This window comes from Eretmochelys imbricata, chromosome 6 (assembly GCF_965152235.1).
Source record: "Eretmochelys imbricata isolate rEreImb1 chromosome 6, rEreImb1.hap1, whole genome shotgun sequence".
Taxonomy (NCBI): domain Eukaryota; kingdom Metazoa; phylum Chordata; order Testudines; family Cheloniidae; genus Eretmochelys; species Eretmochelys imbricata.
The window spans coordinates 13,277,222-13,421,400 of NC_135577.1; the positions used below are offsets into that span (position 1 = coordinate 13,277,222).

At 45.3% G+C, this 144,179-nt stretch overlaps 1 protein-coding gene and 2 long non-coding RNA genes across 3 annotated transcripts; 1 reads left to right on the forward strand and 2 right to left on the reverse strand.

Moving 5' to 3' along the window:
* The first annotated feature begins 14,205 nt into the window (after positions 1-14,205).
* LOC144267143 (interferon-induced very large GTPase 1-like) lies at positions 14,206-44,270 on the forward strand. Its single transcript, XM_077820860.1, is given in 10 exon segments — positions 14,206-14,308; positions 17,378-17,528; positions 17,923-18,689; positions 29,703-29,759; positions 31,477-31,548; positions 38,460-41,678; positions 41,681-41,746; positions 41,749-42,021; positions 42,024-42,734; positions 42,737-44,270. Coding segments are annotated over 8 exon segments (5,130 nt in total). The 5' UTR covers positions 14,206-14,308; positions 17,378-17,528; positions 17,923-18,406; the 3' UTR covers positions 43,186-44,270.
* An 8,409-nt stretch (positions 44,271-52,679) lies between these two features.
* Positions 52,680-76,098, reverse strand: LOC144267145 (uncharacterized). The gene is made up of 3 exons (XR_013346546.1): positions 75,813-76,098; positions 57,070-57,141; positions 52,680-52,738 (listed from the first exon to the last, which is right to left on the reverse strand). It is a non-coding gene; the product is annotated as an uncharacterized LOC144267145 (long non-coding RNA).
* Positions 76,099-84,191: 8,093 nt separating this feature from the next.
* On the reverse strand, positions 84,192-88,719 carry LOC144266293 (uncharacterized). Its single transcript, XR_013346476.1, has 3 exons — positions 88,638-88,719; positions 88,089-88,160; positions 84,192-84,281 (listed from the first exon to the last, which is right to left on the reverse strand). It is a non-coding gene; the product is annotated as an uncharacterized LOC144266293 (long non-coding RNA).
* Positions 88,720-144,179: the final 55,460 nt, after the last annotated feature.

Below are 144,179 nucleotides of genomic sequence, written 5' to 3' on the forward strand. Positions count from 1 at the left end.
GGAGTCTGGACTCCTGGCTTTCACTGGTCATTTTCTTCTATTCCCAGACTCCCTGGCCCTGAGTGAGACCTATGGAGGTGGTGGAATCTTCATCCTTAGAGATTTGTAACGCCCAGCTTGACAAAAAAAAATCATCTATTTTAAATTAAGAGTGAACTTTATGACAATCTCTTAAATCATTTAAATAGAAGAGGAAAAAATAACATGAAGTGGAACATGTTCACTGCCAAGTTTTTGAGAGAGTCACACCACTGACGTGATAGCTGAAGCCCTAGAAGCAAAGTTAGCTGAAATGCTAACCCAGCTTTGGACAGCAATAGCTTCCTTGGAAGATGCAGAAACTACTGTCTTCTTTTCAGTTTATTCAAAGAGTTCAGTTCAATGACTCGTTCGTTGAAATTCAAGACAGCCATTGGGAGTTCACAAAACCGGCAAACTTCTTTTCCTCCCTCAAGCTTTGGATAAAAACTAGGTGTGAGGGGATGGATATACTAGTTCATAAATCTAGAAACACGTGGACACCAGAACGTATCATTTTAGTTCACTAACCACAATTCAAATTTCCTTTCTTTAAGAAATCAGTTTTAAATGCAAAACATTTTCATAGAACTTTTTTTCTTATGCTTCTCTTTCTAGCTCCAGCATGACCTTGGTGTGTGACCAAAGAGAGGTCACTTCTTTTCTCTTTCCCTCTCTATCATGGAGATGGAGAAAATTCTCTAAGTCCTAGCAGGCAAGAGATTTGAGCACATCAGGCATGTTAGAGCCCTTGTGCTCGAAAGGACAATGGGTGATTGTTGTTTTGGGCAAGAACCCCAACGGATTTGATACTTGTCCCCTATCCAAAGCCAGTAACACATCTCTGTATTTTCAATCATGAGTTAGACATTCTCAGCACTCCTCTGTCTCCCGCAGCCCTCAGGTGTTCCTTGGATTATGGAGGCTTGGTTGCTAAGAGGAGTGGATGTTTTTTACTGGCTTCCTGGGAGTCCCTAGCCAATGAGGGTCTCAGTCTGGCCTCCGAGGCCCACAACCCCCAGACACTGAAGATCAGGATGGATTGATTTCACTTCACGTTTTTTGTCTTTGTATTTTTGAATTATTTTCCTAATGAAAGATTGATTCTCATGAAATTCGTAGAGCTGGCAGACGACAGAACAAGGAGCAATGATCTCAAGTTGCAGTGTGAAGGCTTGGATGTTTGGAAAAACTTTTTCACTGGGAGGGTGGTGACGCCTTTGAATCTGCTAGGATAGAGTCCACCATCTTCTACTTAGAGCCTTTATTTTTTCTTACCTTCTACACAGATGACGATTTCTTTCCACACTATCAATACAGTAACCAAAACAATCACAGAGAATCTCCTCCACACCAACCGTCTCTTGGTCCCCACCAAGAGACCGCGAGATGGAGGCTTGCTGCAGCAAGGCTACAAGGGTCTCCGAGGTTCCCCCTGCCCCGCACCCCTGTCCTGCCGGACTGCTGTCAAGGGAGCTCTGTGGGGTCACACCTGCCTCATCATCTTTGCCCAATAGGCTGAGTTCCTGCCAAAGGCCTTTGTGAAGTCACTGCCACACTCACCTTTCCCTTGCAGGCCTGATGTCTGCCCCTGGCCAGCCTGGCTGGATGTTTGAGCTGTACCCTGGATCACCCCACTTGCTCATTATTGATTCTGGGGAGCAAGCAGGCCACCCAGGAAAACAGCAAAGTCTATGCCTCACCCCACACTGAGTTTTTCATAGAGGCATCAGTTGTGAAACTACTCAGACCACACCACACGATCCATTGTCTACAGCCAAGCTCTACGATACAACCGCATTTGCTCCAACCCCTCACACAGAGGCCAACACCTACAAGATCTCTATCAAGCATTCTTACAACTACAATAACCACCTGCTGAAGTGAAGAAACAGACTGACACAGCCAGAAGCGTACCCAGAAGTTGCCTACTACAGGACAGGCCCAACAAAGAAAATAACAGAACGCCACTAGCCATCACTTTCAGCCCCCAACTAAAACCTCTCCAACGCATCATCAAGGATCTACAACCTATCCTTAAGGATGACCCATCACTCTCACAGATCTTGGGAGACAGGCCAGTCCTCGCTTACAGACAGCCCCCCAACCTGAAGCAAATACTCACCAGCAACCACATACCACACCACAGAACCACTAACCCAGGAACCTATCCTTGCAACAAAGCCCGTTGCCAACTGTGTCCACATATCTATTCAGGGGACACCAACATAGGGCCTAATCACATTAGCCACACTATCAGAGGCTCGTTCACCTGCACATCTACCAATGTGATATGTGCCATCATGTGCCAGCAATGCCCCTCTGCCATGTACATTGGCCAAACTGCACAGTCTCTATGTAAAAGAATAAATGGACACAAATCAGACATCAAGAATTATAACATTGAAAAACTGGTTGGAGAACACTTCAATCTCTTTGGTCACTCGATTACAGACCTAATAGTGGCAAGTCTTCAACAAAAAAACTTCAAAAACAGACTCCAGTGAGAGACTGCTGAATTGGAATTAATTTGCAAACTGGATACAATTAATTTAGGCTTGAATATAGACTGGGAGTGGATGGGTCATTACACAAAATAAAACTATTGCCCCTTGTTTATCCCCCCCTCCCCCACCCGCTGTCCCTCAGATGGTCTTGTCAACTGCTGGAAATGGCCCACCTTGATTATCACTACAAAAGGTTTCCCCCCCCCCCCCCGCTGCTCTCCTGCTGGTAATAGCTCACCTTACCTGATCACTCTCCTTAGAGTGCGTATGGTAACACCCATTGTTTCATGTTCTCTGTGCATATAAATCTCCCCAATGTATTTTCCACTGAATGCATCCAATGAAGTGAGCTGTAGTTCATGAACGCTTATGCTCAAATAAATGTGTTAGTCTCTAAGGTGCCACAAGTCCTCCTTTTCTGTTTGTTCCAGAGGTTAGTCTCCCTCACTGTCAAAAATGTGTGCCTTACTTCTCTTTTGAATTTCTCTGGCTTCAGGTGACAGCTGTTGGTTCTTGTTGTGCCTTTCTTGGCGAGATCAAATTAGCCCTGCCCCGTGAAATCCGATCTCCCCATCCTGATGGGATCCCTCCAGCCAGGAGAACCCAGTAGGGGCCTCCTAGATGTTTGTCTGCTGGGCTGGGGATATCAGATGCACCAGAGGCATGCAGAAGTGAGTGCACTGCATCAGCCCGGCGCTGGGCTCAGGGGTTTGGCTTTGGCACCTTCTGCTCCAGCCACGTCTCTGGGTGTCTGGGCTCAGGGCTTCTGACCCCTGTGGCTGCAGCCAAGCCTGGGGTGCTGAGCTCAGGACTTTCATGCCCCTCCCCACTGCTCTCGGCACTCTGGGTGTCTGCCCGGCATCTGCAGCTGGGGCTCAGGGCTTCCCTTGCACTTCCTTCTGGGGCTCAGGGGTCCATTTTTCTGGATGCCCCCAAATTGGTCCTTGCATTAATTTGCCAGGGGACTAGTAGGTAGGAGCCCCCAGCTGAGGTGCTCTCAGGAGCAGGGACCCATCCGCACATCTTAGAACCTCCCCTAATTTCAGAAAGATTCTTGGCTGCTGCCCTCAGAGCCCAGGTCTGAAGGCAGCACGGAAGTGAGCGTGGCAATGCTGTGAACCCCCTAGAACAACCTCTGAACTCCCCCACTATCCCATTTTGGTTGGGACTCCCAGCAAACAAAATATCATTGAGATGGACATGTTCCAACGAGACAATTCAATTAAGAGTAGGATACCAGAGGAGGAAAAATCACTTTTGTCATGGTAATGAGGGTGGCCCATTTCAAACAGTTGACCAGAAGGTGTCAGTAAGAGTAGGGGGAAATTAGTATGGGGGAAGTTAGGACTTTTGGCTGCAGAATTTTATTTCATTTTTTTTTTTATGAGATTGTGTCTTTTAGGTTTTCTGGCACACAAGCAGAGAAGTTAGAGAAAAACATAAATTATTCTTGCTGGAAGTTTGCAATGTCTCGCTAATTTGTTTCTTAAGACCAGAACAAAAACACATAAGAACCCCAGAATCAGAAGGAGAGAATATAAGCTTCTGCCTATAACAGAGAGACACAATTCACTGGGTACTTGCTGACTGACTGCTGCTACGCCTCCACTGAGCTGCTGAGCATGCAAGTAGGTCCAGGAACCGTGCCCAAAATTTAAAGTCACAGTATTCAATTTTAACACAACCACAAATACACCAGAGCATCTAAATTTTCTGTTTTACAAGGTCTCTCCTTGTTTTGGAACACTGGTTTCTAAACATGCTATCGGGAATTTGAATCAAATTTCAGCTACTAATTAGCATGTGTGTGGAACAATCACTAATGTGCATTCGGTGTTACGTTGTAGGTTTCTTTAGGAAATTTGGGGAAACGAGAGCACTGGGAAAGCCTATTTCCCCCCCCACACACGGTGCACATTTGCTGCCCACTGGTGCTGCCTGAGCAGTAGCATTGTGACATCAGAGATAATCCACCACTCAGCACTCCCTGCCTCCAGCTCCTTGTCATACTTGGGGAGAATGACTAGCCCCCTGGCTGCCATGGCAACAGCTACCTTTGACAAATGATTGCCCCCTTCTTACCAGAACATCATCACAGAAAGGAAGTTTGTAATGAAACAGGACCAGATTTGGATAAGCAGGACAGTCTCCTGCTGGGCTCATTTGGGTTTGTACTGTGGTACTGTACAGTGTTTCTTTTCAAAGAGCAATTGTTTGCTACTTTCCTTAGTAAGGGCTCAGTGAAAATAAGATGCAAAATTCCTGCTCTTTTACTTGGATATTGTTTATCTGCTTTTTACAAATTGAGGATTGGAGCTTAGATCTTTCACTGATACTGAAGTTGCATAAAATGAGTTTTATTTTAATACAGTTGAATTTAATTACTCTCTATACTCTGATCAACACAGCACTGAGTGGTGAAAAGGGACCTTCACAAAGATAAGAATGGCAATAAAATATATACTGAAAACAACAGATGAGTAAGAGCTTCATTGTTTAAACAGCACATATATAATAGATGTTCTTTCTATTCAAAAACGAAGGAAATTAAGAAACCAAAAACCCTTCATTTAACGCTTCTTAGGTTAGCTTTCATCAATAAATTAAACCATCAAATAATTACGAAATACAAAGTCAAGGTTTTAAAAAGGATTGAAAGGTTACAAAGTTTAGCATTCTCAGGTTAGCAAATGTCCAAATAAATGTTGCCGTGGCACCCTTAATTCAGTCCTCTTGTGCCTTTGCCCGATGATGCAGATGTTAATTACATGATCCCATATTATTTTTTTTCCCCTCGCGACCCCTGCCTTATTCAGTGCACAGAATTCTCTGCTCTGGGGCTGTGTATTGAAGGAGTCTGTTGTCTGCAGGATCGCTGCCTCATTTATTGCAGAGTTAATGTTTCATGGGCAATACTCATTCTGGTATTTCCTAACTTGAGAGTACTTGACTTCGTAGCCTTTGTCCTAATTTTTATGGCTTACTTTACTGAGGAGACCAACCTTTATGACAAAGGTGGGTTTGGTTTGGTTTTTTGTTTGTTTTTTGGTGACATATCCATTATTTATCTGTTCAGTACCAATCGTGTGTGCTTTCCAAGACAGAAAGAGTAAGGACACTCCCTAATACAGAGACCTTATGATCTAAGGAAGACGGACACATACAAAGAAAGCAGGATATGTAAGGACTACTAATTTCTTTCTTTCTTTCTTTCGATGAATAGTCATTTATTATTTATTATTATTATTACTGTTTATTATTAATAAAGAAAGGGTGGTGCATTGGGGAACTTGCGTGGTGAGGATGTTCCATGAGGGGAAGCAATTTGAAAACACACAAGAAATGGAATGGGAGAAAGAAACACATGGTATTGGTGCTAGCTGCACAGGTAAAGCAGAAAGGGTGGGAGGTGATGTAGAAAAGGACAAGACTGTTGATTATGGCCTGTCCCTGTAAATAGCCCTGTAATGGGGTAGCTTGTCATTTTAAGGACTGGAGGCCTGAGTTCAGCCAACCCTAGCTGCTAAGAAGGCCCACCTGAACACGGATCAGCGGATTTTCTTACTGATCAGCAGGAAGCACAAGAGAAAGTGTCTGAGAGAGTTGCAGGAGCTGCAGAGAAAGGAAGGAGCAGCAAGGATGGCTAGAGACAGAGAGTTTGGCAATAACCTTGGAGGGAAGACCCCGAGAGCAGAGACTAAGCCCAGCAGCAAAATTGCCTTATGCTGTTCTTCTCATTTTGGTTTGTTGTCTCTTGGAAAATAAATAAAACCCGCCTGGAAGGGCCTGCAAGACTGATCTGTTGTGAGTACAGCTGTAGAGCCCAGAGGAGGGAGAGATGGATGGCAGGGTGCTGCAGATAGACTCGGGCCACAAGGGGATGCTTGGGAAGAGGTCATGAGCAGGGGAGGAGTGGGGTTTGGGAGGAGACTGCTTTACAACAGGGCCAAAGGGGCACCCTGAATTTGTGCACCCACCAGCTTTCCTGGTGTTTCAAGTTCTAGACTCCAACCTGGTTGGAAGGCGGCTGTTCAGAACCATCCATAAGTCACATGTAATTGGGCTGCAAAGTTACACAGGCACAAGGTCATGCTCCCAGAGTTCAAATGAATTGGAAAACCAGCATCGTACATTGCAAGTAGCACCCTGGGCTGGCAAAGACGATGGAACATGGCAGGTACCATTGATGGAGCAGGGATGCTGCAGGCCGGGGACCAAGTCATGCTCTCCGCCACACTGTTACAGCCCCTTGGCAATCAATGATGAGAATGATGTTAAACCTACTCAGGACCATTACACCAGCACAGTGTTGCCACAAAAAATGCAGGCTGGCCATACCTTGATGTTCCCCTGGATTGCTCCAACCTGCCTCGTGTGACAGGCGCTGGGTCAGGGAGGCAGGGGATGGGTTTCTACATCAGCCACAGAGCCCATATCCCCGCAGTGGCAAAAACTTTTGCACAACTTTTCAAGATAATGCATCTGCATGTGATTATCCCGTGTCCCCAAGAGAAATACGGTCATTTTTAATGAGTCTGTCCGTGCTTGTCTTGATGATCAGAGCTCCAAAGTGCTACAGGGATCCTCTCCCAAAATGATGATTTCAAAGTATAGGATGGAAGTATGTTTATGTTTGGCATAGCAAGAAAGACAACCTCTCTCAGAAGGTAGGAGTGAACATTATTATCATTACAATAGAACCATCTCCCTTTGTTAGTTACATCAGGAAATAGCTCTTTTCAGGTTACCTTGCCCAAGGCAGAAATTTGCACAAGTCAACTTGTTGATTCTTTGAATCTGAAATGCAGCCATATTCTTCTTTCAGGATAAAATTATAGTCTTCAAGGGGCACTGCTCTCTGGTGAGGACATCAGAAGATGTGGGAACAGAAAGGAGATTGTTCTTAGTCTTTCACATGACTTCTCTCTCATAGTCCATACCTTGGGTGACTTTCTGAGTGGATTAGTGTACCGTTCTCTACCATGAGAAACTCAGCCCAAGCACAGATACTGCCCAATGCAGCTGTCCACTAAATTGAAGGGGATATTACACCAAGGATGAAATCCTGGGCCATTGAAACCAATGCGAATTTTGCCATAGACTTCAATGAGGCAAAGATTAAATATGTGGGGAGTGATGATTGAGCATTCTCACTGGGGAGTCTTCTATACCTAGAGGTCATTTCCCTGAGTACACATGTCGAAACTCTGAGTGCAGTGTGCAGTGCAGCTCTGTCTCTGACTGCAGTGTGGAGGTTTGGTTGTGATGAGCACGGCATGTTTGAATGCATGTTCATTAACACTTTGTCTCTGCTCAGCACAGGAGTGATGTTCTACAGTGTCTACAACGGCTGAGTCCAATGAAAATAAACCATTTCCGTGAATCAAATGGGCTTTCAGTGACATGATCAGCTCAGATGCTTTTACGGAGCATTATGTAGAATGTCTGGCCTCTGGTTTAGAGTCTCTCTTTAGAAGGAATTTGGTCTGCAGGAGCATTTGGATTCACTTGTCTTTTTATGAAACACTGAATAAACACACAGAAATTGTCAGATTGGATGGGACCTGAGCTCCATCTAGTGCAGTGTCTTGTCTCTGATAGTGGCTAGTATCAGAGCTTTCAAAAGAAGATTTAATAACCTTCAATAGGCAGATGTGGAATCATCAGCCCTTCCCCCCATCTCGCCCTGATCTCTAATAATTAGAGATTCGTTTAAGCCCTGAAGCATGATGTTTAGTATCCCTTAAGCATCTGCATCCATACACTTTGCCATATAAAGCTGTCAAATCCCTCCAGTTTCTCTGTATTTCCACTTAACAGCACTGCTACAATCTACAGATATTTCCCAACTTCTCAGCTCACCCACAATACAAGCTCAAACCAGCAAGGTACTGGGCATGCTCCCCCCAGTCCAAAGAAACATATAAGCACATGCTTAACTTTAAGCAATTTTAAGAATGTAAGAAGCCCCATTGAAATCAACATGCTTAAAATTCTGGGTGCTCCACTACAGGAGGAAAGATGGAGATAGATTGGAGACAATCCACAGGAGAGCCATAAAAATGATGAAAGGTTTAGAAGTGGAAGGGGATGGACTAGATGACTTCTTCAGGCCCTATATTTCTATGATTTTATGAAAAGATAATGCAGCTGCTTAAATGTTCTGCTGGACTGAGGCAAGATCCATGCAGGATCAAGCCCTTAATGACCTATTGTTCTTTACTTGGATACATTTGATGAAAGAAGTCAAGTCCTTCTTCCTTGGTACCTTCTGTAGAACTGCACATTAACCAAGCTGACTTTGAAGTTCAATAATCATTTTATTTGTAATATTTGTCTGAATGCCGACTGACTGGCATGCTATTTGGCCAAAACCAAAGAGTGGGTAAAAAAATAAATGACGTGTGTATGTATGGTCTGTGTATGAATATGTACACACACACACACACATAACTTGGTGATCTTTCACCACAGAAAACATAACACACATACATATCTGCTGATCACACTGGACGTTCTCTATCTTTTACATTGACAGGGTGCTATGAATGAAAGTGAAGCCATCCACATAATTTTACAAACTGGAATGTGTGACATGAGCTAAATACAATTAACGATTATATGATTTGGCAATCACTACTGTGACACGGGGTGAGGAAAGAGGTGCATTGAGGATATTGACATACGATGAAACAGGTTTACAGGCAGTTTGATCCCAACCCACTAATCATAATAGACTATTATTGTTCTTATCTCTATAAAGACAGGTTAAAAGGTAAATCTATTCAGAGAATATTTTCTTATCATTATAAATACATGTTTCTAAAAATATGTTCACTATTGTTAATTTTCTCAGAAATATTCACCCCTGGCTACACGCTTTTAGTCTAATCATCAGAAGTATATGTGTGGTAATTTTTCAGCAGCTAAAGAACAAGAAGCTACAGGATTTAGTCAGCATGGCTGTAGTGTCCAGAAGGGATACATTTGGAAGTTCCATTTTTGAACTATTTCCTCAATGAATGTATGTGCATCCTGTGTACTGCCTGGCAGCCAATGATTTAAAAACATGGAATGTGTATTTCAGTGGGGGAAACTGACACCCAATAACTGAAGAGTGCGATGCAAACGGTGCGCTCCTCCTACCCATGTTATTGTTCCCAGGTATAACGGAGATCCACGGATCCTACTACTGCCTAAGGCCCCAGTTCTTCAAACTTGCACATATTCCTGAATTTTATTCATGTAAGGCATTCCACTGAGTCTGTGAGTCTACACTTGTCATAAATATAAAGAGAAAGGTAACCACCTTTCTGTATACAGAACTATAAAATCCCTCCTGGCCAGAGGCAAAACCCTTTCACCTGTAAAGGGATAAGAAGCTAGGATAACCTTGCTGGCACCTGACCAAAATGACCAATGAGGAGAAAAGATACTTTCAAAGCTGGAGGGGCGGGGGAACAAAGGGTCTGTCTGTCTGTGTGATGCTTTTGCCGGGACCAGGTCAGGAACGCTCTTCAGAACTTCTGTTAAGTTAGTAAGTAATCTAGCTAGAAATGCATTAGATTTCCTTTTGGTAAATGGCTGGTAAAATAGGCTGTGCTGAATGGAATGTATATTCCTGTTTTTGTGTCTTTTTGTAACTTAAGGTTTTGCCTAGAGGTATTCTCTATGTTTTGAATCTGATTACCCTGTAAGGTATTTACCATCCTGATTTTACAGAGGTGATTCTTTAACTTTTTCTTTAATTAAAATTCTTCTTTTAAGAACCAGATTGCTTTTTCATTGTTCTTAAGATACAAGGGTTTGGGTCTGTGTTCACCTATGCAAATTGGTGAGGATTTTTAATCAAGCCTTCCCCAGGAAAGGGGGTGTAGGGCTTGGGGGGATTTCTGGGGGAAAGACTTTCCAAGTGGTCTCTTTCCCTGTTATTTTTGTTGGACGCTTGGTGGTTGCAGCAATAAGGTCCAGGGACAAAAGGTAAAATAGTTTGTACCTTGGGGAAGTTTTAACCTAAGCTGGTAAGAATAAGCTTAGGGGGCTTTTCATGCAGGTCCCCACATCTGTACCCTAGAGTTCAGAGTGGGGAAGGAACCTTGACATGGCGGAAAGCTTATGCCCAAATAAATGTGTTAGTCTCTAAGGTGCCACAAGGACTCCTCATTGTTTTCACATCATGGAGTCTGGCTGGCAGGAGAAGGGTGCAGTTGCTTTCTGCTTCCCTCATAACTTTTGGGAGGTAAGTTTTCCAAGAGAGAGAGTTCTTACCACAGCTTCCCCTTTGACATCTCCTCTGCTGTCAATTGCATTGAAGGAACAGGGCTCCACTCAGAATGGAGTTGGGAAGACGGGGGCTGGGATCAAACAGGGCCAAAACACTCAATACGGGGAGGAGATAATGTGCAGCTGAGGGCCCAGCATACGCAGGAGGAGAAACTGTTGGGCCCACCATCTGGGGGAGATGCAGCCCTTCACATGTAGGGGAAATGCAGGGAACAGGGTGCAAGGGTGTTGCCACCTTAGCTGAGTGAATCCAGACCCTAGAAGGATTTTCAAAAGTACCAAGGCACCTATAAGTCTGTCATTTCAATGAGTGTGAGCTGCCCGGTTGATTCTGAAAAATCCACTAGGTGCCTAAACACCTTTATAAATCTGGCCCTTTCTCTGAGTAAAACTTGGATATTATGAAGATTCTCAAGTAAATCTGGTAATTAACTTTCAAGTTGTAATTAGTTGGAAATGAGCCTTGAAAACATGCCCCCACCCACATACACACATTGCTTCTGAATGAGAGAGAGAAAGAAAAAGAGAAGGAGTCAGGACAGGGAAGGACCCTTTCCTCATTTACAACAATTTAATTGCCTTTGCTTCACTACAGTCTTGGGCCAGCTCTAAATTACACTTGCTTCCGTATAAACTATGTCCCTCAGGGGTGTGAAAAATCCACACCCCTGAGCAACACAGTTATACCAACTTCAATGCCCCACTTCCACATAGACATTGTTAGGTTGGCAGGAGAGCTTCTCCCGATGGCATAGCTACCGCCTCTCGCAGAGGTGGAGTTACTAAGCAGACAGGAGAGCTCTCTCTCGACAGCTTAAAGCATCTTCATCCAAAGCACTACAGCAGTGCAGGTGTTTGTAGTGTAACCCCAACCTTAATCAGTGCCAGGGGCTTCCCCTGATTTCTGCCAGCAATTGTGATTCCCAGAAATCATCTTGGAGAGACTAAAATAAAAAGTGAGAGAACAGTGTCAGTGGTGCCCACAGTCAAACAAGTCAGTGGCAGAACCAGGATTAGGACCAAGGAATTTGAACTTCTAGTTATCCATCGGCTAGCAACTAGACCCCACTCCCCTCCCAGAGCCAAAAATAGAACCCAGGAGTCATGACTCCCATTCTCCACGACTGTTCTAAATTCCCTCTCAAAGCTGGGAATAGGACCCACCAGGCCGAACTCCCGGCCAGCCTGCTCTAACCACTAGACCCCACTCCTTTCCCAGAGTCAGGAATACAACCAGGAGTTCTGACTACTACTTCCTCCTGCTGTCGTCACTAGGTATTACTTCCCACCCAGAACTGGAAATAGAACCCACGAGCCCTGACTCCCAGTCAACACTGCTCTAACCACTAGACTCCATTCCCCAAGAGTCCCATCCCCTGCCCCTGTTCTAATCCATGAGACAAAGCGAGAAGTGTAAGCAATCTCAGTAGAAGAAGGCTGAGTGAATTCTGCGCAGTACATCACATCATCCTATCACTGTAAGTTTGCAGAAGAAAAGCTGCCACCTCCCTAATGAGAATCATCACCATCTAAATATGTAGTGAGCGACTTAAGGCACAATTAAAAGTGAATCTGTGAGCAAGCTGGCACTTTAAAAGCATAAGTGACCTGGGGATAGGCTGGGTGGAACGGGAATGACTTGACTGGATCTAGGTCTGGGTAAATCCTAAACATAAACATAAAACATAAAAAACACACTGTTGTATTCCAGGTGAACATGAAAAAAACAAGAATAATGACTTTCCAGGTAAAGTCCCAAAACAATCAAAATACAGTAACATGGTATTAGAAAGACACGGAGATTGAATATACCCTGCATTATACATACAGGACCTCGTAATAAACACATCAGGAAGTTTCAGATTGTCTATCAAAACACTGCAAGAGAAAGCTCTCTACAGGATTTCTACTCTATAAATAGATATAGCTCCTCAATAAAACTACTGCTAAAACTATTTGAGAGCAACATCCAACCCATTCTGCTACATGGGAGTGAAATCTGGGCCTCAAATTTAAGAACTGATTGCACTGACTACAATAAAACCCTCATAGAGATCCTCCACCGGCAATTCTATGCATGGAAACTTCAGCACCACCAGCTATGGAGCAGAATTAATTCTCTGTTAAATCAACAGTCAGAAAAGAATGACCAAAACCAAGATGTGCTCAAAATGCTAGACCAGCAACTAAAACTCCAACACATCAGTCACTGGAAAAATAAATAAAAAATAGCAACAAGCTAGACTGCTACAGAACCCTGCAGAGACTGGTTCCCTGAGCAGCTACTTCACTACAGTGACATGTGCAGAACTAAGGCAGATTGTCTCCAATTACAGAATCAGTGACCACAAACTAGAAGTCAGAATTAGGAGGCATAAAGCAGTCTAAGTCCAGACTGTGCATCCAGTGTGACAGAAGAGAGAGACTGAGACAGGAGACACTTTCTGCTCCAGTGTCCAAAATAGGCGGGAGTACAGGAAAACATTTCCTCAAATTATCAGAAAACCTTTCCTCAAATTATCAGAAAAACATTTCCTCAAATTATCAGACAGTTCATCGAAAAATAACAGAGAAAAATTTTTGTCTGGCCCTGTGGGAAAGGAGGGAGATGGCAGAACACTACGGAAAAACCTGCCATGAGCTCAGGGACAGACAAATGACAAATGGACACAGATGGTCCAACCCCATATGTAATCCTATCCTGGGCACGTAGTGCCCCCTTGGACAGACACACGAGGGATCTGTCTTTTTCTGACACGTTGGTAACATTTCTGTAGCTTGGCCTCCCAATAAAATCTCATTGACCTGTATTGTTATGACAGAGATGTGAGTGGCCCACCATTAGGATGCCACCCTAGTAGTGCTCATGCTCTCTCACGTGATTGACTCCAGTCACCCAAATAAGAGGCCTCTTCCTCCCTGACAGGGAGGGAGCCTGTCCCCTTGATAGCAGCCCTATCCCCATAAACGAGCATGCTGGGCCCCTGATTTTGGACTCATCCACCTGAATTTGGGCCCCATCACAGGAATGGGGGCCCTCCCCACCACTCTTGAATGAGGCTGACAGCAGGAGGACAGTCACAGGGGAAGCAGCTGGGTAAGGATTACCTGGCTGTCTGGTAGGACAGACTGAATGGTGGGAAAGCAGGAAGTGGCTGCACTCTTCTACCTGCACTGCTTTGAGATGAAAGACAGCCTGACACTGCACTGGACTCTGGCTGTGCCATGAAATTGAGCTCAAATAATTTGCACCCTAAGCTGGGCACACTCATGGTGCTGGGCATCAGCCAAGTGCCAGTTAGGATGTGGGTTTTGTTTGCTGACACTCTGCAGCTGTGTGGTTTCTGATAATCGCAACGGAAAGGCTGTGACCCAGCTTTCCTGAAATGGTTTTACTTTCAGATTCCTATTGACTCTTTATTTTTACGGCACAAGGCAAACCAAGCTGAACAGACACCCCTTTCGGAGCTGTGATCACTTTAGCTTCCAACAAAAAAAGAGTAAGTACTATTAGCTATTTAAAAAGATTTGAAAACTTAAAATACAAATCTGTGGGCCAAATCCTGAGTTCTCAGGAGGGGCTTGGTGGTGGCGTGGGAATGCTCCTCTGGGATCTGGGTGCAGAGGAGACTCTGCGACACATGTTACCATTTCCTTTATGGGGACATTATGCGGTGAGCCACCTTTGCAAAATCATCTCTGAACCCCAAAGAGGTGGGGTCGGGAATTGCAGCTCCCCCACCTTTGACAACCAGCAGTAAATCCACCCCCAAAGTGAACACAGCCTGAAGCAGCATTAACTTTCACAGGAGCCATCTCACATCCCCTTTGATTTTAATACAACGTCAGCTATCCTAAAAAATGAGGATAGGGCTTAATGGGGGGGTGAAATTCCATCATTCATAACTCAAATCTACAGAGACAGAGGGAGGTGGATTGCTCAAGGAAGGGACCCTCTGCACGCAGATCTCCCCATTCCCACTTAGAAACGGAACAGCTGCCTCAGCAGCCTTGTCCCCGCTCCCATCAGGAGATGGGCACGGGAAGCCGAGGGGCAAGGCAGCAGAATGCTTATCATCCCCCTACGTAAATCTGAGCAAACAGCCCCAGATTTTACCCCGCACAGTGGGGACCTCCCTTTACAGTGAGATTTCCAGGACAGTTCCCTGAGGGAGATTCTCTAACAGCACTGGTTTACGGTAGCCCCATTGCCTGGGACCTGCAAGGACAGGAGACCTGGACACAGTGTAGGGCACAGACTCCACACAGTCTTCCCCAGTCTTCTGTGAAGGGGGCCCCAAGGGAGTTTTCCCTTGAGAGGGAACAATCTGACCTAAGAGCCTGCTGCACTGTCTTTTTTTTTTACTCTCACTGTCCCTCTAGCAACGTCAGGGCCAGGGCACGGATAGCCTAGCCTAGGGTTAGCGTCAGGCACAGGCCAGAAACCAATTACCAGGAATCAGGATTAAGAGACAAACCAGCAGGCAGTTAATATTTAGGGCTAATCAGAGTACCAGGAGGTCAGGATCAGAAGGCAGGAACAGGCAAACACTAAGCCAGCTGTATGAAGCCCAGTTGTACAGACAGCTTCCTCTTTCCTCCTCTGGCTTAAATAGGGGCTGCAGCCCAATCAGGAGTCTTGCTGCTCTACCAGTCACAGTGTAGGGGCAGGGCTTGTGCTCAAGTTCCGCCTCAAATAAACCCCAATCCCAGCTGCTAATTGAGGAGTGGGGTGTGTGTGTGTGTGTGTGATGGGTTGGACTCCCCCTTTCATGGTGCCACCGGATGTGTTGGGGTCCCACTGATGTGCCTATCCCACCAGCCTGGATTCCCCTTACTCAGTGCTGCTGTGTGAAAATTGCCCCCTCCCTCAGTGTGGAGGAAGATATGCACAGCTCTTTGCCCCCCTCGCCCATAGTAAATTGCACAAACTGGGTTTTAGAAAACAAAACAAGTTTACTAACTACAAAGGATTAATTTTAAGTGATGATAAGGGATAGCAAACAGAACAAAGTAGATCACTGAGCAAAACATGCACCCTAAGCTTAATTCACTAAAGAAACTGGTTACAAATAGTAGTTTTCATCCCAAATGTTGTATTAGGCAGGTTGCAGAGTTTCTGCAACTTAGAGTTCCAGGTATTTCTCTTCACAGGCAAGACCCCTGTCTCAGATTAGGTCTGAGTCCTCTGTCCCCAGAACAGTCTTAGGTGTTTACAGCAGTCATCCTGGGTGGGGATACAGTGAAGAACTGGCAACCCTGATTAACTCACTCTCCAGTCTTAAATAGAATTGACATATAGTGGGAATTTTTTGTTTCCCTGTTTGATTCCCCCCACCCCCTTCAGTGGAAAAGTACCAGCTCAAGATGGTTTCCTGTACAAGGTGACATGATCACATGACCTTGCAATGTCAAAGCATCCATGAGACAAGGTTTATTTGTAATGTCCACAGGAAGGAAATCGAGGCAGGTGGGAGCTCAGCATCTTCAAAGTCTTATTGTTCTTCTTAATGGCCCATCCAGGCTGATTGCCTACTGTCTGGTGGGCGTTCCTCAAGCACACACACAGTTGGAATTGTTACATAGTAAATATTCCTAACTTCAGATATAGAAATGATACATGCATACAAATTGGATAACCACATTCAGTAAATCATACCCTTTCCAATGATACCTCACATCACCCATCTTGCATAAAACATCTTAGTTATGCCATATTCATATCATAACAATATTTCTATGAAGACTATGAGATGTAGCCTCACAATGTGGAGCCCTCCATGGACCCAGGTTCAAGACCCGTGGGGCCTGATAGGCAGTCAATAAGTAGTGTGATAATTGTATCTGAAATTCTGAAGTGCAGTCCAGACCAGCGAAGAACAGCCATCTCTGATCCTGTAACCCTGAGTGCCTTACACTGCCTTGCTACTGGGGCTCGCTGCCTGGAATGCCTGCAACAAGCATGTATCCTAAGTCTATGTATTAGACAACTCTGTTCCAACACTTCAGAGCCAGGAGCCTTCCTGCAATACCATTGGCTTCCATGGGTCTCCACCAGCCTTAGTTAACAACTGCTAAAGTGAGTCCACACTCTCCCCAGCCCTGACTTTCCCCAAAAAACATTGTTCCAGGACTTTTCAGAACACATCAGAGATATAATATGTCCATTGCTTTTGTAAGAAGACAAATATTCCACAATTTGCTACTTTAATTGGAGTTATTAAACAGTTCAGTTTAGACACAGCACTGGATTAGTTAAGATTGAAAATAAACAAGTTTACTCAATTACAAAGAAAATTACCTGGCAGAGCGGGGTGGGGACTTTGGGGAAGGGGGTGGAATTGGGGCGGGGCGAGGGTGGTGCAGGGGCTGGGCCACGGGAGGGTGGGCTCAAGCACCCACGGGGCAGAGGGGAAGTCGGTGCCTATGCCTCTTTAAGGCCTGGTCTACACTGCAGGGGGGGGGGGGAAGTGAACTAAGTCAGTCTAAGTTATGCAACTTCAGCTACGAAAATAGCATAGTTGAAGTCGATGTACTTCGAGTTACTTACCACGGTGTCTTCGCTACAGTAGGTCGACTGCTGATGCTCCCCCATCGACGCCGCCTAGGTTTCTCGCTCCGGTGAAGTACTGGAGTTGACGGGAGAGCGCTCAGCGGTCGATTTATCGCGTCTTCACTAGACGCGATAAATCGACCCCCGCTGGATCGATCGCTCTGGAGGTAAGTGTAGACATGCCCTAAGTCTCATGTTATCCCTTATATAAGCCCGAGCAAACATCTTATCATTAGACAGGATCTCCCTAGACTGGAACAGAGAGCGGAAGGTAAGTGCCCTTTTGAGGTACAATAAAATCTGGAAACTTCTTAGCATACAAATCTCTGGGCCAATCCTGCGCACCTTACTTTTACTCAGCCCTTGCTTAGACTTCAGCTGGGAGTTTACCTGAGGTAAGGCATGAGTTAATAAAGATGGGATGTTGGCACCAAGTCAGATAAGGACATGCATGAATTTAATAGAAATGTCAACGATGAATATGCCAGGAGGGTATTTCACTCTACTTACAAATGGGATTGCTGCTAATCTAATCCCTGCCTTTCATATTTACCTCCTCAGGGTCCAAAATATTAGAGACAAGAATCCTGGTAATTACTACAATAGACATGCTGGTATCTAACTAGCAAAACAGCTAAGCCCTCATTTCCTGCCCTGGGAAGGAAAAGACAGGTAAAAGGAGGAGCTTTGAAACAGCGGGCCAGGAAGGTGTGAGTGATCCAGAACTGCAGTTCAATTTTGGCAGCATTATTGGAGTTGGCCCTCTCTCAGCCGCACGGGAACTAACACCCAGTTTGCATGAACCCAGTGAATTGCTATAGCTAATTTCCAGTATTATTACAGAACCATTACACTTTCAACAGGAAATAGGGGAGGCTGGTGGGTCCGTCTCTCAAATTGTTTAAATGGCCAATCTCATGATCACGGACAAGGCACTTTCCTAGAGCATTACTCGCTAAACTGAAGCTGTCTCTAGCAGCTTCACAAATCCTGTGTCTTCTGTCTTTTAAAAGCAAATCACTGCGGATCCTGTGATTCAGTGATAATGGCCACTGGTGACAAATACAGGATTCTATGCACCAAACGCAAAGAGCTGATACAACTTATTCAAAGAGACCCTGATAACATCGTGGATGAGTTACTTGCCCTGTCCATCATCACAGAGGAGGAGTACAACAGCTTCAATCAAAAAGAGGACATCGTGATCAAAATCAGGAAGTTGTTAATTCACATACAGAAAAAAGGGGAGTCAACCTGCCAGCAATTTCTGGAGTGTTTAGAAATCCTCTTTCCTGGCACCAATCAGAATTTACAACCTTCTGGCCATGGTAAGTCAAATCTCTTTCTATTTTATTTTTCATTAAAAAAAAGGTAATAGCCATAACACTGAGAGAGAGACAGCATATTTCCCAACTATAACAAAATTTTGCATTATATATGTACATGAATGAACATAAGAATGGCCACACTGGGTCAGACCAAAGATCCTGTCTACTGATAGTGGCCAGTTCCAGGTGCCCCAGAGGGAATGAACAGAACAAGTAATCATCAAGTGATCCATCCCCTGTCATTCATTCCCAGCCTCTGGGAAACAGAGGCTAGGGACACCATCCCTGCCATCCTGGCTAATCGCCATTGATGGACCTATCCTTCCATGAATTTATCTAGTTCTTTTTTGAACCCTGTTATGGTCCTGGCCTTCACAACATACTCTGGCAAGGAGTTCCACAGGTTGACTGTGCATTGTGTGAAGAAATACTTCCTTTTATTTGTTTTAAACCTGCTGCCTATTCATTTCATTTGGTGACCCCTAGTTCTTGTGTTATGAGAAGAAGTAAACAACACTTCCTTGTCTACTTTCTCTATACCAGTCCTGATTTTATAGACCTCAATCATATCTTCCCTTAGCCGTCTCTTTTCCAAGCTGAAAAGTCCCAGTCTTATTAAGCTCTCCTCATAGGGAAGCTGTTCCATACCCGTAATCATTTTTGTTGCCTTTTTCTGAATCTTTTCCAATTCCAATATATATTTTTGAGATGGGGCGACCACATCTGCAAGCGGTATTCAAGATGTGGGTGTACCATGGATTTATATAGAGGCAACATGATATTTCTGTCCTGTTATCTGTCCCTTTCTTAATGATTCCCAACATTCTGTTTCCTTTTTTGACTGCTGCTGCACATTGAGTGGATGTTTTCAGAGAACTATCCACAGTGACTCCAAGATCTCTTCCTTGAGTGGTAACAGCTAATTTAGAACCCGTCATTTTATAGGTATAGTTGGGATTATGCTTTCCAATGTGCATTACTTTGCATTTATCAATATTAAATTTCATCTACCATTTTGTTACCCAGTCACCCAGTTTTGAGAGATCCTTTTGTAGCGCTTCGCAGTCTGCCTGGGTCTTGACTATCTTTAGTAATTTTGTATCATTTGCAAATTTTGCCACCTCACTGTTTATTCCTTTTTCCAGATCATTTACGAATATGTTGAATAGTACAGGCCCCTGCGGGACACCACTATTTACCTCTTTCCATTCTGAAAACTGACCATTTATACCTACCCTTTGTTTCCTATCTTTTAACCAGTTACCAATCCATGAGAGCACCTTCCCTCTTATCCTGTGGCAGCTTACTTTGCTTAAGAGCCTTTGATGAGTGACCTTGTCAAAGGATTTCCAAAAATCTAAGTACACTATATCCACTGGATCCCCTTTGCCCACATGATTGTTGACCCCCTCAAAGAATTCTAGTAGATTGGTGAGGCATGATTTCCCTTTACTAAAACCATGTTGACTCTTCCCCAACAAATTATGTTCATCTATATATCTGACAGTATTTTTCTTTATTATAGTTTCAACCAGTTTACCCGGTACTGAACTCAGGCTTACAGGCCTGCAATTGCAGGGATCACCTCTGGAGCCCTTTTTAAAAATTGGCATCACATTAGCTATCCTCCAGTCATCTGGTACAAAAGCTGATTTAAATGATAGGTTACAGACTAGTTAGTAGTTCTGAAATTTCACATTTGAGTTCCTTCAGAACTGTTGGGTGAATACCATCAGGTCCTGGTGACTATTGCTGTTTAATTTATCAATTTGTTCCAAAACCTCCTCTAATGATACCTCAATCTGGGACAGTTCCTCAGATCTGTCACCTAAAAAGAATGGCTCAGGTTCGGGAATCTCCCTCACATCCTCAGCCATGAAGACCAATGCAAAGAATTCATTTAGTTTCTCCGCAACGGCCTTATCGTCCTTCAGTGCTCCTTTAGCATCTCGATCGTCCAGTGGCCCCACTGGTTGGCTAACTGTTCTCAAATTCTTTTTTGGCCTCCCTAATTTTATTTTTACCCTTCATTTGCCAGTGTTTATGCTTCTTTCCATTTTCCTCACTAGGATTTAACTTCCACTTTTTAAAGGATGCCTTTTTGCCTCTCACTGCTTCTTTTACTTTGTTGTTTAGCCAAGGTGGCTCTTTTTTGGTTCTTTTACTATGTTTTTTAATTTGGGGTATACATTCAAGTTGAACCTCTACGATGATGTCTTTAAAAGGTTTCCATGCAGCTTGCAGAGATTTCACTTTTGGCATGGTACCCTTTAATTTCTGTTTAACTAACTTCCTCATTTTTGTGTAGTTCCCCTTTCTGAAATTAAATACTACACTGTTGGGCTGCTGTGGTGTTTTTTCTGCCACAGGGATATTAAATTTAATTATATTGTGGTCACTATTACCAAGCGGTCCAGCTATATTCACCTCTTGGACCAGATCCTGTGCTCCACTTAGGACTAAATCAAGAATTGCCTCTCCTCTTGTGGGTTCCAGGACCAGCTGCTCCAAGAAGCAGTCATTTAAGGTGTCAAGAAACTTTATCTCTGCATCCCGTCCTCAGGTGACATGTACCCAGTCAATATAGGGATAATTGAAGTCCCCCATTATTATTGAGTTTTTTATTTTAATAGCCTCTCTAATCTCCCTGAGCATTTCACAGTCACTATCACCATCCTGGTCAGGTGGTCGGTAATATATCCCTACCACTATATACTTATTATGAGAGCATGGAATTTCTATCCATAGAGATTCTATGGCACAGTTTGATTCATTTATGGGTTTTACTTCATTTGATTCTACTCTTTCACATATAGTGCCACTCCCCCACCAGCACGACCTGTTCTGTCCTTCCAATATATTTTGTACCCTAGTGTTACTGTATCCTATTGATTATCCTCATTCCACCAAGTCTCTGTGATGCCTATTATATCAATATCCTCATTTACCCATTTTATTATTTAGACTTCTAGCACTGGTATATAAGCACTTTAAAAACTTGTCTCCTTTGAGCTGTCCGCCATTACACAATATAATTAAATGGGACTCTTTTTCATTTGACTATTTCTGATCAGATCCTGCCTGTATTTTATCATTTTCCATCCTCTTGTCCTTAAGAGGACATAGAGATTCTCAATTAATAGATCTTCTCTATTAATAGTTCCTCCCCTAAGGGATGTCCGAACCACATGCTCCTCCACACTTCTCGGCCTTCCACCAGCCCTGAGTTTAAAAACTGCTCTATGACCTTTTTAAATTTAAGTGCCAGCAATCTGGTTCCATTTTGGTTTAGGTGGAGCCCATCCTTCCTGTATAGGTTCCCCCTTTCCCAAAAGTTTCCCCAGTTCCTAATAAATCTAAACCCCTCCTCCCTACACCATTGTGTCATCCACACATTGAGACCTTGCAGCTCTGCCTATCTAACTGGCCCTGCGCATGGAACTGGAAGCATCTCAGAGAATGCTAACATGGAGGTCCTGGACTTGAGCTTTGCAAACAGGGACTGCTAACAGGGAGTTTCGAGAGGGAGTTGGGAAGGGGGACGAGGTACACTTGCCATTCTTTAAAACCTTTAAACTAAACTTTAATCAAAACTTCTTGTTTTAAACAAAAACCCTATCATTAACCTAGGTAGTTGTAGGAGAGACTGCAGGCAGAAGCCCAGGAGCAGATTGGGGGCTATCCAGTTTATTGCGCTCAGTGCAGCATGTATGATTACCTGCCCTGTGGGTGGGTGGCATATGTGTTCATTTGGTGCAAAGAGCTCCTGGCCCTCAGAGACCACGTACGGGCTTTGGAGGCCAGGGTGACAGAACTGGAGGAGCTAAGGGAGGTAGAGAGGTATGTTGAGGAGGCTTTCAAGGACACTGTAGATTTGTCCCACCTCCGGTCAGACAGCCCCAGCGCTGTTAAGGAGGATGGAAGGCCCAGAGAAGGAGAGCAGTCAATGGGAACAGAGGGAAACCTTCCCATAGTTGGGACCCTACTTCCACATGATGTTGGGGTAGCCTCTTGCACTGAGGTTACCTCTCCAGGGAGGGAATTGCAGTCATTAGGAAAAGGCAGGTGTTAGTAATGGGAGATTTGATCATTAGAAACATAGATAGCTGGGTTTGTGATGACCGGGAGAACTGTATGGTGACTTGCCTGCCTGGTGCGAAGGTTGCGGATCTCTCGAGGCATCTAGATAGACTTATGTGTTGTGCTGGGGAGGAGCCGGTGGTCGTGGTACATGTAGGTACCAATGATGTAGAGAATGGTAGGAGAGACGTCCTGGAGGCCAAATTTAGGCTGCTAGGAAAGAGACTGAAATCCAGGACCTCTATGGTGGCATTCTCAGAAATGCTGCTTGTTTCATGCTCAGGGCCAGGTAGGCAGGCAGAGCTGCAGGGTCTCAATGCGTGGATGAAATGATGGTGTAGAGAGCAGGGGCTTAGATTTATTAGGAACCGGTTAGGTTCACTCCCTCTGGGGCACCTGGCATTGGCCACTGTCGGTAGACAGGATACTGGGCTGGATGGACCTTTGGTCTGACTCAGTTTGGCCATTCTTATGACATCAATCTCTTACCTAGCAGCCTAAATTTGGCCTTCAGGACCTCTCTCCTATCCTTCCCTATGTCATTGGTACCTACATGTACCATGACCGCCGGCTCCTCCCCAGCACTACACATAAGTCTACTTAGATGTCTCGAGAATGAAATGTTATGTCTGAACATTTAAATTCACTGCTGCAGTGGTTCTCCAGCTGTGGTCCAGATAATACTTGCTGGTGATCCATTTGTATGGTTTTACTCAATATTTCATTGCTTTTGTGGTTTTGATGTGGGTGTTGTTTGTCTTTATCAACCTTAACTGTTTTGAATGATTTTTTTTACATTTGAAAATCAGGAAAAAAATATAAAACTGTAGACATAAAGAGTACATAGAGACTAGTTGTAAAGCATCCCCTTCCCCAAGTCTCACCCAAATACCCTCACCATTCCTGCTGCAAGTCCAGCTCTGACAACCCATGTGTGGTTTGTGAGATTTGTTCTTTCAACTGGCAAACCATCTGTGATTTGCCAGCCAGGGCTGCTGTCAGAGGAGCACAGGAGGTGGAAGCCATGTTCCTCAGAGCTACTCAGGAGCAACCTTCCCCTCCATGCCACCTGTGATATTTGGAGGGTACTGGTTTTTGCACATCTCTCAGCTGTCCATCTCTGATGGGAGAGTTCTTTGTGGCCTTTATCTTCACTGCAAGAGTTAGCTAGACTTAGTATACTCAAGTTACTGCACTTGAGCTAGCCTAGCTCTAGTGAGAGCAACCACACTTCAAAACAACACTGGAGTAACACAGAATGATTTGAGTAGCAGAGTGATTGGATTAGGTGCTGCTGAGAGGTAACACTGGATCATTAGCTGCAGCTTCAGCGGCATGCACACACAGGCACAAGGTAGCTAACCTGAGTTTAATCTACACTTAACTACAGCTAGAGAGTCTTGTTGGTGGACAAGAGTCTAGTTGGGGTAACACACAAGTTATTATTTAAACTAACTGTGCTGTGAAGACACATCCTGAGAACTGCACATCTTTGACTGACAAGCAGCCCAGCTACTTTCTTTGGAACAGTACGTAGATGGCTCCAAATGATTTTATATATCAGTTTTCATTGACTGCTACTCCTTCTACCCATCATTAGTTAGCTGATTACTTATAAGCATCCTACACAGAGCAAAAGTATAAAAAAAAAATGGTAAAAATGCCTGATTCTAAATAGACTCATAGATTTTTAAGGCTCGAAGGGATCATTATGATCATCTAGTCTGACCTCCTGCACATCGCGGGCCATAGAACCACACCCACCCCTTCCTGTAATAGACCCAGAGCCTCTGGCTGAGTTACTGAAATCCTCAAATCTTGATTTGAAGACTTCAGACCAGCAAGTGACTCCAAGCTGCAGAGGAAGCAAAAAAAAAAAAAAAAAAAAGAGGCCAGTTTCTCTCCCAATCTGACCTGTGGGGGAAGTACTTCCCAACCCCAAATAAGGCAGCCAGTTAGACCCTGGGCATGTGGGTGAGATCCAGCAGCCAAACACCTGGGAAACAAATCACTATAATAACACAGAGCCCTTCCCATCTAGTGTCCCATCTCCAGTCATTGGATATATTTGCTAATAGCAGTCGTGGCTGAACCATATGCCATTGTTGGCAACCTCATCCTATTATCCCCTCCATAAACTTATCAAGTTCATTCTTGAACAAGGTTAGTTTTTTTGCCCCCACTACTCTCCTTGGAAGACTGTTCCAGAACTTCACTCCTCTGATAGTTAGAGACCTTCATCTAATTTCAAGCCTAAACTTATTGATATAAACTGGCTATCCATTTGTTCTTGTGCCAACGTTAGGACTTGACTTAAAATAACTCCTCTCCCTCCCTGGTGTTTAGCCCTCTGATGCATTTATAGAGAGCAGTTATATCTCCCCTCAGCCTTATTCTGTTAGATTAAACAAGCCAAGCTCCTTAAGACTTCTCTCATAAGGTAGGTTCTCCATTCCTCTGATCATCCTAGTAGCCCTTCTCTGCACCTGTTCCAGTATGAATTGTCTTTCTTAAACACGGGAGGCCAGAACTGCACCCAGTATTCCAGATGAGGTCTCACCAGTGCCTTGTATAATGGCCGTAACACTTCCCTGTCTCGACTGGAAATATCTCTCCTGATGCAAGGTCAGTTCTGGGCGCCACATTTCAGGAAAGATGTGGACAAATTACAAAGAGTCCAGAAAGCAATGAAAATGATTAAAGATCTAGAAAACATGACCTATGAGGGAAGACTGAAAAAAATGGGGTTTGTTTAGTCTGGAAAAGAGAAGACTGAGAGGGGACATGACAACAGTTTTCAAGTTCATAAAAGGTTGTTACAAGGAGGAAGGAGAAAACTTGTTCTCCTTAACCTCTGAGGATAGGACAAGGAGCAATGGGATTAAATTGCAGCAAGGGAGGTTTAGGTTGGACATTAGGGAAAAACTTCCTAACTGTCAGGTTAGGCACTGGAATAAATTGCCCCGGGAGGTTGTGGAATCTCCATCCTTGGAGATTTTAAAGAGCAGGTTAGACAAACACCTGCCAGGGATGGTCTAGATCAGTGGTTCTCAACCAGGGGCTGCAGAGCCCTTTCAGAGGGGCCGCAGAGCCCCGGGGCTGAAACCTGGCGCAGCGAGCACCAGTGCTGAAGCCAGGAGCGGCACGGGGCTGAAGCCAGCAGCCCTCACCCACACCCCAAGCCAGGGGGGCTGAAGCTGGGAGCCCCAACACCTGCCCCCTGAAGCTGGGAGTTGCACTGGGAGCCCTCTTGCTACTACACAGCCCATAGCTACCCCTTCCCTGCACCCTGAGCAAACCCCTTCCTGTACACAGCCCTTAGCTATCCCCTCCCTGCACCCGGAGCTATCCCCTGCCTACACACAGCCCATAGCTACCCCTTCCCTGCACCCTGAGCAAACCCCTTCCTGTACACAGCCCTTAGCTATCCCCTCCCTGCACCCGGAGCTATCCCTTGCCTACACACAGCCCAAAGCTACCCCTTCCCTGCACCCTGAGCTACCCGCTTCCCATACACAGCCCTTTAGCTATCCCCTCCTTGCACCCTGAGCTATCCCCTCACTTCACACAGCCCCTAGCTACTCCCCTGCCTGCACTTCGAACTGTTTTAAAACTTTTTGAACTGAGTCCCCCCTTTGAGTTATATTTTTTATTGCATCCCCCCACTACCCAGACAGCTGGGTGACCTCCTAAGTGAGTCAGGGGGTGAAGGGGGCACGCTGTCCCTGGACCCTGCTGTGCGGAGCTGGCTTGATCCCTGCCAGCCCTTGCCCCCCCGAAATAGAAGTAAATCTATGCCTATGCCCAAGGGTGTCCCCCAGCCCAGAGCCCTGCACTCCCTGCCTCCCGCGGTGTTTTTATAGGATGTTGAAGGGGGCCTCAGCAAGAAAAAGGTTGAGAACCCCTGGTCTAGATAATACTTAGTCCTGCCGTGAGTGCAGGGGACTGGACTAGATGACCTCTTGAGGTCCCTTCCAGTCCTAAGATTCTATGCATCCTAGGATTCCATTAGCCTTTTTCAAGGCCATATCATATTGGTGGCTCATAGTTATCCCGTGATCAATCCATACACCCAAGTCTTTCTCCTCCTCTGTCACTTTCAACTGATATGTCCCCTTCTTATAGCAAAAATTCTTGTTGTTAGTCCCTAAGTATATTACCTTGCACTTTTCAGTATTAGATTTCATCCCATTTCTATCACTCCAGTTGTCAAGGTCATCCAGATCTTGTATGATATTCCAGTCCTCCTCTGTATTGCCAATACCTCCCAACTGTGTGTCTTCTGCAAATTTAATGAGCACACTCCCATTTTTCATGCCAAGTTCATTAATGGAAATGTTATATAAGATTGGTCCCAAGACCAATCCCTGAGCAACTCCACTAGTAAACTCCCTGCAGCCTGACAGTCCACCTTCCAGTACAATACATTGTAGTCTCCCCTTTAACTGGTTCCTTACCTACCTTTCAATTTTCATATTAATCCCCATCTTTTCCAATTGAACTAATAACTTCCCATGTGGAACTATATCAAGTGCCTAACTGAAATTCAGGCAGATTAGATCTACTGCATTTCTTTTGTCTAGAAAATCTGTTATCTTCTGGCATAGTCTTTCTTTTGCAAACCATGTTGTATTTTATCCCAATTACTGTTTGCCTCTATGTCTTTAACTATTCTTTCTTTCAAAATTTCTTCTAAGACCTTGCATACAGCTGAGGTTAAAATAAGAGGCCTGGATCACTTTTTTCCCTTTTCTTAAATATAGGTACTTATTTGCAATTCTCCAGTCATAGGGAAAATTGTTCCAGTGAGAATCTAGCAGCATAATTTTTCCCATGTGGAGGACAATCAGTGGATTATATTGGAATTGGAAAAGGTTCAGAAAAGGGCAACAAAAACTATTAGGGGTATGGAACAGCTTCCTTATGTGGAGAGATTAATAAGACTGGGACTTTTCAGCTTGGAAAAGAGATGGCTAAGGGAAGATATGATTGAGGTCTATAAAATCAGGACTGGTGTAGAGAAAGTAGACAAGGAAGTGTTGTTTACTACTTCTCATAACACAAGAACTAGGGGTCACCAAAGGAAATGAATAGGCAGCAGGTTTAAAACAAATAAAAGGAAGTATTTCTTCACACAATACACAGTCAACCTGTGGAACCCCTTGCCAGAGGATGTTGTGAAGGCCAAGACCATAATAGGGTTAAAAAAAGAACTAGATAAATTCATGGAGGATAGGTCCATCAATGGCTATTAGCCAGGATGGGCAGGGAGGGTGTCCCTAGGCTGTCTTTGGCAGAAGCTGGCAATGACCGACAGGGGATGGATCACTTGATGATTATCTGGTCTGTTCATTCCATCTGGGGCACCTGGCACTGGCCACTGTCGGAAGACAGGATACTGGGCTAGATGGACCTTTGGTCTGGCCCAGTATGGCCGTTCTTATGGATTCTTTCCTGTTCTGATTAGGATCCACTTCAGCCTCAGGTCCACATCCCATATCTTAGCTCCTGTCAGACAGCACAGCCTTCTGTTCTCTGGATCAGCTCCGGTGACAGGCCTGTCTATTCTTAGTAGGACGTTCCCGGTCACATAGACCTCTCTCTTCCTGGTGTTGGTTCAATTCTCCAGCCTTCCCCCTTGTGTTCTCTCTGGCTGCATGTCTCCCTGCCTTCTGTTCTCACTTGCAATCTTTGGCAAGTCTTCCTCTCTCCTCCTGGGGCTCTGAACTCTGGCTACCTCCATTGACTCTTCTCTTCTTGTGGGTGACTAGCTACTCTTCTCTTCTTCCTTGCCCATCCATTTTCTGTTACTGCCTGCCTCTCCCCTTTATCCAGCTCAGCAAACCTGTTCCTCGGCTCTATTTCTTGTTCGCTAGCCGGTCTTTTCCTATGCCTTGTTTTCATAGTCACATGCTTCCACTGGCTACTCTCCTCATCCAGCAGCCTACATTCACAGCTCTTCAGTTTAGCTTGCATTGAGTCTTGAGTTTTCTCTTCAGCTTCCTCTCGCCTTCCTTCCATCATCTGCTCAAATCCTCTTTGAAACTCAACCATGGCTTCTAAAAGCATCTCCAAACCTCTGATCCACTCTTCAATCAAATCTAGCAGGCATAAAAAGGAAGCAGCTTTCAGGTACCCTCTTCAGAATGATATAAATCCTGCAGCTTCCACATCACTCATCTTCATTATCTCTTCCATTCCTTGGGTCCCTACCATGGCTGCTTCTGTAGCTGTCATAGCCTTCTCTCCTCAGCACCAGTCAAAACAACAAGCACACACACGCACACCCACCCCTTCCCGCAAACTCCTCTTACAAGCTCCCTCTCAAACTTCCCTGTTGTCAGCTCTGTTTTTTGGCTTCTGTGTTGCTGCTCATGTGCCGCTGGCTGCTTGGCTGCCTTTATAGGGTCCCTAATCAGGGATGCCTCGCCCCCTAATCAGGGCTCAGCTTTCATCAAAGGCTCTGCTTCTCTCACAACACACTGCCCACTACCAGACTGCAAACTGAAAAAACATCCCTCTCTATTGCTAAAACCAGTTGCTGTGTATTGGTGCTGATCTATGGTTTTAATTTTCCTAGTAGAGACAAGGCCCAAGGGAAGATTTAACCAGCAGCAAATGCATTTGTTACAAAGATGAGGTTAGCATCTAGCAACATTTCAAACAGAACGAAAGCATCACTAAGACCAAAAACAGCCAGGAACAGGTGGGGATTTTTCTGGCAGGGAGACTTGAAAACGCCTAGTATTTTTGCATACTGTCTGTTCTACAAGTGTTTATCCAGTCCTAATTTTCTATGACCCAGGTGATGGGGCTCCCAACCTTCCCCCTAGGAAGATGATTCCACGGCCTCATAGGTCTCACTGTCAGGAAGTTTTTCTGGATATTGAGCCTAATCTTTTCTTTCATTAAATTTCATCCTGTTTCTCCTAGTTATTTCCCAGGGCTCTAAGGGAGACACCAGAGAAGAGCTGGAGGAGAGGACAGAAGGTGAGCCACCAGGGGAATGGCGAAGGGAAAAGGGAGGAGCAGCAGCACTCACCAATGGATGGAGAAAAGAGACAGGATGAGAGGATAGGCTGTGGAAATAAGACATGATGTCATAAATATAAAGGGAAGGGTAACCACCTTTCTCTTTATAGTGCTATAAAATCCCTCCTGGCCAGAGGTAAAACCCTTTCACCTGTATAGGGTTAAGAAGCCAGGATAACCTCACTGGCACCTGACCAAAATGACCAATGAGGAGACAAGATACTTTCAAAGCTGGAGGGGGGAGGAACAAAGGGTCTGTCTGTCTGTGTGATGCTTTTGCTAGGAACAGAACAGGAATGGAGTATTAGAACTTGTTAGTAAGTAATTTAGCTAGAAATGCATTAGATTTCCTTTTGTTTAAATGGCTAGGAAATAAGCTGTGCTGAATGGCATGTATATTCCTGTTTTGGTGTCTTTTTGTAACTAAAGGTTTTGCCTGGAGGGATTCTCTATGTTTTGAATCTGATTACCCTGTAAGGTATTTACCATCCTGATTTTACAGAGGTGATTCTTTTACTTTTTCTTTCATTAAAATTCTTCTTTTAAGATCCTGATTGCTTTTTCATTGTCCTTAAGATCCAAGGGTTTGGGTCTGTGTTCACCTATGCAAATTGGTGAGGATTTTTATCAAGCCTTCCCCAGGAAAGGGGGTGTAGTGCTTGGGGGGATATTTTGGGGGGAAGACGTCTCCAAGTGGGCTCTTTCCCTGTTCTTTGTTTAACACGCTTGGTGGTGGCAGCAGGGGGTTCAAGGAGAAGGCAAAGTTTGTCCCTTGAGAAAGTTTTTAACCTAAGCTGGTAAGAATAAGCTTAGGGGGTCTTTCATGCAGGTTCCCACATCTGTACCCCAGAGTTCAGAGTGGGGAAAGAACCTTGACACATGAGTAGTTTGTTTTCCCCCATACTCTGTCCCTTGGTAAAGCTCTCCATATGGCTATTCTTAGGGTAGGTACAAGCACTTCCTGGGCCATCTACAGACTCATTTGACTGGAGCCCTCCACCTCTGATTAGTGAGACTGGCTCAGGGAGTGCAGAGTGGAGTGAGTAAGACTCGCTGGGGTGAAGTATCACAGAACTGTAATATCTGCTGCACAGTGCTCAGGTGTCTAGTCACTCCCTCCTTATATAGTCTGCTCATGGTTGGAACAGCCATCAGAGAGATCCAATTAAAGACCCTGTGTCTGAATTGGCCCTGAATGTAAATCCCTGCACGGTTACAGATCTGAGACTTTCCTCTAACTGCACTTAACTTAACTTACCAGGTCTAATAAAGAGTAACTCTGAGTGCAAACACCAAAATTAAAAAATCAAAATCCACAATTAAAATGTAATACCTTGTGACACCTTCACAAAAGAAAAAGGTAGAAATCAAGTTAATTTCTGGCCTCACAGGTCACCTACCTTTCTTGAAACCCAATGAACAATTCTGGAACCTCGTAACAGAATTAGAACATTTAATCTACAATACGTAACAGCAAACTGCATTTTGCCTTCCTGTTCCCTGTGGTTAGCATTTCCTGCAGTGTTTGAATTTTCATTGGCTTTATTTTTACTGTAGAAAAAGCTTCTTGGGGCATCTTCATCATTTTGAAAGGAGACTATATAACTATTAAGAATACAGAAACATCAAAAAAGTCTTTAAGAATCTGAGAGTTTTAATGCGGTTTCCTTTCTAGGATCTTCAGGTATGGAGAATGAACCCAAGAATTTAGGAGGCACTGTATTCTCAGAAAAAGAAAATGTTGAAGGTACTATCTCCTCCTTAATATGTTACTACAATTGTGTACCAGATAATGCTGGCCCTTTGAGGGTAGGCCCAACCCAGTGTGATGGCTTCCCCATCCCAGGGTGCCACCTGGAACTGGGGTACCACTGAACCCCCTGACCCACCACACTGGGCTTCTCTCACACTGTACTCCTGTGACCAGCTGCAAAGCCCTCCAGCCTGAACTTTCCCCAGCATACATGCAGGTAGGGACACATCCAGCTGTAGTTACATTCAGGCTCTCTGACCAGCCCCTGTATAGGAAGGCTACAGTTAGGGCAACTCCCAGCTCCTCAGGCATGCACCCCCTCTGGAGTATAAACCCAAAATTTTACTGTCTTGCACTGCACAGGGAACTGTACAGCGTAAGCTCATAAAATTCAGCCCCTCACTCAATGTGGAGAGGAATACACAAAAGCCTTTTGCCCCTGAGCTAAGATTCCCATACATCCTGTCATAAAGGGAAGGGAAAACCCCTTTAAAATCACTCCTGGCCAGAGGAAAAATCCTCTCCCCTGTAAAGGGTTAAGAAGCTAAAGGTAACCTCGCTGGCACCTGACCAAAATGACCAATGGGGAGACAAGATACTTTCAAAAGCTGGGAGGAGGGAGAAAAACAAAGGGTCTGTGTCTGTCTGTATGATGCTTTTGCTGGGGACAGAACAGGAATGGTGTCTTAGAACTTAGTAAGTAAGCTAGCTAGGTATGTGTTAGATTATGATTTCTTGAAATGGCTGAGAAAAGAGCTGTGCTGAATAGAATGAATATTCCTGTCTGTGTGTCTTTTTTGTATCTTAAGGTTTTGCCTAGTGGGATTCTCTATGTTTTGAATCTAATTACCCTGTAAGGTATCTACCATTGTGATTTTACAGAGGTGATTCCTTTTTACTTCTATTAAAAGTCTTCTTGTAAGAAAACTGAATGCTTTTTCATTGTCCTAAGATCCAAGGGTTTGGGTCTGTGTTCACCTGTGCAAATTGGTGAGGATTTTTACCAAACCTTCCCCAGGAAGTGGGGTGCAAGGGTTGGGAGGATTTTGGGGGGAAAGATGTGTCCAAACTATGTTTTCTCAGGAACCCAGATAAAGTTTGGTGGTGGCAGTGGAAGTCCAAGGGCAAAAGGGTAAAATAGTTTGTACCTTGGGGAAGTTTTAACCTAAGCTGGTAAAAGTAAGCTTAGGAGGTTTTCATGTAGGTCCCCACATCTGTACCCTAGAGTTCAGAATGGGGAAGGAACCTTGACACACCCACTCCAACTCCCTGGTTTAGATAAACCAAAAACAAGTTTATTAACCACAAAAGATAGGTTTTAAGTGAGTATAAGGGATAGCAAACAGATCAAAGCAGGTTACCTAGCAAATAAACTAAACACACAAACTAAACTTCTTATACTAAATATACTGGATATGAATTAGCAGATTCTCACCCTAAGAGATGATACAAGCAGGCTGAAGATTCTTAAGGGGCAAGCTGCACTTGCTTTACATCTTAGAACCTCCCAGGTGTTTCCTTCACAGGCTAGAAATCCCTTTAGCCTGGGTCCTGCACTTCCCCCAGTTCAGTCTTTGTTTTTGGGTGTTTCCAAGACTCTTCTTGTGTGGGGAGTGAAGAACCCTTATGATGTCACTCCCCATCTTATATAGCTTTTTCATATGGCAGGACAGTAGCGGATTTAGAGTTAGTGGAGCCCTGTGCTCAGCTTCGTTTTTGCCCCCCCCCCCCCCCCCCCCGGGACCCAGCCAAGAAAAAGAACATTCTCTCTTATCTCCCCCCCCCTCCCCCCCCCCCACTGTTCATTATTTTCATTTTCTTCCTATTTCTTATAGGAGGACAATGAAGAACAAAAGAAAGTGAGGTACCTTGATTGTTTTGTAGTCTAACTTATTTTTCCACAGACCACTTGAAAATTGCTGAGGGCCTCAATGGATCACTTAATGATCTTTCCAAATATTGTTTGTACCATTAGCTAACTATTGTAAAGTGCTTTGGATAAGAGTGCTTATTAAAAAAAATGTAAAAAAGTTGGGGTGCAGGGTCTGGCCAGGAGTTAGGATGTGGGAGGGGGCTCAGAGCTGGGGCAGGGGGTTGGGGTGTTGAGCGCTTACCTGGGGCAGCTCCCGTTTGGTGCAAGGGGTGCAGGTGGGGATGTGGGGTGGGGGTGAAGGAGCTCCTGTTTGGTGCTCAGGGTGAGAGTGGGATGTGGGGAGGTGCAGGAGTCAGGGCTGGGGTTGTGTGAGGAGGTGCAGGAGTCAGGGAGGGCAGGCGGCTGGGCGGAGTCAGGGGGTGCAGGAGTCAGGGAGGGCAGGGAGCTGGGTGTGTGTCGGGGGTGCAGGAGTCAAGGAGGGCTGAGTGTGTGTCAGGGGGTGCAGGGGTCAGGGAGGTCAGGGGGCTCTATGTGTGTGAAGGGGGTGAATAAATTGGGGCTGGGGGCGTATATGTAGAGGGAGCACAGGGGCCCCGCCTCTGCTCCGTCCTGCCCAGATTCTACCCCTTCACCAAGTCCCTGCCCCCAAGTGCGCTGCAGCCCTGCTCCTCCCCCTCCCTCCCGGAGCATCCTGAGTGCTGGCAAACAGCTGTTTGGAGGCAGGGGAAGTGCTGGGAGGGTCAGGGAGGAGAGAGGATGTGGCACGCTCGGGGAGGGGGGAGCTTGGCTGCCAGTGGGGGCGGGCAGAGCCTGCAGCAGGAGCCAGCAGGACCAAGCTTCTGCCCCTGCAGCTGCCCAGCCCTGGGGCCCCCTGTCGTTGGGGGGTCCTGTGCCAGGACACCCTGTGTTTTATGGTAAATCCTCCTCTGGGTGAGGGGCAAGAGCACAGCAGGGCATAGGTGGGGAGGATTGGTTCCCAGCTGGAGCAAGGCAGGGGCTGGGGGGCAAAAGCACAGCGGGGCAGGAGCTAGGGTTGGTCCCTGGAGCAAGGGAGGGGCCAGGGGTAAACCGCAAGCGCAGCAGAGCTGGGGAGGGGGTAAACAGGATCCCACACACACACCTACCCACATAGAGCGGGTACCTACTTTCTCCCTGGTTCTAGCCCCCCACCCTTCCTCTGCTGCAGAGCAGCTGAGCGGCAAGCAGGGACTCCATCCCCTCCACTCCACTCCGGGCGGTTGGTTGACAGCCCCTGGCTTTGGGGTTCCTGAGCCCAGGGGAGCCTGAAGCGGCAGACTGTCCATCACTGGCAACCCGGAGGAGCGGCAAGGCATGTGGAGTGGAGACGAAAGGAGCCCTCAGCTGGACAGCTGAGAGGAGAAGCGAGTGGGTGGGAGCAGGGGGAGGAGAACCCCAGGGTCCAGGTCGTCCGGGGAAGGGGCTGGAGAGGAGATCCAGCACTGCGGCTGCTGGGCTGTAGCAAAGGTGGAGTGCCGGGCCCGGGGGGGCCCCTGCTGTGCATGGGCCCAGTGCCATGGTGCCTTTGGCACCATTATAAATCCAGTACTGCCCCCCACCAGTGACAGCAGTCTGCCTGCCACTGTGTTCCTAGCGCCGGGCAGAACAGGAGCATTCCAATGATTTGTTCTTTGTTCCCCAAAGAGAGCAGCACACTCAGGTGTCGGATACTTCCCAGAGCTTTGAAAGGGGAGGGACGCATGCCTGCAGGGCAGCAGAAATCAAAACACTGAACAGAGCGATCAGGGCAGGCATTGTGGGATACTGGCGGAAGCCAGTTCTGTCCACAAAACAAACAGCAGTGTCTACACTGGCTCTTTGTCAACACTGGCTCTTTGTCAACAATAAAGGGAGTGGGAAAGAAAAAACTCTCTCTCAGGGTGGAAGTTTTTTGTTGCTGAAACAAAGCGTTTTTCCCAGCAAAAGTCGCATTGCAGTGTGAACGCTCTCACTGTTTGGTCGCCAAAAGGCAGTTTTTGGTGACAAAACTTAGTAGTGTAGACAAGGCCTGAGCCTTGCTGGGGTGAAGTATCATGGAACTGTTGCAGCTGGAGGAGACTCCTAGAGGTGGAGGTGGGTTCGATCCCCTCAGTGCTGCTGGGAGCGTGCCAGCCAGGGGCTCCTAGCTGCAAGTCACAGTCAGTAGAGGATTAACACATGGACCCATGCCCAGAGGCCCTGGCCAATTTGAAAAATGGGTGCCCTGAGCCTTGGAAGGAGCCACAGGGTGGAAGCCCTGAGCCCCAGCAGGAGCTGCAGATGGGGCAGCAGCCCCAAGCCTGGGGATTCTCAGCTAGATATTGCCCCACCTTTCTAGCCTGTGGGGTCTGATCTGGTAGCATTCTCAGAGTATGCCTGCTGGTTCAAACCTTGCACAAAAGACAGCCCAGGGCAACCAGATTGGTGATCTTTTGAGCTGGATGGAATATGCATCCCCCAGAATACTCAATAGCCTTTTGGTTAGGGCAATCGCCTGTGATGTGGGAGGCCCCTTTTCAAAAACCCAGTCTGGCTGATTTGAAGGAGGGACTTGAACTTGGATCTCCCACACTCCAGCAGGCTATTGGCTATAATGGGGTGGGGTCTCTCAGCGAATGACCTAGTTTAGGAGCCTAACTTCAGGACAGGGTTTACAGCTGAGAATCCTGAGCAGATATAGGCATCTCTCTCTGGCCCAGAGTTAAGTATCTAATTATCTTTGAGGGGCAGGGCTTAGGTCCCACCTTTTCCATCAGTATTTCATTTTGGTTCCTCGCTCAGCATGCTGGCTTCTGTGAATCCCATTTCTAGGTGTCTACTCTCCCCATGCATTATATAGGGAGCCTGCGATTCTAGCTCGGGGCTGAGGAGTCTAGTGGGCAGCAGGGCACTTAAAAATTATGTGTTGCAATGCTGAGAGTTGCAATGCCTAAAGTCCCTTTGTGGATAACACGCACTGAACAGTGAATTACCATACCCTACACACATATACATCTATTGGGGTTGGACTAGATGACCTCCTGAGGTCCCTTCCTTCCCTAATCGTCTATGATTCTATGATTTAGCCCCCCACTGTCTGTAGTTGGAATGGCCATCAGAGATACACAATTAAGGACTCTCTGCCACTGCAGACCACAAATCCCCTGCATACTTACAGAGCTGAGGCTCTCCACTGACACTCCTCTGACTAACTGCATCTTAACATGACTCTGAAGTTTCAGACCTAGCAAGGAGTAACAGTGAGTGCAAAGACCAACAAACTAAAAACCAGAATCCAACAATAAAATATAATGCCATGTGACACCTTCTCTAAAAAAACAGATACAAATCAAGTTAATTTCTGGCCTCACAGGTGACCCATCTGCCTTGAGAGAAAACCCAGTTAACAACGTGAGAACCTCTCTACAATTTTACCCCTTCTCCTTGCACCCCTGTCCCCACATTTGCTTCTTGATTGGACTGATGTCCCAATAAAATCAACTAACCAACTAATCAATTTGGGGCTTTTCCTCTCCTTCAATAAATACATTCTGCTCCTCTCAGTAGCTCCTAATACTGTAACTCCTATCATTGCTCCTAGTGAAAATGAGCAGACAGTTACCACTCTGCTTTCTCATGCCCTACTCCCACCTGGGAAAAATAAAGAGCTGAGAAATCCATGTAACCTGCTCCCCACCTCCCTGTCACAGGCCTCCCTGCCACTCTTTTCACTGCTCACTCACCTCACTGTGTCATGGGCCTACTGCTTCCTGGTCACAGGTCCCTACCAGGAAAGTGACACCTTGGACAATTCCTCATTCACTCTACCTCGTCTTGCTCCAATTTGGGCCCCGCATGCTGCTCCTGAGGTGGGGATGGAGCTTTGCACTGGGGCTGTACCTGCACTCACATTCTAGGATTACTCTTGATTCTGTGCCAAGAGGATGGAAAAGGCAGCGTGTATGCATTTTCTGACCTCAGCAACGCTCTATACTTTCAATGGAGAGAGGAGCTCTTTTAGGGCCTGTCTACACTGGAGCTCAAAGTGTCATTTCCAGCTTGGGCAGACATACCCGCGCTAGCTTTGATCAAGCGAGCACACTAAGGGTAGATGCTAGCTGCAGTGGTGTGGGCTAACTTCCTGAGTATGTACACAGGATCTCAGATGGGATTGTACTCGGGCATCCCACGACCCCTGCCACTGTGGCTACACTTGTATTTTTATCACACTAAATCAAACAAAGCTAGCATGCCTACGTCTATTCCAGCTTGAAATTACACCTCCAGCTCCAGTCTGCATGTACCAATAAGGGATGAGGGCAACCAGTCCCACCAGCACCTCCCTCCAGAGACTGCACTCTACCGTGATGCTGTAAAGAAGATGGGGGGAGCACTGCCAGACTCTCCTTACTCCCCTTTCCGACGCCTCACTGTTCCCTCATATGGCTGCTGGAGAGAAGGGAAAAAAGAACAGTATATGCTGTAAAGCAGTGGTTCTCAACCAGGGGTCTGGGGCCCCCTAGGGGGCCTTGAGCAGGTTTCAGGGGGGCCTCCAAGCAGGGCCAGCATTAGACTCGCTGGGGCCCAGGGCAGAAAGCTGAAGCCCCACCACATGGGGCTGAAGCCCAGCTCCCTGAGCCCTGCCACCCGGGGCTGAAGCTGGAGCCTGCGCAATATAACTTCGTGGGGGTCCCTGTGGTGTGGGGCCCCAGGCAATTGCCCTGCTTGCTACCCCCTAATGCTGCCCCCAGCTTTTATATGCAGAAAACCAGTTATTGTGGCAGAGATGGGCTGTGGTGTTTTTATAGCATGTTGAGGAGGACCTCAGAAAGAAAAAGGTTGAGAACCCCTGCTGTAAAGGTTAGTTAAAGAAATAGAAGAGGGGGATTAGTTTATTAGCTTTAACTCCATTAGCCCCTAATTACTAGCCACCAATGGAATTTTCCTTTTAAATTATTAAGATTTAACATCATTAACTCCATCTCTAAAAATGTTCTGTCTGGGAATATCTAACTTCCGAAAGTCGTGAGAATCCTATTTTCATTTTGTTTTACAGAGAAAAATAAAGCTTTTCAAGGACTCCTTTCTCAGTTAAACCTGCAGGAATACCAAAGCACAAAACTCAGGCTGCAGCATGTCCTGGAAATTGGCTCAGAAAGTATAGAAAACTGGACTCCTCAGATGTTAGGGGATTTACCGTGGCATTTCCTGAGGAAACTAATGACTCTGAATGGGACAGCCAGAAACACAAGCCTTGTGCATAGGGCATATGATGATGAAGGAGGCAGTGAGGAGGCACAGATTGCAGGTGGAGATGTTTTTAGTTTTAGTGACCCTGACATCAGAGAGTCTCTACATCCCCTCGATGTTCTCTGTGCCATTCTGCTTTGCTCAGACAGTTTCCTACAGCAGGAGATCCTGTCCAAAATGTCCATGTGCCAGTTTGCCCTCCCTCTGCTGCTACCTCCCATCAACACCCCCAAGTGCACCCTACTGCTGTGGGCCATGAGGGACATTGTGAGGAAGTGGAGGCCGCACTCCCTGGCACAGAGCAGAGGGTTCAGAGAGGAGAGCCTGGTGCTCACATCAATGTCAACCGTTTCCTTTGTGCGGATTGGGAACTGCAGCTTCTCCAAGTCCAAACTCCTCAATGAGGTTCTCAGCCCCTCCCAGCAGCACCACGATTTCTTTATCCATCGGGACATGGAGTCTGGGAACTTCCCTCAGAAAATCGCAGATGGGCTGGTTGAGATTTCCTGGTATTTCCCTGCTGGGAGGGAGAATTCAGATCTTTTCCCAGAACCCGTTGCAGCTACAAATCTGCGTGGAGACATTGAATCTCACTGGCTGCAGTTCAGCTTTTTAACAGTGGTCTCCTCAGCAGTGTTCATAGTTACTGAGAGCATCAATGAGAGACAATACAGGCTGTTATCATCCCTGCAGGGATCAGCCACTAAATACTACTTCATCCTCAACTGCAAGAATGGAAATCCCAAGGAAACATTGGGATTCCTTAATAAGTTGGCTCCAGTGCTGAATCTGAGCAAATCACAACTGCTGAAGAAAGACAGCACCACAAATAATGCAGGATTTGTTCAAAAACTGAAATGTGCAATAAAAAGCATAACAAGTTCACCTCCCAAGAGAATTAATTTGGAAGCCATGGCTGTGACTGCACGTGAACTAGGAATCCAGGTAGATGAGGACTGTAAGGAATGCCAGAGTGCAAGCAAGCGGGCGAGAGAAATCACTGTGGAAATAAAAGATGTGGTAAAGTACAAGAGTGAAATGCTGAGACTGCAGGGGGATCTCTGGGAAAAATTGGCTAAAGTGGAAAAAGAACTGTGCAGAATGAGAAGGCAAGGGGAGACTGCCACTGAAGACTATAAATGTCAACTGAGAGAGAAACGGTTGGAATTACGTAGACAGCAGAATCAATGTGACCTTACTGATGGATTGATTAAATTTATTAATGGAATAGAACAATTGCCTTCAATGGAGAAACATTACTTCCTGAAATGGATGAAGTTTAGCCTGGATCACATTGCTCGAGATAATCTTTTTAAACTACGGGATCAATATAAAGGGAAAAGTAAAATGGCAGGAGATGACCCACCAGCACTAACTATGCTGGATAAATTAATATCTACCACTTCCTTAGGGGTTGAGCATTTCATGCGTGAGTTGGGGCAATTCTATGAAGCTGAATGCTCAATGGTTAAAGAAGGAGACAAGGCAGAATGCCAAAGACATTTCATCCATCTCCCAGGCATAGCAGCTGACCTGATGCTGGAAGGGTTTCCTATGGAACTGATAGATGGAGATTCATCCAACATCCCATTGCAGTGGGTGACAGATGTTCTGACTGAGCTCCATGACAAGCTGGGGGGAAGGTCCAGAATGCTGGTTCTGACGGTGCTGGGAGTACAGAGCACTGGGAAATCCACCCTCCTCAACACCATGTTCGGCCTGCAGTTTGCAGTGAGCAGTGGCCGATGTACACGAGGAGCCTTCATGTCACTCATTAAAGTGGCAGAGAACTTTCAGCAGGACCTGGGCTGTGATTTCATCCTGGTGATAGACACAGAAGGCTTGAAAGCCCCTGAACTGGCCCTGCTGGAGGATAGTTATCAACATGACAATGAGCTGGCCACACTGGTGATTGGACTGAGTGACATAACCATCGTTAACATGGCCATGGAGAATGCCACTGAAATGAAGGATATTCTGCAAATTGTGGTCCATGCCTTTCTCAGAATGGAGGAAATAGGGCAAAAAGCCAACTGCCAATTTGTGCATCAGAACGTCAGTGATGTGTCTGCACATGAAGAAAACATGAGGGACAGGAAACACCTCCTAGAGCAGCTGAATGAAATGACCAAAGCTGCAGCTAGGATGGAAAAACAATGTAAAAAAGTGAAATTTTCATGTATTATGGACTATGATGCGGAGAAACACAACTGGTACATCCCTGGGCTGTGGCATGGAGTCCCTCCCATGGCTCCAGTGAACATGGGATACAGTGAGAGGGTATGTGAGCTAAAGAAATACCTGCTTGATTTTATAAAGAAACAGTCACATAATAGAGCCCCTAAGGACATTCCCCAGTTTGTCAAATGGGTGGAGAGCCTGTGGAATGCTGTAAAACATGAGAACTTCATCTTCAGTTTCAGAAACAGCCTTGTAGTTGAAGCCTATAACCAGCTGTCTATGAAGTATTCTGAGTGGGAGTGGCATTTCCGCAAAGAGATACATCTCTGGGTATCTGAAAAGGAAACTGTCATTCAGAATCAGACATCAGAGAAACTACAGGCTAGTGCCTTATCCATGTTGAAAAATGAGGCACAGGAAAAACTGCAGCATGAGAAACAAAAAGTTTTGGATAATTTACAAGATTATTTTGAAAGTGGAGTTTCGAATCTGCACCTGATAGAAAAGTACAGAGAAGATTTTATCAGGAGTGCAAACAGCCTCAAAAATGAACTTGAGAGCTACTTTGAGCACAAGTGCGAGGTAGCAATTCGAATTCGAAAAGGCCAGCACAAGACAGAAAACATCCAGACCTCATACATGCAGATAATTGAAGGGAAAGTTGACAGGGTCTTGGATGAATGTAGGAATAAAAAACATAAACTAGAGCATGAGGAACTGAAATCAGAATTTGAAAACATGTGGAGAGAAACACTGTCAGAGTTGAAGTTCAGCAGCTTACAGAAACGTGAAGTTTATCGAGAGATGGAATCCCAGTTGAGAAAGGACCTGGCAAATCGAGGAGTGCCGTCAGGCAGAAGCTACAGGAATCAGGTAGTTTGTTGTTTTATGGAATTGACAATTTCAGAATGAAAACGAGTACATAGATACAGCATGGATCAAAACTATGAAACAACTGTTGTTCATAAGGGAATGTGAAACAGCTGTTCACACAGAAGAATTTGCTAAATCCTTAATATATGAGGGTAAAAGATACTCGGAAGAAAAGGTAAATTCCAAAGTGGACTACGATGAAATCCATTGCAGAGAATTGCTGAACATGATCAACGAGAGGCTCCAACAGGAGGATGTTAAAAAACTTGGCATTACTGCTTGCTTTGAAGTTGACCTGAAAATTCATATTTTGGGGAGGCAGCTTGGAGATTTCAGAAGATGCATGAAGATTTTATCAAACAAAATGATCCTCAGTGTCGTCTAGAGAAGCTGAAACCTCAGTATTTCTCCACCTTTACTGACCTGTATTTGGAAAAAGATGAGAACCAAACAAGAGCCAGGGATTTCTGTTATCAGTGTCTCAAACCTGCCTTTGTGGATTATATCAACAAAAGGCTAGGAATAGAGATAGTAGATGACATTCTCAACAAGGCAGAGTCCATTGAATATGGCAGCCGGACCTTTTTCCAGTTCACTGTACAGAAAAAGCTTCTGGAGGAGATGAACTTTGATAACTATGTGAAATATATTAAAAACTACGAAGAATTTGTCAAAACCTGGATTCAGAGACGGATGATGGATCATTACAGGGAGACTAAGCGTCTGGGAGAGTTGGAGAAAAAGATTCTATCTACAATAGTAAAGAAAGTGAGGGAAGTTCTGGAAAGCTCCAAAAATGAAAAAAATACCACAGTCTTAGCATTTTTAAACAACTTTTGTGAAGCGCTGCAGCAAGACCTAGTCATTTCCAAGGACAACTTACTTGGGATACAGTTTAAAAACACAGCAAAAACAGGCCAGTTTTGTGCTAATATTCAAACTTTTCTTCTGGATCTGGAACAAGAAATCTTACTCCAATTTGGTGGTTTGGATATTCAGACGAAACTCTCCAATCTGTCATTAAAACCCAGGATGAGATCTTCAAGCGAGTGTTTGGCTGTGGGAAGCAGTGTCCATTTTGTAAAGTCCCCTGTGAAGCAGGAGGCAGTGACCACAAGGAGCATTTTGCATCTGTGCATCGGCCACAAGGATTATGCGGTTACAGGCATCTTGATACACAAAAACTTGTCTATGATATATGCTCTTCTGAAGTGGTTTCTGAGAACTCATTCCAAAATTCAGACACAAAAGGGAAATGTCATCCCTACAAAAAATATCGCGTCTATTACCCAGACTGGCGCATTCAGCCAGATCCCAGCATTGAGGTTTCTGATTACTGGAAGTTTATTTTTCAGAAGTTCAATCACCAGTTAGCTAACAGTTATAATGCTAACCCAGCAGATCTCCCAAGAGACTGGGGAAAAATAACTGAAACTCGGGCACAGGAAGGCCTAAAAGAAGTCTTTAACATGAAATAAAAACATGGTGAGAGCCTGTTGAAATGGAATATACATATGTTTAAATATTTGAAACTTTCCTTAATTTTAAAAAATGGCATGTTAAAAATATTCTGTATTGTATTTTTTAAGTCTCAGAACCTCATGTTCACTTCACAGCGTCTAAGTAGAGCTGACAGGTTTCTGATTTTTCATGTCACATAACAACTTACGATACGATTACAGAGTGACTGCTATACAATTACTGCTAGGAACATAAGAACTGCCACACTTGACCAGAGCAGAGTGGACCATTTAGTCTACTATCCTGTCTCCGAGAGTGGTCAATACCAGATACTCCATAAGAAGATTCAAGGAACCCTGAATGGACAATTGTGGAACAGAAGTTTCTTCCTAACAAATTATTAGATTTCAAGGGAGGCCAGCAGCAACCACAATAATAGTCTGCTAGTCTGGTTTTCAGCATAACACCTGGCCAGAGAATTCCGTCCAATAATTCCTGCTGTGGAAGAAATTATTAATCCATAATTGGTAAGAAGCAGCTCATTATGAAACCAAGTAATTTGTGGTTGAACTAAGAAGAGCAGATATTTTAGAAGGAAACCCCAAATAATGATGAATTTACCAATGCACTTCGGAAGCTGTTCCAGGTCAGTTACTCTGACTCTAAAAGCTGAATTTTATTTTCAATTAAAAATAAATTTAACTTCAATTTCCAGACATTGGATCTTGTTCTACATTTGTTTGCTAAAAGAAAAGGAGGACTTGTGGCACCTTAGAGATTAACCAATTTATTTGAGCATAAGCTTTCGTGAGCTACAGCTCACTTCATCAGATTATGCTCAAATAAATGGTTAGTCTCCAAGGTGCCACAAGGACTCCTTTTCTTTTTGCGAATACAGACTAACACGGCTGCTACTCTGAAACCTGTCATTTGTTTGCTAGACTCAAGAGGCCTCTACTATCTGTTATTTTCTTCTTTAGTAGTTACAGATCATGATCAACCTTCTCTTTTGTTAAGTAAATGCATTGAGCTCCAAGTCTCTTGGTATAAAGCAGGCTTTTTCAAACCTTGAATCATTCTTGCAGATCTTTTCTGAAACCTCTCCAATCTCTCCAATCACACTTTTTCTTAAACGATGGACACCAGAACTGGACACAATGTCCCAGTAACGGTCTCACCATTGGCATATACAGAAGTAATATCTCCCTAATCCTCCTTGATACTTCTTCGTTTATACATCTCAGCATAGGCGCCAACCCTCCTCTGCCCCCTGCCCCCACTCCATGCCTTTCCTGAGGCCTCACCTCTACCCTGCCTCTTCCCACCCCTGCCCGCCCCCATCCCACTGCCTTCCCCAAAGTTCCCGCCTCAACTCCCATGGCGTCAGCACCTTATGCATCCAGGATCACGTTAGACCTTCCCCAGACCCCAAGTTCAGCCACTTACTGTCTTAGAGTGTGTCAAAGACTGATAACAAGTTAAGGGAATGGGATGTGAAAATGGAATAAAAATTGGGGAAAAGATACTTTTTATCTGTTATGGAATGTTGGGGTGGTGTGGACATAGTTCCCACAGTCAATAGAAGGTCTCTTCTGAGTTGCTGGAACAGTCCCCAAGAAATGCAGCTAAACCTTAGCCCCAGTGGAAGATTTTCTACAGTTAAAGAGGAAATAAGAGGATTAAATAAAAGAAAAATAGAGACATTGATTGACATGTGTAGAGATAAAAATCATCAATAATAGCATTTCCGGCCCAAACTCTCTGCAGTCACCCCAGTCCAGGACCCCCTCTGCTCTCCCTGCCCATGTCCTTTCTCAACTGCTGGCCTGAGAAAGTGGCTCCCTCTAGCGTCCTCAGGGCAACACCCCTCCCTCTTCCATCCTCTCTGGCTATTGCTATCTCTGTCCCTGATATTTTAGTAAAAAGAAAAGGAGGACTTGTGGCACCTTAGAGACTAACAAATTTATTTGAGCATAAGCTTTTGTTAGCTTCATGCATCCGATGAAGTGAGCTGTAGCTCACGAAAGCTTATGCTCAAATAAATTTGTCAGTCTCTAAGGTGCCACAAGTCCTCCTTTTCTTTTTGCGAATATAGACTAACACGGCTGCTACTCTGAAACCTTATATTTTAGTGTCACTCTCTTTTCCGTGTCTTTTGCCAGGGGCCACCCCTCGTGCTCATCTGCACCAAATAGCCCCTGCCATCGCACAGCCCAGTAATCATCTTTCCCTGGAGCCTCACCACAATGCCCCCTCCCAAAAAACAGAACCATTGGCAAATCCCCATATGTTCCTTGGCCCCATTCTCCTGGGTGGTTAATAAATACCCTGGACAGCACTTAGTGCCTTGTGGACACCCTGACTCCCTGCAGTGAATGAGCCCCTGCCTGAACCCATGGAGGACACCCCAGCTCTCACCCTGGGCTCCTGCAGCACCAGAGCAGAGCTGTCCCTACAGAGTAAATGAGACCCTGCGGGGTTGGGACTCAGTCCTCCCCACCCTGAGCCTTGCTCCCCTTTATCCCAGTCTCTTCTACTCTGGGGGACTTTCCTGGTCAGTAGCATGAGTGTTACTGAGACACAGATGGGGGTGTATGACCCAGGGACTTCTTGGTGCCAACTGGCAGAGGACACAGGGGTGCATTTGGATTTCAGGGATCCCCTAGGCCTGATATCTACATACTAGTTCACCAAAGAGTATCATACCACATCTCTACTGAAAGCCTGTGCCACACTGGTCATCTTAATCATTGCAAAATGTATGTACAGATAACATGTAAGGAGTTATGTATATAGACTGAAAATCATGTTCTTTAATTTTATGACTTGGGACTGGTGAGAAAAGGTGAAAAACAGGTTTCTTTCAGACAAGAGATGTTTATCGGTTTATCTACATGTTCGCTGAGTACTGTATGGTTCACAATGGGCAACCATTTACAATCTGAGCAAAATGTTAATCAAGTGCTCGCAGAGTGTCATGGACAGGAAAAGACAAGCAGCGGGAATTATCCTCCAAGTGCACACGATGGAGTTTTGGACGATAACTGTAGATAAAGAGACAAACTCTGCATCTTCCCACTGAGGAGACAAGAGGACTGCGTGCTTGTCTCATGAATAGAAGATCACAGCCACACCGGGCTGGAAGGATTTGGGGCAAGGTTTTGCTCTTATGACAGGACAATGTCCTATTAATCAAGTTGAGGGTCGACTATGCATGTCATGATTTTATTTTATATGTAACCCTTTATTTCTAATATTTCTACTTCTTATCATTTGAATCCCTGTGTTAAATAAACATACTTGCTTTCTGTGTGAACAAGTCTGAGTGCGGAGTATTCAATGGAGCTGTGTAGTGTGGTGTAACTGATAAGATGCAGTTTGGGAACACCAGGTCTGGTGGTTCAGGGGCTGGACACTCCAGAGAGATGCTCGAGGGTTGGTGTGTGCTTGTCACTCATCTATACCGAGAGAGCAAGACCTGAAGAGGCCTAGAGGGGAGTGCTTGTGTTGGGGAGTGACCCCCTGGCATGCACCGACAAGGCTTCCTCACACGGAGGGCAGGTGGTAGCGAAGTGTCTCACAGCCCTGGGTATCCCTGGGAGGCATCACAGGGGAAGGGAATGGGACTGACCTAAACTCCCTGGTCTATTGCCACCTCCAGTGGCTGCAATGTCCCCCCACCCTGGAGCAGGTAGCAATCCAGTCCTTTCATGGATGCTTGTTCGCCGGTTGCCCCCTTTGTCCTGTCAGCCGAGAACTGCTCCGCCTGAGGGGGATGGGGCAGCAGCTCCCCTGGGGCAGGGAATCAACAGGGGGCTGAGGCTGCAAAGCAAACAGCCCTGTCCTGAGAGCTCGCTGCCCAGGGCAGAGGGGCCCAGATGGGGTTGATGGGGGAGTGGCAGCTGCCAGGGCCTGAGAAGTGCCACCCCATGAAAACCCCTTCACTAAATTCCCTCACTGATGCTGAGCTGCTCCTTCCCCCTGTACATCTTCCTCCCTCCTCTTGACTCCCCCACATCTGCTGCCTTCTGAACTCTCTTCTCCACTCTGATCCCTCCCAACATCCCACAGGGCCCTTCCCCTCAACTCCATGAATCCTGCCCCTTTCCTTCCCAACAACCTTCTCTCAAATCTGCTTCTCTCCACCCTCTGGAATTCCCCCTTCCCTACCCATGTAAACTGTGCCCTCCCCTACCATGGCCCTCTCCTAAATCCCCCCCCATTCTTTACCCCTCCCCCTGAACTCCCTGCCCCTTTGTCCCCCCTGCTCCCCATTGTATTGGTTTAATTGTCCCCTGATTCATCACTGAGACTGGAAGACAACAGAGACTGTGCAAGGGAGGGTAGCTTCTCCTCAGCTCCCTCGCTGGCTTATGATGAAAATGGCTCAGTAGACTGTGACCCTTGCCTCTAGAGAGAGAAGGGTTACGTGGAGGGTCACAGTGAGCCTCTGAGGCTCGTGAAATCCTCCAGGAAATGCGGGACCCATGGAGGCAAGGACAGAGCTTTGTCACAAACAGTATAACTGCATCCACGCTAACGGTTGCACCAATTTAACTCTATCAGTAAAAAATTACTCCTTAAGTGACACAGTTAAATTGGTACAAATACTGTACGGAGACCAGGCTTCACAAAACCTATTTCTTGCAGCTTAGGAAAAACCATTTTTTTTAATTATTGCAGTTGGCTGATGCTATCAAATCACATGCACTAGTGATAAACACTCAGTTATACTCAAACGCAAAGAGTTAATTAAAATTCTCTGAAGAGACCCTGATAATGTCTTAGATGAGTTATTTGCACAGTTTGTTATCACAAGGGAGGAGTACAGCAGCATGAATCAAACAGAAGATACAGTGAGCAAAATTAGAAAATTATTAATTCAAACAAACAAAAGTAAAGAGAATCCACTTGTCAGCAATTTCTGGAGTGTTTAGCACTCTTGTTTCCAGCTACGGAATCTGGATTTACAACCTTCAGGACATGGTAAGTCGTATCTCTTTCTCACTTTATTTTTCACAGGAAAATAGCACAACAGCTGTTACACTGAGTTCGGGCATATTTCCAGTTACAGATGTAATGTTTTGGACAATAATGCCCAAAGGCTTTAACTTCATTAAGTAGATGCAGATATTCCAGCAAGACCCCTGCTTCATTTGACGTTTAGATTGGATGGAACTCAGGTGCAGTTCAGAAGATCCAGCTGTACAATTTCAAGAAGCCAGACTGTGATGTCCTGAGAGTACAAAAATATCTTTAACTGAAAGGAGTTCCATTTTTATTTTGCATTATCAAAGAGATACATCTACTATCCCTAATATCTCTGTTACCCTGCCAGGATAGCTGGCTAGTTTCCAGTTATTATCATGATAGCAGTGAGCCTGCAAGGAGGGATTTGAACGTGAAGAATTAATTGGCATTGCAGGCAAGCTCAGAAAGGGTGTTTCACGTGTAGGGAAAAAACACAGAAATGTCTGCCGGAGAAGTGGACAAATCCTGTGTCTAGGATGGCATCACTGGGTGTGTCCACGCTAAGAAGAAAGGTGTCTTCTTACAATTTAGATAAACTGGTGCAACTTTTGAATACTGTGAAGTACTGTCAAGTCCTCATTATGAGCCAAGGGCACTCAGGTTGTTTCTGCAGGGGCTGGCTAAGAGTCCAGCAGCCAGGGTTCACGTTAGCTATATAGAGCATTGTGTGCATCCAGGCTACAAGGAGTAGCCTGGTCTGGTACACAGAGATTCTTGTTCTTTGTTGGGCTTCTTGCAAGGCTCTTCAGTTACTTACTCAGCTTTTCACTGCATCACCTACAGTGCCCCTTCACATAACGGAACTCTAGGAATCCAAGCCGATTGTTCAGTATAACCAGGGGTTCATTATAGCAAAAGAGGCGGGGTAGTGGGGCCACTGTGGGAGCTCACAGCTTCTCCTGCCCTGGGGCTGGACAGACTCTTTCTGTCCCTGGCCATGGCCCCAGGACTGCAAGGACTCTGGATCTCTGGTCCCTAGATCCCATCTCGAGGGTGTTATAGCAAGAGTGTACTATAGTAGATTCTAAAGGACACTTCATTGACTCCAGCAAGCTCATAACTCAGGCTTAAGAACTTCAGAATGGCAATACTGGGTCAGACAATAATCATGGACCATCTAGTCCAATATATCTTGTCTTCTGACAGTGGCCAGTGCTAGATGCTTCAGAGGGAATGAGCAGAACAGGGCAATTTTTGAATGATCCATCCCCTGTCAACCACTCCATCTTCTGGCAATTAGAGGATTTGGGCCACCTGGAGGATGGGGTTGTGCCCTGACCATCTTGGCTCAAAGCTCTTGATGGACCTATCCTCTATGAACTTATCTAATTCTTTTTTTATACTTTTGGCCTTCACAACATCCCTGGCAATGAGTTTCACACATTGACTGGGCTTCTGTACTCCTTCCCCTGTCCCCCAAAATACAAAATCAATTTAAAAATAGATATATAAGAACCTTCTGGTTCTGCTGTGCTCCTAGCTTTGGGCACATCTGAGTTGGCACCAGTGCAGATCCAAGAGCCACCTATACAGGAAAAAACTGGAATCTTTGGTCCCTTATTGGCATCTCTAGTCCCTTGCTGGCATCTAGGGTCCCTTGCTGATCTGCTCTGGCATCTCAGGTTCCTCATTGTTCTTTACTCTTCTCTCCTTTCTGGGTTGAGCCTCATTCTGAGCAGCTGCTCTTCCTTCTGGCTGGAGGAGGAGCTGTGGGGTTCCAGAATGGCTGAAGGCAGACGACAACAGACATTCTTACGCTCCTGAAGCAACAGTTCTTTGGTCCTTCTCCTCCTGACTCTCACTGTAGGGATGGGAAAAGGACTCAAGTGGTGTCCGTGGCTCTCTCAGGTGGAGGTATCACTCAACCATTTTACAAATAAGGTAAAGGAGAGGTCTCACAAGGTGCCTTCAGGTGAAGTGTCTCTAATATACAGATCCAAGTCTCACCCACTTAGCCATGCTGCCTTTCAGAATGCATGTGCCAAATATGTTTGCTTGGCTATGCTGTCCATAACCACCACTTCAACCACTAGAATACACGCTTCTGTCAGTGCTGGGAATAGATCCAGGCTTCCTGATTCCCATCATTTCACAGTCACCTATCAAATAGCTCCATTGTGCTAGGTGATGTACATACACCGAATAAGAGACAGGCTCTCCCCCAACAAGTTTACAGTTTAAGCAAACTTGATTACACTCATTTGACAGATGGGAAACTGAATCAAAGAGATTAAGTGACTTGCTGAAGGTCATGCAGAAAGTCTGTGCGAAAGCGAGCAATTAAACCCAGATTTCCTGAGTCCCAGTCCAGATACTTAATCACAGGATCAGCTGTCCTCTGTTGCTCACACTCTAATGCAAAATCTTGACTGCAATCCAAGTGCTGTTAAGGTAGAATAATGTTATACATGCATGGACTGTGCAACTGTTAGATGTGCCAATTTCTTCCTACAAGGGAGAATAAAGTAGGCGTTAAAGTTTGCATTAGAGTGTGAGATTTGTGAGATGTTGGGTTGCATCCTGCTTTCAGTAACTGTTGGAGATGGAGTGTTGCAGTGTGTTATCAACGGTGCTGCCGATGATGCAAAGGTGGAAATGAATACTGGAGACTTTCCCCTTTCCATGCTTTAAAGGTTTTGTCTCTTGCAGAATTAACTATTGTTAAACAAAGTTTTCATTTGTGTTAATATATATTAGAAAAAAAACGGCTATGTAGCTAAATGGTCAGGCAGGTGAATGAAGAAAATTATTCCTTAAATAACAATACTTTTTTTCTCTTCTGGCATTCTTATTAGGTCATTTAAACCCAGAGCAAGAGTCAAAGACTCTGTGAGCCCCAGAGCCAGGGGAAAAAGATGATTTAAAACCAGAGAAGGAGTCAGACACTCAGCTAACCTGGGAGCCAAAAAGGAAGATGGTGTGATGCTGCAGGCTTAGACCAACTCTAGGCCTACATATCAACTGAGAGTCTGTCAGACTTGATGCTGGTGGAACGTTATTAAAATTTTGTGAAAATTCCACTAAAATATGCAGTGTTTGGACTTTCCGAAATGCTGGTGAATGGATGAGTCCAATGCTCATATGCTAATTCTGCATTTCTCATGTTACAAGTAACGTCTGTACATGGATGTTACATAACTCTCACATGGCTGGGACACGTCCCAGGAGAGTAAGAGCCACCGACCCTTGCTGAAACTGTGGCTGTGCGACAGAGTTTACGGCGGTGCAGCTGCAACATTGCAAGTGCAGGCTCTAACCCATTGGGCGAGAGCTCTCCTGTCAACTTAATTATTCCAACTACTGCGAGCCACGGTAGCTATGTCACTGGAGAAGCTCTCCTGCGGATACAGCATTGTTCACGCTGGTGCTTGGGTCAGTGTAACTCACATCGCTTGGGGGAGGGGGTGGCTTATTCACACCCCTGAGCAATATAACTTATGCCGACCTAAGATGTATGTGTACATGGGCTGAGTTTCGCCCATAGCAACAGCTACAGCCTTTAGGGGAGAGAGTGGTCCATTGATACGCATTAAAAAGCAAAGCGTCTAGAGGAATCACCTTGATTCTCAATACAGTAGGAAGAAACCAGTTTACAAGAGAATGGAGAAGGGGAAATTCCAACCCAGAGATGAGTCAGGGATGACCTCACGAAAGAATTACCTTATGGACCCCCCCCCACCACCACCACCTTTTGCATCTGTGAGCCCTGGGGCCAGAAAAATCACATGGCAGGGGGTTTTGGAGATTGAAGTGAAAGCCTTCTGAAGTATTGGAATGCATTATCGACAGTATTGTAGGAACTGTGATGATGGCAAGGAATGCCAACTTTTCCCTTTACTTCTCACATCCATGCGTTTAAAGACAATTGGGCGGCACAGATGTCACAGAGCAGAAGCTGAAAACAATGGAATTGTACAGAATGAAATATACATACAAAAGAATACAATTTGCTAGCCAAAATTGTTACTGTTGATAATGATGGGAAAGGAACCCAGTATAATTCAGGACTGGATCCCCAGGAGCACCAAGCACTGCTATGGACCACCTAGATGGGGAGCTTAGGTAGCTTTCTGCTACCCTGATCCTGGGAGCTATTACAGGCTGAATCATCCCCTCTGTCCTAGGTTAAAACAGCCTCTGCACTGCTCTAACTTGTGCTGGTGAAAAACAGCTCCCAAGGAGCCAGCCGCTCCACTGGTCAAGACAGCTGCAGCACATCACGTGCCCACCCTGTAATAGCCCCTACACCGAGACAAGGAAGGGTTATGCCAGCTGAGAGTCTGGCTCCAGTCTTGCCAATACCAACTGTTCAAAATCATATCAGGACCCCAAAATCATGAGATTGGCTTAAAAATCTTTGATTAAAAAAAGTAAAAACGTTTGGATTCTTTTTATGTTGCTTCTGCTTTTTGAGCCTTTAAACTTTTCTTTCTTACAAAAGATTTCAAGCATTACTCTGCAATCTAAGGGCTAGAAACTTACTTTAAAAAAATGAAAGCGGAGATTCTCCTGTAATCCCATGAGTCCAGGAGCTCGAGCCTTAATTAAAAATACAAAACATCAGGAGATTAATGATAAAGTGGTGAGAGTGGGAAACACTACACAAGGCAGGATGAGTTTGCAGGCTGAAAGTTTATAAACACACACACACACACGTCTTACTTGTAAATTGAACATATATAAATCCATGGTGCCACTATATAAATCTGTGGTTCTCCCATACCTGTGAGCAGTTCTGGTTTCCCCATCTCGAAAAAGATATTAGAAATGGAAAAAGTACAGAGAAGGGCAACAAAAATGATTATGGATATGGAACAGCTTCCTTCTGAGGTGAGATTTAAAAGACTGGAATTGTTCAGTTTGTAAAAGAGGTGACTAAGGGGAGAAATGATAGAGGTCTATAAAATCATGAATGGTATGGGGAAAGTGAATAGAGAAGTGTTAGTTACCCTTTCACATAACACAAGAACCAGGGGTCACCCCATAAAATTATTAGGCAGCAGATTTAAAACAAACAGAAGGAAGTATTTCTTCACACAAGGCACAGTCAACCTGTGGAACTCACTGCCAGGGGATATTGTGAAGGCCAAAAGTATAACTGGATTTTAAAAAGAACTAGATAAATTCATGGGAGGATAGGTCAAGCTATTAGCCAAGATGGTCAGGGATGAGACCCCATGCTCTGGGGTTCCAGGCCCTAATCCTCTGACTGCCAGATGCTGGGACTGGATGAGAGGGGATCACTTTGTCTTCATCTGCACAGCCGACGTTAAAGCGCTGCTGTGGCAGCGTTGCCGCAGCAGCATTTTAATGTGGCTGTGTAGTCGTGGCACCAGTTCGGGGGAGAGCTCTCCCCGCGCCGGTGCACTGTCTACACTGCCACCTTAGAGCGCTGACACCTGCAACGCTCAGAGGGGTGCTTTTTCACACCCCTGGGCGAGAAAGTTTCAGCACTGTAAAGTGGCAGTGTAGACACGGCCTTACTCTGTTTATTCCCTTTGAAGCACCTGGCAGTGATCGCTGTCGGCAGACAGGATACTGAGCTAGATGGAGCATTGGTCTGACCCAGTCTGGCCATTCTGAAGTTCTTAAATTTGCACTGGAGTCCCCGGAAAAAAAACAGTTCTGAAGCCTACAGTGCCCTTTTACAGAGTCACATTTCAGAGTATAAATGATTTTAAAGTGAGTCTCAAAGATAAGAGATGGAAACAATCTATTAGATCCAGTTACTCTAAAAGATCTCTCTGTGTGTGTATTTACAATGAGCCCTTCAGCGTGGCACCTGGACCTGGTCATATCCAGCTCTCCCTCCTACCCACCCCCCTAACCTGGATTATTGGTGCAGGGATGCTGGATTATCCCCTACAATATGTTCTGCAGCGCAGGCATATCTGTGGTGTACCCTATGAGCCTCTTTGGGGCGGCTGCCCCTAGCTGGGGCACTTTTATTGTCAATAAATGTCTCAGACTCATTTGTGAGGAGGATCATTTTGATGGTTTGTCTGAAATTCTTCATTTGTGCAATTTACTAGAATGCCAACCAGGTCTCCACCAGGCTGCTTTCCCAGCACTTTAGTTTCAGTTTCGTTTACTCAACTCTCCATCTCTTCACATAAGGAAATGAGAGTAGAAACCTAACTGGCAGCAGAGACCTCATCACTCTCTTGATTCTAATGGGGAATGGAAGGTAGGAACGATTCTTCATTCCAGGGGACTAATTCTAATCAAGACCAGTGGGGTAAATCCTGAAATTTGCTCTCATTTTGCCAGATTGATTTAATTAAGAGATTCTTAATACCAGAAGGGACCACTGTGATCATCTAGTCTGATTTGTAGAACACAGGCCAGGGATGGGCAAATTTACTGACCCTCTGCACCACATACAACAATCTTCTGAAGTTCAAGAGCCAGGGTATACCTGCCAGGGCTGGGGGCTTCAGCCCTGCGGCCGGATGGTGGGACTAGGGGCTTCTGCCATCCGGAGACAGGGGGTATCAGGGCTTCATCCCCGCAGGGCACGCCTGCCAGGGCCCGGGGCTTCAGCCCCACTCCCGCTGAAGCCCCAAGCCCCAACAGGCACCTCCTGCGGGGCTGAAGCCCCAAGACCCCCCTCCCCGCTGAGCCGGAACCCTTAGCCCTAGCATCCTGTTGCAGAAGCCCCAAGCTCCCCCAGTCTGATAGGCATAGAATGGGGGAGCAATGGGGGGCTCCGAGAGCTGCACTTTAACTGTAAAAGAGCCGCATGAGGCTCTCGAGCCACGGTTTGGCCACCCTGGCACAGGCCATATAACTTCCCTGAAAAAATTCCCATTTGAATTAGATCATAGCTTTCAGAAAAACATCCAATCATAATTTAAAAAAAAGGGAAAAAAAAGATCAAGAGTTTCCCTGTATAAGGACGGAGTACAAACTGAGAAAGGAGCGCAGAATTTGTCCCCTTGTGATAAATCTAAATAACCCAGTGCGGTAAGATTTTAATCTAGAAAAAGGACCTTTTGCAATATTCAGAAATGCAACCGCTGATAATGGACCATGGAAGACACCCATCTGCACTTAATGGGCTTTCCTGTGAATGTTCAAACTAGAGTGTGGGTAATGGCTTCTGCTATGACTAAGCGAATCATACATGGAGATGTGACTTGCCCATGTGACTCCAAATACCATCTTGTTATCTGGAATTTTCCACAGTGAGAACAATGGGTTTCCCTTCACTTGGCAGAAGCTATAAAAGACCTGGGAAACATCTTCCATTTTGCCTCTTTCCTGCTCAAACCTCTGGACTATGGACTTTTACTAATGGGAATATTCTAACACAGGGACTGAGGACTGGTATGGAGGCAACCAGAGACTTGACTTAAGCCAGCAGTTTATTCCATCACTTCTAGAAGCCTGAACTAAGAACTTGCAATTATAATATGTATTTGATTCCTTTAACCAGTTTTAACTCTCGCCTTTCTCTTTCTTTCTTTCTTTCTTTCTGTAAATAAACCTTTGATTTTAGATACCAAAGGATTGGCAACACCATGATTTTTGTGTAAGATCTGGGTTGTATATTTACCTGGGTGTGTACTGAGGGAGGAGACTAGATGGGCACAACGGTGGAGTTAGGCAGGGTCTTGAAGGGGAGGAGGTATCTGACTTTACTGCATGAGGTACAGGGAGGCCAGTACAGGGATGTAAAGAAGTGAGAGACATGACCAGAGCAGCAGGGGAGTTTAGCAGTTATGCTTTGGCTGGGCTGAGGGAGAGGGAGGGGAGAGGTAGCAAGTCCAGCGTGGCGGAAGCCGCAGGAGTGTAGGGGAGAGATGACCAAGGCAAGGAGCAGGGTTGAGTGGTGGTGGGGAGGGGCAGTGATGGAGAACAGACAGGCTTTAACCACAGCCTGGGTAAGCGGGGATGTGGGCGGACTAAACAGCAACATGAAGGCTGCAAGGCTAAGGGAGGTCTGGGACAAAGGAGTGAAAGCAGGAGGGGATGAAGGCAGCAGGACCTGACTGTCATGAAACATATTTTCCTTTGTCTCCTGTTGGCCCAGGGCAGACAGGAGGGTAAATTCCTCAGGCCTGTGAAGTGCTTTGAGCTCCTCAGAAGGGAAGTGCTCTAGGAAGGCAGGGAATTCTGGGTCAGGGACTGAGGCTGCATCCAGGCCCTTCTCCCCACCCGCCTTCATCAGGACAATCCTGCTGGCTGCTTAAGAGATCCCCGAAGTTTTAGCTTATAAGGTGTGATTGGTTGGCTCCACAATGAATTACAAACCTCGCAGGGAATTACCAAGGCCTAATAAGCTGATTTCCAATTGTTAAAACTTCTCTTCTTCCCCCAAACCATTTATTTGAAGAGCTCTAATCCCTTTGTGCTTTGGAACGGGGACTTTATATTTGTCAGGGGATAACCGTGGGGTGTCAGAAAGATGTCTTTTCCTGTCAACCATAAAAATTCACCCAGATTTATTTGAGTTATATGCATCTGGAAATCACCACTTGTAGCTCAGTGGAACTTGTCAGAGGCTTGCTGCTAAATTTTCTGGACATTCCATCTGCACTGAGCATACTCCAGCCCCACTGACCTTCCACTGCACTGGGCATGCTTACATACCCTATAGAGTTTCCTAAATGCCAATATGAGCTTGCTCCTTAGACCCACATGATTTCTTGTACGCCCCTTAGTCTGCATTGAGTATGTTTTCCAGCCCCACAGAGGTAGCGCTCCAAAAAGAATACAGCAACCGCAGCAACTTCAGTTCTAGCATTCCTTAACTCCTGAGTGCTTGACTTAGCAACCTCGCTGTTCTTTTGGCTGAGGGGTTTTTAGTGTGCATATCGTGTAATGTGAACTACAAGTACAGAAGGAAGAATTATAAGGAGAAATACCTTTTTGGAAGTCCTTTTCCACTGTCTCTGGGATATGCTGAGTCTCTTCTTCTTTCCGCAGATTGAAAGAACCTTACACAAAATTTAAGAGGGAAATAATTATCAATAATTAATCACTAATTTTTTCCTACATATTAATATATTTATTAAAAATCTAGAAAAAGGGTGAGGCAGCAGAATTTGCTGATGACACAAAATTATTTCGGTTAGAGAACTCCAGTGAAAATTCTAGGAACTTCAGAAAGACCTAACTAAACTAGGTGAATGGGCAATGTGATGGCAAATGAAGTTTAATGTTAATAAATGCAAAGTAGCACACATTAAAAGGACAAATTTCCATTACTCATAAACCATACAGGTTTCTAAATCAACAGTATAAACAGAAGAAAGGAATCCAGGTATCACTAGGTACAGCTCACTGAAAACCCCAGTTCAACATACAGCTGTGGTCCAAAAAAACTAACAAGATGTTAGGATGAATAAGGAATGGGATGGACAATAGTACATACCAAAAATATGATGTAGCCTCATCCAGAATATTGTACGCAGTACTGATCACCCCTTCTCTAAAAGGTTACTACAGAACTGGAAGGGTTTCAGAGAAGGGCAATGAAAATGATTAAAGTCTTGGAAAAGAGAGACCAAAAAGATTGGGATTTTTTTTAAATTTAGAAAGGAAATGAATAAGAGGGGACATGATAAAAGTATAGAGTATAAAATAATGAATGGAATTGAAAAGGCAACCAAGAGCTTCTGTTCTCCTTGCCTCCTAACATAAGAACAAAGGGATGTTCAGGGAAAGGTAAAAAGAAAAGGAGTACTTGTGGCACCTTAGAGACTAACCAATTTATTTGAGCATAAGCTTTCGTGAGCTACAGCTCACTTCATCGGATGCATACTGTGGAAAATACAGAAGATGTTTTTCTACACACAGACCATGAAAAAATGGGCGTTTATCACAACAAAAGGTTTTCTCTCCCCCCCCCACCCCACTCTCCTGCTGGTAATAGCTTATGTAAAGTGATCACTCTCCTTACAATGTGTATGATAATCAAGGTGGGCCATTTCCAGCACAAATCCAGGGTTTAACAAGAACGTCTGAGGAACAGTGGGGGTGCGGAAAGGAATAAACAAGGGGAAATAGCTTACTTTTTATAATGAATCAACCACTCCCAGTCTCTATTCAAGCCTAAGTTAATTGTATCCAGTTTGCAAATTAATTCCAATTCAGCAGTCTCTCCCTGGAGTCTGTTTTTGAAGTTTTTTTGTTGAAGGATAGTCACTTTGAGATCAGAAATCGAGTGACCAGAGAGATTGAAGGGTTCTCCGACTGGTTTATGAGTGTTATAATTCTTGACATCTGATTTGTGTCCATTTATTCTTTTACGTAGAGACTGTCCAGTTTGACCAAAGGACATGGCAGAGGGGCATTGCTGGCACATGATGATATATATCACATTGGTAGATGTGCAGGTGAACGAGCCTCTGATAGTGTGGCTGATGTTATTAGGCCCTGTGATGGTGTCCCCTGAATAGATATGTGGGCACAATTGGCAACGGGCTTTGTTGCAAGGATAGGTTCCTGGGTTAGTGGTTCTGTTGTGTGGTATGTGGTTGCTGGTGAGTATTCGCTTCAGGTTGGGTGGCTGTCTGTAGCTTAGGACTGGCCTGTCTCCCAAGATTTGTGAGAGTGTTGGGTCATCCTTCAGGATAGGTTGTAGATCCTTGATAATGCGTTGGAGGGGTTTTAGTTGGGGGCTGAAGGTGACGGCTAGTGGCATTCTGTTATTTTCTTTGTTAGGCCGGTCCTGTAGTAGGTGACTTCTGGGAACTCTTCTGGCTCTATCAATCTGTTTCTTCACTTCCGCAGGTGGGTATTGTAGTTGTAAAAATAGTTGATAGAGATCTTGTAGGTGTTTGTCTCTGTCTGAGGGGCTGGAGCAAATGCGGTTGTATCACAGAGCTTGGCTGTAGACAATGGATCGTGTGGTGCTGTAGCCAGACAGCCAGCCCCCCCGCCCCTCCTCCCTCAGACCAGCATTGCTGGAAACACAGGAGGAAGCCAGAACAGGGCACTTAACATATATTCCAGCACAGCCTTTGAAGCTGTGAAAGCACAGGTGTGCTGCTACAATGTGCCTCTGGGAACAGATACAACGATTAAGCTCACAGCAGGCAGAGGCCCTGTGACAGACATGGCTCTTAGCCCCTACTAACTAGCGTGATGCACACACACCAACATCCTAGGTGGGAAAATAATTACCCTGATAAAAGAAATGTCCAGTAGTCAACACTTATTGTTTCTCTCCCTTGCAAGTGTAAACTACTCTTGCGAAAGCTGGCGTCACCCAGACAGACCAGCCTCAATTTGGCATAAGAAAGGAGAAAGAGAATAAAGGAGTACAGAGGTATAAGTAGGGGACCTACAGCACCATGATTTTTGAGTGCTTTTCACTATCTATCTGCTGGTCAGATAAGTGACAGCCTCCCAAGGCTTCTGCAGCTAAGAGGGTCCCTACGCCTTGTCCCTTATTTGTCTTTCCGCGGAATTGAGTGACCGATCCTGGCTTGGCACCGCTGGAATCGAGAGATGCAAGGAGGGTAAGAAGCACCCACACCTGATCTCCTATCTTTAGTGTACACATATTTTGAAATAGAGCTCTATACTTTGTTTTCTTTTTCTTTGGGATTGTGGCTTCAGTTTTGTAACTTGTTTGTGTATGTAACATCTCTACATTTAAATAAGTAGGCACTAGCAATTTTGTAACCACATGATTAGAATCTAGCTTAATAAATTTTGGTAACCATTTATGCATAAGCCTGACTTGTTTTCTCTGGTTTACTGTAAAGCAGCCAACACAATTAAAGAACCTCAGCCGTTTTGGCTCTAAAGCCTGGCCATTAGGTGAGAGTACTAAGAGCCTAGCGTTGAGTTGTGCCGCCTCCACGGGGCAAACTCTTGGGGCACCTGTCAGTCAATCCTGGCTGCCCGCTGCGAAGGAGCTCTGAGCTCTAGCAGTTAAAGTCACGGGTGTGGAGAGGCTCTTAGTGCTGCCATTGGGGCACCTGTCAGTCAGTATTGACTGCCCACTGCGAAGGAGCTCTGAGCTCTAGCAGTTAAAGTCACGGGTGGTTAGGACCTTGGGGCATCCGTCAGCCTAGCCCGGGCTGCCCGCCGCGAAGGGACAGTGCGTCCTAGCGGTTAAAGTCACGGATGGTATAAACGGGCATAGCTGGCACCTCACCAAACATCCTTGGCCGTCGGCTAACAGGTGCGGTCAGGGTGAAAGCTGGAGGCATGTAGGTAGGAATAGCAGTCAGTAGGTTTCCAGTATAGGGTGGTGTTTATGTGACCATCGTTTTTTAGCACTGTAGTGTCCAGGAAGTGGATCTCTTGTGTGGACTGGTCCAGGCTGAGGTTGATGGTGGGATGGAAATTGTTGAAATCATGGTGGAATTCCTCAAGGGCTTCTTTTCCATGGGTCCAGATGATGAAGATGTCATCAATATAGTGCAAGTAGAGTAGGGGCGTTAGGGGACGAGAGCTGAGGAAGCGTTGTTCTAAGTCAGCCATAAAAATGTTGGCATACTGTGGGGCCATGCGGGTACCCATAGCAGTGCAGCTGATTTGAAGGTATACGTTGTCCCCAAATGTAAAATAGTATGGGTAAGGACAAAGTCACAAAGTTTAGCCACCAGGTTAGCCGTGACATTATTGGGGATAGTGTTCTTGACGGCTTGTAGTCCATCTTTGTGTGGAATGTTGGTGTTGAGGGCTTCTACATCCATAGTGGCCAGGATGGTGTTTTCAGGAAGATGGATTGTAATTTCCTCAGGAAGTCAGTGGTGTCTCGAAGGTAGCTGGGAGTGCTGGTAGCGTAGGGCCTGAGGAGGGAGTCTACATAGCCAGACAATCCTGCTGTCAGGGTGCCAATGCCTCAGATGATGGGGCGTCCAGGATTTCCAGGTTTATGGATCTTGGATAGTAGATAGAATATCCCAGGTCGGGGTTCCAGGAGGGTGTGTTTGCGCGGATTTGTTCTTGTGCTTTTTCAGGGAGTTTCTTGAGCAAATGGTGTAATTTCTTTTGGTAACTCTCAGTGGGATCAGAGGGTAATGGCTTGTAGAAAGTGGTGTTAGAGAGCTGCCGAGCAGCCTCTTGTTCATATTCTGACCTATTCATGATGACAACAGCACCTCCTTTGTCAGCCTTATTGATTATGATGTCAGAGTTATTTCTGAGGCTGTGGATGGCATTGTGTTCTGCACGGCTGAGGTTGTGGGGCAAGTGATGCTGCTTTTCCACAATTTCAGCCCGTGCACGTCGGCGGAAGCACTCTATGTAGAAGTCCAGTCTGCTGTCTCGACCTTCAGGAGGAGTCCACCTAGAATCCTTCTTTTTGTAGTGTTGGTAGGGAGGTCTCTGAGGATTAGTATGTTGTTCAGAGGTGAGTTGGAAATATTCCTTGAGTCGGAGACATCGAAAATAGGATTCTAGGTCACCACAGAACTGTATCATGTTCATGGGGGTGGAGGGGCAGAAGGAGAGGCCCTGAGCTCTCAATGAAATGATATGGCAGAAAGCACTACTGAAATCTTTGGAAGTATAAACAAGTGACTGGTGAGTGGGAGCAAGGAGGCCCTTTTATGTCTGTAAATGGCATTGGTGAGACTAGTACTGGAATAGTCGTGTCCAGTTCTGGTATTCACATTTTTAATAATGGGAGAAAGTGCAGAAAAGAGTCACAGCTGGAGAAAATGTCTTACAATGAGAGAATTAAAGAGCTCAATCTGTTTATTTTATCAAAAAGAAGACTGAGAGGTGACTTGATTACAGTGTATGCATATCTTAATGAGGAGGAAATACCAAGGCCTAGAATGCACTTTAACCTAGCAGGAAAAGGCATAACAGGAACCAATGGCTGGAAGTTCAAAGCAGACAAAGTCAAGTTAGAAACAAGGCACAATTTTTTAACAGTGAGAGTGATAAACCATTGGAAAAAATTATTAAGGGAAGTCATAGATTCTCCATCTCTTTATGTCTTCATATTTAGACTGGATGCCTTTCTGAAAGACCCTTTAGCCACACACAAATGATTGGGCTCAGTACAGGGTTAACTGAATGAGATTCTCTGGCCTGCATTACACAGGAGGTCAGACTAGATGATCAGATGGGCCCTTCTGGTCTTAAACTCTATGAATCTGTGCAGGAAATGGAGCTTTCTCAGAGGCCTGTCCCAGATTGTTGAACAAATTCCCACAGGAATTAAGAACCAACAAAACCCTCAACACCTTCTACTCAAAGTGAAAGGTGTACTTCTTCTACCTTGCTTTTGCTAATATAAACACAGATCTCAGGATACAGGATTATATATTTTAACAAAAAAGAAAAAAGGAGAAATTAAAATAAAACCCCACCAATTTCTCCTTAGGGAGAGGAAGAGAAAAAGAAACACATGACACTTTCTAGTCATATTGCTGAATGCTCTCCTGGAAGACACTCAAATATTATCACGGTGAAGGTGGTATACAAGCTTGAATAGAGTAGAATTAAGGGCCGCCTTTTAAAATTAACAGATGCAGATCAGTATAACTAAGAACACACTTTTCATGCTTCACAGGAGTTTAGGAGGGTGCCAGATAGTGGAATAGACAAAAAAAAAAAACTGGGTTATAGCATGGGAAATGGAGGGTGTCTAATGCAATACCAGGGGGACTGGGAACTTATCGCTGGACAAAGAGTATTTTAAATTGCAGCAATGTGGCCACATCTCATCTGACCCTCCTGGTTTTAGCCCTGTCCCCTCATATGTACCCAAAGCTCTGCTATATTGGCACACACCCAGCTGGACTGTAGGCAGGTTTCAAGGATTCCCCTACAGCTCCACCTGCTTGCAGCCTCCCTGCCTCCCTTCTGGCTCCTAGTAACCAGGGATGGGCAGCTGTCCCTCAGCTCTCTCAGCCACACCCAGCACCCAACAACCAAGTACGCACCCCAGCTGCCTTAGTAGCCACCCTCTGACACACCCACTATGCATCCACCTTGTTGTCTCAACATCCACCCCTATCACACCCAAATCCAGGTCCCCACTCACATTGTTGTTCCAGGACCCTCTCCATGCACCCCAGCCACTTGTGAATACAGCACCACCCCAAGCCTGCCATCCACCTAGCTGCCCAAGGCAACCAACAATAACATTTCCAGCTGCCCCAAGGATCTTTCCCTGAAGTTGTTTTTGCCACCCACCTTGGAGAAGAATCCTTGGGCGTGTGTCATGGGGTCCTGGGGCCTTCTTGTTACCTGCTTCCAGAAATGTGACGGGATAGGGCCTTCCCACTTACACTTGCTTCCAGTGCTTTGGATGTATTGGTGCCTCCCTCTCCAACCTCTACTACCACTCAGGAAGCCAATGGTTCTCTTAGCTATCTAAAATGTCACACGTAAAGCTGCACACAACTTGGCAGCCACAGCTACGCAGATGAACAATAAGAACTTGATTTGAACCAGAGTTTGCACTGACTGGGAGACTGAAGTCTGAGAGAAATCAGGTAGCAATTCAGTGTGTTTGGGTTCCAGGTATCTCAGAGGGCTCCTTAGAGTAGAGTTCTTCACCTGACTCCTGTGGGTGACTCATTGTTCCTATTTAAATAATGTTCCAAACATTATGTATTCTGTTACCAAGAATTCAGACATGTATTGTTTCTTCAAAATGGAATGAGTGGGAAAGTAAGATGTCAGATTCAGAAATAAAATAATTACAATATTTCATATTGACTGCCAGAGAGACAGTGCAAAAAAGGCGCTATGGGTCCTTAGACAAGGGAAAATCTTGTGCTTTCCCAAGGGAAAAATCTATGGGTGGTACTCCTGGAGAGATAAAAACTCCATGAGGCCCCTTCACAGAATTTACTCTGAATTCTTTCACCAGAAGAGGTTTGCTCCATCCTGGACAATGCAGAGAGTCTGTCTCCTAAACTGCATTGAACACCTGAGATTTATGGATATCCTGGGGGATCCAACAGAGACCCAGAGATATCTGCATATAGTCTTTGTGCCTGTACACTGGGTACAGGATCTCCTGCCCTTACAGGTCCCAGACAATATGAAACAGTGGAGCAGTGCTGTCAGACAATCTCACAAAGACAACTACCCCTGGAATCTCACTTTCAAGGGAAGTCCCTGCTGTGAGGGGTAAAGCCTGAGGCTGTTTCCTCAGATTTACATAGGGGACTGGTGGGGGAAAAATAAGCATTCTGCAGCCTTGCCCCTGGGCTTCCCAACTCCATCTCCTGTGTGGATCCTCTGTAGGGCCCTGGATGGGAGCAGGGACAAGGCTGCTTTGGCACCTGTACCTTTTCTACACGGGAATGGGGTTGAATGCAGAGGGTCCCTTCCATGAGCAATCCACCGCTTTGCTGTCTCTGTGCAAATTTCGGCTATCAGTGATGTAATTTCATAGATTCATAAATACTAAGGTCAGAAGGGACCATTATGATCATCTAGTCTGACCTCCTGCACAACGCAGGCCACAGAATCTCACCCACCCACTCCTGCGAAAAACCTCTCACCAGTGTCTGAGCTATTGAAGTCCTCAAATCGTGGTTTAAAGACTTCAAGGAGCAGCGATAAACCTCTCACCTATGTCTGAGCTATTGAAGTCCTCAAATCGTGGTTTAAAGACTTCAAGGAGCAGAGAATCCTCCAGCAAGTGACCCGTGCCCCATGCTACAGAGGAAGGCGAAAAATCTCCAGGGCCTCTTCCAATCTGCCCTGGAGGAAAATTCCTTCCCGACCCCAACTATGGCGATCAGCTAAACCCTGAGCATATGGGCAAGATTCACCAGCCAGATACTACAGAAAATTCTTTCCTGGGTAACTCAGGTCCCACCCCATCTAACATCCCATCACAGGCCATTGGGCCTATTTACCATGAATATTTAATTACCAAAACCATGTTATTCCATCATACCATCTCCTTCATAAACTTATCGAGTTTAATCTTAAAGCCAGATAGATCTTTTGCCCCCACTGCTTCCCTTGGAAGGCTATTCCAAAACTTCACTCCTCTGATGGTTAGAAACCTTTGTCTAATTTCAAGTCTAAACTTCCTGGTGCCCAGTTTATATCCATTTGTTCTTGTGTCCACATTGGTACTGAGCTTAAATAATTCCTCTCCCTCTCCAGTATTTATCCCTCTGATATATTTATAGAGAGAAATCATATCTCCCCTCAACCTTCTTTTAGTTAGGCTAAACAAGCCAAGCTCCTTGAGTCTCCTTTCCTAAGACAAGTTTTCCATTCCTCGGATCATCCTAGTAGCCCTTCTCTGTACCTGTTCCAGTTTGAATTCATCCTTCTTAAACATGGGAGACCAGAACTGCACACAGTATTCCAGGTGAGGTCTCACCAGTGCCTTGTATAACGGTACTAAAACCTCCTTATCTCTACTGGAAATACCTCTCCTGATGCATCCCAAGACCGCATTAGCTTTTTTCACGGCCATATCACATTGGCAGCTCATAGTCATCCTATGATCAACCAATACTCCAAGGTCCTTCTCCTCCTCCGTTACTTCTAATTGATGCGTCCCCAGCTTATAACTAAAATTCTTGTTATTAATCCCTAAATGCATGACCTTACACTTCTCACTATTAAATTTCATCCTATTACTATTACTCCAGTTTACAAGGTCATCCAGATCCTCCTGTATGACATCCCTGTCCTTCTCTAAATTGGCAATACCTCCTAGCTTTGTATCATCCACAAACTTTATTAGCACACTCCCACTTTAATTCCCCATGTGGCACGGTATCAAACACCTTACTGAAATCTAGGTAAATTAGATCCACTGAGTTTCCTTTGTCTAAAAAATCTGTTACTTTCTCAAAGAAGGAGATCAGGTTGGTTTGGCACGATCTACCTTTGGTAAAACCATGTTGTATTTTGTCCCGTTTACCATTGACTTCAATGTCCTTAACTGCTTCCTCCTTCAAATTTTTTTCCAAGACCTTGCATACTACAGATGTCAAACTAACAGGCCTATAATTACCCGGATCACTTTTTTTCCCTTTCTTAAAAATAGGAACTATGTTAGCAATTCTCCAATCATACGATACAACTCCTGAGTTTACAGATTCATTAAAAATTCTTGCTAACGGGCTTGCAATTTTGGGTGCCAATTCCTTTAATATTCTTGGATGAAGATTATCTGGGCCCCCCAATTTAGTCCCATTAAGCTGTTTGAGTTTCGCTTCTACCTCAGATATGGTAAAATATCTACCTCCATATCCTCATTCCCATTTGTCATGCTACCATTATCCCTAAGATCCTCTTTAGCCTTATTAAAGACTGTGGGAAAGTATTTGTTTAGATATTGGGCCATCCCTGCATTATCCTTGACTGCCCCTCCATCCTCAGTGTTTAGCGGTCCCACTTCTTCTTTCTTTGTTTTCTTCTTATTTATATGGCTATAGAACCTTTTACTCTTGGTTTTAATTCCCTTTGCAAGGTCCAACTCTACTTGACTTTTAGCCTGTCTCACTTTATCCCTCCATGTTCTGACCTCAATAAGGTAGCTTTCCTTGCTGATCCCTCCCATCTTCCACTCCCTGTTTGCTTTCTGCTTTTTCTTAATCACCTCTCTGAGATGCTTGGTTTGATTTAAAGTAATCCCAGGCCGCCTCTGCCTTTAGATCCATAAAATCTTCAGTCCAATCCACTTCCCTAACTAATTTCCTTAATTTTTGAAAGTCAGCCCTTTTGAAATCAAAAACCCTAGTTGCAGATTTATTTTTGTTAATCATTCCGTTCAGTTTGAACTGAATTAGCTCATGATCACTTAAACCAAGATTATCCCCTACAACCATTTCTTCTATGAGGTCCTCACTACTCACCAAAACCAAATCTAAAATGGCATCCCCTCTAGTCGGTTCAGCAACTACTTGCTGAAGGAATCCATCAGCTATCGCATCTAGGGAAATCTGAGCCCTATTATTATTACTAGCACTCGTCCTCCAGTCTATATCTAAGAAGTTAAAGTCTCCCATGATCACACAGTTTCCATTAGTATTTCCTTTATTAAAAACATTAAAGAGGGCTCTATCCATATCCAAATTAGATCCTGGTGGTCTATAGCACACCACAAGCACTATCCCAGGGGATAGATTTCCTCTCCTTGGTGCCTGTCCCTTCTTTTTGAGGATTGCTGACATTGTATTATTAAAATCAAAGGGGATGTGAGATGGCTTCATGTGGAAGTTAATGCTGCCTCAGGCTGTATTGATTTTGTGGGTGGACTTACTGCTAGATTCAAGGTGGGGGTGGGGGAGGTGCCATTCCCAACCCCACCTCCTTGGGGTTCAGAGGTTATATTTAGGGTGACAATATTTCCCAAAGGGAAAATAGGACACCTCCCAAGCCCTGCCCCCTGTCCCCAAGTGGGGCTTACCCGTTCCCTGCACCCCCTTTTATTCCCCTGCACTCAGGGCTGACCCGAGCCGCTGAGCCAAGACCTGCCTCCACTACGTCCAGGGCTTTAATCTGAGCTCAGCTTGCTCCCATATGTGGCTGGTGTCACTCTTCACCCAAGCTCTGCTGGCCCTCCCGCCTGGGGCTGGCATTGCCCATACCCTCCCTGCCCCCCGCCCCCTCCGTGCAGATATTGCTGCTCGCCCAAACCTTGCCTTCCCTCCCTGGAGCCCTGTTCTCCCCTCCCACCCAGGGCTGGCATCTCCACTCCCCCCCAACGTTCCTCTGCACCCCACTTCGGGTGTGTACTCCATTTTTGCCAAAAAGTTAGAATGCCTGGGACAGGAAAGGGATGGTCACCCTAAGTATATTGCACAGGTAGCTCACTCCATGCCCAAAGGAAAGGGAAATTCATGTGTGTAGAGTCCCCTTCTGCAATCACCACCTCCCCAAGAACTCAGGATTTAGCCCAAGGATTTGTATTCTGCATTTCCAGGGGTTTTTTTCGTAATAACTAATGGCACTTAACTTTTCTGTATCAGAAGCTAAAGTGATCCCAGCTCCTAAAGAGGTCTCTGCTCGGCTGGGTTTGCCTTATGCCATACAAATAGAAATCAATAGGAATTTAAAAGTAAAACTCTTTCAGGGAGTCTGGGTCACAGCCTTTCCTTTGCAATGACCAGAAACCACACAGCTGTGGAGTGTCAGCAAACAAAGCCCAGAAAAGTTCACATCCTTCCCCTCCTAACTGGCACTTGGCCTGATACCTGGCACCATGGGTGTGCCCATCCTAGGGTGCAAACCAAGTATCTGAGCTCAGTCTCATGGCACAGCCCGAATCCCAAGTCCAGTGCAGTGTCAGGCTGCCCTTCATCATAGAGTGGTGCAGGTAGGAGAAGGGTGCAGTCACTTCCTGCTTTCCCACCATTCAGAGCCTGTCCTACCAGACAGCCAGGCAATCCTTACCCAGCTGCTTCCCCTGTGACTGTCCTTCTGCTGTCAGCCTCATTCATGGGTGGGGGAGGGCCCCCACTCACGTGATAGGGCACAAATTCAGGTGGATGAGTCCAAAATCAGGGGCACAGCGTGCTTATGTATGGGGACAGGGCTGCTATCGGGGGACAGCCTCCCTCCCTTTCAGGGAGGAAAAGGTCTCATATAAAGGTCTCATATAACAGAGCGTTTTGCCTTCTGTCCCACAAGGCCAGTCACAGTTTTTTCTCTGTTGCATTTCTGATCAGATGTCTTTTAGGATTTCTGATAATTTGAGGGAATATTTTCCTGCACTCCCTCATATTTAGGACACTGGAGTAGAAAGAGTCTCCTGTCTCAGTCTCTCTCCTCTGTCGTGTTGGAAGCACAGTCATTCCTCTCTGGACTTGGATTGCTTTATGCCTCCTAATTCTCACCTCTAGTTTGTGGTCACTGATTCTGTAATTGGAGACAATCTGCCTTAGTTCTGCCCATGTCACTGTAGTGAAGCTGCTAGGGTGACCAGTCTCTGCAGGGTTCTATAGCAGTCCAGCTTGTTGCTATTTTTGATTTGTTTTTCCAGTGACTGATGTGTTGGAGTTTTAGTTGCTGATCTAGCATTCTGAGCACACCTTGGTTTTGATCATTCTTTTCTGGTTGTTGATTTAACAGAGAATTGGCTCAGTTCTGCTCCGTAGCTGGTGGTGCTGAAGTCCCCATGCACTGAACTGCAGGCGGAGGGTTTCTATTAGGGTTTTACAGTAGTCAATATAATCAGTGCTTAGATTTGGGGCCCAGATTTCACTCCCATTTAGTAGAATGGGTTGGATGTTGCTCTCAGATAGTTTTAGCAATAGTTTCACTGGGGAGCGGTATCTATTTAATTATTTATTTATGGCATAGATACCCTGCAGCACTCTTCCTTGCAGTGTTTTGATAGATGATCTGAAACTTCCTGATGTGTTTATTATCAGGCCCTGTACATATAATACAGGGTATGTTCAATCTCCATGTCTCTCTAATACGATTTATAGACTAATAGACTTGAAAGCCAGAAGGGACCATCATGATCATCTAGTCTGACCTCCAGCACTTTGCAAGGCACAGAACCTCACCCACCTGTTTTGTTTGTTTTCAGGCTTTACCTGGAAAATCATGATTTTTGTTTTTACTGTGTTGACCTGGAACACAACAGTCTGTTTCATATGTATTCACCCAGACCTCGATCCAATCAGGTCACTCCCATTCTACACAGCCCATCCCCAGGTCACTTATGCTATTTAAAGTCCCAGCTTGCTCAGAGATTCACTTTTAAATGTGCCTTACATTGCTCACTCAATATTCAAATAGTGATGATTCTCATTAGGGGACGTGATGGCTTTTCTTCTGCAAACTTTTAGTGATATGCACGTTATGCTGTACGGCACAGAATGCACACAGCCTTCCTCTAGTTAGCTTGCTTTCACTCCTAACTTTGTCTAACGGAATAGAGCAGGGGCAGCAGATAGGACTCTTAAGGAATAGAGTCTAGTGGTTAGAGCAGTCCTGGGTTCTATTTTTAGCTCTGGGAGGGAAAACCTAGTAATTAGAGCAGGACTAGGAGTCAAGGCTCCTGGTTCTGTCCCTTACTGGGAAAGGAGTAAGTCTAGTGGTTAAAACACCATGGCTGGGAGTTAGGCCTGCTGGGTCCTACTCCAAGCTTTGAAAGGGAAGTGGAACCTAGTGATTTAGAACAGTGGTGGAGAATGGGAGTCAGGACTCCTGGGTTCTATTTCTGACTCTGGGAGGGGACTGGGGTCTAATGGTTAGCAAATAGGTAACTAGGAATCCAGATTCGTGGGTCCTATTCCTGGCTCTGCCACTGACTTGTTTGACTGTGGGCACCACCTGAATTATTATCTCACTTTTATTTCATTCTCCCCAAGACTATTTCTGGGGATCAGAGTTGCTGGCTGAGATCAGTGAAAGATCCTGGCACCCATTAAGTGTGAAGCCTTTTGGGAGATTGTCATGCAATAACATGATTCCAGCAGTTGGGGCTTTAAGAAATACATTAAAATCACGGGACTGTTTACATTAAGGAAATTTGCAAAGGTTTTGCTACACTACTGGAAATTCCCCTTACCCTCCACAATATAAATATTCTGAACTGGTGCAATTTACTTTGATAAATTACCTAGCCACATCAGCATAAACTCCACTAATTCAAATTATCTAGTTACATTGGTGTAGCTATGCTAGTGCAAATTTCCTAGTGAAGACAGGCTTGAAGAGAAGCTGTTATAACTGTTATAAACGAGGAAAGGGCCTGCCCCTGTCCTGACTACTTCACTCTCTCTCATTGGTATTTACTGAGAGCAGTGGGTGTGGAGGCTGCTTTACAGATATGTGTCAACACTCGGATACCATGGTAATGAGTGCGGTATAGTAACACAGGGAGAGAGAAGCAGAGGGCCCTGTTCCAAGGAGTCCTGCTCTAAATCAATCCCACAACTCAGTGGAGAAGATGGCAAACTGTGGGGATCTAGGTGAATGTTGGGGGCAGAGGGAGGGGGAATCCAGAGGCCCGGAGGAGAAGGAGTGAAGGGAGCTGCTCCTGGGAAGGGTTATTTTCCCTTTCAATGACAGCTCCTCCCTGAGATTAGCACTTCAGGCCACTTCCTCAGGGAAGAGATTTTAGAAGTTTGAAGACAAGGAGTGGGGGACTGTTCATCTCAATATGGTGGTTGCCCTCAAAGTCTTTGTGGTGCACCGTCTGCCGTAACTGGTGTGAGCATCGGTGGAATTTAACGGTGCTGTGCCCAGGGATGGCACCCTGTTCTTGGGCTGCTGGGGATCAGTTCAGTCTCCAATGCTGGTAAAAGCGGAGGTCTGAGGGCTGCACACAAGCTACTGTGACCACTCCAGCTGTCGGGAACAGCCAACATGAGGAACTCCCTGACCAAGCTCACTTCCCTTCCACCACCCTCCTGCTCAGGGCACTGAACAGAAGTAGAATGTGGACCTAGTTTCAGTAGTGCCGCACTTGCGCCGGCAGAGAACGTGGACAGTGGTCACAATGCAACCATGAAGTACACAGCCCCACACAGGTATCTGTCTGTGAAGGGGCATGAGACCAGCAGGTAGGAAGGGGGCTAATGAGTCCCACAGGGATTGATGTCTCATCCAATCTTATTTAATACTTTCATTAATGGTGTAGAGGAGAATGGCATAAACACAGACCCCACCTTTCTCTGCACACATTGAGACCAGGTCCTCTGAGGTGGCTGGCAGAACACTCAGTCACTTACATTCCAACTAGCCCTGCTCTCTTTGCCCTAGGGGACTGTGTTGTCTTTACAGTTACAGAGTTGCTGGATTTCTGGACAGACTCAATCATTATCAGATGAGAGCTGCACTCTACGCACAAGTTACTATATGCAGATAAACAATGAAGCAATCTCATATCCTAGCAATTATCAGGCTCACCCAGATCCCCACCTTTCACTCTGCCTCCCCGCACTGCACTCTTACTGGCCTTTCACTTTCAGTTCCTTTGTTTTCTGGCCATTTCTGGGAAATGGAGCATCTGGCTCTTTTTGATAAATGCTCCCTTCTTATTCAGAGTTGGGATGCTCTGTGTCATCTCCTCATGTGCTGGATAACGTGCTCAGATCTCCTGTTCTGCCTCCTCTAACACCCCCCAAGTAAACATAAGGAAGGACCATTTTCTCATTGCATTACCCTCCCCTTCTCTTTACTTGAAAATATGTATGTGTGCGCATGTGTCATCAGTGTGTACATGTGTCCATAGGACTGATTCTCCTGCCTTTCTCACCCCTAAGACCTCCTTCTACCACAGCCAGAACTGGGAGATTGGCCTATTACCTCCTCCCAGGAGACAAGCTATCCATTTTCATTTAGCCCATTGAGAAGCCGTAGTGCCTTCCTGCTTTGGAGTGACGGCTGCGGAAGCAGATTCCAGTCACACAGCAGGAGTAGATCTCTACTGCAGTTCAGTGGGTTCCTGGCTGCCCCTGTGGGCTCACTATGTAGCCTGAGGTTGTATCAGGCAGCCAGCAATATCTGATCTATCCATGCTCCTCTGTGAACAGCCCAGATGGTTTCCCATTTCTGGGATATTCATGCATCTTTGGTGCCCTCTAGCACACTAGTGTCCACATTCTCCCTCATGGAACCAAACATTTGGTCCTGAGGATCGATAAGGAGCAGCAGCTCCAACTCCAGCTCACTTCTTTCATGATTGCCAGGTAGCAAGTCTTGGAACAACTAGTTCCCCGAGTGTTACTTTGTGGCCTCCCTTTCACCAGGTAGATCTTTAACTGTTGGTCAGTTCGTTTAGCTGTTACTTATTACAACCAATGTAGTTATACTTTAGTATTCGTTCGGTAGCTGAGTCCCACCCTCAGCTGGGATTCCTGCCCCTGCTTCATCCAGGCTTCCCCAGCTATGCTCCAGGTCCAACCAGTCTGTGTCCCCTCCAAATGAGGATCCTCCTCCAAACACTCTGGCCAGCCCACCCCAACCACGCTTCCTCCAGCACAGGGATGAAGTGTATCTTTATTCTGTTTCTGGATTTCAGATGTTTAAATTTGTGTTATATTCATTCAACCAGATCCCAGATCACATGGATGGCCAGGGATAGGGGCTCAGACACAGCAAGAGGAGCAGGATGCCCCAGATTCCAGAACACATAGCAGGCAGGAAGGAGGGCTCAGATCCCTGCAGAGGGGTAGGGCGCCCCTGGATCCAAGAACACTTGCGGAAGGGGACAAGTCAGGGCTAACAGGCCCCTCCCACCTTAAATCCCCAACTTCCTCTGATACCTCTCACATTCTCTGACCCCCCCCACCTCCCTTTCCCCCAATCCTTATCCCATTCCCCCATACCTAACCCCTGACCCATCTTCCTTCTCTTCCATTTCCATGTATCCCCCTCCTAACCATAGCCCCCTCCCTCACAGCAGGCCCAAACCCTGTCCCCCTATTCCCACCTACTCTTGCACCCCTAATCACCCTTCACCTCCCTGGGAGCATTAGTTTGTGTAGTTTATCTTCTGTTCAAAAATAGTTTCAGCTTGTTTTGTTGATTCTGCTGTACTCGGATTACATTTCCCTACGGTAAAAATCCCCTTTTATTTCAGGTTTCTTCATTGGGTTGGATTTGAACTCACAGAGACTGGGGCAGGTTGAAGCTTAGAATTAATGACTGTGATACTCCCTCACAGGTACTGAGGTGCTGTAAGGCAGAGGTAGTTTTCTAGATAGTTAACCTAGCTTGTCATTTAGCGCAAGAGGCTTCTGACGAGCTACGCTAGAGTTGCAAAATCTTTTTCAAATAATTTTTTAATTTGATTTTCCCCCAAGGGCTGGCGGGTGCCATCCCCTCTCTTGGGGTAACTGTCGAGTGTTGAATTTCTTGATGCAATGATCTGAGCCCTGGTTTGAGTTCTATCTGTGAGCACAAAAAGGTTGCCAAAAGCTCTCACGTTTAAGAAATTCTTTTTGGAGGGGCAACTATACCTCAGGAAGCCCTTGGTCAAATGTCTCCAAATCTCGATTACTAACAGAACCCCACATCCCTATGAAGCAAGGCAGTCTGAGTAACCCTGTAAATTTTAGGGCACTTAGAAAAGTGAGCTTTCAATGAAAACATTGTCCTAACCTTAACTATAGCAGGGCTGTCACTCTGCTATAAAACCTTGAGAAATCACCATCTCTGAAGACTCAGGGCCATCTGAATTCCTGGGTGTATTCCTTACATAAAAAGACTATGAAAAGAAAACAAGATCCTTGAGACTGTCCTGACTTTCCTGTTTTCCCAGACAGATTTCATCGTGGCTTTTCTTCAGGAGGAGGATGGTGCCTTCACACCCAGGGTCACACACCACAGGCATATAGATGGAACACCCATGAAAAGCAGAGACAGGGCAAATAAGAAAAGTTCTCAGTAAACTTCGGGGGAGCAGGCCAGGTGAAATGGGAGATGATGTTACATACTCTCGGGTAAAGGTGATACTTGGACAAGTTATATTCTCAGATGATTTTATTCTAAGAACCCCAAATTTGCACCATTACCTCTATCTCAGACATGCGTTTTTGAGCAATGGAAATATTAAAATCAGCTTCTTTCTGAAGTGGATGTATCTGAGGAACTCCTTCACCAAATACTCCCATTCTTGCACCTCTAACTCTGTCCCTGGCACAAATGAGAATCTTCAAGCCAATCAGAGTGTGCCTGTGGATTTAAGAGCACTTTGAAAGATCAGCTTTTACACCACTAAAAAGCTTAGAATTAAGCTTTGTTTTCTGGCAAAAAATCCAAAAGCAGAACTTCCAGGTGAAGCAGGCAGAGAACTTAATGAGCACAACACATGTTCTCAGAAAGCTTCTGCGGAAAGTACTCAAGAGTCTCAGTTTACAGGTGTGGCTCCGGAGCAATGGCACAGCAGCTCACCTTGATCCACATGTGAGCTCAGGTGACGGACACTTTGGCTTGCAACAGTCCCAGGTGTGTGCCTAAACATATTAGAAGAACGGGAAAAAGGTGATATATGATGGTTGTGCCTCAGGATCCCATTGTTGAAAAGACCCTAATTTTGGACTAAGCCTACCGCAAGACCTGATGAGACACAGCAAATTTCAAGGCAATCTAAGTACGCACATGGATTATAGAGCACTTAAGAAATTTCAGCTGTTAAACAGTAAACTAGTTTCAACCTTAAGTACAGTGGAGCTACTATGCCACTATAAGCCCCTTTGATTAGCTGCCTGAAGGTATTGATTTATTTATGTCAAGTTAAAAATGTGACAATTGGAAACTCAACATTAAATTCATGAAACAAAATCAATCAGTGGTATCTCCCTCCACAGACGCCAACAAAACTCAACCACCAGTAAAACTCCCAAAGATATTACAAGGCCCATACCAAACCCAGCCCTCGCTACAACTGTCTATCTGCAAAAGCTCTAGGAAATAGTTATGTCTCGGCCACCCTGCCCTAGATCCCACATATTGCTGCAAAATGCCAGGCAGGGGCCCTTACTCAGATGAACTCTATATACAGCATTAGAGATGCATACATCTGCGCAGGCCCTGGAATCCTCACCCCATTCTCCTTCCATAGCGGAAGAGTACCACCTCCCCCTCCAGGAAACCCTTATGTCCAAGAGGTGGAGGCAGCATTTGAATCTACTAAGTAGGAATCGAGTTGGGAACAAATCCCCCCGTTCAGTGTTGCAGCTATTACATTCTTAACGTGGAACAATGATTTTTTAAAACCAGACACACTGACACCACTTACCCTGTCCTGAGTATTGTATGTGCTGTTGGAAATCAGGAAACAGGCTTTGTAAACTCTCCAGAAATTGCTTACAGGTCACTTCCCCCTTCCGCTGGATCACATCCAACAATATTCTTATTTTGTCCTCTGCATCCTTTCCGTTGTTGATTCGATGGTAGTCCCGCTGTGTGATCACCAACTGGCAGAACAACTCGTCCAAGACCTTTCCAGCATTGTTTTGAAGTAATTTGACCAGATTATTTCATTCCCTGCGTATCGTCTCCAAGGCCTTTTCATCAGTGGCCGCTGTTACTGAGTCCCATGGTCTGGAACAATAATTCACTATTAAATATATATATTATTTTTCTCCTAAGGATCAAGAAATAAACATTTGAAGCTGCTAAAGCTAGACTACATTTAATGTCTGGGGAACTGATTCCTTCAGTAACATATAATCAGGAAGTCAAACAGTTGTAGAGACACAATGGCCAGTTGTTTTCTCTCCTAGCTAGATTGATGTGCTCCACTCACCAGAATGAGTTAAATTGTGACCATTTCAGGTCACAGCAGCTCATGCAAGGTTCCCTTTAAGGGGCTGTGCATGAATTTCAGAAATGTAACATCTTTTTCCTTTCAAAGTAACTTTCTAGGGGGGAGTTGAAAGGGCAGTTATAGGAAAAGGGAAGGTGAGCTCAGCAGAGATTTCCACATACTCCCGGATTCGCTCACAAGAGAAAAAATATTGTGCTCACTGAAATGAGCTGAAACCCATCAAGAACCATTTGTTGGCTGGGCTGCCTGACTGGGAATCATTACATCAGTCCTCCATATTGCCCACCTCTCAGGAACAAAACCTCTAGGGTCGATTTTCCTCTTGCTAACACCAGCATGAACCAAGAGTGACTGCATTGGATCCAATGGGGATCCAATGAGGTTTCACCAGTGTAAAACTAGGGTAAGCGGATCAGCCCCATTGTTTTCATCCCATACTGATACAGGACTTTTCTTGTGTGTGTTGTAATGGGGTTTTTACCCCACACTGGTGGTGAAAAAGGTTAATTGTCTTCTCAGGCACACATTAACACAGCTGGGTGCGCCTGGAGGGTGGGCCAGGTCTAATTAAAGATGAGTCCCAGCTAGGGGAAGAGCTGGGCAGTTCTAGAATAAGAGGAAATCCAGACAAGAAGGTTTCAGAGTAGCAGCCGTGTTAGTCTGTATTCGCAAAAAGAAAATGAGTACTTGTGGCATCTTAGAGACTAACCAATTTATTTGAGCATTATTTGAGCCTCCAGACAAGAAGGAGGCTGTCGGGAGAATCATAGACTCATAGGATTAGAAGGGACCTTGAAAGGTCATCAAGTCCAGTCCCCTGTACTCATGGCAGGATGAAGCACCATCTAGACCATCCCTAACAGGTGTTTGTCTAATCTGCCCTTAAAGATATCCAATGATGGAGATTCCACAACCTCTCTAGGAAATTTATTCCAGTGGTTTACCACCCTGACAGCTAGGACGATTTTCCTAATGTCCAACCTAAGCTTCCCTTGCTTCAATTTAAGCCCATTGCTTCTTTGTCCTGTCATCAGAGGTTAAGGAGAATAATTTTTCTCCCGCTTCCTTGTAACAACCTTTCAGGTACTTGAAAAATGTTATCATGTCTCCTCTCAGTCTTCTCTTTGCCACACTAAACAAACCCAATTTTTTCAATCTTCCTTCATTGGTCATGTTTTCTAGACCTTTCATCATTTTTGTTACTTTTCTCTGGACTTTTTCTAATCTGTACACATCTTTCCTGAAATGTGGGACCAGAACTGGACACAGTACTCCAGTTGAGGCCTAATCAGTGTGGAGTAGAGCGGAAGAATTACTTCTTGTGTCTTGCTTACAACACTCCTGCTAATGAATTCCAGAATGATGTTTTCTTTTTTTGCAACAGTGTTACACTGTTGATTCATATTTAGCTTGTGGTCCACTATGACCCCTAGATCCCTTTCCACAGTACTCCTTCCAAGGCAGTCTCTTCCCATTTTGTATGTGTGTAACTGATTGTTCCTTCCTAAGTGGAGTACTTTGCTTTTGTCCTTATTGAATTTCATCCTAATTACCTCAGGCCATTTCTCGAGTTTGTCCAGATCATTTTGAATTATAATCCTATCCTCCCAAGCACTTTCTTTCATTGTGGTTTGTACTTCACTTTTAGGTTAGTCTGTTTGAGTCCAAGGAGAAGTCTTGGGGCCACTGCTCTGACAGGAGATTAGAACAGAAAAGGAGCCCTTGGGGTGGGGTGAGTGATCCTAGGAGCCACTTTATGCCAACTAGCATAGGGCATTCAAGACACACTGTTTTCAGTATATTTAGCCAAACATTGTCTTGTACGGTATTATATAAAAATTGATGACACTCTGATCATGAATATCATTATGTGGTGTGTATACAGGTTGCATACAAAGAGCTATGTATGTGTGGTGGAAATATGTTCTTAAAATATGTTTTGCAGGCAGGGAATAAATAAGTCAGTCTTAGACAAAGGAATGTGGCTTAATTTGTCTGCCTGGCTTGATTACAGGCAGAGAACAAGGAAAGTGCATTTACACATAAGGTAAACAAAGTAATCACACTCACAAGCAGCAGAGGAAACCCCCATGAGGCCTTCCTGCCTTTGAGGAAAAAACAATGGCCTCTGGGAAATATAAGGAAAGCAAAGAGAATCCCTTAGCCCTGGTCTACACTAGGACTTTAGGTCGAATTTAGCAGCGTTAAATCGATGTAAACCTGCACCTGTCCAGACGATGAAGCCCTTTATTTCGACTTAAAGGGCTCTTAAAATCGATTTCCTTACTCCACCCCTGACAAGTGGATTAGCGCTTAAATCGGCCTTGACGGGTCGAATTTGGTGGACTGTGGACACAATTTGACGGTATTGGCCTGCGGGAGCTATGCCAGAGCGCTCCATTGTGACTGCTCTGGACAGCACTCTCAACTCAGATGCACGATTGTTTGCCGTTGCTCTGACGCAGGGAGGGGCAAGTGATGACATGGCTTACAGGGAGCTAAAATCAACAAAGGGGGTGGCTTTACATCAAGGAGTATTTCAGGTAGGACTTCATGGAGGGTTCCAATAAGAAATGGTGCACCTAAGTTATTGTTCTTATTGGAACAAGGAGGTTAGTCTGGCCTCTGATTGATACATGGCTAGATTTACCTCGCTGCACCTTCTCTGTGAGTGATTGCAGTGTGACCTAGAGGAATGAGTCCCCTAGATGGGGGGCGGGAGGGGGTTGCAAATGAGTACAAAACAAATCTGGTCTATTTCTTGTTTTGATACACTCCATCTATCTTTTACATCTTTGGCTGGCAGCAGATGGTGCAGAAGGACTGCATGCCATCCACATCTCATGGCTGCTCGGCAGAAGATGGTACAATAGGACTGCTAGCCATCCTCATCTCTTGCCTGCCCGGCCGAAGATGATGCAATAGGACTGCTAGCAACCCGTATCATCTGCCTCCTCACCATAAGATGGTTTAATAGGACTGACTGCAGGCCTAATGAGAATGACTTGATCAAGTCACTCCAAATTTAGTCCCTGCGCCCATGTCTGCCCAGGCGCTCCTGATCGACCTCACACAGGCGACCAGGAGCACCTCGGACATGACGATGACGGCTACCAGTACTATTGCACCGTCTGCTGCCACAAGGCAATGGGTTCATAGAATATCAGGGTTGGAAGGGACCCCTGAAGGTCATCTAGTCCAACCCCCTGCTCGAAGCAGGACCAATTCCCAGTTAAATCATCCCAGCCAGGGCTTTGTCAAGCCTGACCTTGAAAACCTCTAAGGAAGGAGATTCTACCACCTCCCTAGGTAACGCATTCCAGTGTTTCACCACCCTCTTAGTGAAAAAGTTTTTCCTAATATCCAATCTAAACCTCCCCCACTGCAACTTGAGACCATTACTCCTCGTTCTGTCATCTGCTACCATTGAGAACAGTCTAGAGCCATCCTCTTTGGAACCCCCTTTCAGGTAGTTGAAAGCAGCTATCAAATCCCCCCTCATTCTTCTCTTCTGCAGGCTAAACAATCCCAGCTCCCTCAGCCTCTCCTCATAAGTCATGTGTTCTAGACCCCTAATCATTTTTGTTGCCCTTCGCTGGACTCTCTCCAATTTATCCACATCCTTCTTGTAGTGTGGGGCCCAAAACTGGACACAGTACTCCAGATGAGGCCTCACCAATGTCGAATAGAGGGGAACGATCACGTCCCTCGATCTGCTCGCTATGCCCCTACTTATACATCCCAAAATGCCATTGGCCTTCTTGGCAACAAGGGCACACTGCTGACTCATATCCAGCTTCTGCTGCTGGGTTGCTGCTGCTGTGTAGCAATGCAGTACCGCGTCTGCCAGCACCCAGGAGACATACGGTGACAGTGAGCTGAGCGGGCTCCATGCTTGCCATGGTATGGCGTCTGCACAGGTAACTCAGGAAAAAAGGCGCGAAACGATTGTCTGCCCTTGCTTTCACGGAGGGAGGGAGGGAACGGGGGCCTGACGATATGTACCCAGAACCACCTGCGACAATGTTTTAGCCCCATCAGGCATTGGGATCTCAACCCAGAATTCCAATGGGCAGCGGAGACTGCGGGAACTGTGGGATAGCTACCCACAGTGCAACGCTCCAGAAGTCGACTCTAGCCTCGGTACTGTGGAAGCACTCCACCGAGTTAATGCACTTAGAGCATTTTCTGTGGGGACACACATACTCAAATATATAAAACCGATTTCTAAAAAAACGATTTCTATAAATTCGACCTAATTTCGTAGTGTAGACATACCCTTAGTTATCCATCATTTAGGAAACAAAAGGGACAACACTCTCTGATTCTGTGAACATTAGATCACTGAAGGGCTAAATCCATATGCTGTTTATGTTACAACCTGATATATAGACTGTGTCACCTCTCTTTACAGGCCCAAAATCCAGAGTTTGGTCAAGAAAACAGAGGCCTAGCAAACAGTGAACAATATTAGCTAAGAAGCAGAACAAACAAAGGACAACCTTGCTTTTTGCTAAAATAAGCTTGGTCAGCAAAAAGCCAGGTGGAAATTATAATTGGGGGCTTTATCTCAAAGTTAAGAACAGACCATGGGAATGAAAGGGGCCTTGTTTCTTCTGTAGAAGAGGTGCCTTCCTACACACCAGTCTTAAGTTTATGGAAGAGGTTCAAACATATCAGTATGAGATATGATATCCTCCCTCTCACAGATGTGCACCTCTTCCTAGCCATTGCCAGTACCTGCCTTAGAAACACAAATGAATAATTAAAAGACAACCTTTATTGCTATATATTTTTCATTTGTCCTTTTGCTTTAACTCCTAGGTGTGTACCTGTTGAACAATCAAGGGAGCTACTTCATTATCTATGGATCCCAAATCAGAATTATACTAACACACTAAATTATACTAACTTAAAATTAGTAAACACCTGTGTACTAATTAAGTGTCATGTGTTAACCTGAATCCATGGGCGGAGACTTTATGTAACCTTTTGACCATTGGCTACTGTGCTTATCTTGTCTTGCTGCTAAACCTATCCAGGGGTTTGGGACTACCTACCCCGTCATTTCCCTTCGCCCATGGAAAATTCATATAATCCATTGTAATCAATTGTTTGGCAGTGTCTCTGAGCCTAATAAGCGAGGTAACACTCCATCAGTGCTGTAGGTAATAAACCCACGTGTTTGATTCTACACGGTGTCCATATTTGTTCCTTCAGCTGGGGGCTCGTCCGGGATACAAGCTTGTGAACTGATTGAGGAACTGAGACTGAAATCCAAAAGGAGGTGAGTATGTTTAATTTACCACCTCATTAGGCCAGGGATAGAAGTCTCTCATCCCTTTTCAGACACATCTTGTTCCCACTTTTTTTTTTAAATTTAAGTGCAAAGGAACCTAGACATGTGTAGTATAAGCAGAGGGGTTAATAAGGGTACCAGTTGGGAGGGGAAACGTGCAAGAAGGTTATGTACTGCTTAAACTAAGGGGTGTGTTATGGAGGACTTGGATAAACCACCAGCAAGCAATTGGCCGTGAGTTAAGCCCAGAACTGGTTGGGTATGCGAGCGGTAAGCAGTGCAAACTGGTGGTCCCATTTCCTCACTGCACGTAACATTGCAAGCCCTAGGGGAGCGCCCCCCCAGGCATGTGACGTACATGCCTTCAAATAGCACAAGTCTCCAATAAGGCCGGCAATTGTGTGGAGATTTAGACCACAGTATTCAAAGATGGGGAGACATACATCCTCATCAAAGCTGTCAGTGTAAAAATTTAGACCACAGTATTCAAAACGGGGGGGAAATGTAAATCCCCATTAAGGCTAACATTTGTGGAGATTAAAACCACAAAAATAAGGGGAAAGACATACATTCCCAACAAGGTCAGCATCCAGGGTGAGTAAAGCCCATGGCATCAAAAGGAAAGGTGATAATCAGCCCTTGAGAATATTTGGAGTATAAACATGTCAAAAACCGACAAACAGCATATGGATTTTAGCCCTTCAATCCTCTTATCTGAAGTGAGGAAGATGCTGGTAATATGTTGTAAATGAGAAAGTTGCTTAGGCAAATATTGTAACTTGCTAAGATTAAATTTTAGTCACTAGTAAGTGTGTTTTGTTTTGTTTTGTTTGTAACTAGATCTCTCTTTTTTTCTCTTAGTTTCACTTAAATCTAAGTTCTTCACTAATAAAACTATTCTTATTTTCTTATGAAACCATCTCAGTGCTGTATATTAAAATGAAGAGTGAGTCCTCATCTAAATTAACTGGCTAGTGTGTTTTCTGTCTCTTTGGAGGCAGCAAACTAAGTTTCTATGAGTGTCCAATCAGAGGAACTGGATGCTGCAGAGAGACGTCTCTGGGAAATTTGAGAACTAGAGTACACTGTAGGTTACCTGCAAGGAAAAGTTTAGGCTAGCAGAGTCTCAAGGAGTTTGCTGGTGAGGGCAGACAGACTGGTGTGGCAGGGAGCTGACACACAGTTTAAGCTCCAGCAAAGCTCTCCTTTGCTAATGCAGAGAGGTAACACAATGACTTATGACAATGACTTTAAGGTGCCACAGGCCTCCTTGTTGTTTTTGCTGCAACAGACTAACACAGCTACCCCTCTGAAACAATGACTGGTTCTGAGGGACTTCAGGAGAGTGTCACAGTGGCATAGTAGTGGCAGGATTTACACACAGCTTGCTGGTTGACTGAAGTTCGTGCTTCAAGCGCTGGTAAATTAGATTTCTGAGTGATTCAGAGTTAGAGGACTGGGAACAGACAGAAAAGATTACAGTTTGTTGTGTTCTATTTGATTATTTCAAGTGAGGAAACAGACCCCAAAAAAGTATAAAATGAGCCATGGATGGAAGGACAAAGTTTGAACTGGGCAGACTGAAGGCTGATCAGAAAGATAAAGAATTGAAGACTAGGAAACACCAAAAATGGGAAGCTGACCAGACAGCCACAGAGAGGGAGGCCAAAAAGGTTTATAAGATGTGATTTTATGAAAAAAAATGAGCAGAAGGGCTGAGAATTATGACCAATTATTTGACCTCTTTGCATAGGAACATTTCCTGAGTATATGACCTGAAGAGATCAGAGAAGCCATTTGGGATAAATCTTTGGGTTCTGTACAGGAAACAGCAGATCTGGCTGAGCCTTATGTACAATCCTGAGCATCCAGTGAGTACAAGGCACAAAGAAAAGAGGGACCCCATTTTATTGCTGGGAAAAGAGAAGGCGGTTGGGAGCCCACGCACGCACCACCCCAGAACTGACTCCTGAAAATCACATTCACAAACCCCCTTCACAGGAGGACGGTTGAAGGAGGTGTTCCATATGTAACTCCACTGAAAACCTGAGGGACAATTGTCCTAAAAAGGAATCTAGGCCCACACCCCATCCAGCCCAGGTTAATGCAGCTGTCATAAACACAGGACCCCCAGATGTGCCTGAGGGACTCCTGCTGAATTTTGTAAAGTCGGACCACTGGAGTTTATTCAAGTTGCCAAAGTGAATAGCAAAGAATGCTTGGGATGGAGGGACACTGGCACCCAGATTTCTCTGGGCAGAGAGGTCACACTCTGGGAAACTGACATGTTACCTGTGGAAAATGTAGAACTCCCGACATGGGGAAAATTTAAAACCACTATTAACTTTGGCTAATGTTCATTTGGAGTGCGTCATAGGGTGCTAGAGAGGAAAGAGCTGCTACACTATGCTCAGCCATGATGGGGCGCACTCGAGGTGAGTCCCCCCCTTTACAAGTATATAACAATGGAAACAACATCCCAGCAATGATCTGTGGTGCCAGCTGAGGAGAAACTTTCCCCCTAAAACCCTGTTTTCAGAGACGTTACCCTCTGGTTGATAACATCTGAGAAGCAGCTCTGTCGGCATCTTCCAAAGGTTCCTCAGCCACAGGCCTCGGCGATGTGATACCAGCTGGTGCTGTGTTATAAATCAGAACAAAATGCTCAGTGAGACATTGCTCGGCTCATAGAAACCACTGTCTGGATGGCTAAAAGCAGAGTGTGAAAAGGATGAGGGGTCCGACAAGATGGCATTTTCTAGTTCAGTTCGATATGAAACACCCACTGCTCTACTGCTTCCTCTCAAAGAGTTCAAAACAACATTGTGCCCAGCTTGAAGCTCACTTTAACATTTTGTGGCTGAAAGTCTGAATGACATGAGTGGATTTGAGGACAGTATATGGAAGACTGTGCAAAATGCAGAAGAAATATACTCAATTAAAAAAGGGGTGTGAAAAATGCAGCAGAGGGTGGGAATAGGAAAACACAATGATTGAGAACGTGGGGCATGGCAATTAGGCTGAGGTGGAGGGGAGACAAGTTGAATAAAGTTAGTCGAACTCTTGGAGCACAAATATCCTACATAGGGCTCCCACTCCTGCCAGCCTAGCTCTGGGGCTCTTCTCTCTCTAAGAAATGGCACAGAATTCCCATTAGTTGGAAACACTATTGTTAGAGTCAAGTCTCTGTTGGGTGGGGGATGGAAGGGATCCATAAATTATATTGCAGAGGAAAAAGACTTCCCAGTTCAGACTAGTCTTGTACAGCCTAAAACAATTCCATGAGGGGTACCGAAAACCTTAGACTACAAAAAAAGTCACCCATTCCCAGTTTGAATTCTGTAGTAGCAGCCGGTTATTGGCAGGACAGAGAGAATAGCTCATGCCTCTTTACCAATGTTGTCCTGATGTGACGCCCACTTCTGCATGACACTAGTGAAACATACCATAATATTTTACTTATGGTTTCTCTGCCTGTCAATATTAGAGAGATGTAGGACAACTGGAAGGAATACAAAAGAAAAGAGCTGGATACTTAGTGTGGAATGATTGATTAATGAGGAAGGATTAAAATAGCTGAATAGGTAAAAGCTGGCTTATAGACAGCTAAAGGGGAGCTCATTCGCATACATAAACAACAACAACACTCACCACGTCCACAGCTCACAACCCCTGCTTACACACTGGGAGCTGTGAGTGCTTCGCACATCAGGGACAGGCACTTCATCTTGAAAGTGCTTAACAAATATAAATCACTGACCCCAAAGCTCTGTCCTGTGCGGCCACTTGGCCTTATTGTCTCTCTTTAAGATATGGGGAAACCGAGGCACGGGGAGACACATGACTAGTGTGACAAGTTCTTTCAAGGCCATGGCCACAGTGTGAGTCAGAGGCAGTATTAGAAGTCAGAAGTTCTTGGCTTCCAATGTCATCCCCTAGGCACCAGTGGGCATGGCTTCTTGAGAGAAGGGCCATGATTAGGACTCATGGGATCACAGTGTGTAACAAGACAGTTCCATGGAACACCACAACCAGTGCCATACAATGGGATGAATCAGACTGTGGAACAGTCTCCAAAGGGGAGGGGTGGATGTCCCTGGGCTTGGAACATTTACACACCACAGGACAAGCCCTGGATGATAGACTATAGACAACACTTCTGCTTCAGGCATAATGGCTGATGATGGACAGGAAGGGATGATTGTATTCTCTTCAAAACATGAACATGCAGGAACAGAATGAAGGGCTCATTGGGGGGTTGCCCGCAGCTAATCAATCTTCCAGTTTAAGAAGGTCTTTCAGCACTAGTGTTGCAAAGTGCACAGTGCTGTACTGTTAAGAAGACAGAACTAGATTCACATGGTTCTGAGGCATCAGGACATTCATTATGTCTGCATGAGCTGGGAATTATACCCCTAGCTCCAAGTGTAAGCATAGCCTTAGTGTGATACATCTCAGGGAGCTCAAATGAGCCTTCAGTGCAGCAAATACTGTATTAGCATCCCACAACTGGGGCTATTAAATGAGGAAGCAGGGGTTGTATCTGACTGCTCTTAAGGAACCTGAGGAGTCAGGTTTGAAGAGAGGCTAGTCTGCCTCTTAGAAATTGAGGGAAAGACAAACTAGCAGGTGACTGACCTCCAAGGGCAATGCAGTGTTACCAGCTGGTGCTGCACAATAAAACAGAACAAAATGATCAATGAGGCATTGATGGATTTATAGGGACCATTGTCTGAATTGCTCATTGAAAAGCATGAGTTAGATTATGGTTTTGGCAAGTCTACATTTTCCAATTCATTTGGGTATTGTGTACCAGCTACTACTGTATCCAGAGGGACATTGGCAAGACTGATCTGGTTGGTACAAAAGCATGAGAGAAATTTGCTAGCCTCCATGTTCAGATATTGGACCTTATTCCCCTGTGTTACTCCACTGCCTTGCATTGACTTCAGGGACTGTCGGTCAGAGCAGAATGTAGCCCACAGTGTGTAAATAAAAGCTCCAGCTCTGTTTTTAGCCTTGCCCACTCCCTGAAGTCCTAACGGTGCATGTGCAACCTTTACTTTCAGCAGTGAGTGGTACGGGCAAGATTTTAGTCTGGTCTATAAGATGGGGAAACACTGATTGGCAGTATGTCAAGGAACCCAGGCTACCAGAGGTATAGTAGAATAGCTGTAGTATCACTAGGTTCCCTCAGCACAAGCAGCTGCAGACCTCTTAGCAGCAGGAAAGAGGCCTGGAGGTTGTGATACCCTAATACTAGCGGCTTCTACTCAAGGTGGGCAAAACTCATCATGCCAGTTTCAAGCCCACTTTAACATTGTGGGGCTGGAAGTCTGACTGACATTAGTGGGTTTGATTTCTGCTTATGCAAGATGGTGCAAAATGCAGAAGAAAGAAGAGTATCTAATTAAAAAGGGGTGTGAAAAATGCAGCAGACGGTGGGAATACGAAAATACAAAGATTATGGACATGGGGCACTGGGATTTGGCCGCGATGGGGTGAGAAGAGGAGTTGAATAAAGTTGGTTGAAATACTGGAGCACAAATATCATACACAAGACTCCTGCTTTCAACAACCTTGCTCCTCTCTCTCTAACACACAACACAGAAATACTATTACCTGGAAACACTGTTTTAAGAGGTGCGTCTCTCTTGGATGCATAAAAGGGGAATTCATATATTAAATTTCAAAGGAAAAAGATTTGCCAGTTCAGTCTAGTCTTGTGAAGCTAGAACAGTGCCATGAGGGGTACTGAAAACCTTAGACTACACAAGACTCACTCATTCCAAGTGTAGATTCTGTAGTCGCTGCCAGTTATTGGCAGGGTAGGGAGAGGATGGCTCAGGCCTATTAATTAACATTGACCAGATTTGATGGCCTCCTTTGCATGACATTGGTGAAACTCCCATGAATATTTTCCTTCTAGTTTTGTACACCTTAATACCGGCAATATGTGGGGCAACTGAGGGAATACACAGAAGAGCAGCAAAAATAAATCCTGGGGTTAGAGGGACTGACTGTATTAGGAGTCAGGAGTTCTTGGCTCTCAGTGCCATGTTGTAGGTAACAGGGCACATGGCTTCCTGAGAGACGGGGGTATGACTAGGACTAATAGATCTCACTGAGTAATGGGACACTTCTGAGGAATATAAGGAATACTACAATACAGTATCAGACTGCAGAACAGTCTCCCAAGGGAAGGCGTGAATGTCCCAAGCCTTGGACAAGCACTGGAGGATAGACTGGAGGGAACACTGCAGAGCTGGGCAGAGGGGATGGTGAAGAAGATGGGACCCTGGTTATCTCTTTGAAACCTGCAGGTCTAGGAAGGGAAAGAGGGGCTCATAGAGGGGTTGCTCCCAGATAAGCAACCTTTCTGTTTAGGAAGGACTTTGTCTACTACCTCTGCAAAGTGAACACAGCTGTAGAATTAAAGACAATACCTTGAGGAGTCACTGTCTCTGAGGACTCAGAGCCAGTTACATTCCTGGGTCTATTCTCCATGATTACAGACTCTGAAAAGAAAACAAGATCCATAAGACTCTCTTCATACAAATTTCTTCTTGGCCTTTCTTCAGAATTAGGAGGATGCCCCTCATCCCCCATGATGTTTGTGTCACCCACCACAATCACATTGATAGAATTCATGTGAAAAGCAGAGATAAAGGAAATATGAATGAGCTTCAGTAAACTGTGTGACAGACAGCAGGGAAAGTTGGAGATAGTGTTGCACGCTGTCGGGCAGGGCCGGTGCAAGGATATTTTGCGCCCTAAGCGAAACTTTCACCTTGCACCCCCCCCCCCCCGCACATTGGTTCATTAAGGGGCAAATCCCAACGAGCCTTTATAGACCCCAGGGGCCAGCCTGCCCAGGTGCTGCTCCCCAGACCAGGTTCCCCTCTCCCCGCCCCCTGAACTGCCCTGGAGGGTGCACAGCCCCCCGCGAGCCCTCCTGACCCCACCCTGGCAGCCCCCACCCCGAGTCCACTCACTGGCTTTTCTGGGCTTGGGCTGCTGCAGCGGCTTGGCAGAGAGGAGCTGCCTTCCGGAGGCACCAGACAGCCAGAGCGTCCCACTTGCGGCGGCAGCGAGCCCCAGCCATGGGGGAGCCGGCGCCGCGCAGGGGGGCAGCAGCCCTGCAAAGGTGGCGGCGACGCTAGCAGGGAGCCGCCCCCCCGCCCCTCCTGCCCAGGCTGCGGCCCGGCACCCCCGCCCCGGGGGCTCCTGCAGGCTGCAGCGGATGCATGCGGGCACCGGCCCCCATGTGCCCCCCGGCTCCCCCCCCTTCGCCTAGGGTTACCATATTTCAACAATCAAAAAAGTTAGAGAGAGCCCCACCCTAGCCCTGCCCCCATCCACTCCCTCCCACTTCCCACCCCTTGACTGCCCCCCTCAGAACCCCCAATGCCCCCCTGCCCCTTGTCCCCTGAATGCCCCCTCCTGGGACCCCTGCACCTAACTGCCCCCCAGAACCCCCTACCTAAGCCTCCCTGTTCCTTGTCCCCTGACTGCCCCCTCCTGAGACCCCCCCACCCTAACTGCCCCGCTAGGACCCTACCTGTCCCCTGACTGCCCCAAACGTTATCCACACCGCCGCCCCAGACAGACCCCTGGGACTCCCATGCCCCATCCAACCACTCCCCACCCCCTGACAGGACCCCCAGAACTCCCGACCCATCTAACCCCCCCTGTCCCCTGACTCACTGGTCCTATCCCTCTCCTCACCCCCACCCCCTAGAACTCCCAACCCATCCAACCCTCCCGCTGCTCCCTGACTGCCCCCGGGACTCCCCTTATCATGCCCATGCCGGTCAGATGCTGGCTCCACGTGGAGGCAAAACACGCTGCCGGGCTGCCGCGCGCACAGCCCCTCCCCTGCAGAGTGCTGAGGCCGTGGGAGGGGCAGCGGGCGGCGGCCCCCGTGCACCCCCCGATTCCCCCGTCGCTGCGCTCGGGCTCTGCGGCTCCCAGGAGTGTGAGCTGCCGCCGCTGCTGCCCTCCCGCAGCAGGCTCAGGGCCCCACGCCCCAGCAGCGGCTCACATGCCCGGGAGCTGCAGAGCCCGAGCGCGGCGTGGGGGGAATCGGGGGGTGCACGGGGGCCGCCGCCCGCATGCATCCGCTGCAGCCTGCAGGAGCCCCCGGGGTGGGGGGGTCGCCGGGCCGCAGCCTGGGCAGGAGGGGTGGGGGGCGCGGCTGTGCCCCGCCAGCGGTGCTGCCGCCTTTGCAGGGCTGCTGCCTCCCTGTGCTGTGCCGGCTCCTCCATGGCTGGGGCTTGCCACCCCCGCAAGCTGACACTCTGGCTCTCCTGTGCCTCCGGAAGGGGGCTCCTCTCTGCCAACCCAGGGCACCCCTTTTTGGCGCCCCCAAGCACTTGGCGCCCTAGGCGACTGCCTAGTTGGCCTAGTGGTTGCACCGGCCCTGCTGTTGGGTGAAAGCAATAAGTAGTATAAGCTCAATAGTATTCATCACCATGTATTTTTTGAAAGGTTTCCATTTAGGACTTATGTCCCGCCCACTGTTCCCTCTAAGCTATGGGCGTGTGTGCGCACACACAGATCCTAAACCCCACGCACACGGCAAAACACCATGCGCACAAAAATTTGCACAGAAGCACAAAAACTGGCACAGAAGAAATTTTTTGCGCACATGGCCTGTCAAAAATTAGAAGGAACATTGGTCCCGCCCGCCATCCCTGTTTCCATTGGCACCAAAGTTTGACGCTGTTGGCCATTTTGAAAAAAATATGTTTGACTAGGAGGAGTATTCTATGTTTGTGCTTTGATACATTTAGAGAAAAAGGCTGAAAGAATAGAGTGAGAGTTTAAAGATAAAAAGAAAGTTTGGGTAAGGTTTAGAGGAAAAAAGGAAAGAAAGATATTTGGTGAGGTTGAATAAGGAGACATGATTGTAAAGGCCTAGTTTGGCATGTTTTTAAAGAATAGAAAGATAAAACTTTAAAAAGTTGAGATTTTTGTTTTTAAAGGGTTAGTTTGAAAGAAGAGAGGCAAGTTATTAAAGAAGAGAGAAATTTTTGGTGCGGTTGAGTAAGGAGAGATGATTTTAAAGGCCTAGTTTGGCATGTTAAAGAATAGACATTTTTGAAATAAATGTAAAAAGTGTATTAAATATCAGGGTAGGTTAAGAAAAGAGCATTTAAAAAGAGTTAAAGAGAAAACTAGGTTTAAAAAAACCACACATGGCCAAAAAAGGAAATTTACTAAGGAAAAGCCTGTTTAGTAAGCACATGGTAAAAACTATAAAGGCAGGTTAAGAAAAATACAATTAAACTATTAAATATAAGGGTCAGTGAAGAAAAGAGCATTTAAAAACATTAAATAATATTGAAAGCTAGGTTTAAAAAGGGAATTTACTAAGGCAAAGCCTGTTTAGTAAACACGTGGTAAAAAATATAAAGGGTGGCTAATAAAAAACATTTAAACTGTTAAATATAAGGGTAGGTTAAGAAAAAAGCATTTAAAAACATTAAATAATACTAAAAGCTAGGTTTAAGAAAATCACACATGGCAAACAAGAGGAAATTTATTGAGGCAGAGCCTGTTTAGTAAGCACATGGTAACAAAGGTCATAGAAAAGTATTTATTAACTACAGGTTTCAGAGTAACAGCCATGTTAGTTTGTATTCGCAAAAAGAAAAGGAGTACTTGTGGCACCTTAGAGACTAACCAATTTATTTGAGCATAAGCTTTCCTGAGCTACAGCTCATTTCAGCGGATGCATACTGTGGAAAATACAGAAGATGTTTGTTTTTATACACACAAATCATGAAAAAATGGGTGTTTATCACTACAAAAGGTTTTCTCTCCCCCCACCCCACTCTCCTGCTGGTAATAGCTTATGTAAAGTGATCACTCTCCTTACAATGTGTATGATAATCAAGGTGGGCCATTTCCAGCACAAATCCAGGTTTACCCCCCCCCCCATTTTTTTCCACACACACAAACCCACTCTCCTGTTGGTAATAGCTTATCTAAAGAGATCACTCTCCTTACAATGTGTATGATAATCAAGGTGGGCCATCCCAGTCTCTATTCAAGCCTAAATTAATTGTATCCAATTTGCAAATGAATTCCAATTCAACAGTCTCTCCCTGGAGTCTGGTTTTGAAGTTTTTCTGTTGTAATAGCTGTAATAGTTGAAATGAGCTGTAGCTCACGAAAGCTTATGCTCAAATAAATTGGTTAGTCTCTAAGGTGCCACAAGTATTCCTTTTATTTTTATTAAATACAAGGGTAGGTTAAGAAAAAAAGCATTTAAAAAGAGTTAAATAAAAGAGAAACATATAAAGATATGTTAAAAGAAAGAACAGGGCAAGAAAAGGGAAAAGAAAACCCCTTTGCAAAGGGCAAAAATAGAGAGAATGTGGTTGAGTCAGAGAGAGAGAGAGATTTTACCCTTCCAAGTAATTTTGCAAAATGAGGCAACTCCCCAGGTTCAGAACCCCTCAGGCTTGTTATCAACGCCTTTGGATTGGCCCAATCAGATGTTGTTCTACAGCAGCGTCATAGAATTCATTTTCCTGAACCAATCCTATAGTCCCAAGATTTTTAAACAAGAGTCATCTTCCATCTCTCCTCTCGCTAATCCCCTACCCCCTTCAACTGCCTTATTCTTATCGAAAAAAACAGACCCCGAGCATTTTTCCCACCGTGTAGCCCTTTTACATAGGGGCTTTAATAAAAGTTAAAACCATAAGCTTTTAGTAACAAACAATTTTTAAATGTTTACCCCTATGTTTTAGACTAACATGGGTTATTTTTTAGTAAGAACAATTTGAAGCTGCAGCAAACCCCCTGTTAGCAAAAAAGCATCTGTGAGTCAGCGGATTAGAGATAAGAAGGCTGCTTCTTCCCCAAACTTTTTAACCAATGCAAGTAAAAGTTATATTAAGTCTTGTAAAGGGATAAACACTTTAAAAGACAAACCTAGGTGAAGACACATCCCTTTATTTACAGGGGTGTTTCAATAACATACAGCATGCAGAAACACCCCAGGTTTAAAACCACAGGTCTTTAGTAACAGACAGTTTATATTCCCCTTATTTTGTAAACCACTGGATCAGAGCCCAGAAGACGTTTTTCCCCCCCACCCCCCACTTTTTAACAAACAGAGGTGAAAGTTCTGTAAAGGAATAAACACTTGAAAAGACAAGCCTATATGAAGACACATTCCTTCATGTAGTCCTTTTGCATATGTTTTAATAAAAAGTGAGCATGCAGAAACAATCCAGGGTTAAAAACACAGAAAACCAGTTTATAAAAAAGTAATGTATAGTGATAAAAAAAGTTTCCCCCTATGTTTTAGACTAACATGGGTTATTTTTTAGTAAGAACAATTTGAAACAGCATGATTTTTTAACAAAGCCATTTGCAGCAAAAACAGTGCCTGTGAGTCAGTGGATCAGAGATAAGAAGGCTGCTTCTTTACCTGCTTTTCATCAAATTCAAGTGAAAGTTATAATAAGTTTTGTAAAGGAATAAACACTTGAAAAGACAAACCTATATGAAGAAGCAGCTCTTTATTTAGCACTTTTGCATGTGTTGTAATAAAAAATGAACATGCAGAAACAACCCAGGGTTGAAACCACAAACCCTTACTAACAAAAAGCTTTTAAAAGCTTTTCCCTATGCTTTTAGTGAGGGCAATTTGAAGCTGCAGCAAAAACAGCATCTGTGAGCCAGTGGATGAGAAAGAAGATTGCTTCTTCTCCCACTTTTTAACAAATAGAGGTGAAAGTTACATTAAGGCTTGTAAGGAAATAAACACTTGAAAAGAAAAGCCTATATGAAGACACATGCCTTCATTTAGCCCTTTTGCATATGTGTTTCAATTAAAAAAAAATAGCATGCTGAAACATCCCAGGGTTAAAAACACAGAGAACCTGTTTATAAAAGTAATGTATATTGATAAAAAAGTTTCCCCCTGTGTTTTAGACCAGGGATGGGCAAACTACGATCCACGGGCCACATCTGGCCCGCGGCACCGTTCTGTCCGGCCCCCCGGTCCCTCCCCCGCCTTCCCTCCTCCCCCGGAGCCACGCCGCCACTCGGGCAGCGCTTTGGGGGGCAGGGCTGCGCGCTCCTGTGGGGCAGTGTGTCTAGCTCCGCGCGGAGCCAGACACGCTGCTCTGAGCGGCGTGGTAAGGGGGCTGAGGCTGGGGGGGTTGGATAAGGGGCAGGGGTTCTCGGGGGGCAGTCAGGGGACAGGGAGCAGGGTGGGTTGGATAGGGGGTGGGGTCCCGGGGTGGTGGTTAGGGGTGGGGGGTCTCTGGAGGGGGCGGTCAGGGAGTGGGGGGGGTTGGATGGGGCGTGGGAGTCCCGGGGGTCTGTCGGGGGCAGGGGGGTGGATAGGGGGCAGGGCAGTCAGGGGATAGGGAGCACGGTGGGTTGGGTGGGAGGGTCCTGCGGGGGCAGTTAGGATGGGGGGTCTCTGGAAGGGATGGTCAGGGGACAAGGAGCAGGGGGGGTTGGATGGGCCAGGGGTTCTGAGGGGGGCAGTCAGGGGGCGGGAAGTGGGAGGGGGCCGGATAGGGGGTGGGGCCATGCTGTTTGGGGAGGCACCGCCTTCCCTACCCGGCCCTCCATACAATTTTGCAACCCCGATGTGGCCCTCGGGCCAAAAAGTTTGCCCACCCCTGTTTTAGACTAACATTGGTCATTTTTTAGTGAGAACATTTTGAAGCAGCATGCTTTTTCAACAAAAACAGCATCTGTGAGTCAGTGGATCAGAGACAAGAAGGCCAGAACATAACAAGGAAGTCCTAGGCCTGCTTTTAAAACAAAATTATACCAAATACTTGTTGAAATAAACATTTTCTTTTGTTATGTGAAGAAAGCATTGCTTTGTAACTAATCTTATTAACAAGGTAAAATTAAAAAAAAGAAATTACCTCAGGGTTAAAACCACAGCCAGTTAGTTTATAAAAGTAATTCGTTAAAGTTTTTAACAAATAGTGGTGAAAGGCTTGTAAAGGGATAAACACTTTAAAAGACAAGCCTATATGAAGATGCATCCCTTCATTTAGCACTTTTGCATATGTTTTGCAGTATAAAAAGAGCATGCAGAAGCACCCCAGGTCTAAACCCACAAACCCTGACTAAGAAAAAGTTTTTAAAAGCTTTTCCCTATGGGGTTTTTAGTGAGGACAATTTGAAGCAGCCTTTTTAAGTTAGTGGATTAGAAAAGAAGGAGACCACTTTGAAAAACAAGTTTATCTGAAGAAACAATTTTTTATTTAACCCCTTTGCATATGCGTTTCAATAAAAAGTGAGCATGCAGAAACAACCCAGGGTTAAAAATACAGAAAAACTGTTTATAAAAGTAGTGTATAGTGATAAAAAAGTCCTCCTCCCCCCATGTTTTAGACTAGCACTGGTCATTTTTTAGTAAGGACTGTTTGAAACAGCATGCTTTTGCAGCAAAGCCGCTGACAGTAAAAACAGCCTCTGTAAGCCAGTGGATCAGAGATAAGAAGGCTGCTTCTTCGCCTGCTCTTTAACAAATACAGGTGAAAGTTATATTAAGTTTTGTAAGGGAATAAACACTTTAAAAGACAAGCCTATATGAAGACAGAGCTCTTTATTTAACATTTTACATGTGTTTTAATTTAAAAAAAATGAGCATACACAAAACACCCCAGAGTGAAAACCACAGAACCTTAGTAACAGCTAGTTTATATTCCCCTTATTCTGTATTCCAGTGGATCAGAGAGAATTTTATTTTCCTCCCCACTTTTTAACAAATCCATGTGAAAGTTATATATAGCTTCGTTTTCTTAGGACTTTTAGATTTAAGTATGAATTTTTCTGTTGCATTATCAGAATGTCTTTGTTTTTAAACGTTTGCAACCCGTGTGCTGAGACACAGGTACAAGCTTCTGTGTTTGTTTTGGGTCCACAGATTTTATTAAAATAATACAGCACAGGCTGGAGCTGTGGCTTTCTCTACATTTTAGAAACAGATAAGACTAATTAGGCTAGCCCAGGGGTGGGTAAGCTTTATGAACTCCCCTGCAATTCACAGACTTGCTGCATTCAGGAATAATTAAATATTTTAAAGAAAATCAAGACAGACATAGGAATACGAAAATACTGTGTCAATGGAGTCTTTGTAATCTGTCTGCAGGAGTAAACCATAAAAACAGACTGCGGGTCCATTCTGTACACAGTAATTGCTGGTTTCAGAGTAGCAGCCATGTTAGTCTGTATTCGCAAAAAGAAAAGGAGGACTTGTGGCACCTTAGAGACTAACCAATTTATTTGAGCATAAGCTTTCGTGAGCTACAGCTCACTTCATTGGAAAGCTTTTCTTTTTACAGTAATTGCTTTGTCTTTGTGACATCAGGAAAATTAAAACAAGTATTTCACTCATATAATAATATAATTCATGAAATGTGGAAAACCACACCAAAGTGCTCGGGGTTCCAAGCGTTTAAAACACTCATGATAATATGTGAATGAAACATATACAAATGTTCAGAAGACTTTGCATTTACTGTTAGCACAAAGTGGTCTGTATATAAACACAGTTAATGAAGTCCAAGTGTTAGGTATTCCTGTAACAATATTGAATGATTTCCCATAAACGAAAGGAGTTGATAGCAGCGATCACAGCTCTGCATGTTGTAAAATGTCCTGGCACATTTATCCTGGCTTTTCTACACAAATCATTAAAGCTCTGCTCTGATTGATGGCAATAGACAGATCTGGTATGTCCCTGACAGTATGAAAATCAATCAATATTGTTCAGATTCTGAGCTCCTTACTTAACTGTTGTTTTAAATTGTCTTGATTCAGTTTTATTCCACTGAACACCAAGGGAGTTCACAGAGAAAGAATCTTCAAATTTGGCCTAGAGATTTTTGTTCTAAGAAATTTTCCAGTGTTTTTTGTAATAGAGAATGCCACCTATCTCTTCTTCTCTAGTAGAATCAACAGAAAACACAGCTCTCAATGAAGTTTCATACTGTTGTGTTTGCCTCACACTGTAAAAATAAACAGTCACGAAAATACTGTGTCAATGGAGTCTTTGTAATCTGTCTGCAGGAGTAAACCATAAAAACAGACTGCGGGTCCATTCTGTACACAGTAATTGCTGGTTTCAGAGTAGCAGCCATGTTAGTCTGTATTCGCAAAAAGAAAAGGAGGACTTGTGGCACCTTAGAGACTAACCAATTTATTTGAGCATAAGCTTTCGTGAGCTACAGCTCACTTCATTGGAAAGCTTTTCTTTTTACAGTAATTGCTTTGTCTTTGTGACATCAGGAAAATTAAAACAAGTATTTCACTCATATAATAATATAATTCATGAAATGTGGAAAACCACACCAAAGTGCTCGGGGTTCCAAGCGTTTAAAACACTCATGATAATATGTGAATGAAACATATACAAATGTTCAGAAGACTTTGCATTTACTGTTAGCACAAAGTGGTCTGTATATAAACACAGTTAATGAAGTCCAAGTGTTAGGTATTCCTGTAACAATATTGAATGATTTCCCATAAACGAAAGGAGTTGATAGCAGCGATCACAGCTCTGCATGTTGTAAAATGTCCTGGCACATTTATCCTGGCTTTTCTACACAAATCATTAAAGCTCTGCTCTGATTGATGGCAATAGACAGATCTGGTATGTCCCTGACAGTATGAAAATCAATCAATATTGTTCAGATTCTGAGCTCCTTACTTAACTGTTGTTTTAAATTGTCTTGATTCAGTTTTATTCCACTGAACACCAAGGGAGTTCACAGAGAAAGAATCTTCAAATTTGGCCTAGAGATTTTTGTTCTAAGAAATTTTCCAGTGTTTTTTGTAATAGAGAATGCCACCTATCTCTTCTTCTCTAGTAGAATCAACAGAAAACACAGCTCTCAATGAAGTTTCATACTGTTGTGTTTGCCTCACACTGTAAAAATAAACAGTCACTTGGAATCTGAAAATAAAATACTTACAGGAGGTGGGGAAATAGGATGTGGTGTGGTAATAACTTTACTTTAGTAAGAGCTTTACTGCTGATTACTGGAAATCACACACCATTTGAAGAATTGTAACACTTGAACTCGCAGAAGTTCAGCATCACCCCCCTCCCAACTGACACTTGACCCAGTCCCCAACACAGTGTGTGTGTCTAGTGTGATTGGGAGCACAGATGAAACAGGAAAGAAGTCTGGGAATTCAGGTTCAGGACAATTTATGGGGCTAATCTCACCCCAGTTTACCTTTCTGCTGCACCCCAGTAACTGAAGGCAGAATTGAGCCCACAATGCTCATTGCAGTGTCCGGCTGTCACACATTATGGAGTGCGGCTGGCAGGAGAAGGGTGCAGTTGCTTTCTGCTTCCTTCATCACGTTTGGGGGTGAGTTCTCGGAGAGAGACAGTTCTTACCCAGCAGCTTCCCTTTTGACGTCACTGCTGCTGTCAGTCGCATTCAGGGGACAGAGCCCCGCATAGAATGGAGTGGGGGAGACGGGGGCTGGGAGGAAGGGGGAGGCAGAAACAAGGGCCAAAACACTCAGTAGGGGGAGGGGATAATGTGCAGCTGAGGACCCATTGTACTCCAGAGGGGAAGAACGTAGTATCCACCATTTGGGGGAGACACGGCCCTTTACACTTGCGGGAAATGCAGGGAGCAGGGTGTAAGGGTGTTGCCTCCTTAGCTGAGAGGAAGCAGATTTTCGGGACCTTGCAGGTAAATTCCCAAGTGAGGTAGAAATCAGTGACGTGGAGACATGTTTACTTGGGCTTGGTGGACACCTGGAGGTTTTACTGCTTTAACTGCACTGGCATATTTAAAGAAGCAACAGCCTCCTAGTGTAGATGCAGCTTAGACCAGCAGAAAAACTCTTTTGCCAATAAAGCTTATATCTGTTCCCTGAGCAAAATAAACTCTACCAGCAAAAGCACTTTTTTGCCAGTGTAAGTGCATCTAACACCAGGGCATTTGCTGGCACAGTTATGTTGTAAAAAAACACATTCCTAACCAACACAGCTCAGGGGCCCACCTATTCCATACAGACCTGCCCCTAGTGTAAACCTGTGTATTTACAAAATGTATATGAAACCTGTTTCCTTGGACAGAGGTGTCAGGGACTGCAGATGGGCAACTTCTTCTTGCAGAAACCTCAGCTAAACCAGTACTGCCCTGTCCCAGGAAGTAGCTGACTGAGCCTCTGTCTCTGGCTAGGGTCTCACACCAAACTAAGAGCCAGACCAAGGAGAGTGTTCTACAACAACAACCTGCTTAATGAGGGTCTGGTTACTTATTCCAATAGAAAACCATTTGCCATTTCCTGCATAACAAGAGCTAATCATATTTGGGGTGAAGGGAATTGGGGATTCTGCTATGGAGACTTTAGATGCTGTGAAGCCATTGTCATGCCATCATTTTGCTACATCAGAATCTGCTGACCTCAATCAGGGATTTTGGGATTTAATCTGAGGAGAGTAATCACGGCTGGCTTGAACGAATTTGTATGTTTGCTACCTATTCTGTCAGGCCTATCCCAGTCATGGCACTCCCCTTCCATACAGGTATTTCTGTTTGACTTAGGTTTAGATACTATAAGGTAGATCAGGAACTTCTGTTGTAATTCCAGTCTCTTTACCCAGTTAGTCTCAGTCCCCCATCTTCCCTGGCTCCCAGTCCCAGTCCTCCTGCCCAGCCAATCACAGCCCCCACCCCACCAAAATTAACCTTCTAGTTACTCTCCCCTTCATCAGTCTCTAGTGAAAGAAAGAAAGAAAGAAAGAAAGAAAGAAAGAAAGAAAGAAAGAAAGAAAGAAAGAAAGAAAGATTATGAGGAAACATCATTAAAACCCCTAGTCAGCTGAAAATTAACATGACCAAAACCATACTACTGATCTTTTCCCCTGAGCCCTTCCCTCTTTTCTCTGTCATAGGGGACAGCACCACCATCCTCCTTGTCACTCAGCCCTTTGCTCCATCTTTGACTCAGCTCTTTTCTTTAACCTACACATCCTGGCTGCTGCTTCTTGCACATCTCTAAGATTCAACTTCTCTGCTTGGGCGACACTGACAGAAACACTGAGGAGAGTAGCGCCCCCTATAAATAGGGCCCTACCAAATTCACGTCCATGAAAAACGCGTCATGAACCGTGAAATCTGGTCTCCCGTGTGAAATCTGGTCTTTTGTGTGCTTTTACCCTATACTATACAGATTTCATAGGGGAGATCAGCGTTTCTTACATTGGGGGTCCTGACCCAAAAGGAGGTTGCGAGGGGGGTGGGTCACAAGGTTATTTTAGGAGGGTCAAGGTCTTTGAAAACTCATGGTGATCGGGGGAGGTCCCGGACGATTGGAAAAAGGCAAATATAGTGCCCATATTTTAAAAAGGGAAGAAAGAGAACCCGGGGAACTGCAGACCGGTCAAACCTCACTTCAGTCACCGGCTAAATCATGGAGCAGGTCCTCAAGGAATCCATTTTGAAGCACTTGGAGGAGAGGAATGTGATCAGGAACAGTCAACATGGATTAATCAAGGGCAAGTCATGCCTGATCAACCTGCCTTCTATGATGAGATAACTGGCTCTGTGGATATGGGGAAAGCGGTGGATGTGATATATCTTGACTTTACCAAAGCTTTTGATACGGTCTCCCACAGTATTCTTGACACCAACTTGAAGAAATATGGATTGGATGAATGGACTATAAGGTGGATAGAAAGCTGGCTAGATTGCCAGGCTCAACAGGTAGTGATCAACGGTTCGATGTCTAGTTGGCAGCCAGTATCAAGTGGAGTGCACCAGGGGTCGGTCCTGGGGCCAGTTTTCTTCAACATCTTTATTAATGATATGGATGATGGGATGGATTGCATGCTCAGCAAGTTCGCAGATGACACTAAGCTGGGGGGAGAGGTACATATGCTGGAGGGTAGGGATAGGGTCCAGAGTGACCTAGACAAATTGGAGGATTGGGCCAAAAGAAATCTGATAAGTTTCAACAAGGACCAGTGCAGAGTCCTGCACTTAGGGCAGAAGAATCCCATGCACCGCTACAGACTAGGGATCGAGTAGCTAGGCAGCAGTTCTGCAGAAAAGGACCTGGAGATTACAGTGGATGAGAAGCTGGATATGAGTCAGCAGTGTGCCGTTGTTGCCAAGAAGGCTAACGGCATACTGGGCTTTATTAGTAGGAGCATTGCCAGCAGATTGAGAGAAGTGATTATTCCCCTCTATTCAGCACTGGTGAGGCCACACCTGGAGTATTGCATCCAGTTTGGTCCCCCCACTACAGAAAGGATGTGGACAAATTGGAGAGAGTCCAGAGGAGGGCAACAAAAATGATCAGGGGGTTGGGGCACATGACTTACGAGGAGAGGCTGAAGGAACTGGGTTTGTTTAGTCTGCAGAAGAGTGGCGGGGGGGATTTGATAGCAGCCTTCAATTACATGAAGGGGGGGTTCCAAAGAGGATGGAGCTCGGCTGTTCTCAGTGGTGGCAAATGACAGAACAAGAAGCAATGGTCTCAAGTTGCAACTGGGGGAGGTCTAGGTTGGATATTAGGAAACACTATTTCACTAGGAGGGTGGTGAAGCACTGGAATGCGTTACCTAGGGAGGTGGTGGAATCTCCATCCTTAGAGGTTTTTAAGGCCCAGCTTGACAAAGCCCTGGCTGGGATGATTTAGTTGGGGATTGGTCCTGCTTTGAGAAGGAGGTTGGACTAGATGACCTCCTGATGTCTCTTCCAACCCTGATATTCTATGATTCTATGATTAGGAATGTGTCTATCAGGGCCTCAAGGCATGCACACTCTGAAAAAACACATCTGGTTAATTGATGATCAGAAGGAAATCTCTTGTTTGACATTTAAAAACTGCTTGTTTAGCAAGTTTTCGTTAAGTGACATGTCATTGTATTACTAATGCATATATAAGTTTAAAAAGTTTGGGATAGTTGGACTCTTCGGGAGGGTTTCTTCAGGGACTCTCCCTCTGGATGCATCTTGTGGGTCCCACCGGCAGACGAAAGTTTGGCCAATGGAAGACTGTCGCGGTGCCACTCCAGAGCCACAATCAGCTTTGGTAATTATTGAGGGTTGGGGGTGTTTTACTAACCTGTTGTGGACATGTGTAAGTGCTTGAGACTAAGTAAAGTTTAGCTTTAAGTGAAAGCACTCTTGTGTTGTCCTGTTTGTGCCAGACATCTATTGGTCGGGCGGCTGTGTCTCCCCTGATTTATTTCCTGACACCACCTCGCACAGAAAGTTACCAAGAGCTTTGGGTTGAAAGAACCCCAGGTAACACTGACACCATTTCCCAGCATGCCTGGAGTAAGGGTCGGGGACAAAATGGACTGGAAAAATTCAACTGAGGCCAACGGGGAGCCTTCTGAATGGGGTGATCTGGACAGGCCATTTTTGGGGGGCCAGTGATGAGCTTTTGGTTTTGGAGCTGAATGAGAAGCAGAGCAACTCAGGGAGTTTCTGATCAACTCCCCTCTCCACAAAGAGAGTCTTTGCATTGCTGTGAGATCTAGTGCATGGGTCAGACTTATCCAGCTCTACAGAGATCAGAATCCAGACTGGCACAGATCTGACCCAATGCAGGCTACTGAGAGCCAGCTGAGACCCACGCAGGAATCCAGGCCAGGAAGCTAGTGAGCCTGGTAGCAGCCAGAAAAGGACCCTTCCCCATCTAGGGGTAAAGATGTTGGAACAGGACACTTTTTGCTGAAGCAGCCCAACATTCACTGTGCTGCATCTCTCATCTCCAGTCTCATCCTCAGTGTATCACCTTCCTGCCAAGGCAGCAGGGAGGGAGCTGGGAAAACTTGTGAATGTTGGGAGGTGGGGAATTTATTGAATTATTAATGTTTAGTATGTATTAGTTTTACCTTAGCCTTTTTCTTCCCCGGATCCTATTTTTCTGCTCCCAGTAAAGTCCCCATTTTTTATATTATTATTTTGGTGTATGCCATTTCTTTGCTGGGGTGTGTGTTGATCTATTTTATTGTTTTTTGTGTACTGGGTTTTATATTCCTTGTCAGCAATGGTAGCATTATTCATTTCCCCAAGGGACAGCCCCGCTTGTGTCCTGGGCACAGTGAAGAGTCATCTTGAGTGGAGTCACCAGGAGTCACAAAAAGGAACCCAGGACCCAGCCCACATGAGGAGAGGGGAGAAGTTTTATTTATTTAGATTTATTAGTAAATGGGGAAACTTTTGGGAAAGGGGGAGCCTATACAGGAAGGATGGGCTCCACCTAAACCAGAATGAAACCAGATTGCTGGCACTTAACATTACAAAGGTCGTAGAGCAGTTTTTAAATTAAAGGCTGAGGGAAAGCTGACAGGTGCGGAGGAGCACGTGGTTCGGACATCCTTTAGGGGAGGATGTATTAATAGATAATCTCTATGTCTTAGTAAGGACAAGAGGATGGAAAATGATAAAATACAGGCAGGGTCTGATCCCCAACAGTCAAATAAAAAAGAGTCCCACTCAATTACACTGTGTAATGGCAGACAACTAAAAGGAGACAAGTTTTAAAGTGCTTATATACCAATGCTAGAAGTCACATAATAAAATGGGTGAACTAGAGTGCCTCGTATTAAATGAGGATATTGATATAATAGGCATCACATAAAGTTGGTGGAATGAGGATAATTAATGGGATACAATAACACCAGGGTACAAAATATATTGAAAGGACAGAACAGGTCGTGCTGGTGGGGGAGTGGCACTATATGGGAAAGAAAGAGTAGAATCAAATGAAGTAAAAATCATAAATGAATCAGCCGTACCATAGAGTGTCTATGGATAGAAATTCCATGCTCTAATAATAAGAATATAGAGACAGGGATATATTACTGACCCCCTGACCAGGATGGTGATAGTGACTGTGAAATGCTCAGGGAGATTAGAGAGGCTATTAAAATAAAAAACTCAATAATTATAATGGGGGATTTCAATTATCCCCATATTGACTGGGTACATGTCACCTCAGGACAGGATGCAGAGATAAAGTTTCTTGACACCTTAAATGACTGCTTCTTGGAGCAGCTGGTCCTGGAACCCACCAGAGGAGAGGCAATTCTTGATTTAGTCCTAAGTGGAGCACAGGATCTGGTCCAAGAGGTGAATATAGCTGGACCGCTTGGTAATAGTGACCATAATATAAATAAATTTAATATCCCTGTGGCAGGAAAAACACTACAGCAGCCCAACAGTGTAGTATTTAATTTCAGAAAGGGGAACTACACAACAATGAGGAAGTTAGTTAAACAGAAATTAAAGGGTACCATGCCAAAAGTGAAATCTCTGCAAGCTGCATGGAAACTTTTTAAAGACACCGACATCATAAGAGGCTCAACTTGAATGTGTACCCCAAATTAAGAAACATAGTAAAAGAACCAAATACTCCATTATCGATTAGTCAAAAGCCCTGTTATCAGAGGGATAGCAAAACTTAACAGGGGTCCGATTAAACTCCCAGACTGCCTCACCAGATGATTCCTTCTTTTAAGTGAAACCCTTTTATTACACAAAGCTTTTATAAGTGTGCATCTCTTTTTTAGCACGCACACTTGATTCTGTGTCAAAGGTACGTTGACATGAGATGGCCGCTCAGTGGTCTGTGGCCAAACAATGTATAGCCTTTCTTTGCTGCAGGGACAATTTGCTATGTAATTTTAAAAGGACCAGGTTTCTCCTCACACAGCTGGACATGTTTTCAGTCAGCAACCCCAGCTGTTAAAAAGGGCCTGCCAATAATTCATCTCTTTTTATACCCAAGCAAAATAAGTAAGAGTGAGGATCAGAAGAAGCTAGAACTACACAAGTTGCAAATTGCCGAGAAAGGCTGAACACTGGGTACTGGGAAAGTCTCTGTTAACTAAGAAGCCCTGAGCTGAGTGCATCTCACTTTCAGTGAACTGCAGACAGGTGTGGTCCAACCTCTGTGTCTGTCCTGAAGCTGACTGGAGTGTCTAACGTAGCAATACAGGAGTGGAGGGGTGCCTGTTCTGGCAAGAGGGGGTTCTCTGTGGTGTCCTAGCTCATCGAGTGATGGTCTCAAGGGAAGACAAATGAAAATTGATGTGCAATTTGCCTGGGAAAAGGCTGCCCTGGAAAAAGAAAAGGCTGCCCACCAGCAAATTCTGGACTTAAAAGACAAAGCAAACTGAGACCCAGAAGCACGAACTGTCTGTAATGGAGCGGAAGAGGTGCACAGAGACATGTATCCTGGAGCTGGAAGTTGGGGTCCTGGAGACTGCTGCAGTGGGAACAGACCCCAAGGACTCTGTAGCGGTACGCAAGCCCAACCTGAGTGAAGGGGGGGGGGGGCGGATTTTGCTGGCCAGTGAAAGGTCCATCATAGCTAGTAGCTGTGAGCCCACAACTGGATCAGGGTCTCCCTCCTTTTGGGGGTCACAGGAGTGTCTTCCCAAGAGGGGAGCTCAAAGAGGAATTTTAGGTATATTGCCTCTGCCACGGTCAGTATCCAAGTCTCTAGCAGTAAGTTCAGGAGGAGGGTGTGACATTGCACTCTGTATGATTTTATGAAAATATGCTAATGAGTGTGAATATAATGTAACTGGAATATGCTTTGTGCAAACGGTCGTTTGTAAGGTATCATTACAAAGCTTATAATCTACTGAGTGTGGTCATCCTATTTGTATGTATGTATCATTCTTGTATCTGAAACTAGAGATATGAAATATAACTCTGAGGGCCTATTGTAATTATGCAAAGTATGGTCCATTAATGGTGGTTTGGAATCTTGATGGCTCCCATCAACCAGGCCAATTGATGGCTCTGTTTGCAGGCCTTCCTGGGAGGAATGGGAGGAATGAAGGCTGGGGTCTCACAGGACATGTGACCATGTCAGCTGGTACTGAAATCCATCTTAGCTTCTTCTTTTCAGGCCTGGTCTACACTACAAAGTTAGTGTAATCGACGCAGCTCAGTGGAGCAAAGTGCAAGGCTAGACATTCTACATGCCAATTTAATTAAAAAGAAACCTGTCTGCTCTCAGAGAAAATGTGGACTCTGATTGCTCGAGCAACAGCTCAGGATCAGAACTTGCAAAGGGAAATTAAAATTACTAGCACAGGGTGGCTAGTACAGCATATTCCCAGACCTTAACACCAATTCAGGGGGGAGCTCTCAGTCCTAGACGGGATTTTGTTTGAAGACACTAGGTTGCTAATCCCTAAAATGTTACAGAACAAATATTGTTGAGAGTTGGGCAAAATCTAGTTGAAGTTGGTGGGTGTAACCACTGCCCTTCATTGAATACAGCTGTAAGAGACAGTTAAGCTCCTTTATGAAAAAACAGTAGCCTCCACCTCAAGCACATGCACACATCATCATTGAAAACAGAGGCACAAGTGAGGCCAAGTCAGAAAGCCAGACTCAGCCTGAACAAACATGAATGCATGGCTCTGTGCAAAGCCTAGAGACAGAGATTGTGGGCAAAGTGCTGTCTGAAAGGGTCTTGGAGCTGTGAGTAAAGAAACTGTCCCCTGTTTGATTCCTGCTGTAGTCAGGGAAACAGGTGTTTCTACATTCTTGTAAATAAACAAGATTACATCAAAGAAATATCTGACATCATCAATTTCTCTCTCAATGGAAAACCCCCCTCCAACAAACATTGTACCCAGAACTTTGGGTTAACTGCTGAGGTCAAAAGAGAAAAAAGTATATTAGAAAGGGCCCAGGATGGTAATTTAGGGATTGACAAAATCTAGGAGAAAGGCCAGAGATGTTTTATACTGGCCTGAGATGAACAGTAGCAATTAGGAAGCTCTGAAGACTCATTATGTATGCCAAATATAGAGGTCATGTCAAATGAAAGAGCCCATGCTGGTGGCACAGGAGAAAATTGCCCCCCTGGAGCAAAGTAAACAAACAGTTGTGTGATCTCCCTTTTGGTGCTGGTTTAGTACCTGTATGATGTGCACACAGGAGAGGGGTACCACACAGTCTTTGGACAATCTCATAGTTTATCACCTGGGTTCATTTCACAGTGGTGCTGGCAGGTGCCTGACTCCTTCTCCTGGTGTGCTACAGAGCAAAGCTACTTGGCGCTGCCTCCAGGGAGACAGGGGGCTAAACACACTTTCGCAGTGGCTACTTAACTTGAATTAATTCACAGTTAATTCAAACTCACACAACCAAACAAATTACAAATAGTAACTATAAACTGTGTGTAAGGGTTTGAGTGAAGAGAAATAAACAATCAGTAAAACTAATGTATTTTAATTAATAAAGGCTTTGCCGGCAAGCATTCTAGATCACATGAACACATACTCTTGCAGTGTTCCTACCCAATAGTGTCTCTTCTCTCAGTTCCATCTATCCCCCATGTCTCAGGTGCCTGGATGGTGCACATGGAGACACGTTGCAGACCTGAAAGGAGATGCTGTTAGAAACAGACTTTATTATATTAGAATCATAGAAGATTAGGGTTGGAAGGGACCTCAGGAGGTCATCCAGTCCAACCTCCTGCTCAAAGCAGGACCAACACCAACTAAATCATCCCAGCCAGGGCTTTGTCAAGCCTGACCTTAAAAACCTCTAAGGAAGGAGATTCCACCACCTCCCTAGGTAACCCATTCCAGTGCTTCACCACCCTCCTAGTGAAACTGGGAAATGACAGTGCAGATATTGATGATCCGGGTAGGTGAAAGTCCTGTCAGAGGTGCAATGTACCTTAGAGGTGTGAGATTAAACCCTGCCTAACTACCTATTATACCGGGTACTCACTCAGGGTCCTTTTCTGGCTGAGTGGTGGGGATATTGATGCAGGCAAGTTGGTCCTCCCTGGGGATGGCTGGAGACGGACTAACCACCCAACCCCTTCAGGAATGGAACTGACAATCTTTACAGCTTGGTTCTCAGGGGTTCAGATGTAACCAGGTAGGGCCTCTGCTGGATCCAAACTCCCAGATCCAGTGTGGGTTGCTGCAGGGCAGGCAGGCTGTGGGCGGTGACTGGTATCCAGCTGTCTCCTCCTGCTACTGGCAGGCTGAGGTTACAGACAGGGCAGTTGCAGGGCCTGGAAGAGCTGTGGTGTCTCACTCCTTTGCTCCCTGGCTGGTGTCTGAAACGTGGTGGAAAACTGGGCTTTTCACAGCCTCCCTCAGGCTCTGTACAGGCCAGAGACTGCTTGCAGTGTTCCCGGACTGTCCTCTGCCCTCTAACTGGCTACTGGGGATTGCTGTTGTCTCCAGTCCTCCAAGGGATTGAAGGAGGAGGGTTGCCAGGGTGACAAGGAGGTCGCAGCCCACTTCCCTTCCCTCCTGCTGCTGGGGAAGTCAATAGTACAGGACTCTGTATTGAGCCATGAAGGGGTGTCCCTTATCTTGAGGCGCAGCCCTCTTGCTAAATAGGGGCTACAGTTACTTTTTAGCTGTAAAAGCTATGTACTTGTCAGAAACTATTATTCGAACATCCCTGAGATAGTGTTACTAGAAGATGAGACATATTAACTAGTGATTGTGTACGTCAGATCCGTTTTTGCTAGACATTTATGCCCTACATAATAATGCTTGACAATGGGCTGCAGTTCAAGCAGTTTTCAGAGAAATTTGTGTTTAGACATATAACTGCTAGTCCCCATTATCTGCAATCCACTGAGTTGGTGGAAAACTGTGAAAATAATAAAGCAGCTACTGAAAAAGTTTGCAGAGCCAGATTCTGATCTGTGCTTAACACTATTTAATTACAGGACAGTACCAATTAAATATGTTTTGTCACCTGGAGAAAACAGAGAACTAGAATGACTGTAATGATAGAAACTGATATCAGAGGAAGTGGGGATTTGAAGAAGTATAAAGAAAGGTAAAGCTAAACAAAATATATACAATTTGGGGTCCCAGAAGCTACCACTGTTAGGGGGCTTATTCCTTCACCCACTTACTTCCCTGGTCCTTCTCACATGAACAGAGAGCAACAATACCCGAAGTCCAAAGATGCAAACAATTCGATGTTTATTGGGGTGAACTTCCAGCAAGCATGATTCCAGTTTCCTTCCTTAGTGTCCCCCTTCCCAGCTCTGACACCACAGAGCCTTACACCTGTGTCCCTGTTCCCATTTCTGCCCTTAGCCAAACATGATTCCAATTTCCCCACCCCCATTCCCTGTTCCCATTTCCCCCTTTAGCAAAACATGATTCCAATTTCCCCACCCCCATTCCCTGTTCCCATTTCCCCCACCCACACACCCACCCACTTCTTGATTGACTGCAGACTATATCGTAAAACTTGAGTTCTGCTTAGCTATACCTTAACCAATCATTTTACTGAAATTTAACTAACCAATCCTAACATATTGTAACATGATTATGTAACCAATTATATCCCACCACCTTAATTAGTTTACACCCAGCAAAATTAATTATACAGCAGACAGAAACAATCACAGAACCAGACAGAGATTATACAGACAAACAATGGGGAAATGGGGACTACAGTGATAGAACAAACACAGAAATGAGGATTTCACATCCCAGCTATTGATAAGAGAGTTCTTGCCAGACAAGACGCTATCAAACTAAGTTTCCTTTTATATCTTCTAGGCACTTCCCTTTCTCTGGAGGCGATAGGCATTATCAGGACAGGATTGTATTCCTAACAGCCCAATAGCACCGTCTTTCAATGTGACTAGTTTGGAATGTGAGGATGTGACCGGTCGCTTCCCAGCTTCCCAGCTTATGGCTGCCTCTGCTGCTTAGCCAAAGGCCTTAGCCTAAGAACAGGGTCTCAGACTGTCACAGTAAGAGAAGGACCTTACACTGGCAGACAGTGACTTTGATTCTTTCTTTTATACCTCTATAACTAGCCAAGTGATAAGAATACACCTAAATTCTTAGAGTATAGGCCTTCACAGACAGGCCTGAATATCTATATCCTAACAGCTACCACTTTATGAAAATGATGCAAGGTGCATCTGTGATGTGAATCAATGTTTACAAACAGCAGTGATGTCAAATGAGGTTGTCTTAGGAGGATGTCACCCCAGATGGACACGTATCAAGAAGGAATAGGTGACACTTTCTCCAACTTTGAGAAGGGAGGGATATAAGGGAGACTGAGTCTGTATTGCCTGAGAAGACCTCACGTAGAGAACAACCACAGCAAGTCAAGATAAGAGAGGCCAGGACATGGCACTGTCAGAATAAACAGACTCACCACCTCCTGACAACAGAAGTACTGCTACTTCAAGGGAGACCCACATGTCCTACTAACAGCGCAAGGCACCACAGAGACTAATTGAATGTTGCTAGTAAGTTTAGTTAGTATGCTGGTGTCATAAATATAAAGGGAAGGGTAACCACCTTTCTGTATACAGTGCTATAAAATCCCTCCTGGCCAGAGGCAAAACCCTTTCACCTGTAAAGGGTTAAGAAGCTAAGATAACCTTGCTGACACCTGACCAAAATGACCAGTGAGGAGACAAGATACTTTCAAAGCTGGAGCGGGGGGAACAAAGGGTCAATCTGTCTGTGTGATGCTTTTGCCAGGAACAGATCAGGAATGCAGCTCAGAACTTCTGTAAAAAGTTAGTAAGTAATCTAGCTAGAAATTTATCTAGATTTCATTTTGTTTAATGGCTGGTAAAATAGGCTGTGCTGAATGGAATGTATATTCCTGTTTTTGTGTCTTTTTGTAACTTAAGGTTTTGCCTAGAGGGGTGCTCTATGTTTTGAATCTGATTACCCTGTAAGGTATTTACCATCCTCTACCCTGTAGGCTGAAGCCTACAAAACCTTAGCTTTACGTATTTCATCAGTTTGTAATGACTTTTGATATGCTTGGGTAATTATAACTTTAATTGTAACTTTAATAAAACTTATAAAAGAAACTAAACCTTGTACTGGTAAATGTATCTGTGGTTACTACCTTTGGTCTTTTGTGTTCCTAGAAACGCTAAATTTGAAGCAAGTAACAGAGGTGACTTTCACTCTGTTAAGCTTGAAACTGTAGCCACCAGAGCCAAACCCACGGTGGTGTCTCACCACATTACACTAGCCATTCAGAGCCATGACCTTCCTTAGGAAATCTCCCACTGTCTGAGCAGTCCCTTCCTTTAGACTTTCTGGGCACATCTCCCGGCCATCACTCAGCCTGAGCTTCTTGTGTCTGTGCTGCTCCATCCCTAGCTTGGACAGAACTTTCTCCAATATTCTTATTGCGTGAAAATGTTCTTCAATATAAATGTTAGTGTTTTGTACGCTGTTGTTTTCAAACTGGGCTCCTAATAACATGAAGATGGTTATAGAAATGCAAAACACAGTAGCCAAAATTTTTACTAATATGAGTCTAATTTTAGGCTCTGACATCCATATTTAAGTGCCTTTGGGTGGGACTTTCAAATATGCCTAAATGACTCAGAAGTACAATCACTTTGGAGACCACATCCGAGCTACTACCACGTACAGTCTGGTTACTCAGATTCCAGTCTGCTGTTACTGTGTAAGAGGCCCCTGTACAAACTACTTGAGATTTAGGAGCAACAGCTAGTATCACAAAATACAACACATTACTGCCTCTCTGAAAATCATAATCTACTAATGTTTTCAGTGTTATATTAATACACCTTTTTATGCCTTTAAATTTGTGACCCTGAGCTGGGATTTTAAATGTTACTAAGGAAAAAATTAGTACATCTTTCCCCTTGTTCCATCTTGGATAAAGTTTTTAAATTCAATTCAATGGTATTTCATTTCATTAATTAAACCTGTTAATTATACATATAGAAGGAAAAAATATAAAAGGAAATACTTTTGGGTAGGTCTGTCTCCAGGGCTGGTTGAGTTTCTGGTTCCTGCCCTTGATTTAAACTATCGAGCGAGAAAAATCAGAAAATAAAATATTTTCTGTACTTAACCAAAATTTTCTTCATTCACATTCATTCACACATACTAGGCTAATTTGCCCAGCCCATCAAGGCTGCTTTACACCATGTGACTCCATTTTTCTTTTGGAAGCCATGCTGGTTATTCTCTATTATATCATGAATTGTCACACCTTGTTTTATCAGTTTGTTCAAGAAACTTCTATTCTGAAAATCCTGGTCTCTTACAGTATCTCACATTTATTATTTAAAATGATCAGGAACCCTCCTCACCATTGTGTTTCTCCATTTCTATATCAGCTTGACTCCCTAGAGTTCAGTGGAGTTATCGTTTTACAACTGGAATAATGCAATCAGGCCCTAGGCCTGTGTAGATATCTCCACAGCGTCCACTGTGTTGAAGGCTTCGTCCTATGGTTTCCTCCTTTTCAAACAAAAACAAAAACAACTCATTCCTTTTCTAAAATGTAGTGTCAACACACTTCAGAACTTTAACCAATCTTTCCAGGACAACTGCATCCCGAAAATCTGGTTTGGGGCAAACATCACAGGACAATTCTGAAACCTGGGAAACCATTGGAAGATCCCAAGAACTACCAACCTATAGCTCTCCTTTGTGTCACATATAAGCTTATGGAGAGACTGATTCTGATGTGCCTCAATGAGGTTAGAAACCACAACTACCCTTTGTTCAGGTTGGCTTCAGATGAGGATGGTGTATCCGAGAGCAAGTCACCCTCTTAACATGTGTATGTGCTCAGCTTCCTTGACCAGCCAGGCCTGAGTTCTATTAAGGGGGGTTGAAAAGAAGCCCTTAGGCCTACAGCAGGGAGACTTCCTCGACCCTTATGGCCTTCCATCCCCTCGACTTAACTAGTGGCCATGCCCTGGGGTCTCCAACACATGTATGCATTCACATATAGTGTGTAGACACTCAAACATCTTCATACCCATGGTGTGGCCTTTTCTGCATTTGAGGTCCCATGAGAAAGATCTCCCCACGTTTTTATACATGTTCATGCTGCTCATTCAAAACCAATCATTTCCTGTACTTTTTCAGCAACTTTCTGTTCATTCGGCAATGGTCAGAAGTCCTTGCTTTCTCATGATGTCTTATTTGGTTTGTGTTCTGTTTCTTATTCACAGCATCACTTTTTGCAGAGGTGCCAATCTACAACACCCAGAGAGAGAGTTCCTCATTCTCCCCTGTCACCTGCCAGGTGGGCTGCCCAGGAGTTTGGGAGTCCAGGGAGATGACTGAAATTGACACAATTTTTGTCATTTTCATGGCTGCCTGACCAGGGAATAGCGGCACTGAACCTGACCAAACACTTGTTCAGGTCACTCAGCTGCTGCTTTTTGGAAAAAAGCTGTGAGGCGCAGCTGAGGCAGGTACTGGGGTTTCCATGTTTTATTGAGAGATCCTTCTGGATGAATAACCTCAGGACCTGCCTGTGCTATTGCTCACAGTTTTGTCAAAAGCAGGCCAGGCCAGGGGTTCGCCACCGGGCAGGCTGCCAAGGACAAGCTCTGGTTAACGACGTAGGGGACAGAACAAGGGTGGAGGGAAACCAGAGGCCAGAGAAGAGGGAGTGAAGGGAGCTGTTCCTGAGAGGGATTTAAGTGGTCATTTAATGGTCTGTGTTCCCCTTTACTGGGCCACATTCAAGCTCTACTGTGGCCCTCAAAGAGGCTGCTGTAAGTTAGAACAGTCTGTGTCCCATGGATCAGCTCTCCTTGGCAAAGCCCAGAATCAAGGCCAGTATCTACCCCAACAGCTCCTGCCCAGAAATTTCCCTATGAAGCTGATTAAAGCCAGTTTCTCAGGTTAAGAGAGGCTAAAACCTTGGGGGATTGAATGGGGAGACATTGTCTATCCCAATATTGAGATTGCCATTAAAGGGGGAAGGATTTCGTTTGCTGCATCTTTGTCTAACTGCTGTAAACAACAAACGGGTCCCGAGGAGGGGGAAATTAAACAGCGAACAAAGAGTTATAAAATCAGGAGCAGCTCAAGATGCAGGTGGTGAGTAGCAGGTCCCAGATTGGTCAATGTACACTCTAGTCTTATTTTCCAGAGTCATTAATAGTGTGAACCCATCTGTGACACACCAGGGTACAATCCAGACTAATGAATAGCTGTGTCACCCCTGCCCTGTAACTTGGAGTACCCTTTACAATGCCTTGCTGCTGTAGTCTCCAGTCTGGGCTACTCATAAACAGCTTCCAGCATGTAAGTCGTTCCCAGCCATGTTTGTTTGTGCAGCAGTCAGCCAGCCACACCTTGGCTCTTACCAGCCTAGGTCATACTGCAGGGTGATTCCAACACACCCCCAGTCTTAGATTCCACCCCCAGAAATGTATGTTCTGTACTGCCCAGCCCTGTCCTGGAGAATACAAATTATATGTCTATTATTTCTTTAATAGAAATAATATGCACACAACAAGTGCAATTTCCCAGACACTTCAATTTAAACCCACTTTATTAAATAAAACAAGTTTATTAACTACAAAGAGATAGATTTTTAAGTGAGTAGAAGAAATGAGACATAAAAGTCAGAAATAGTTCCAAGAAAAATAAAGACAAAACACAACATATGCCTAACTTAACAAATTATGTTAATTGTGTTTGTTACAACATGCTTTCAGCAATCTTACTGACCAAACTCATTAGGTCAGAACCCTTTTTCCCTGAATCCAATGAATGATTTCTTTGTCACTTCAGGTGCCATCGTGGGGAGGGGGTGAGGGGAGGTTACTTTCGGGGGGTTGTCCTTCCTTTTTGTAGTTTCAGCTCCTGTCTTGAAAAATATTTGCAGCTGAGATTCAAGAGACAAAAGTTTATGGGGAAGGACATTCCCAGTTGCTTTTTCTCACTTTTTTGAGTTTCCTTTGTCTCCCCTTCCTACTTGATGACTCTGTTTACAGCTTAAGTCCAAATGAAGCTGAGAACACATGCTTTTGTTTGAGACCTACCTGTTTGCCAACCTCAGTTTGGAACATGTGTAAACAGCACCATACAGATGAATCTTATAACTTCACATACAATGTTGCAGCACACATTTTATCAGGACAATAATAATCAACAAATTGTGAGTTTTTATATGATACCTCACCAGGCATACTTTGTACAAAGATTATTACAATAATGTGTACGGTGTGGTCAAAGGGGTACATTTTCTCACATCATTTCTCTCCTTTGTGACACATACAAGCTAATGGAGAGACTGATTCTGATGTGCATCAATGAGGTTATCAAGCCACAGCTTCACTTTGGCAGACTGGGTTCGGATGAAGATGGTGTACGCAAGATCTGATCACTCACCTAACACATCAAAGATGTCTTTGAGAAGGGTAAGAAAATTGGTACCACTCTGGTGGATCTGTTAGTTGCATATGACAATGTCTGGCATGTGGGGCTGACCGCTGTGTTGTTGCAGATTATTCCCTGTAAGACTACAGTGTGATTTATCATGGAAATGATGAAGAATCAAATCTTCATTTTGCAAGCTGGATACCAAGTCAGCCCACTTAGGCATCTCCGTAATGGGTTCCCCCAAGGATCTGTTCTTCCTCCTCCTTTTTTCAACATATATACTTCAACATATATACCTACCAACAGCTAAGGCTGATAAGTATATATATGCTGATGACATCTGACTTGCTGGTGTGGGTAATATTGAAGGGTAACTCAGCCAGGATAATGGATTCTCTGGCCACTTTTCTTCATCAGTGAAGGTTTACATTGAGTCTAAGACAGTGGCCATAAACTTCCACCTGAACAATGGCCTGGCCAATAAATCCCTCACAGTCCAATCCTTTTACAGTTGTCACTTATTTAGGAGTCAAAGTGGAGTGCAGTCTAACCTACCAGTCCCATTTAGAACACTTGATGAAAAAGATTGCCTACTGTCTCGATCTAAAAGCTAGCAGGAACCTCCTGAGGAGCAGAGGAAAATGTTCCATAAACTTCACTCCTGGCACTGGAATTCACTCCAGCACAATATTGTGCAACAATGTAGGGCAGAAGTCAGCATTCACATCTTGTTGTTTCAGAGTTGAACACAGCCGCCATTATCATTACTGGTTGCCTTAGCCATACTCCAACATCTAATTTATAACTTCAGCAAGATGCCATCACTCTTAACACTGCATGGAGGGCTGTGATGGATGAAAATAACTTTCTGTACACAAGACTGATAATAATTCCAATAATTTCAAATAAACACAGCCTAATGAAGTGTGCCCAGAAACTGGCAGGAGGATTCCCTTGGGTATTGTGACCAGGTGGGTGTGTGAGGGAAGGGAGGACACACAAAAACCATGAACAGAGAGAGAGGTAGAAGCACATAGTAAGAAAGCAAAGCAATGGGCTGTGGGCACAGTGTGACCTCGCAAGATGCTAGAGAGAGGGCTTGCAGGTCTGTTGCTAAAGAGGTTTGGGACTGTAAACTCAGGAACTGCTTGTTTGTTCTTGGTTCCTGCTGCATTTACAGAACCAGAGCCTTGTAGGTGCCTTGTAAATAAACAAGAAAATACCAAATTTCATCAAATTTTACTTCCACCTGGAACATTCCCAGGGCCCCGAATTTTGACTAGTTGTTAGGGTCAAAAAGGAGCAACAACGAGTAACCCCAATTTCCCTCACCTTTGAGGTCATTGACATAGGGGTAACCAGACCCTCATTAAGCAGGTTGTATGTGCAGAACGCTTCTTGGTTTGTCTCTTAGTTTAGTTTAAGACCCTACAGAGAGACAGAGGCTCAGTCAGCTACTTCCTGGGACAGGGCAGTACTGTTTTAGCTGAGGTTCCTGCAAAAGCACATTGCATATCCGCAGCTTGGGCTGTCTCTGTCCAGGGAAGCTGAGCTGACATACATATTGTAAACACACAAATTAGACTAAAGGCAGGTCTATATGGAAAAGGGTTGCCTGCATACCTACCTTGGTTAGGGGTGTGGGGATTTTTACAACACAGTTGTGCCTGCAAAAGCCTGAATGTTAGATACACTTACTATTTTGCTGATCGAAGCTGTGTCTACACCAGGGTTTTTTTCTCCTTTAATTATGCCACTGTAGTTAAAGCAGTAAAACCTTCAGGTGAATAAAAAGCCTAAGAAAACACCAGACTCTGCATCCCTGATTTCTGTTTCCCTTGAGAAATTGACCAGCAAGGCCTGAAAATCTGCTTCCAGTCAGCTAAGGGGACAACAACTTTATACCTTATTCCCCACATTTCCCCCCAAGTGTGAAGGACTGTGTCTGCCCCAAATGGTGGGCCTTACACCCTTCTACTACTGAGTGTGCTGTGCCCTCAGGTGCACCATATCCTCACCCCCTATTGACCATTTTGGACCCTGTTGCTGCCTCCCCCCAAATCCAGGCCCCCATCTGCTCACATGAGTGTGGGGCCCTGTCCGCTGAATGCAGTTGACAGCTGCAGAGACATCACAGGGAAAGGGTAAAAACAGTCTCTCTCTGAGAACTCACCCTCCAAATGTGATGAGGGAAGAAAGCAGTCACGCCCTTCTCCTGCCAACCACACTGCATGATATGTGACAGCCTGACACTGGAATGAGCTCTGTCGGCTCAATTCTGCCCTCTGTTACTGGGGTGCAGCTGCAGGGTAAATTGAGATTAGACCCATAAACTGTGTCCTGAACCTGAATTCCAAGACTTCCAGGTTCATCAGTACTCCCCCATCACACTGGACAATCATAGAATCATAGAATCATAGAATATCAGGGTTGGAAGGAACCCCTGAAGGTCATCTAGCTCGAAGCAGGACCAATTCCCAGTTAAATCATCCCAGCCAGGGCTTTGTCAAGCCTGACCTTAAAAACCTCTAAGGAAGGAGATTCTACCACCTCCCTAGGTAACGCATTCCAGTGTTTCACCACCCTCTTAGTGAAAAAGTTTTTCCTAATATCCAATCTAAACCTCCCCCACTGCAACTTGAGACCATTACTCCTCGTTCTGTCATCTGCTACCATTGAGAACAGTCTAGAGCCATCCTCTTTGGAACCCCCTTTCAGGTAGTTGAAAGCAGCTATCAAATCCCCCCTCATTCTTCTCTTCTGCAGGCTAAACAATCCCAGCTCCCTCAGCCTCTCCTCATAAGTCATGTGTTCTAGACCCCTAATCATTTTTGTTGCCCTTCGCTGGACTATCTCCAATTTATCCACATCCTTCTTGTAGTGTGGGGCCCAAAAGTGGACACAGTACTCCAGATGAGGCCTCACCAATGTCTAATAGAGGGGAACGATCACGTCCTTCGATCTGCTCGCTATGCCCCTACTTATACATCCCAAAATGCCATTGGCCTTCTTGGCAACAAGGGCACACTGCTGACTCATATCCAGCTTCTCGTCCACTGTCACCCCTATGTCCTTTTCTGCAGAACTGCTGCCTAGCCATTCGGTCCCTAGTCTGTAGCGGTGCATTGGATTCTTCCATCCTAAGTGCAGGACCCTGCACTTATCCTTATTGAACCTCATCAGATTTCTTTTGGCCCAATCCTCCAATTTGTCTAGGTCCTTCTGTATCCTATCCCTCCCCTCCAGCGTATCTACCACTCCTCCCAGTTTAGTATCATCCGCAAATTTCCTGAGAGTGCAATCCACATGCTGTGTAGGGGATTGGGCCAACTGTCAGTTGGGGGAATAGAGGGATGCAGAATTTCTGTGAGTTCAGGTGGCTACAGTTCTTCTAATGCTGTGTGATTTCCAGTAATCAGCAGAAGGCACAGAGCCAGCCTCCTTGTAAACATTTTACTTTCAGTTCCAATTGACTATTTATACTGCAGGAAGCAAACACAGCAAAGCTTCATCAGGAGCTGTGTTTGCTGTTGATTCTGCTAGAGAACAGGAGGTAGGTGACATTCTTTATTACAAGAAACTGGAAAATTTATTGGAACAAAAATCTCTGGGCCAGTCCCGGAGAGCCTTTGTCAGGGAAACTGCATGAGGGTTCAGTGGAGTAAAAGGGAATAAAGATCATTGAAAACTGAGTAAGAGCGAAGTAAGGAGCTCAGAATCAAAACAATATTGATTGATTTTCACACTGATGGCAACAGATAGATGCTGGCATGTCCCTGACACAATCAGGACAGAGCTTCAATGATTTGTGTAGAAATGTCCGAGATAAATGTAAGCAGGACATTTTACAACATGCAGAGCTGTGATTGCTGCTACCAACTCCTGCCTTTCATATTTACCTCCCAGTGTCCAAACTGTTAGAGAAGCATCCTGGTAATGACTAGAATAGCCACCCCGGTAGTGAGGTGTAAGCTAGAGCACTATCCTTTATGGGAAATTTGTACAGTATTGTTAAAGGAATATCTAAGACGTGGACTTCATTAACTGTGTTTATTCAGTCCACTTTTTTGCTAACAGTAAATGCCAAGTCTTCTGTGGGGTCTAAATGGGCAATGAGCTTTCATCTGTTTCATCCACATATTATCATGAGAGTTTTAAATGTTTGGCAGCCTGAGCATTTTGGTGACATTCTGCAGATTTATGCAGCACATTATGTGATTGAAACGCTTCTTAAAATTTTCCTGATGCCACAAAGACACAGGGGCTACTCTACACAGCAAGGACCCGGGAGCTGTCTTTCTAGTTTACTCCTGTAGACTGATTACAAAGATTCCAGTGACACAGTACTTTCCTAGTCCTTATATCTTCCTTGATTTTTTCAAACAGTATTAAAATTAATACTGAACTCAGCAGGTCTGTGAATTACTGGGGAGGTCAAAATCATTTTTTATTTCAGTGTTCATTTTATCACCTAGGCTGGAATGATTTAATTTCAGGACCTCATCCTAAAAACACATGCACAAGCTTAACAGGCGAGTAATCACATTGAACAGAGTAAAGTGAAGCACAGGTGTAAGTCTTTGCAGGACTGGGGCCATAATTAGTGGATATCAGTCAAGGCTGATTTCTGCCTATTTGGGCATCCAAAATCCATTTAAAACCATGATTTAAATTATTAATAACACTGAAAATTCTAATGACCAATGGCTGAAATGTAAACAGGGAAGGTTAAAAGCCATGTGATGCACTCCTGGCCCCTTGTACTCTTCATTGCTCTCAGGGAATGTGTGCACAGTAGCTGGGAGGTGTAATTCCCAGCTCGGGTAGATGTACACATGCTAGTTCTGGTCAAGTTAGGGCCTATAAATAGCAGTGGGGTCATAGCAGCACAGCTGAGGGCTCTGGCTAGCCACCCGAGTACACACCGGTCCAATCCCCTGGGTATGTACTCGGGGGCTAGCCGTGCTGCTGCTGGAGATGCTCTGGTCACACTGCTACTTTTGGTGGGCTAGCTTGAGCCATCTACCCACAGCTGGTGTGTACACATATCCCTGATGTCACCAGTTCCAAGGGCCAATAAGAAATAGGAAGATTTTGTCCAGTGCACTGATTGTATTTCTGACCCTGACATGAATCTCAACTTCCCAGTTATTCCATTTTGAAGAACGGGTGTCTGAATCTCTTCTAAACCCCAAAGCAGTAAGCATCGAACCTCACCAAGGGATACAGCCAATTCCAGAACCTGGTAACCAAATAAATTATGTTTGGAAATTTGATTTAAATTGGAATGATGAGGGGCCAATATGAGTCTCATCAGGTGTCAAATCTCACCCCAACACATTCATGAACTGTCAGGCAGAGGGGACCATTCTGATCATCTGGTCTGACTGTTGGACTAGATTAATAACTGGTATATTTTTGATATGGGAAATATAAGAAAGAGTGACTCCGCAGCAGACCCCAGAAATTGGCCTGACAGTTAAAAAGAAATATGTTTCTCAGCCACCTTGATGAGTCTGTGTTGATTGAAATTGCCTGTCAGTTTTACAAGGTCAGTGTTAATTGTAGAAGTACATCCAGAGACTAAGAGTTTGTTCTAAAAGTAACAAGATAATAGCTGTCCTTTATGGCTGGTACAACTTTGTTTTCCTGAACTCCAGAATAACTCCACCCCCCCCACTCTTGCATGCTTATCTTTTTTGTTTCCTTTTAAATGGAACAAGTGGAATAAATAGACTTATTGAAGTCTGCCATGTCCCACTGTTTTTAGAATAGTTATGTTAAAGGATTAAAATGCAGATGTGACAGGATATACGTTGGAGTGTGATAGTATGTGTGTATGATTGAATGAGAAATGAAATATTAAAGGTTAAGGAGCCAGCCTGAGAATTACAACCCCAACATTAATTGGCTGAAGAAATGCATGGAGTGAGATGATCGGGTGACCCCAAGGGCAAACCGGAATCCACAATCCACCCCCAAGCACCCAAGCATGTGAAGAACTGAAGAACAAGATAACACCAAGCTGTCATGGATGTTCATCTGCTGATTAAACATCACTTCAAACGTGGGAATAGTGATTGACTATCACTTCAAATGTCAAAGCAGCATGATGAAGCAGATTCCATGGACTGGTATAGGAATGAATTCCTACAAAAACAGAACCTAGAGACTGAGAACTCCGAGTCTGGTTCTGCAACCATCCTCCAGGAGCATCGGGTGCGCACCTGACAAGACTCAACTCCATCCTCGTGTCCAGGCTACCTGGCCAGTGACTTGGCCCAAGCAACCCCCAGGCTGGTAACTATAACTACCTTGCAGAACTCTGTGTGAATGAATGAATGAATGAATGTGTGAGAGAATGTGTGAGAGAAATGAAATGTTATAGCTATAACTGATTGCTTATTCTGATTCTTTTTGTATTCACAATAAATACGGCATTTTGCCTTCTCCCCCTTAATAAGTTCCTGCTGGTTTTATTCTATTGGTATAACATGACCTCCTGCATAACCCAGGCCAAAGAACCCACCCAGTTGGTCCTGTATCACACCAAAAAATTCTTTCTGGGTTAGAGTGTATCTTTTAGAAATATGTCTAGTCTCTACTTAAGGACTGGTTTCAGAGTAACAGCCGTGTTAGTCTGTATTCGCAAAAAGAAAAGGAGTACTTGTGGCACCTTAGAGACTAACCAATTTATTTGAGCATGAGCTTTCGTGAGCTACAGCTCAAATAAATTGGTTAGTCTCTAAGGTGCCACAAGTACTCCTTTTCTTTTTACTTAAGGACTGTAAATTATGGAAAATCCAAGATATCCCTCAGAAAGCAGGTCCTTATTTTTACTCTGAATTTGCCTTGTTTCAGCTTCCAACCACTGGATCTCATTCTGCCTTTGTCTGCTAGATTAAAGAGCCTGTGGCTGACTAAGATCTCTCCCCATGTAAGTATTTACTGCTTGTGATCAAATCACCTATTAACCTTTAATCCTCCCTGTGACGGGTTGGATCACAGACCCCCCCCCCCCGCCCCCCGGGACTTGCCACCTGATGTGCCAAGACTACTTCTGCCCCTGCTTTCCCTGCCAGGTTGGGACTCCAGCACCCTGTCTTGCTGAGCCAGACACGCCCAGTCTGCTCCAACACAGACCCAGGGTCTGATCCACGTGCCCCAAACCGCTGCAGGCTTAATCAAAAGCCAATTACAGAAGTGTTCTTGTCGTTAACACTCAGATGCCCAACTCCCAGTGCGGTCTAAACCCAAATAAATCCATTTTACCCTGTATGAAGCTTATACAGAGTAAACTCATAGATTGTTCGCCCTCTATAACACTGATAGAGATATTTGCACAGTTGTTTGCCTCCCCCCAGATATCAATCCACACTCTGGGTTAATTAATAAGTAAAAAGTGATTTTATGAAATACAGAAAGTAGGATTTAAGTGGTTCCAAGTAGTAACAGACAGAACAAAGTGAATTACCCAGCAAAATAAAATAAAACACGCAAATCTAAGCCGAATACAGTAATACAACTGAGTACAGATAAAATCTCATCAATTCCAGTAAGCTTCCTTTTACAGATTAATCTCCTAGTCTGGGTCCAGCAATCACTCACACTCCCTGCAGTCACTGTCCTTTGTTCCAGTTTATTTCAAGTCTCTTTGGGGGTGGAGGGGCTCCCTTTTTAGCCAGCTGAAGACCAAATGGAGGGGTCTCCCACTGGCTTAAATAGACTTTCTCTTGTGGGTGGAGACCCCCTCCTCTCTCCTATGCAAAGTCCAGCTCCAAGATGGAGTTCTGGAGTCACCTGGGCAAGTCACATGTCCATGCATGACTCTCAGTTTTTACAGGCAGCAGCCATTGCCCACATGGTATCTTGAATGTCTCCAGGAAGACTTCTTATGTGGATTGGAGCCTTCCAAGATTCATTGTCCTTTAAGTGCTTCTTGATTTGCACATTCTTTTCTCCAGGAACTGACCAAATGCTCCACTAAGATTATTTAGAAATCAAACCTGTACACAGCCAATATTCATAACTTCAAATACAAAAATGATACATGCATGCAGATAGGATTAATAGATTCAGTAGATCATAACCTTTACATAGATATGCAACAAATCATGTATATTCATAAACATATTTCCATAAAGCCTTATGGGGGCACCGTCACACTCCCCACTCCCTGTTCCATCACATCATGGTATTATCTGGGTGAAGATATACATTTCGAGATGGGCGGCCAGGTGGGGTTACCAGAAAAGGAAATGTAACAGCACACTAAACTCGGGACCAGACTGGAAGCCGTAGAGACCTCCCGCAGATCCAAAGGGAATCCGGGGACTCTTGTAGCCTAGTGGGCCGATCTCTGGGCAGCTGTGGCCTGGCCAGCCCCAGCCACCGAAATCGAAACCAGCATCCGCACATGCAGCCTGCCAGCATGAATGTGGGATGTGTGTGTGTGTGTGTGTGTGAGAGAGAGAAAGAGAGAGAGTATAATTGTGCAAATAAGGGAAGCAATAAATCAAGCCTCAGTGCTGCTCTAGTTCACCCTTTGTTTGTGGTTATTCCTGGCCTGATTCCCAGAACAGGCAAAACCCGTGACTGAGCCAGGTGGGGAGCAGAAGCCGCCTCCCCAGCCAGACTCTCTCAGGCAGCTGCAGGGCATGAGGCATGCCCTTCTGCTCCCCCCCCAACTCCAGGTTCCTGACTGCCAGAGACAGCAGCAGAATGTGCTGGGGGGGGGGCACAGCGGGAGGACAAACTGAAACTGAAACCATGGGGTGGGGAGAGCAAAGTGACCCCGGGGCTGGGCACAGGGGGTACACATGACCTGTCCTTTAGATCGTGCCCCCCATTATGGGGAGGCACCAGTTGAATATGGGGCACCCTGAGAGAGGGGGTGAGACGGGGTGGATTGAGGGCGGGGCATAGGACAGAGTGGGGGGGATCAAACACCCCCCAGAAAATCTAGAAAGTCGGTGCCTATGCCTTAAAGAGATCTTGTCCTGCATTCAGTGCTGCACTAACAACCTCGTCATGAGTTCAGCTGCACTCTTTTATTTCAAAAATGGTAGCTAAGAGATTATTGCATCTAACATGGAAAAACTCAGAAATCTCTTAATCAGTTTTGCAGTGGGGGGCAGGGGGTGGGTTGGGGAGGAGAAATGATGCTACTGGCTGAGTCCTCATTGTAAACAAAGTGATGTACTGCCATAACCATACAGCTGAGGGTAGCCTCGGATTCCTCCTTACCTGTAAGGGGTTAAGAAGCTCAAATAACCTGGTTGGCACCTGACCAAAAGGACCAATGGGGAAAGAAGATACTTTCAAATCGAGGCGGGGGGGGAGGCTTTGTTTGTGCTCTTTGTTTGTGTGTCCTCTGGGAGCCAGGCAGAAAAAAACATCTCTTAAAAAACTGCCTAAAAAGAATTACTAAGATAGTAAGTAAAGCCAAAAAAGGCATCAGATTATCTTTTGTTTTAGCTTGTGAATTTTCCCTTTGCTAGATGGAGGTTTATTCCTGTTTTTTGTAACTTTGAAACTAAGTCCAGAGGGAGTTCCTCTGTGTTTTTGAATCTTTTGCTACCCTGTAAAGTTATCTTCCATCCTGATTTTACAGAGGTGATTCTTTTACCTTTTCTTTAAGTAAAATTCTTCTTTTAAGAACCGGATTGATTTTCAGTGTCCTAAAGACCCAGGGGTTTGGGTCTGTGCTCACTTTGTAACCAATTAGTTAGGATATTATTCTCAAGCCTCCCCAGGAAAGGGGGTGAAGGGGCTCAGGGAGGTATTTTGGGGAAATAGGAACTCCAGGTGGTCCTTTCCCTGAATCTTTGTCTAAATCACTTGGTGGTGGCAGCAATACCATCTGTCCAAGGACAAGGGATTTGTACCTTGGGGAAGTTTTAACCTAAGCTGGTAGAAATAAGCTTGGGGGTCTTTCATGCAGGTCCCCACATCTGTACCCCAGAGTTCAGAGTGGGGAGGGAACCCTGACACGCACAGAGACCATTTCTATTTTAATGACAGTACCAGGTTTGCATGAACTTGTGCTGGCTGGAATTTAATGGCACAATTTTGCTCTTCAACCTACTGTATCTTCTTTTCTAAAACCGCGAAAGTGAAACTGAAAAACAGAATCACAAGGCAGTGTTAACAGAGAATTCAAATGCAGCAGTTGGGGAATTCAAACATTAACATTCCTACGCTGACAGCAGTTTTCACTTCCAAGCATGACTTGCTTCCACAGTATTGTCTCTGTGTTGATTCAGTTGGATACACCCCTCATTGTATTGCACTGTGCATAAGGGGTGCAATGGGACAGGGCAGTTTGTTTCCCAAACACATGAAAGCTGATGCCTTCTCAAGACATGAAACCAGTTGCCCCGTTCCCACTGCAATCTGCTACATGCTATTGAAGATCTGCAGAACTTTTATGCATTTAGCCCAATTCAGTATGGTATTGAGTTCAGCCAAATTGGTGAAAACCAGGATTACAGCACATGAAGAGTGTTTGCACAGGGGTTTGCACTGGGTTAAGTGAATTGGTTTTAAAACACCTTCTTTAGTTGAAGAGCTGTAACTCTGTTTGTAGACAGCCTTAGCGAAATCAATGGAAGTTAGGAGCTAAATACCTTGAAAGTCTGGGCCAAAGTGCTGTTTAGGATACATACCTAGAAAAATCATCATAAAATACTATTTGCCATATTCATATCCATATCAAGTTACTTGTCTTCTCTCAGTTCAGTGTCTTGAGGCCATAATTAGAGTTGGAAAATGGATAGTTTTTAAACCGATTTGTTAATATGCACTTTTGCCAAGTCTTGTGATTTTTATCCTGAATCTTGTGATATTTTCTTAAAGTCCCAGCTCCTGGAATTTATATCTAGGCTTTGTGCTTTCAGAGGGAAGCTGGAAAAATGGCCCCGACAGGCTCAGTGACCAAACAGCAAATAGAAATCCTGAGATTAAAAAAAAAGAATCAGTGTTGGGTTCTTTTTAAATCAGTCTCATCATTTTGGAGGTTGGCAATCCTGAGTTTTGATTTATATATTTTCAAACCTTAGAGGAGACAGGAAGCCTGTGCTGAAACATGTTACCTGGATGTGGATGGCTCTGGGGGATTTAAATGGGTTTTGGATTAGATCCTAAGTGTGAAATAATTGTATATTACGTGGCTGTTAACATCTGGTCTAAGAATTTCTTATACCTGATACTGATAAAGACCAGGGCCTGGATAAATACACTGGTGGTAATGTAGACATGGGCTGAGATGCTGATAATGACAGTTACTGTGAGTTACTGATCCACTTTAGTCTGTAACTTACACACTGTTAGAGCCACATTTTCAAAATCTCAGCACCCACTTAGCAGTGGTGAGCTGGAGCCGGTTCGCACCGGTTCTCTAGAACCGGTTGTTAAATTTAGAAGCCCTTTTAGAACCGGTTCTAAAAGGGCTTCTAAATTTAACAACTGGCCAAAAGGGCGCCTTAGGCGCCGACTCCACTGGTGCTCCAGCCCTGGAGCAGCCAAGAGGAAAATTTGGTGGGTGCAGAGCACCCACCAGCAGCTCCCTGCCCCACCCCCAGCCCCAGCTCACCTCCGCTCTGCCTCCACCTCCTCGCCTGAATGTGCTGCCCCACTCTGCTTCTCTGTCCCCACCCCCAGGCTTCCCATGAATCAGCTGTTCGGCGGGAAGCTAGGGAGGATTGAGAAGCAGGCGGCAGCTTCCTGCTCAGGCCCAGGGAGGAGGAGTCAGAGTGGCGGTGAGCTCAGGCAGGGCGGGGGGGGGGCGCAAGGAGGGCCGCCCGCACTGCGGCAGGTAACCCGGGGGGGGCGCACAGGGGAACCGCTCCCCACCCCAGCTCACCTCCGCCACCCTCGGCCTGAGCGGGAAGCCGCGGCCTGTTTCTCAGTCCACCCCGGCTTCCTGCCGAACAGCTGATTCACGGGAAGCAGGGGGTGGGGGGCAGAGAAGCAGAGCGGGGAGGTGCATTCAGGGGAGGAGATGGAGCGGAGGTGAGCTGGGGCCGGGCGTGGGGCAGGGAGCTGCCGGTGGGGGCTCTGCACCCACCAATTTTCCCCGTGGGGGCTCCAGCCTCGGAGTACCCAGGGAGTCAGCACCTAAGGTGCCACTTTTGGTGTGATCAGTGGGGGGAGCGGCCGCTCCCCCTGTTCCCCCCCAGCTATGCTCCCCAACCCCTAGGAGCCAGACGGACATGTCGGATGCTTCCTGGGAGCTGCCCCAGGTAAGCACCTCTGGGACTTCCCACCTCGCCCCCCGGCAGGTACCTCTGGCTCTTACGGGTGGGGTGAGCACCCACTACAGTGGCCCACGAGACCCTCCTGCCTGGTTCTGGGGGCAGTCAGGGGACAGGAGAGGGGGGTGGATGGGTCAGGGATCCTGGAGGGGGCGTCAAGGAAAGCAGAAGGGTTGGATGGGGCACTGTAGCACTTAATGAAGATGCTCTACACCGATGGGAGAGAGCTATCCCATTAGCTTAGTTAATCCACCTCTGTGAGAGGTGGTAGCTATGTTGTGGGAGAAGCTCTCCTGCCAACATAGTGCTGTCTAGATCAGGGGTTAAAGTCGGTATAACTATGTTGCTCAGAGGTGTGGACTTTTCACACCCCTGAGCAATGACATTATACTGAAGTAACTCTGTAGTGTAGACCTGCCCTTAAATGTCAGCGATATTCAGACTTCAATGAGCAGAGAAACAGGTTGAGTTACACCATCCCCTCTCATCTCTGTTTCCTCCGAGGACAGCCATGGAAAGTCAAGAACGACTTGAGGAAACTGATACGGTACCTCACTGTTTTGATTTTGTCTCAAAGGAAAAGAGGGAAGGTGGGAGTGTGGGGAGGGGCAGGAGGGATGGGAGGGAGCATAGGGAGAGGCAAGAGGGAACAGAGGGAGGGGGCAGGGAATCAGAAGGGGGAACAGGAAATAGAGAGGAGAGGACAAGGGGACAGGAGGCAGTAATAGTGTTACTGGAGGAGGCATGGGCAGGGAGGAGGAGGGAATAAAGGGAGGGACAGAAGGGAATAGAGGGATGGGAGGGATCACGGGGAGGGGCAGGGGAGGGGTCAGGAGGGAACAGAGGTTGGGGAAGGAGCATGGGGAGAAGAGGAGGGAAGTGAAAGGATACAGGGAGGGGGAGGTGGGAATAAAGATGGGGGAGAAGTATGGGGAGGGGGCAGAGTGAACAGAAGGATGGAAGGGGCAGAGGGAGAGGAAGGAGGGAATACAGAGTGGGGAGGGAACATGGGGTTAGGCAGGAAGGAATAGAGGGAGGGGAGGCATCACGGAGGGGCAGGAAGGATTACAGGAACTGGAGGATGCATGGGGAGAGGGCAGAGGAATGGAGGAAGGGGAGGGGGCACCTAGAGGGACAGGAGGAAATAGAGAAAGGGGAAAGGATTTGGGGAGGGGGAGGACTAGCGACAGAGGGAGGGTCAATGGGGATGCAGGGGAGAAGGGGTGCAATGAATAGAGGCCAGGGATGATCCAGAGACGGCGGCTATAGCAGTTGTTACTTTGGGTATAATTGTGTCCTGTGCCCCTTGTTTTGCCTTCTAGGAAGAACCATCATTTGAATATACGGAGTTACAGGTATGTAGCTGGACCTGGGCTGAGATTGTATCATTAGCGGGGGGATGCGTGGGCAGAATTAGGAGAGGGCTGGGGACACACTAGGTCCCTGTTCATTATTTCCAGCCCCAGACTGGCTCCCGTATCAACCTTTGTCTCTTTCTGTTCCGACTCATCACCCCACCATAGGGGATCTCCCATCCTAGAACCATCCCATCAACCCTTCCACAGAGCAGTCAGCCAAGACCCCTCTCCATTGATCTCCATGGCAGGAATGAATGAGCCTTCACCCACTGTTTTCCCCCTGCCTTGTTGGAACCCAGCCCCTCCACCTTCTAGCATCCCTACTCCACAATGGACCTGCCGCCTGTGAGACAGGCTGGGGAGGGTGAAGGGAGATGCACTTTTTGGATTTTAATGCTGTTTGTTTGCACCAGGTCTCTGAAGAATCTCCTCAGGCAATGAGATGTGCCAGGCAGGAACCCCAGGGAATTACCCCGGTGAGATGGGTGTTTATGCAGCAGCAGGGAATGCAGGGCCAGACAGGGCTGGGCGGGGCAGAGGACATGGATCTGTGAAGGACTTTTCCTTTGGTCTCCCAGCTGCTCTCCAGACTCTGTCCCAGGCTGCCTTGCTGATCGCATGCCTCCACCTAGGGCCTGGGCCAGAGCTTAGGGGAGTCAATGGCCAAGTCCCCTGCATCCTCTCCCCGACTAATGGGGTTGAGCCCTATCTGGGTCTGTGCTGAATTGTCCACACCTTGATCAGTGATGCTCAAAGCCCTGGGCGGAGCTTGCCTGGAACTAACACATTGCCAGCAGCTTTTATCAGCCCTTTGTCCCCTGGCTGCACCAGAGCCCAGGCCCCTTCACCCTCCAACATCGTGTCACATATTCACAGGGTCTGGTCTAGGCCTGGCCTTTAGCCAGACCCAGGGGAGTGACCCCATTATTGTCCTGGTCCCCAAGGCCCTCACACAGTTCCACAGGGGCAGGCCCGGGCCTACACAACTCTGAAACTGGGCATTCAGCACCAGCGATCCCTGTCTATCTCTGTAGCTCCCTGCGGTGAGTCCAGTCAAGCCTGACTCCTGGGGGAGATTTTTTTCTACCACTCAGGGCTACAATGCCCCCAGTCAATATCTGCAGGGACAGCAGGCAGCCTTTTCAAAACAAGAAGCAGTTGATTAGTCACCTGAAGCACAGAATCTGAAAGTCCTTGGGTCAGGGTGAGAGAGGCAGAAGGCAGAGGGAATAGGGCTCCGCCACGCCCTGCTTCTCTGCCCTCCATCCCTGCTGTCTGTCCCCTTTGTCTCCCAATCCCAGTGCCCGTGTGTCTGCACCTTGCTCATCCCAACAAAGAAACCTGACACCGTATCCCTTTGTTCTTCACCTTGGAGTGGGGTGAGAGAGAGAGAGAGAGAGAGGGGAGGAGGCAGAGACTCTAGGAGAGTCTCTAGGTTGGGGCTGCCAAACACTTTCCATTCCAAATTATAAAGGATCCCTGGGACCTTTCCTGTGAGGAAGCTCTCACATATCAGTTTGCAAGAGCTTTGGATATTCAGTGGTGAACACTGCCTTGAACTAATGAGGGTGCCTTTCCTCCGCCCTGTGGAATTCCCTTCAGATGTAGCTGAGTTGCAAAGTGTTAAGAATCACCCTTCCCCTTCTCCCACCTGTGTTCCGCAAGTCAATGTTGGCAGCACCAAAATCACACATACTGGGCCTGTACTGGAAGATAGTTACTGTGATGCCAATTTTTCAAAAGGGCTCCAGAGGTGATCCCGGCAATTACAGGCCAGTAAGCCTGACTTCAGTACCAGCAAACTGGCTGAAACTACGAACAAAATTGTCAAATATGGATTAACATAATTTGTTGGGGAAGAGTCAACATGATTTTTGTAAAGGGAAATATTGCCTCACTGATCTACTAGAATTCTTTGAGGGGATTAACAACCCCTTGACAAGAGGGATCCAGTGGATATAGTGTACTTAGATTTTCAGAAAGCCTTTGACAATGTCTCTTAACAAAGGCTGTTAAGCAAAGTAAGCAGTCATGGGATAAGAGGGAAAGTCCTCTCATGGATTGGTAACTGGTTAAAAGATAGGAAACAAAGGGTAGGTATAAATGGTCAGTTTTCAGAGTGGAGAGAGGTAAATAGTGTTGTCCCCCAAGGGTCTGTACTTGGACCAGTCCTATTTAACACATTCATGAACGATTTGGAAAAAGGGGTAAACAGTGAGGTGGCAAAATTTGCAGATGATTAAAAAAAAAAAACTGTTCAAGATAGTTAAGTCCCAGGCAGACTGCAAAGAGCTAAAAAAAGCTCTCTCAAAACTAGGTAACTGGACAACAAAATGGCAGATGAAATACAATGTTGATCAATGCAAAGTAATGCACATTGGGAAACAGAATCCCAACTATACATATAAAATACCCCTCAAGAGATCTTGGAGTCATGAATAGTTCTCTGAAAACATCCGTTAAATGTGCAGCTGCAGTCAAAAAAAAAAAAAAAAACACGAACAGAATGTTGGGCATCATTAAGAAAGGGATAGATAATAAAACAGAAAATATCATATTGCCTCTCTACAAATCCATGGTACGCCTACAACTTGAATACTGTGTGCAGATTTGGTTGCCCCATCTCAAAAAAGATATGTTGGAATTGGAAAAGGTTCAGAAAAGGTCAACAAAAATGGACTGTGGACTGGTCCAGGCTGAGGTTGATGGTGGGATGGAGATTGTTGAAATCATGGTGGAATTCCTCAATGACTTCTTTTCCATGGGTCCAGATGATGAAGATGTCATCAATATAGCACAAGTAGAGTAGGGGGATTAGGGGACGAGAGCTGAGGAAGCGTTGTTCTAAGTCAGCCATAAAAATGTTGGCATACTGTGGGGCCATACGGGTACCCATAGCAGTGCCGCTGATTTGAAGGTATACATTGTCTCCAAATGTGAAATAGTTATGGGTGAGGACAAAGTCACAAAGTTCAGCCACCAGGTTTGCTGTAACATTATCAGGGATACTGTTCCTGATGGCTTGTAGTCCATCTTTGTGTGGAATGTTGGTGTAGAGGGCTTCTACATCCATAGTGGCCAGGATGGTGTTTTCAGGAAGATCACCAATGGATTGTAGTTTCCTCAGGAAGTCAGTGGTGTCTCAAAGATAGCTAGGAGTGCTGGTAGTGTAGGGCCTGAGGAAGGAGTCTACATAGCCAGATAATCCTGCTGTCAGGGTGCCAATGCCTGAGATGATGGGGCGTCCAGGATTTCCAGGTTTATGGATCTTGGGTAGCAGATAGAATGCTCCAGGTCGGGGTTCCAGGGGTGTGTCTGTGCGGATTTGTTCTTGTGCTTTTTCAGGGAGTTTCTTGAGCAAATGCTGCAGTTTCTTTTGGTGACCCTCAGTGGGATCAGAGGGTGATGGCTTGTAGAAAGTGGTGTTGGAGAGCTGCCTCTTGTTCATATTCTGACCTATTCATGATGACGACAGCACCTCCTTTGTCAGCCTTTTTGATTATGATGTCAGAGTTGTTTCTGAGGCTGTGCATGACATTGTGTTTTGCACAGTTGAAGTTATGGGGCAAGTGATGCTGCTTTTCCACAATTTCAGCCCGTGCACGTCAGCGGAAGCACTCTATGTAGAAGTCCAGTCTGTTGTTTCGACCTTCAGGAGGAGTCCACCTAGAATCCTTCTTTTTGTAGTGTTGGTAGGAAGGTCTCTGTGGATTAGTATGTTGTTCAGAGGTGTGTTGGATATATTCCTTGAGTCAGAGACGTCAAAAATAGGATTCTAGGTCACCACAGAACTGTATCATGTTCGTGGGGGTGGAGGGGCAGAAGGAGAGGCCCCGAGATAGGACAGATTCTTCTGCTGGGCTAAGAATATAGTTGGATAGATTAAGAATATTGCTGGGTGGGTTAAGGGAACCATTGCTGTGGCCTCTTGTGGCATGTAGTAGTTTAGATAGTTTAGTGTCCTTTTTCTTTTGTAGAGAAGCAAAGTGTGTGTTGTAAATGGCTTGTCTAGTTTTTCTAAAGTCCAGCCACGAGGAATTTTGTGTGGAAGGTTGTTTCTTTATGAGAGTATCCAGTTTTGAGAGCTCATTCTTAATCTTTCCCTGTTTGCTGTAGAGGATGTTGATCAGGTGGTTCCGCAGTTTCTTTGAGAGCGTGTGGCACAAGCTGTCAGCATAGTCTGTGTGGTATGTAGATTGTAATGGATTTTTTACGTTCAGTCCTTCTGGTACGATGTCCATCTGTTTGCATTTGGAAAGGAAGATGATGTCTGTCTGTATCTGTATGAGTTTTTTCATGAAGTTGATAGATTTCCACTCCATACGGCTAAATGCAGTGCCTTGCACAATGACAGGTTTCAGAGTAGCAGCCATGTTAGTCTGTATTCGCAAAAAGAAAAGGAGTACTAGTGGCACCTTAGAGACTAACCAATTTGTTTGAGCATAAGTTTTCGTGAGCTACAGCTCACTTCATCGGATGCATTTAGTGGAAAATACAGTGAGGAGATTTATATACACACAGAACATGAAAAAAATTGTGTTATCATACACACTGTAAGGAGAGTGATCACTTAAGATGAGCTATTACCAGCAGGAGAGCGGGGGGGAGGGGGGAGAAAACCTTCATAATCAAGGTGGACCATTTCCAGCAGTTAACAGGAACGTCCGAGGAGCAGTGGGGGGGGTGGGGGAAATAAGCATGGGGAATATGTTCCTCGGATGTTCCTGTTTACTGCTAGAAATGGCCCACCTTGATTATGAAGGTTTTCTCCCCCCTCTCCCCCGCTCTCCTGCTGGTAATAGCTCATCTTAAGTGATCACTCTCCTTACAGTGTGTATGATAACACCCATTTTTTCATGTTCTGTGTGAGTATAAATCTCCTCACTGTATTTTCCACTGAATTCATCCAATGAAGTGAGCTGTAGCTCATGAAAGCTTATGCTCAAATAAATTTGTTAATCTCTAAGGTGCCATAAGTACTCCTTTTCTTTTTGCGAATACAGACTAACGGCTGCTACTCTGAAATCTACACCAAAGAAGTCTTTTGTTATTTCCCGTGGCAGTACGAAGCCACTGTAGCGCAGCATGGTCGGTTTGCAGGTGGAAACGCCATCCCCAAAAGTATGGGCATAGCTTTTCCCTAGCGTAGACAATGGCGTAACATTCCTTTTTACTGATTGACCAGTGGTTTTCCCTCTCAGACAGCTTCTTGCTGACAAACATGACAGGATGGAATTTTTGATTCAGTCCTTCCTGCATTAAGACTGCTCCCACACCATGCTCGGATGCATCTGTGGTTACTAGGAATGGTTTGTCAAAATCTGGGGCCCTTCGCACAGGGTCAAACATGAGTGTCGCTTTAAGCTGATTAAAGGCCTTCTGACGCTCTTCAGTCCTCTGAACTGCATTTGGCTGTTTTTTTGTGGTTAGATCTGTCAGTGGGGTGGCAATTTGGCTGTATTGCAGTACAAATCGCCTGTAATATCTGGCCAAGCCTAAGAAGGATTGGACCTGTTTCTTTGACTTTGGGACAGGCCACTTTTGGATAGCATCCACTTTGGCCTGTAGGGGGTTGATAGTTCCTTGACCCACCTGGTGTCCAAGGTAAGTCACTCCGTTTAGGCCTATTTGACACTTCTTAGCCTTAACAGTTAGTCCTGCCTCCCTTATGCGCTTGAAGACTTTTTGTAGATGGTCCAGGTGTTCTGCCCAGGAATCCAAAAATATGGCCACATCGTTAAGGTAGGCGACTGCATATTCTCCCAGTCCCGCTAGGAGACCATCTACAAGTCTTTGGAAGGTGGCGGGTGCATTTCGCAGCCCAAAATGGAGCATATTAAATTTATACAGCCCAACATGTGTGCTGAAGGCTCACCTTTCCTTGGTGGATTTATCTAGCCGTACCTCCCAGTGCACCTTGGTTAAATTCAAGGTAGAGATGAACTGGGCCTATCCCAGTTTCTCCAGTAGTTCATCTCTGTGTGTCATTGGATAGTTGTCTGGTCGAGTTACAGCATTTAGCTTACAGTCGTCCACGCAAAAATGTATCTCCCCATCTGGTTTGGGAACTAGAACCACTGGAGATGCCCATGCACTGCCAGAGGGGCGGATTATACCCGTCTGTAGCATATTTTGGATCTCCCATGCTATAGCAGTTTTAGCTTGAGGAGACACCCAGTAAGGGTGGTCTCTAATTGGCTGAGCATTATCTGTGTCAATGGATTGGTATGCCCGTTGAGTCAGTACTGGGGTGGCTGAGAACATCGGCGTGTAGCTAGTGCACAGCTCCTTGACCTGCTGTTGCTGCATACACCCAAGAGTCATGAAGAGGTTCACCTCTTCCATGCCACCATCACTTTCCCCTTCATAGTAGACACCTTCAGGCCACTCAGCGTCATCTCCTCCCTTGGGCTGTAAACTGACAAACCTTTAATTCTTTGGAATAAAAGGGCTTTAGAGAATTAATATGGTACACTTTAGGCTTTTGGTTGGAGGTGGGGAATGCTATGAGATAATTAACCGCTCCCAGGAGCTCTTGGACCATGAATGGCCCTTCCCATGACGCTTTCATTTTATGGGCCTGGAGCATCTTTAAGACCATGACCTGGTCCCCTAATTTGATGGAACACTCTCTGGCATATTTATCATACCAGGCTTTTTGCTCTTTTTGAGCATCTTTTAGGTTTTCTTTAGCAAGGGCTAAAGAGGTTCGGAGGGTGTTTTGTAGGTTGGTTACAAAGTCCAGAATGTTAGTTCCTGGAGAAGGTGTAAACCCCTCCCATTGCTGCTTCACCAACTGTAATGGCCCCTTAACCTTGCGGCCATATACAAGTTCAAATGGTGAAAACCCTAAACTGGGATGTGGTACAGCTCTGTAGGCAAAAAGCAACTGCTGCAACACTAGGTCCCAATCATGGGAGTGCTCATTTACGAATTTACGTATTATGGCCTCCAAAGTTCCATTAAACTTCTCCACCAGGCCTTTTGTTTGATGGTGGTAAGGGGTGGCAATCAAGTGATGCACCCCATGAGCTTCCCAAAGGCATTCCATAATTCCTGCCAGGAAATTAGTTCCTGCATCTGTAAGGATGTCGGAAGGCCAACCTACCCTGGCAAAAATGTCTGTTAGTGGCTGACACACACTTTTAGCCCTGATGTTGCTTAGAGATACTGCTTCCGGCCATTGGGTGGCAAAATCCATGAAAGTCAGTATGTACTGCTTTCCTCTGGGTGTCTTTTTCGAAAAAGGACCCAGAATATTTACAGCTACTTGCTGAAATGGAACCTCAATGATGGGGAGTGGCTGGAGAGAGGCTTTGACCTGGTCTTGGGGTTTTCCCAGTCTTTGGCACACCTTACAAGACTGGCCATAGGTAGAAACATCCTTGCCCATTCCCTCCCAGTGGAATGACTTTCCCAAATGGTCTTTGATCCTGTTCACCCCAGCATGGCCACTAGGATGATTGTGGGCTAAGCTTAAGAGCTTGACCCGGTACTTAGTTGGAACTGCCAACTGTTTCTGAGGATGCTCGTCTTCCTGGTGTTCACCAGAAAGAGTTTCCTTGTATAAAAGTCCTCTTTCTACAACAAACCTGGATCGATTAGAAGAGTTGAGAGGCGGTGGGTTGCTTTGTGCCGCCATCCAAGCTCTCTGGAGGCTTTCATCTGCTTCCTGTTTGGTCTGGAACCATTCCCTTGAGGCTGGAGACATCAGTTCCTCATTGGATTGTGGACCTGGGCTTGGTCCCTCTGGAAGCGATGCAGGTGACGGGGCTGTTTCCGTTGACTGTGAACCGCTCTCCACTGCTGTACTATGTTGGCATTCAGGCTCCAGCTGAGCCTCTTGTGTAGGGTTATCTGCTGCTGGTGTAGGTTAGGGGGGGCCCTCTGGTGTTGGGGTTGCAAGTACTGGATTCAGTGCTGGCAATGGTTCTGGTGCTGTTTGTTTTGCCGGTTCTGGTTCTCGGACTGGCTCTGTCTGGGTCTCTGTGACCGGATCCACTACTGCTGTTGCACACCTTGGCATGGCGTCCAGTTCCATCACCTCTGACCGGGTCCTGGTAGAAGTCTCTGGAACAGAGCTAGGTGTGACAGCTTGCTTAGCCTGGCTGTGGGTGACCATTCCCACCCTCTTGGCTAGCTTTACACGATTGGCCAAGTCTTCCCCCAACAGCATGGGGATGGGATAATCATCATAGACTGCAAAAGTCCATGTTCCTGACCAGCCCTTGAAGAGGACCGGCAACTTGGCTGTAGGCAAGTCAAAAGAGTTGGACTTGAAGGGTTGAATCATTACTTGGACCTCTGGGTCGATTAAATTGGGGTCCACTAAGGAAGCATGGATAGCCAACACTCCGGTGTCCTTCCATGTTGTGACCTTCTTCCTGCCCACACTCACAGTTTCCCTCCACTCTGAGGGGATCTGGGAGGCATCTGGGCCTGAGGACCTCTGGTGTGATTTTGGTGCAATGAACTGTAATTTCTAGGGGTTCTTGGGGCAGTAGGCCTTTACATGCCCCGGCTTGTTACATTTAAAACATTGCCCAGCTGACTGGTCACTGGAGCGAGGTGGGTTGCTGGAGAATGGTGTGGTGGGACGACAAGGTGTCTGGAGTGTTCCTTGAGGTGTAGTTGGGGCCTTGGGCGGCCCCCGGTAGTAGGGTGTGGTCTGAGGGCGTCCCTTCTGGTATCCGCTCAAACTGCGACCAGGGTTATTTCTTTGTCCTCCCTCCACCCGTTTTGTTCCCCCTCCACACGTTTTGTTCCGGTTTGCCCCGCCTCTCTGGCTGTCTGGGACTTCTTGTATTGATCAGCATAAGAAGCAAGACTTGCTGCTGAATCCATTTTCTTATCCCATAAACACTGTTTTATATCATCCTTGGACTTATTCAGGAATTACTCCTGTATCATCAAATTCCGCATTTCTCCAAAGCTAGTTACATCCCATCCTTTGAGCCATTTATCAAACAGATCTGTCATCTGGTTTACATAAGCCACATTACTTAGTCCAGGCCCTCTCATAAGGGTTCAAAATTTTATTCTGTAAGTTTCAGGTGTAACTTGAAATTGCTGTAAAACCAAATCCTTGAATTTATTATAGTCAGAAGTCTCATTAATAAGCATCTTACTGAATATATCCAGAGCTCTTTCAGTCAATTTTGTGACCAATGTGGTCATCTTGTGAGCATCAGGAATTTTATGGAGTGTGCACAGTCTCTCAAAGGTGAGAAAATATTCAGCAATATTACTGGATTCATCATACTGTGGACATAGTCACTCCCATTTGTGGATTGTTGGGGAAGGATTGTTAGGGTTATTCGGTATATTCTGCTGAGCCCTTGCCTTCTCTATCTCTAGTTCATGCTTCCTCTCTTTTTCCCTCTCCTCCATTTTTTTTTTTAACTTTTGCCTCCATTTCTCTCTGGTGGGCAGCTTCCTGGGCTTTCTCTGCCTCTCTTGCTGACTCCATATCGAGTCATTTTAATTCCACCAGTCTCTGGTTTTCCTTTTCTTTCTCTTCTGCTTCCAGTCTGGCTATCTTCAGTTTCTGTTGGGCATTGATTTTTGTCATCTTAGCCTCTCTGTTTTTAACCTAGGTATACCCAAGAGTTAGAAGGAAAAAAAACAAAAAACCTGGCTTGTAAAATTTGCTGTGGTGTGACCTGATTCCTTTGTTTCTGATAGCTGTTCCCAGCCTACAGAAAAATCCTTTTGTTATGAATCTGCTCTGTCCCCGGCAAAGAGACAGAACCTGCAGCTGTAATCACCTCTTACAAAATCTTTTAAAATCCTGCTGTGCTTCTGGTTCAAAATGATCCCACCACTCTGCCACCATGTCAAGGTTCCTTCCCCACTCTGAACTCTAGGGTACAGATGTGGGGACCTGCATGGAAGACCCCCTAAGCTTATTCTTACCAGCTTAGGTTAAAACTTCCCCAAGGCACAGATTTCTTTCTTGCCTTCAGAACCAGCTTAGGTTAAAAACCTGGTATGCGGCCACCACCAACAAATTTAATAAAGAATCCAGGAAAAGATCCCTTGGAGACGTCTTCCCCCAAAATATCCCCCCAAGCCCTGCACCCCCTTTCCTGGGAAGGCTTAAAAATAAAGAAAATGAGCACAAACCTTGGATTTTTAAGACCAAAAAACCCAATCAAATTCTTAAAAATCAAAACTTTATGAAAAATACAAAAAAAAAAAAAAAAAAGAAAACAACTCTGTAAGATCAAAATGAAAAATAATCTTACAGGCAGTCAAATTCAAAACATAGAGAATCCCTCTAGGCAAAACCTTAAGTTACAAAAAGACACAAACAGGAATACATGTTTCCTCCAGCACAGCGAATTTACAAGCCAAAACAAAGAAAAACCAAATGCATTTTCTATCTCGATTACTTACTAACTTTACAGGAATTGGAGGCTTACATCCTTGATCTGTTCCTGGCAGAGGTATCACACAGACAAACAAAAAACTTTCCCCCCCTCCAGATTTGAAAGTATCTTGTCCTCTCATTGGTCATTTTGGTCAGGTGCTAGCGAGGTTGCCTTAGCTTCTTAACCCTTTACAAGTGAAAAGATTTTGTCTCTGGCCAGGAGGGATTTTGTAGCACTGTATACAGAAAGGTGGTTACCCTTCCCTTTATATTTATAACAAGCTGTAAGGCAGTTAATTAGGTAAGGAGCACCTGGACCTCATAAACATCATATGTTTTGGGCCTTTTAAGTTTTAACTGGGCTCTAACCCTTTAAATGCTGCACAAGTGCTCCTCTCAGAAGGCTTTATTAAAAAGAGGGAGATACTGCTGCGAAGTATCAGTATTCTATGGGTTTCTCCTCGACTGGGCTGTTTAAGTGAACTCTTTATGTCATTCGGAGAAACTGAGGCAGGTTGCAGCAGAGCCACACTCAGTCGCAAACCCCGTCTTCCTAGACCTGCCAGGAGGTGCTGCCCGAAGCCCCAGGAAAGAAGTAGGGGTCCTTTGATTGGAAGCACAGGCTAAGGGATTAGCAAGAGGAGCTGAGACCTGCTGGTGAGGGATAGAGACAGAAATATCTGTTGACTGAGAGCCTGCCCAGATGACTGTGGTTTAGTAGCCAGAGTGGTTGTCCATGGGGTCTTTGCAAAAGGGGAAGAGGGCCATTGAGGAGAGACAGGGGCCTGAGTGGGTTCAGGAATGTCTTGCTTAGAAGTAGAAACTTGTGTCCATTAGTGACAGGGATACATGACTGTTGCTCATTCGTGGGGGTGGAAGCCCTACTTCAAGAGCAGGTGCTGTGACCTGGGCCTTAGAGAAAGGAGGGGCAGAAGCCACGTGACAAGATACTACAGGTAACTAAACAGTTGAGTTTTTTTGAAAACCTGGCCCCAGTCAATTCTCTTGCTGGAATTCTCAGTAGACAGGACAGTGTTGAATGTTCCTGGATTTCTACTCCCTCGTTATTCTCTCTCCTGAACAGGAGTGAGGCTGTTTAGTTGCGTGGTGATCTGTCTGTCTGTGGGAAGCTTGCGGTGCTGCCATTTATGCTTTTCATATTCTGGGGCTGCAAAGAGAACAGAACATGGTGTTCATTCTGTAATCTCCCCTTTGATATGGAGATTACAGCCCAGGACACACCAGTTTCTGCCTGTTCATATTGTTTTTCCATTCACCTTAATATGTTTTTTCTCTTTCACATCAGTTTCTGATAGTGGAAGTAGGAGCAATTATAAATAAGAAGAGTGCACTGAATTTAGCTCAGGATGACTCCAAGGCAGACAACAAGGGAAATGAGGGTCATGGTGACAAGGTAAGAGCTTTTTCCCACCAGCACATATTTATTAGAGCTGGAAGAATAGAAGGAGAGAGGATGAGGTTGAGGACACTAATGATGAGGGATATTGGGGAGGAAAGGGAATTCAGTTGCAGACTCTGTTGTAAGCAGTTGATCTTTTTACATTCATTGCCTTATTTTCACCTGAGGCCTCAACCTCTGACCTGGCACATGCACTAGTGGGCACCACCTCACGCTCGAGTCCTGACAGCCTCCCTCTCGGTCACAGCTCTGTAAGGATGTAGTGTGTGGCTGCAGAGGTTGAAAGGTCACCCTGTGTATTGGAGGTGGGGCTCTGAACTCTAGGAAGCTCAGGATGCAATTAAGAGCAGATTCCAATCTCTGTTACATAATTCACTGCCCCAAAACTTTGTTAACACAGAGCTGAGGTTGCCCAGTGGTGCCTTGTGCTCTTCCAGAAAGTGTAGAGTAGCTTAATTTAACCCTTTGAAACCCAGGGTATGCAGAGTTAAGAAAATACTTCCCTCTTTTGAGCAATGCCCCTAGGAATCCCTGTGAGAGATCATAGGACTATGCCTTTCCTAAGCAATGGGGGACAGTGTGACAAGTGCACAAGAATAGTGGGGGGAAACTCAGGTCTTGTCTTCGCTAGGGTAAAGGTTGAGCTCAGGACAAGCTTAGCAAGCACAAAATAATTTGGTGCCACCCACATGTGACCTTTTAATCAGATCCTTTCCTATCTGGTATTGAAGTACACATGTCCCATTCCTGGCAGTCTATTTCACTTCTGCTATGCTTTCTTCAAGCAATGAAAGCCATCTATGGGCCAAATTCTCATAGCACAACCCCTCTGTTATCCCAGGAGAACTCCACCCTTTTTAAGGGCAAGGTAGCCCTCAAGCAATGCTGGAGGGAGCATTTTGAGACTCTTTTGAACCGTGAATCTGAAGTCTCAGCTGCCACCATCAAGTCCATTCCTCAACATCCAGTAATAGCACCTCTTGCTTACCCCCAGTCTTCTGAAGCCATCACTCAGACTAGGAACAACAAAAAATGAGGCCCAGATGGCATCCCTGTGGAGGTCTTCAAAGCTGGTGGAATAGCAGTTGTGCAAAAACTTTATCAACTTCTTGTTAAGATTTGAGTTAATGAGGAAATTCCACCCCGCCTAAAGAATGTCAATATTGTAATCACCTTTAAGAAAGAGGACAAGTCAATGTTCGGGAATTACCTAGGCATTGCCCTCCTCTTCATTGCTGGGAAGATCCTTGCTTGCATCCTCTTGAATTGTCTCTTTCCTCTTGGCGAAGATCTCCCAGTGCGGTTTCAGACCATCTCAGGGCACCATCAACATGATTTTCATTGCACAACAGATCCAAGAGAAGTGCAGAGAACAACACCAGCCATTGTTTATGGCATTTATTGATCTAACTAAGGCCTTTGAGTCCATCAGTCATGAAACATTATGGAAGGTGCTGTCTAGGTTTGTTTGTCCACTGAAGTTCATTTGTGGTCTCAGGTTACTTCATGATGGGATGACTGCCACTGTCCTCTAATGGGTTGGAGACAGACCTGTTCACCATCTGTACTGGTGTCAAGTAGGGCTACGTTATTGCCCCAACCCTTTTTTCCATTTATCTTGCCGTGATCTTGATTTTTATTCATGACCACCTTTCTTCTGGAATTGGGAATGAGTATCACATGGATGGGGGGTAGCTCTTCAACCTGCAGCATCTTCATTCTAAAACTAAGGTCAACAAGGCTGTTATTACTGACCTTCAGTATGCTGACGACGGTGCTATCCTTGTGCATACTGATGCTGACTTGCAATCCACCCTAGATCTTTTCTCAGGCACCTATCATAGCCTGGGACTCTCCCTCAACATTGGGAAGACTAAGGTGCTACACAAACCTTCCCCATCAAAACTTGTCCCCTTTCTCCCAGAAATCATCATTGGTGGTGGACACCTGGACAGTGTTGACCTTTTCCCTTATCTTAGTAGCCACCTCTCCCAGACAGCCCATCTTGATGTGGAGATTGAACAAAGGATCCATTGTGTCAGTGTATCCTTTGGAAAGTTGCTCCACCATGTCTTTATTGACAGAGATCTGCAGATGGAAACTAAGATCCTGGTCTACAGTGCAGTAGTCATCCCCACTCTTATGAGTGTGAACCATGGGTGACATACCTAAGCCATCTTAAGCATCTAGAGTGGTACCAACAGCACTGTCTGATGAAGATTCTCCATATCAGATGGCAAGATCACTGCACCAGTCCCAGCCTTCTCTCTGTAGCTAACATCACCAGTGTTTGGGCGAAGCTTATGAAACATCAACTTTGCTGGGCTGGCCATTGTGTGTGGAACACTGATATTTGTCTTCTGAAGCAAATCTTCTTTTTTTTTTTTCAACTTAGTCATGGTAAGAGGACCCACGGAGGACAGAGGAGATGCTAGAAGGACACCCTGAAACTATATGTTAAGAAGGGAGTCATTGAACCTACAAACTGGGACGAGCTGGTTGGCAATAGACCGTAATGGTATCGCATCATACATCAAGCCATGCTTTTGGAAAAGAATCGCCTTGCTCAAGAGACTGAGAAATGGCAGAGAAGGAAGGAAAGGACACAGCATGCTCGTCAGCAGTTATGCTTTCTCCAAGCAACCACCTGTCACATATGTGGAGAAACCTATAGAGCATAGAGTGGACTCCTCCACCATCTTAAGTCTCATCAATGACTTTTTCCTGTGGTAGGCATCATCCTCGTATCAAGGGATAGCCAGTGACAACGACTAGACCTGGTCCATTAGGCCTCATGCTCTCTGGCAGGAGCCTTAGCCAGCAAAAAAAAAAAAAAAAAAAAAAAAAGATTTGTCCTAAATGGGACTCTTGCATTGGCCTCTTTAGTTAATTTTTTAGGGTCAGCTAGTCTCTCTCATAAGAATTATTTATTTATTTGTATTATGGTAGCACCTAGAAATCCTGCTCATGGAACAGAGGGGATGTATGAGGGTTTGAATCGTCCAGCTGTTTGGGGTGCTATGAACACAACATCAAAAGCTAGCTGGAATGAACATATATTAATGGGGGGACATTGACACTTAATGACAGGGAAGCCCAGGCTGGCTGAACATGTGAACTCAGCATGGTTTAAAGGAGGAAGACAATGGACTGAAGGAATCTGGGCCTGTGTTAAGAATAGGACTCACAGGTTCTCTCACTGGTAACTTAGAGACAGGGTGACAAGGAGAGAGGCCTGGGATTGAAGCAGAGCATGTCTCTAAGGCCATGGATCCCACCAATATGAACTGTCTTTAGCTGACCTTTCCCAGGCTAACCTAAAGACCTCCAGATGCTGTGTTCCAGTTAACTATTAGAACCTAATTTGTTTTAAAAAGTCTACTTGGTGTCGCTGCAAATACTTACTGAAGTGCATGGTGCTGTACAAAGGTAAAGTGTCTCTCTCAGGAGTCTGAATTCATTTGAACTTGCTGCAGACAGCCATGGAGTGAAACAGGGGTGGCTGGAGCCCAAAGACTGCAAATCCTGCCCTTATGAAACAGTGTGGGTCCTTGGGGTCCAGCACACTGAAGGGATTACTCCCAGGGGACTGCAGCCCAGATCCTGTGCATCCGCAATATAGGCACCGTGCAAACAACAAACAGAAAGTCCCTGTCCAAAAGAGCTTGTAATCGATCAGTGTGTATCTGTGTGTGGTTGGGTGGGTGGATGAGGTCACAGATTAAGAGATTTTAAGGCCAGAAGTGACCATTAGATCATCTAATCTATACTGAACCCCATAATTTTTGTTTGGCTAAAGCATCTTCCAGAAAGGCCTCCAGTCTGGCTTTGATTACGCCAAGAAATGGAGAATCCAACATTTCCCTTGGTTCTTTGTGTCAATGGTTAATCACCCCGACTGTTAGCAATTGGTGCCTTATTTCTAATTAGAATTCAATGGCAAAAGATTGTCTAGAAACTCCTGAATCTCATAGTG